This window comes from Schistocerca piceifrons, chromosome 9 (assembly GCF_021461385.2).
Source record: "Schistocerca piceifrons isolate TAMUIC-IGC-003096 chromosome 9, iqSchPice1.1, whole genome shotgun sequence".
Classification (NCBI taxonomy): domain Eukaryota; kingdom Metazoa; phylum Arthropoda; class Insecta; order Orthoptera; family Acrididae; genus Schistocerca; species Schistocerca piceifrons.
Window position 1 is genome coordinate 206,580,505 of NC_060146.1, and position 144,179 is coordinate 206,724,683.

Genomic DNA, 144,179 nt, shown 5'->3' on the forward strand with positions numbered 1-144,179 from the left:
AAAGAACTCATCTTTTAATGAAGGCTGAATTAGAACTGTTGTTCCCGCGGTGCTTTTCATAGGATTCCAAAGATGATAAATATTATCTGTTGGCAATCATTACGAAATGGAATTGCGATGATTTGCGAATGAAGAGATTGAAGATAATATTTGCGCATCTGTGGAGAGACTGTACGTTGCGTCTGAACATGTTTGCTAACAAATCGACGAAAAACATGAAGTAATTTGTTTGGAAGTAGATAACATCAAAGTTAAAACATGACGTCACATTGTACGGTGCTTCGAAAGTATTGATAGCGTGAATTCACGTTGAAGCAAGCTACATTTTTTTGAATTCCTACAATCTAAATAAATGTATTTCAGACCTTCGGCGTATCAGCTTAGTTGGTACGAAACAGCTAGACGCATTTTGTTGTTTTTATAATTTCTCTGTAAAGACAGAAATAAAAATTCAATATATGAAGCAGAAAACTGAGCATCTGATTAGCTTGTTCGCAGATGTTGTTGCAATGTATTTCTGAGGTACTGTGGTCGTATACAAGACTGCGCAAGAAAGACGCAGTGAGCAAGGTTTGGTGAGCGTAGCGGATGACGCACAGTCTGTTTACTGCCAGGGAGCGTTTAGAAAAAGGCTTAGGGAAACTTTTCATTCGGAAAGAAAGCAACATGCTACTTGTCAGTGTTACCTAAGTACATAAACAGCGTCGCACATCAGGCGTACCAGGCTTCAATAATAATACTTGCGGTGGAAGTAAATACTGTCCTAAATTAGATACTACGTGAGAAATCGACTGTTAGTATGCCATTTCGCACCATTGTATTGTGAAAATTGTACTGTTGCTTTTTGCACGGCATCTGTTTTTAGTTTTTATCCGTGACTTGACACTTAACCGGCGATGATAAGGAAGCCCTCTATTTTTAGTCATGTGGTGTAAAGACTTTGCTCTAGTGTCTACAGCTCCTTGTGCCTTGCGTCGTAAACAAACATCATTTGGTGACACTAGTTCTTGATTAGAGGTGATCTCAGTGTTTCCTACATTATATCGTACTACCTTCGTCGCACAAAGATGAAGGTCGTCGCTCTAATAAGTGGCGGAAAGGACAGTTGCTATAACATGCTACAATGTGTGGCCGCAGGACATGAAGTTGTGGCCCTTGCGAATCTTTATCCAGAAAACAAAGGTTTGTGTTACCAATGCACTATTCCAGTGGGATTTTTACTCTCCTTTTACCTACGATTCTAACCTATGTTTCGCATTGACTTCTGCCCTGCCCTTGTTAAATATAAGTAAATGTTTACTCGTGTATCAATAAAGCACAAAAAGTACCCTCTGCTGACGATGCGAGCTTGATAATTCATAACTCGGGTGATGAACTGTTAGAATAGATGAAACTTCTACATGATGTGTCAGTAATAACAAAACAGTCAGTAAGCAAAGAAAATATAGTTTTTGTTACTGACTTTTTTCTTTTTACCCCCTCACTCTCACGTTCAAATGTAGCCATGTCATTTCTCTCTTTTCCCCAATCCAGGTAGGCTAGCTTAGTTTGTATGCTTCTGTTAAGTATGGTCATGCAGGATAATATTCTGAGGCAATTTCTCATTTGGATATAAGGCCATCACCACAAAAAAAACATGCCATGCTGATAACAACTTTTGTCCAGTAATTTCTTGTGAACAACTCTTGGAAGTACCTAGAAATACTAACTACAACCTGTGGACACTTGGACTCCCCTATGAAGTTTGACATTGACATCTCTGAAGTATGTTACTTGAAATCAGCAGAAGTGTTTCTGCCAGAGCTTCAGTAATTCCTCAACAGCTGGGGGCGATCACATGGGGATATGACTGATGTGTAGACACTCACCCAGTTGCATTACACATGGTGGCTACATCTGAATGTTTCCAGTAAGAGGTTGCTTGCATGCCTAGTTTCGAGGAGGATTGAGTGTGACCAGAACAGTATCAAGTCCTGTTGACTTCCAATGTTTTCACTAGGTCTTTTTGGGATAAATGAAGACGCCGACACAGCAATAAATTGACCAAAAAATAAATAAAAAAATTAAATAAAATGGCAGCTTTCATAACACATTTGGAGTTTTCCATGGAAACACAAGTTGATGGATTAGTAAGAAAACTCAGCCTCTCATACGAATACAGGACACTGAAAAACTCAAGAGAGATTTCTACAGATGTGCTCTGCATAACAAAATATCACCTAGAAGTCAAAATTGAACAGATGCACTTGGATAAAAGTTTGTATCACATTACTGTAGGCATATCTGAGGAAAGGGGGAGTGACTATACACACAAAAAGTGGAGTAAAGTCCCAGGCCATAGACCTCAATGATTACTGCATTGAGCAGCCATTTGAGTGCTGTTTTTCAGTAATATATGTGGAAGCATATGAGAGAGCCACTCTGACAGTAGGCATACATAGGGCTCTGACTGGAAATATTTTAAATTGCATTAAACAGTGTCTTGAAAGGAGGATATAAGATGAACATCAACAAAATCAAAACAAGGATAATGGAATGTAGTCGAATTAAGTCGGGTGATGCTGAGGGAATTAGATTAGGAAATGAGACACTTAAAGTAGTAAAGGAGTTTTGCTATTTGGGGAGCAAAATAATTGATAATGGTCAAAGTAGAGAGGATTTAAAATGTAGACTAGCAATGGCAAGGAAAGCGTTTCTGAAGAAGAGAAATTTGTTAACAGCGAGTGTAGATTTAAGTGTCAGGAAGTCGTTTCTGAAAGTATTTGTATGGAATGTAGCCATGTATGGAAGTGAAACATGGACGATAAATACTTTGGACAAGAAGAGAATAGAAGCTTTCGAAATGTGCTGCTACAGAAGAATGATGAAGATTAGATGGGTAGATCACATATCTAATGAGAAGGTATTGAATAGAATTGGGGAGAAGAGGAGTTTGTGGCACAACTTGACAAGAAGAAGGGACCGGTTGGTAGGACATGTTCTGAAGCATCAAGGGATCACAAATTTAGCATTGGAGGGCAGCGTGGAGGGTAAAAATCGTAGAGGGAGACCAAGAAATGAATACACTAAGCAGATTCAGAAGGATGGATGTTGCAGTAAGTACTGGGAGATGAAGAAGCTTGCACAGGATAGAGTAGCATGGAGAGCTGCATCAAACCTGTCTCAGGGCTGAAGACGGTGATGACTTAACCAAGATAGGAAAAGTAAAATTTTACAGAATTACAAATGCTGATTCAGTTACACTATTCGGCAAGAATGTACTGTATGAAACATTGGAAGAAATTTGTAAAGGACAAACACTAGATTAGAAAGTTAATTCTTTCCTAAAGATGTTCTTATTACATATGAATCTAGTTTTCCTTTACAACAGTCATGGTCTTTTACTGTGGAAGCCAAGAAACAAGGTGATGAACATGTGGAATCAAAATATCTTTGCAGAGGACTAGCACAATCAAGAATATGTGCTGCAAGCAGTATTGCAGAATTCCTCAGACATGTAATCAAAAAGAGAAATTCAAGCTCAAAAAAAAAAAAAAAACCACACACCAGATTCAATAATTTTACTTAGACAGTGCATACTCCTCCACCAGACATCAGTTGTGCACCTCAGTTAGAGAGATCACAAAAACCATTAGGTCACTAAAATGTGGTAAAAATGGTGTCACAGCCAAAAAACATAAAATCGTGCACTGATGATGTAGTGTCACCCTTGAATTACCTCCACAAGCAGTCAGTGAGTGAAGGTGTATTCCCGGAAAGACTAAAGTATGCAGTAATGACACCAATATATAAAACAGGAGATAAGCAACTGCCCTTTAGCTCTGAGGCCTTCTACATTCTTCATATTTTATAAAAATTTTGGAGAAAGTAGCTTGTAACAGAAAACAGCACCATATTAGTAAGAATAACATCTTAATGGCAGCTCAGTTTACATTATGTATATGCTTCACTACTGAGAAGACAATACACAATCTCATAAACTACATTTTGGTAGAACTAAACGAGAGATTACCTCGTTGGCATTTTCTGTGATTCTCTCAATGGCTTTGGTTGCTTAGATCATAAAATTCTACTCAGGGAGTAAAATTGGTGTGGTCTTAAACTAGTACCCTTGAATGGATGTTGTCATATCTTAACAATGGAAAACATATAGCCACATTAGCAAATGATATGACAGGAATCAGATTAAAGAAATATTAAGTATTCTATACTGAAAGGTACTTTTCTTGTCTCACTCCTGTTCTTGGTCTGTATAAATAATTTACATGGGATGTTGGAGGAATCTTCAAAAACTGTAATGTCTTGCAGATGGCAGAAGTAAATTGATAAAGGGTCCACAGCCAACACCTTGATCCACAGTCTTGCGAAAAAAAAAAACACATTATGCAAGTGCATACAAATAAAAATGATTTACAGGCCATGGAAACAGAGGTCAATGGGTGTGTGGTGTAGGAGGTTCCTTGTATGGAGTTCATGACTGTCCAGGGTTGTTGGGATGGTCTCGACACTAGAATAAGTTAACCAAAAAGCTCAGTTTAGCCTGCTTTGGACTCTGAATATGTTGACTTGCAGACAGGGTAATTAGCAAATTTTGCAGGCTTTCCTAATTACTGTCCTATGACACAATCTTCTGGCATACAAGTCCAGAAAAATGGTTCTACAGAAGTGGTGTGCTAAGAATATTATGTGAGGGTGATAACTGAACATCTTGCAGAAGTCCCTTCGGGGACTTTAGGTGTGAATTTGTTACTTTGCTAATGGTGTTTATAGCTGATATAGTAAGAGTGAATTTATGGTGATCTCTACACCTCTCACAAACTCAAATTTACTGCAGGTAAATGTAATTTCCAAATAGCCTATGCATCCCTGTCTAGGTTAAAGTGGCATTTTAATTTTGGTGCAAAAATTAAGCTGCTAGTAGATATCAGACAGGAATTGGGAGTCCTCACATATTTAATTTTAAGTACAAGATTAAGCAGCAGAAAATTCAGGAGGTAATAATGATAATATTATGAAAATGATCAATTGCTTCTCACCGTATAGAGGAGACGTCGAGTCAGACAGGCACAACAACAGACTGCTAAACACGCGTGCGTGCGCACGCACACGCGCGCGCGCCCCCCCCCCCCCCCCCCCCACACACACACACACACACACACACACACACACACACACACAGAGAGAGAGAGAGAGAGAGAGAGAGAGAGAGAGAGAGAGAGAGAAGCACAACTCACACAAACATGACCACAGTCTCTGGCCACTGAAGCCAGACTGCAAGCAACTGTGAATGATGAAGGGAGCAATCTGGATGGTGGGGCTAAGGAGAAGGTGTGGAGGAGGACAGTGAAGCGCTGCTTGTGGGAGCACGCAGGGACATGGCGAAGGCAGGGTAGGGCAGAGCTAGGTGCAATCAGGAGGAGGAGGGGGGGGGGGTTGGATTTGAAAAGGAGAGAAAGAGAAGTAGAGGAGGGGAAAAGAAAACTGTGTGCGGGTTGGTGAAGCAGAAGGCTGTGTAGTGCTAGAGTGGGAGCAGAAAAGAGGATGGGGGGGGGGGGGGGGGTGAAGGACAGGAACTAACAAAGGATGGAACCTGGGGGTATGGGAATGTAGGATATATTGCAAGAAAAGCTGGTGTTGGTAGGAAGGATCCAGATGGCACAAGCTGTGAAACAGTCATCCGAGTGAAGAACATTGTGTTGGGCAGCATACTCGGTGAGTGGGTGGTCCAACTGTAGCTTGGTGGCAGTGTCGGTGGCCATTCGTGCGGACAGACAGCTTGTTTGTTCTCGTGCCCACATGTAATGCAGCACAGCAGTTGCAGCTTAGCCTGTAGATCACATGACTGCATTCACAGATGCCATTAATGGGATAGGTGATGCTTGGTACGAGACTGGAGTAGGTGGTGGTGGGAGAATATGTGATAGATCTGGTACCTAGGTCCATTACAGTGCTACAAGCTTCAATACCTTACCTCCCATTTGCTTCACCTGGTCCCCTTAAACCCAACAAACCACCTACCTCGATGTCGACCTCCACCTCAAAAATGGCTTCATCACTACCTTATTCTATTTCAAAGCTGCCAACCACCAGCCATAACTCCACTTTGACAGCTGCCACCCGTTCCGTACTGAGAAGCTCTTTCCGTATAGCACTGCCACCCAGTGCTGTCGCATCTGTAGTGATGAGCAGTTTTTCTGGAAATACACCGAGGGTCTCACTGGCGGCAGATCGAAATTACCCTCCTAGCATTGTACACAAACAGATCTCCCGTGCCTTCTCTCTCCAGTCACTCACCACTCTCGAAGCCCCACTGTCCGGCCACAGAGGAGCATTCCCCTCTTGACTCAATACCACTCAGGACTAGAACAACTAAAACACAATCTCCACTATGGTTTCAACTACCTCTCATCGTGCCCTGAGATGAGGAATATCTTACCCACTATCCTTCCCATCCTTCCCGCAGTGGTATTCCACTGGCCACCGAACCTACACAATATCCTTGCCCATTGTACTCCATCTCTGCTCCCAACCACTTGCCTCGTGGCTCATATCACTGTCCCGTACGTCCTCCCACCGCCAAATACTCCAGTCCGGAATCGAGCATCACTATCCCATTGAAGGCAGGGCTACCTGACTGCCGATCCTGTCCACATCACACCCGTGCGTGCTCCCACAAGCAGCACTTTATTGTCCCCCACCCCTAACCTGTTACCCCTCCCCTTCCCTGCTCCAACCTCCTCCTCACCTCCACCACCCACATTGCTTCTGAAACTTCCTGGCAGATTGAAACTGTGTGCCAGACCGAGACTCGAACTCGGGACCTTTGCCTTTCATGGGCAAATGTTCTAGTGACTGAGCTACACGAGTACGACTCACGAACCGTCCTCACAATTTTACTTCCGCCAGTACCTCGTCTCCTACCTTCCAAACTTCACCGAAGTTCTCCTGCAAAACGTGCAGGACTAGCACTAGGGGAAGACAGGATACTGCGGAGATGTGGCTTAACCACAGCCTGGGGTATGTTTCCAGAATGTTTCATTCTGGCACATACTTCTGCCATAGTGCGCAGTTGCTCGCAGTCTGGCCTCAGTTGCTAGACAGTTGTTGTGTGTGTGAGTTGTGCTTGCATGAATGTGAGTGTGTTGCCTACTTTACCGAGCGAGGTGGTGCAGTGTCTAGCACACTGGACTCGCATTCAGGAGGACGACGGTTCAATCCCGTCTCCGGCCATCCTGATTTAGGTTTTCTGTGATTTCCCTAAATCGCTTCAGGCAAATGCCGGGATGGTTCCTTTGAAAGGGCACGGCTGATTTCCTTCCCCATCCTTCCCTCACCCGAGCTTGCGCTGCGTCTCTAATGACCTCATTGTCGACGGGACGTTAAACACTAATCTCCTCCTCCTCCTGTTGTCTACTTCAAAAGAAGGCCTTTAACTGAAAGCTCACATGTGTATCAGTCTTTTTATTATGCTTGTTTGTGATTCAAAAGTAAAAGATTACCATATTATCTGCTCTTTCTGTAATTTTTCAGAATATTTGGATTCAAAGATGTAAATTCTGGTCTAACACTGATGTAACCGTCATATTCCTTGGATTCCAGCTTCCTTAATCATATCTGCTGTCAGTTCATCTACTCCTTCCATCTTCCCACCTTTCATCTGTTTTCTGGTATTTTCAGTTTCTGTCCAAGAAATTGGATGTTGTTCTTCCTTTATTTCAGTGGCTTCAGTGCCACTTTCTTGTTCATTTTCTCTACTCAGTAAGGTTTCGAAATAATTCATTACTTTCCCAATGCCTTCTGTCTCCGTAATAATATCCCCATCTTCTGTCTCAATCACTTTTATATCTTCACTGTCAGTTCTCTTACTTTTCAGCAACCCATATAGCAGTTTTTGATTCCCCTTGCTGCGTTCCTCTAGTTTCTGGCTGAATATTTCCCAGCTCTTCTCCTTTTCTTCCTTCACTACTCCCTTTGCTTGGAGTTTGTTCTGTCGGTGTTCCTGCTCCAGTGCTGTCACCTTGTGCTCATCTTCTGGCACCGTGCCTTGGTTCTGATCTCTTTTTTCAGTCTCCATTTTTTTCTTTGCTATGTTGGGTTCTTTAATCGCATCTTTTACTCTATTGTACCACCAACTGGTTTCTTTTTCTTTTCTTTTACCTTTTGTTTTGCCTCACATTTGCCCAGCACCAATGACTATTGATGTTCTGAACAGGTTCCGTTCTTCATCCACACTACCAGTCTCAGCTCTTGACAGTTTTTGTACTACTAACTTTTAGAAACTTCTCTTATTTTCTTCTTCTTTCAACTTCCATTCCTTATGTTAGGCATTCTTTGTACAGCAGTCACTCTTTTAATCTTATAATTCAGATTAGCTGCCAATAACCTGTAACACTATGCACTCACTCACTTGGTATAATTGTGGTGTTCCTCACTTTTTCTCCAATTAATTTGTCTGTTTTAAGATGTAGTTGATAACCGTCTTAGATTTGGCATCCCCGCCATATCTAGTAATCTCATGACTACCTTATTTTTTTTAAAGAATGTATTCTTTACTAAAAGCTTATTCCATACGTACAGATTTAGAACTTCTTTGCCCTCAACGTTTTTCCCCATATCCAAAGGGATTATATCAATCCCAAGCTGAGTATTCAAATTCCCAATTATCATTATGTTATGCCCTCTTACTTGATCTTCCAGTTCTTGAAGGAATTTCAATTTTTTGTTCTGACTGCACCCTTGCTGAGGTGCACACGCTTGGAGTGTATTCACTCCGACTTTAACTATCCTTTTACTTATAAACTTTACCTCTGTAATAGGGTCAATATCTCTGTAAAACACCAGGTTCACTCCATATTCTTCGCCCCTTTATTGTGACCGTGCCAGTACAATTTGTACCCACTGCTCAGCAATTATGAGTTCCTTCCCTTCCATTTGGCACTCATTCTGAGGATAGGAATCTTCCCCCTCTTCATCATATACTCTTTACTCTTTCTTGTCAAGATTACCACATTTAATGTTCCCACTCACAATTTGTTTTTATCTTTTTGTTGAGTTCTAGTTTTTCGTCCTTTATCAATGGGTCTTCTTGCATTGTATGGATTTTCTTCAGGCTGTAAAGAGCTATTATTCATACCATGGGTACAAGAAGTGCCGTCATTAGTTACATTCAATGAGAGGCTCATTCTTTTTTTGAAAGCAGTAATATCTTTTACTCTTCTGCTGCCCTTGTAAGCCTAACACGCCTGAGGATTGTCTTCCAGTGTTTCCTCCCTCAGCATTTGGGAATCCCTCTTTGCCAGAAGGCAGTGGTTCCTCTCTTCATTAGCCCTCAGAAAAGATATGGTGCCTCCTACACCAACTGCACCATACCAGAGGTTATCTTCTCTGTCGAAGTTGCTGTTCAGAGGTATTTTTTCCATCAAATCCTCCAGACAAATCCACCGAACCCCTCCTATTGGCCACCTGGGATGGGCCTGATAGGGGAGCAGGCAAACACCCATAGGATTTTTCATTGCGTATGATGACAAATTGAACATCATTGTAGGGTGATCCCTGAATGAATAAATAAATAAACACTAGCCTTGTTAATCCCCGTTTCCTCTGATATTGTTCTCAAAGCAAGTCACTACTCTTCTTCTTCTTGTTCTGCTAGCACTTGTGCTGGCTTACATGTGCTTCAGTACACCACAAGGCATTTTGCTTCCACTCTCATTTAGCTCCTTTCCTGCTTCATTGTGAATAGTGTGTGCAGAACAACTGCCAGCAACCTTCCAAATGAGCTTGAATTTGTGTCAATTTTGCCCTGTTTCTAATTTTGTAAGATGTATGTAAGAGGAAGTAATAAGTCCTCTGACTCAGCTTGGAACACACACACATAATTCTAACAGCAGTGGAGTTTGAGGACCATATCCGTGATGCACTCACGTTTACTAAAGAAACCTCTGACCGCCCTTCTTTGAAGTTTCTCGATCTTCCCTCTGTCCTCCCTGGTAAGGCGACAGACTGAGAAGCTGTACTCGAGAATGAGTGAAATGTATGTTTTGTGTGCTCTCTCCTTCAAAGGTGAATTGGATTTGTTTACAGTTCTCCCAGTGAATCTGTCTGGCATCTGCTTTTTCTACATCTGATATTATGTGGTTGTTCCACTATAAAATGGTTATTACAATATATTTAAGCCGGATGTGGAAATGTACTTATGTTGAATGTCAGCCGCCAGTCTCTGCATAAATTGTCTGTCCTCTGCAGGTTTCCCTGTATACAGTTTCAATTTCTGGTTTTGTGACTTTCCTATATACAACAGTATCATCTGTGAAAAGTTGTGTGGCTCTGCTGATGCTATCCAATCAGAACATTAATAAAACCGACAAACTGCAGGGATGGATTTCTGACTGGAAATGGAGGGAAAAAGGTGCTATGAATATGTGTCCAGAAATGCATGTTGCCACGGTAGATGACACTGACGAATGAAAGTTCCTCTGACCACGTGCCCTGTGTTCCTTGTGCGTTGGAAGCTGTGTGACTGAGGCATCATACTTTAAGCTGCAAAATGCTCCTGTATTCCAAGCAGCTGTAAACTGTCAAGAGGCAGCACAGTTATACCAAAACAAGTTTCCTCTCAGATACCTACAAATCACACAACATTTCAAGGCCTTTTTGGATGTTCGTGTGATTATGGGTCCCTTCAGACAGACAAATGTGCTGGGAGGCAGTGGACTTTCCATACACCAGATTTGCAGGACAGGATTCTGCCTCTTGGCCATTTCTATCTGCTTGGCTTTACAGAAACAGCATCTCAGATGTTCCTGACATGAATACTGGATCATTCTGCTACTTGCAGTACACTGCGTCACTTACACAGATTGCAACACGTGAGAAACACACAGTGTGTGGTCAAAGAAACTTTCATTTGTCAGCACCATCTACTGTGGCAATGATGCATTTCCAGACACACAGGACCTTTTTTCCTCCATTTCCAGTTGGGAATCTGTCCCTGCAGTTTTGTTAATGTTCTCTCTCTCTCTCTCTCTCTCTCTCTCTCTCTCTCTCTCTCTCTCTGTGTGTGTGTGTGTGTGTGTGTGTGTGTGTGTGTGTGTGTGTGTGAGAGAGAGAGAGAGAGAGAGAGAGAGAGAGAGAGAGAGAGAGAGAGAACAATAATGGCACCACATCACTCCCTAGCAATAGCCTGCTATGTAATTATTTCCACATCTGACGATTTTGCTCTTCTGCTCTCACAGTACTTGTTGATATGATTGTAGCCATGTTAATGGTTTCCTTTCTTTTCTGAGTATTCAGTCACAGTCATAAACAAATTTTTTGCTCACAGATTGCATTCAATACTTTTAAATGAATGTTGTGTTCATATGCATCACAATTTATAACAAGTCTTGAAGTTTGTGTGCTATGCCATTGCCCTGTGAAACAAACCTCAACAATCTCAAGTTTCATCTGGGTTAGTTCCTGTTCTGGCTTAGTGTATTTGACATTATGTGGAACAAAAGGTTATTTACAGCTTGTACAGAAACCAAACTGCAGTTATAGGGAGTCGAAAGACATGAAAGGAAAGGAGTGGCTGAGAAAGGAGCGAGATAGAATTGTAGCCTATCCTCAACATTATTCAATTAGTATGTTGAACTAGAATTAAACTGAACGAGGTGGTGCAGTGGTTAGATGGTGGTGGTGGTTAGTGTTTAACGTCCCGTCGACAACGAGGTCATTAGAGACGGAGCGCAAGCTCGGGTCAGGGAAGGATTGGGAAGGAAATCGGCCGTGCCCTTTCAAAATAACCATCCCGGCATTTGCCTGAAACGATTTAGGGAAATCACGGAAAACCTAAATCAGGATGGCTGGAGACGGGATTGAACTGTCACCCTCCCGAATGCGAGTCCAGTGTGCTAACCACTGCGCCACCTCGCTCGGTGCAGTGGTTAGACACTGGACTCGCATTCGGGAGGGTGACAGTTCAATCCTGCGTCCGGCCATCCTAATTTGGGTTTTCCGTGATTTTCCTAAATCACTCCAGGCAAATGCCGGGATGGTTCCTCTGAAAGGGCACGGCCGACTTCCTTCCCCATCCTTCCCTAATCCGATGAGACCGATGACCTCACTGTCTGGTCTCCTTCCGCAAACAACCCAACCCAACCCAACTAGAATTAAGGTTCAGCAAGAAGAAATAAAAGCTTTGATGTTTGCTGATAACATTGTAATTCTAGCTAGTTTTACAATAACAAAGAAAAATTTTTGACACTGTTTGTGTTCTAATTGGCCGTACAGTTACTTTTTTTTATACAAGATTCATAAAATATTGATTTTGAACAAATGCTTTTGATTTATGCAAATTTCTGCTAGAGTGATTAGCTAGTGATGTTTGCAGAGGTGCTTGAGTTACATTAGTTGATACAACCAACTACCCTGTAAACCATGTTCAAGATTATCATCTACTGAACTATTTACAATTACACTGTGTTTTTATAGAACATTCTATTTAATGATTTTGCACATTTCTTACAGAAACTGTATTCCTAGGTTACAAATTTTTGTTTTAACAAAATGGAAATGTTCATACACGAAATTCCAAATTATCGTAATGTTGCAAATGAAATAGTATAATCATCTTCGTTATTATTACAGCAGGTTCAATAATTCTGCATAGTTTTACATAACGAATAATAAATGTGAAAGGAATTTACCCAATTGTAAATATACGATAATGTAATAAGTGATACAGTGTATCGAGTAATTCACTAAAGATGGTGTATCATCTGCTCCTATAAGAAATACAAGGCTGTTACATTACAGTTGATAGGACACTTCCTGAGATGTCAAGGAATAGACAGTTTGGTAATGGAGGGAAATATGGGGGATAAAAATTGTGGAGGGAAACTTAGGCATGAGTTCAGTGACCAGATTCAAATTGCTGTAGGCTGCAGTAGAGGGATGCAGAGGTTTGTACAGGGTAGGTTAATGTGGAGAGCTGTGTCAAACCAGTTTTCAGAATGAAGAATACAACAAAAATAATAAACAACATTAACTGCTACTGAAGTTGCTGCTGCTGGTACTGCTACTACTATATGGCATATAGTTCATTGTTGACAGCTGCCTGAATTGGTAGTGTGGTGTCTGCAATTGAAAGTGCAGAAAACTGAGTTTCATGCTGTTCTTAAATATTTTCATTTGAGGGGTTAGACTGCCACACAGATCAAAACAAAATTGGGTGAAGTTCACATGGACTCTGCATCATCATTGAATGTCATGTATTGTGCGGTTAATGAATTTAAATGAGGTCAGACAAGCACTGAAGATGAAGCGTTCGCCAGCTATTCACTTGTGAGTTCCCTACAAGGGAAACCATTGACGAAATCCAAGAACACAGATTAGAAATTTGTGAAATTGCTGAGACTACGCATCTCAACTGAGTGAGTGCATAATTCCTGGATGGAGAATTGGCTGTGAAGAAGCAGTGTGCTATGTGGGTGCCATGATGCTCACAGTTGACCAAAAGAGCATCTGGCCCAGTATTTCTACACAGTGTCTGGAGATGTTCAATCGCAGTGTGCAAGACTTTTTGTGACAATTTGTGACTGTTGATGAAACATGGATCCATTATTACACACCAGAGTCAAAATGGCAATCAGAACAATGGACAAAAACTGGTGAAAGTGCACCAAAGGAGGCAAAGACCATTTTGTCAGCTGGGAAGGTGATGGCCACTTTTATTTTTATTTTTTTTTTTTTTTTGGGGGGGGGGGAGTTTCTCAATGAATAATCCTCACAGATTACTTGGAAAAAGGCAGAACCATAACTGGACCCTATTATGTTTCTTTGTTGGACTGTCTGAAACTTGTGTTGGCGGAAAAAAGAACAAGGTTGGCACGCAAAAAAATGCTCTTTCACCAGGAGAATACATCATCCCACACATCACCGATAACAGTTGTGAAAGTACATGAATTCGGCTTGGAGTTGGTTCCTGGGCCACCCTATTCATTGGACTTAGCCCCAAGTGACTCCTTCCTATTCCCTAACTTGAAACTTTGGCTTGTTGGAAGTAAGCTTCATCAAACTAAGATGTGATAGTTGCAGTCAAGGAGTATTTTGCAGAGTTTGACAGAACCTATTTTTTATGATTGAATGAAAATATTGGTAGATTGCTGAACCAGGTGTATATCTCTGAAAGAATACTGTCTTGAGAAGTAAGCTGAGTTGTTTACAAAAGAAACTTTTTTCTTTTGCTCTTTTACTGGATTTATCAAATCCCCCTTGTATATCTATCCAGTCATCATCTTCAGGTGCTGCAAGTTGTGGTGTTATGTGTACTCACTGACTGTACTCCAGCCAGACAGTGAACTCGCTGGTCTCACATCACTGTTTATAACTGAGTGAGTGTTCAACTTCTGGCACCCACTGTGCCCTCATCTCCAGAGCCATCCAGTTGATAAAAAAAAAATTACCTATTCAAAATATTGCACGTCTGTGACTTCACCTGTGGTCAGGAATGATGCCGCTGTGCTCTGTAAGCTGGCACTGAAATATCTTTTCGAAGTTGATTCTCAGAGTCTGATTTTAAATAAGTAATAAAATCAGTGACAATTATGAAATTATAGAAATTTAAATTTTATTTATAGTAAGGCTACACAAGCGCTCTCGGCACCACTGACCCTAGACGGCGAGATGTTGAATTTCTTAATAATTGAACAACTGAGCTGTTTCTTCTTAATTTTGTGTGACAGATGAATGTATCTACCTTGAAGAGATAAACATTATCAAAGATGCTGGCTTGTACAGCTATCAATGTACTCTAATGAGATCTTTATGCAGAAGTGTGCTGTCATATGTGAAAATCATATTCAAACTGAGGCACAGACACCTATGTGAACCAAATGAACACCTAGAAGTACACCATTAATCAACCATGCTGAGAAAACCTGAGACGGGAAAAACAATAATGCGCAGCACTTCTTGACAAGTATCTCTGTATGCATTATTTACACACATCACTTACATATTGTTCCAATCACCTTTTCAGATGTGGCTCATATTTCTGTGGCAGTGTTTTCATTGTTGAGATATTTTTCCCCGTACGAATTATGAACCTTGATACACTGTTTACAGGAAGCCTAGCATTTGAAGTTGGAAAGAGGTGGCTCTGAAAGGTTTGTTTGTTGCCTTGTGTGCAGAGGAGCTGGACAGCTACATGTACCAGTGTGTGGGCCACCAGGGGGTGGAGCTGTTTGCGGAGGCGGTCGGCCTGCCTCTCTTCCGAAGAGCTATCAGCGGTGTCGCCATCAACTGCGGGCCACAGTACACACCCACACCCAGTGATGAAGTGGAAGATCTTCATGAACTTCTGGCTTTAGTCAAGGTACGCCTAATGAGTTGAACCGCTTGATATACAAATGAATAACCCTAGTTGTGGAATTAAGTGCCTGGTTTCCCCCTGTCTGTTACTGCTATTTAGTGTTTCTGCCCTTTGTGTCCTTCATTTTCAAGGCATGGCATTCTAGCTAATTTCAGCACCCTTCACAGCTTCCTGTGTTCATGTTCGAGCAAGCACTTTCCAGGAAGAGTCATACAATGTATTACTTCTTCCCATACACATCTCACAAAATGACCATGAGTAGAAATTTCATAAATTAGAGCTGATGCGGAGGCTTAATGAGAATCACTCTTCCAAAGCACCATTTGCCAGTGGAACAGGGAAGAGGGGGATCAGTTGGTGGTATCCTCCGCCACACACCATTAGGTGGCTTGTGGAGTACAATGTAAATGAAAAAAGAAGTTTAGGAATCACAGTTTTTAACTTGCAACTCTATGGACCCAGTCAGCATGTGTGCTCATTTTGCTGGGTGACGATGTGGTAAATTTGTTCGTTATTTACAATGAACACGTTATCATAGCCAAGACTGACATGAAGCCCAAGCCAATGCAGATGATGAAGAGACTGAAGAAATTTATGATGAGGTAAAAGAAATTATTCAGATACTTAAAAGAGATGAAAATTTAATTGTGATGTGGGGGACTGGAATTCTATAGTAGAAAAAGCAAGAGAAGGAAAAATAGTAGGTGAATATGGACTGGGGGGAAAAGAATTCAATAGGAAACCAGCTGGTAGAATTTTGCACAGAGCATATTTTAATCAAAGCTAACACTTGACTTAAGAATCATAAAAAAATAGGCTGTATATGTGGAAGAGGCCTGTAGACACCAGAAGGTTTCAGATTGATAATGGTTAGACAGAAATTTAGGAACGATATTTTAAATTGTAAGGCATTTCCAGAGGCAGATGTGGACTCTGACCACAATTTATTGGTTATGAACTGTAGATTAAAACTGAAGAAACTGCAAAAATGTAGCAATTTAAGGAGATGGGACCTGGGTAAACTGAAAGAACCAGAGGTTGTTGGGAGTTTCAGAGGGACCATTAGACAACAGTTGACTAGAACAGGGGAAAGGAATACAGTGGAAGACAAATGGGTAGCTTTAAGAGATGAAATAACGAAGGCAGAAGACAAATAGGTAAAAAGACAAGACCTAGTAGAAATCCTTGGATACTACAACAGTTATTGAATTTAATTGATGAAAGGAGAAAATTTAAAAATGCAGCTAATGAAGCATATGAAAGGGAATGCAAACATCAAAAATATGAGATTGATGGGAAGTGCAAAATGGCTAACCAGGAATGGCTAGAGGACAAATTTAGGCATTTAGTAATAAATTTCATTAGGGGAAAGATAGATACCACCTACAGGAAAATTAAAGAGGCCTTTGGGGAAAAGAGAAGCAGCTGCATGAATATCAAGAGCTCAGTTGGAAAACCAGTCCTAAGCAAAGAAGGGAATGTTGCAAGGTGGAGAGAGTATATAGAGGGCCTGTCTAGACAAGAGAGAACAACTGGAAGGCAGTATTATAGAAAGGAAAGTGGACATATATGAAGATGAGGTGGGAGATATGGTACTGCGAGAAGAATTTGACAGAGCCCTGAAATATCTGAATCGAAACAAGGCCCTGGGGGTAGATGATATTCTGGCAGAACTACTGATAGCCTTGGGGAGAGCTAGCCATGACAAATCTCTTCCATCTGGTGTGCAAAATTTATGAGACAGGCGAAATACTCTCAGAGTTCAAGAAGAATGTAGTAATTCCAATTCCAGAGAAAGCACTTGCTGAGAGGTGTGAAAATTACCGAACTATCAGTTTAATAAGTCATGGTTGCAAAATACTGAAACGAATCCTTTACAGCCGAATGGAAAAACTGGTAGAAGCTGACGTTGGGGAAGATCAGTTTGGATTCCGGAGAAATGTGGGAACGTGCAAGGCAGTACTGACCCTACGACTTGTCGTAGAGGATAGGTTAAGGAAAGGCAAACCTATTTTTATAGTATTTGTAGACTTAGAGAGAAAGCTTTTGGCAGTGTTGACTGGAATACTCTCGTTCAAATTCTAAAGGTGACAGGGGTAAATACAGGGAGCGAAAGGCTATTTGCAACTTGTACAGAAATCAGATGACAGTTATAAGAGTCGATGGACATGAAGGGAAACAGTGGTTCAGAAGGGAGTAGGATGGGGTTGTAGCCTATCCTCGATGTTACTCAGCCAGTACATTGAACAAGCAGTAAAGGAAACAAAAGAAAAATTTGAAGTAGGAACTAAACTTCAGAGAGAGGAAATAAGAAATTTAAGGTTTGCTGATGACATTGTAATTTTGTCAGTGACAGCAAAGGACTTAGAAGAGCAATTGAATACAATGGACCGTGTCTTGAAAAGAAGAACTGGGGAGACAAGAAATTTGTGGTACAACTTGACCAAAAGAAGGTATTGGTTGTTAGGACACATTCTGAGACATAAAGGGATCACCAATTTAGTACTGGAAGGAAGTGGGGAGGGGGGGGGGGGGGATCATAGAGGGAGACCAAGAGATGAATACTGTATGCAGATTTGGAAGGATGTAGGTTGCAGTAGTTATTGGGAGATGAGAAGGCTCACACAGGATAGAGTAGCATGGAGAGCTGCATCAAACTAGTCTTCAGACTGAAGACCACAACAAACACAATGGAAGTTACTCTTTTGAAATCTGTAGATGTTACGGATGAAACATAGCAATTGAAAGGTTATTTGTTTATGAGGGAGGTAGAAATTGAGAAGGGAATGAGACGGGATTGTAGGCTACTATTCAATATGTATATTGAGCAGTAGTTATTCATGTCATTAAGGGAAGTAAAAATTTAATTGTGATAGGGACTGGAATTTGACCGTAGAAATAGGGAACTAAGGGAAATACTAGGAGAAAGTGGATTAGGAAAAGAAATGGCGTGAAGCTTACTGGTAGAATTCTGCACAGAGCATAATTTAATTGTCGCTTACACATAGTTATATGTCAGAAGAATGTGTAAAACATGGAAGGGACCTAGAGACATTGGAACATTTCATATAGATTATATAAATGGCAAGACAAAGATTTTGAAACCAGATTTTAAAGTATAATTCATTGGTTATGAACTGCAGATTAAAACTGAAGAAATTGGATGAATGTCGGAAACTAAGGAGATGGATCCTGGCTAAATTGGAAGAACCATTGGCTGTGGAGAGTTTCAAAATAATGTTAGATAATGATTAACTGGCACAGGCATGGTTAAGCAACCTACAAGGTGTTTCAGGAATACTTTAACAAACTTTGGGGACATGTTCCTTACACCAAAACTAAAAAAAAAACATGTCCAGTAAACATGTGCTCTAAAATGCATACCGTAAGAGCTGAGCACCTCCTCATCTTCACTGCTGTGAAACACATCTTTCTATTGAAAAAGTGCTCCTAGCTCTTAAGGTATGCATTTTAGAGCTCACATTTACTGATTTTTTTTTTCCCCATACTACCTCCCCCAAAATATGGAAAGCGAAGAGCTTGCAGTAGACATGTTGTTTCACAGTATCGAGGATGAGCACGTTTTTGTCGCTCTTAAGGTATGCATTTTAGAGCCCACGTTTTTTAGACATTCTTTTCATGTTTTGGTATAATTAAACTGTCCCACAAGTTCGTAAAAATTTTCTCAGAACACCCTGTATACTACTAAATGGCTAACCTGGTCCATGTTGCACAGTCTCAGTTGCAGGTTGCTATCTAACGGCTTTCAGCATCAACAAAAAATGTAATTTACAGTATTTCATACAATTATTCACTCTCATAATCTGCTCATTAAGAGGTATAATCTTGTGTTAAAGATTTAACACAGTGGGATAAGTATTGCAGTTAGAAATAGTGTGTACATCTTGAGGCGCTGTAGCTCATGAAGTGAAAATTACCTAGACTATGTGTTATAATGTCAAGTTTAACAAATATATTTCAGAACGACACAACACATATGTCCCAGATCAAGTTGACAAGCAAGACATGTGTACACGTTAGCATTCGAATGAGCACTGAGTCCCAGTCTAGCGGCCGCTGCTGGGCTGGCCGCTTAGGTGGCGCAGCTGCTGCATGGCTGGCAGACAGCACCGCACGTAGAGGACGCGCGTAATTGCGCGGCGGCGCTTTGAATGATCGGCGAGTCACAACACTTTTCCCCCCTTTGAAATTGTTGCACAGGTCTTGATGGAGGTGTCCTGAAGATGGCTAACGTCCATAGGCGTTGTTTGACTCTCTGTAAAGTCTCGAGGAAGCGGCTTCCCGTACGGACGGAAGTGTCCCCAATGATAACGGGTCGAGATGACAGGAGACGTAGGGGTCGAATCTGCTGGGGCCCCCTGCACCAATCTGCCCGTTGCGGCAAGTCTAGTTGATATAACGGGAGACATGGGCGATGTGTCGGCATCCATTGGAGGAGGAGGCGAGTAGATTTGCTCTGACAGAGGATGGTCATCCGGTTCCTGCATGGGCACATCTCCTGTTGGCGTCCGTTCGTGCACTGGCATCGCGATGACGGAGAGAGGGCTGCGTTGTGAGTATTGAGAGATGCCAAGATCCCGAGCGTCAGGTAGCGCCAAAAGTGGTGTAGTGGCATTCGGAACAGGCGTTGCCGGCACACGAGGCCGAAGCTGGTCCGAATGACGCACTGCAACACCCGTGTCCATCTGGATTTCATACAGGTGTCTGCCACGGTGTCTTAAGATGCGGCCCGGGCTCCATTTTTGCTGCCTGCCATATCCCCGTACCCAGACGAGGTCGTCGGCGGTGAACCGGCCAAGTGAAGGCACTCGCAGCCGTGAGGTGGAAGGCCGCAGAAGATGAAGTAGCGTGCGGGGTTGTCGGCCATGTAAGAGCTCAGCCGGGCTGTGGTCGCCCATGGGGGTGAAACGGTAAGACGCCAGAAACTGGAGAAGCGCATCATCAGCAGCAGAAGAAGTCAGAAGTTTCCGCATCTGAGCCTTAAATGTGTGGACTAGTCGTTCAGCCTCACCGTTGGATTGTGGATGGAACGGCGGGGCCGTGACATGCATAACGCCGTGACGAGCACAAAAATCCGCAAATTCGTAAGAGGCAAATTGCGGACCATTATCAGTAACAAGAGTAGAGGGGAGGCCTTCCAAAGAAAAAATGCAGGCGAGAGCACTGGTGGTTGCCCCGGTGGTAGGCGACGTGCAACGGACAATGAAAGGAAAGTTAGAGTAGGCGTCAATTATGAGGAGCCAATAAGTACCTAAAAAGGATCCCACAAAGTCAGCATGAATGCGCTCCCAGGGCTTCTCAGGCAAAGGCCACGATGACAAATATGGCTTCGAGGCAGCGGCCTGTGACGCACAAGGGCCGCAGGCAGCCACCATGTGTGCTATTTCAGAGTCGATGCCAGGCCAGTACACATGACGGCACGCCAGAGATTTTGTGCGAGACACACCCCAGTGCCCTTGGTGAGGGAGGCGCAAGACCGAAGCACGCAAAAACGCAGTTACCACAACACGCGGCGAAGCATTGTCAGTGGAGAGGAGGATAACACCATCCCTAGCCGTGAGGCGGTAGTGCAAAGCGTAGTACCGCAACGGATCAGAAGTCTTAGCGGACGGGCGATCTGGCCAACCCTTCTGAACACAGTGTAAAACCCGGGAGAGGGTAGGGTCAGAACCCGTAGCAGCCGCCAGCCTGTCCCCAGTGATGGGGAACACGTTCACAACCCACTGCTCGGCAACATCCAGGTGGAAACACAAAAGTTCGTCCCTATCGAATGCCTGATCAGGACCCATGCGAAGGTGAGACAGAGCATCAGCATTTGCATGTTGAGCTGTTGGCCGGAAATGAATCTCATAATTGAAACCAGACAAGTAAAGAGCCCAACACTGGAGGCGGTGTGCAGCCTTGTCGGGAAGTGACCTTGATGGATGAAACAAGGAAACAAGTGGTTTGTGATCCGTAACAAGATGAAATTTTGAGCCATAGAGAAAAACACCAAACTTATGAAGAGCATAAATAATGGCCAAAGCTTCTTTTTCAATTTGAGAATACTTTTGTTGGGCATCCGTGAGAGTTTTGGAGGCATAAGCAATGGGTTGTTCTGAACCGTCAGAAAAACGGTGTGCAAGGACTGCACCGACCCCGTATTGAGAGGCGTCTGTGGCAAGAACAAGATGTTGGCCAGGTCGATAAGTAGCCTGGCACGGGGCCTGTTTCAGCTTAGTCTTCAATTTCTGGAAAGCCGCATCGCATGATGTGGACCAGTGAAAAGGCACGTTTTTTATGCATCAGGCGATGCAACGGCTGAGCCACCGAAGCCGCAGGTGGTAAAAACTCGTGATAGTATGCTGTTTTCCCCAAGAAGGCCTGCAGTTCCTTAACAGATGTAGGGCGAGGAAGGGTATCGATCGCAGCGACAGTTTGCTGAAGTGGACGAATACCATCCCAAGAGAGTTGAAACCCCAAGTACGTGATAGATGCCTGAAAAAATTTTGATTTCTGAAGATTACACTTAAGACCGGCAGTCTGTAAGACATGAAAAAGTGTGCGGAGATTTTGAAGATGTTCTTCAGTGGTGGAGCCAGTGACAACAGTGTCGTCCATGTAATTGATACACCCAGGGACAGGGAGCAATAATTGTTCCAAGAATCGCTGAAAGAGAGCAGGGGCACTAGCAACCCCGAATGGCAAGCGTTGGTATTGATAGAGGCCAAAAGGCGTGTTAAGGACCAGAAACTGCCTGGAAGCAGTGTCGAGAGGAAGTTGATGATAAGCTTCTGACAGGTCAATTTTAGAAAAATACTGGCCTCCAGCAAGTTTAGTGAACAGTTCTTCAGGTCGGGGTATAGGGTAAGTGTCGATGAGGCATTGAGCATTTACAGTGGCTTTGAAATCGCCACAGACGAATATCACCATTTGGCTTAGCAACGACGACTACAGGAGAGGACCACTTACTGGAAGTGACAGGAAGCAAGACCCCTGAAGTAGTGAGACGATCCAACTCCCGTTTTACCTGACCACGAAGGACCACAGGAATGGGCCGAGCCCGAAAAAACGTAGGCCGAGCAGTGGGTTTGAGCGTAATATGAGCTTCAAAGTCGTTTGCACGGCCTAACCCAGGAGAAAAAAAGGGACGAAAATGTCGTCGACAAGGAATCCAGTTGAGCATAAGGAATAGCATCAGAGACAATATTGACAGAGTCATTTATGGAGAACCCAAAAACGCGAAAGGCATCGAAACCAAAAAGATTTTCTGCATTGCTCTGGTCAACCACAAATATGGGAACAGTGCGAACGACGGATTTGTAAGATACCTCAGCATTAAACTGTCCCAAGAGAGAAATCTCCTGTTTATTGTACGTCCGTAATTGCCGAGTGACAGGTGACAGGAGTGGAGAACCCAACTGAAGATACGTCTGAGAATTAATTATAGTGGCAGCAGAACCGGTATCCACTTGCATGCGAACATCTCGACCAAGGATTTGGACAGTGAGGAATAACTTCCCTGAAAGGGAAGAAGTGCAATTGACAGACAACACAGAATCAGAATCAGCGTCATGTTCATGAACATCATGTATGCGGTCGGATTTACAAACGGAAGACACATGGCCTTTCTTTTTGCAATTGTGACACACTGTCCAACGTTGGGGACAATCCTCGCGTGAATGTTTCGTAAAACACCGCGGACATGAAGGAAGTTGCCGGGGGTTTTGCTGCAGTTTCTTAGCGGGTTGTTTACAGCTAGGCCGAGGCTGAGCGTGGGAGCGCACTGCGGCCATGTCGGCCGGCGGGGACGCGCCGCACGCGTCGTCAACAGCGCACAGAGGTTGTATTTCCCCGACATCACCCCACGCCTCTATTTGTGTCCCAGCGGCGCGAGAAATTTCAAAAGACTGCGCAATGAAGAGAACTTCATCTAGAGTCGGATTCGCCAACTGAAGGGCACGTTGCCGAACTTCTTTGTCGGGCGCCGACCGAATAATAGTATCCCGTACCATGGAATCGGCATAGGATTCTTTGTGAACGTCAGTAACAAATTGACACTTTCGACTGTGGCCGTGAAGTTCAGCAGCCCAAGCCCAATAGGATTGATTCGGGTTTTTGACAACGATAAAAGGCAACACGAGAGGCTACCACATGCGTTTGCTTTTGAAAATAGACAGACAGAAGTGAGCACATTTCAGCAAAGAATAAAGATGCAGGATCCTTCAAAGGAGCCAATTGCGACAACAACCGATACATTTGAGGTGAAATCCAGGAAAGGAACAAAGACTTACATGGTTGTTCGTCCGTGACATGAAAGGCCAAGAAGTGCTGTCGAAGACGTTTTTCATAATCAGACCAGTCTTCCGCCATCTCGTCGTAAGGAGGAAAAGGAGGTACAGCCAACGACGAGAAACGCTCCGCATTTGACGCCGCGACAAAATCGTGAATCGCCGATGTTAGAAGCGTTTGCTGTTCAAGGAGATTTTGCAATAGTTGCTCGACAGTAGCCATGGAACCCTGTGGGTCAACGGTGAAAAGGAAAAATCCCATCCTCATCGCCAATTGTTATAACGTCAAGTTTAACAAATATATTTCAGAACGACACAACACATATAAGTCACAGAGTAAGTTGATAAGCAAGACATGTGTACACGTTAGCATTCAAATGAGCACTGAGTCCCAGTCTAGCGGCCGCTGCTCGGCTGGCCGCTTAGGTGGCGCAGCTGCTGCATGGCTGGCAGACAGCGCCGCACGTAGAGGACGCACGTAATTGCGCGGCGGCGCTTTGAATGATCGGCGAGTCACAACACTATGCTCATCCAGTGTTTGAGAATAATAGTACTTAGTGACTTGCAACAAGATTTAATTGTAATTTCAAACTGTTTCTCACTAACATGCTTAAGGGCATATATTTAATACGTTTGGGGCTAACTCATGTTTAATTTAATCAGAGGTTTGAAGTTGCTTTATGCATGTGAGTTCGATTCTTTAAAGAATTGGGGCTTTAATGGTACAGTGGAAGACACATGAGGAGCTTTGAGGGATGAAATTTTGAAAGCAGCAGAAGATTAAAGTGGTGAAAGATGAGGCCAAGTAGAAATCCTAAGATAACATGAAAGACTGAATTGAATTGATAAAGATGAAACAAGCAAAAGAGAAAGTAGAGGAGAAGTGCAAAGCTGTCTAAGTGTACTTCATTGTGGAAAAGATATGTGGCCCCTGTACGAAAATCGAAGAAACCTCTGAAGAAGATGTAAGCATCTGTATGAATAACACAAGCTCAGATGGCAACCCCATACTAAGCAAAGAAGGGAAAACTGAAAGATGGAAGAAATATATAGGAGGCCTATACAAATGAAATAAATTTCCAAAGACTATGTTATGGAAAGGGGCGTGGATGTAGGTGAAGATGCAGATATGTTACTGCGAGAAGAATTTAATGGAGCACTAAAAGACTTGAAGCAGATTGGAGTAGACGACATTCTCTCAGAATTAATGAGATACTTTCTAGAGCCAGCCATGTCAGAATAATGTCACCAGCTTTGCAATACATGTTAAGCAAGTGGAGCACCATCAGATTTCAAGAAGAACATAATAATTCCTGTTCCATAGAAGGTTGATACTGACAGGTATGATTACTACTGAACCATCAGTCAGAACTGGAAAATACTGACACGAATTATTTACAGATGAATGCAAATGCTGGTAGAAGCTGACTTTTGGAAATATTTTGTTCTTTGTTGTCTAATTACATGAATGAGTTTGCGGTATTTCAGTTACACTGAATAAAAAATTTTAGTTAAAGACATATATTTTGCTAGCAAGGTCTAAGGCATGACGACATCTGCCTACTGGATCCTCTAGTAGTCCCATATAATGTCTTACACCATTCAAAAGCTAAACATGTTTGCAATCATCTAAATCTGATTAAGTTCCAAAAATAACACAAGTTCAGAGCCACTGCCACTTTCCACGGCAGATTTTGCCGTAATCACTGTTAGATTTGGAACTCGTGGACAAGACAGGAGCTGAGATTGAAAGAAGCAAAGCAAAAGCAGAATGCTTAACTCTGTTTTCAAATCTTCCTTCACAAAGAAAAACATGGGAGTATTGCCATAATTCAATTCTTGTACCTCTGAAAAGTCATGTGAAATAGATATTAGTGCCAGTGGCATTGAGAAACAGCTGAAATCATTAAAATTGAACAAAGCTACAGGGCCTGATGGAATCTCTATCAGATTCTTTACCCAATTACAGCCACTCTGTTAACTATAATCTATCGTAGATACTGTGCTCAGTAATTGGAAGAAAGCACAAGTCACACCCATCTAGAAGAGGGATAGTAGAAGTGATCCACAAAACTACCGTCCAATATTCTTGACATTGATTTGTTGCAGAATCATAGGACATATTCTGAGCTCAAATGTAATAAGGTATCTCGAGCAGAATAACCTCCTCCATGTCAACCAGCATAGATTTTGAAAACTTAGATCATGTGAAACTCAACTCGCACTTTTCTCACGACATACAGAAAGCAATGGATCAAGGCAGTCAGGTAGACACAATACTTCTTAATTTCTGACAAGAAGTTGACTGTGTACCACACCTACACTTGTAATCAAAAGTACAGTTGTATGGGGTATCAGATGACATACGTGACTGGATTGAGAATTTCCTGGTACGGACACAGCACATTATCTCAGATGGAGGGTCATCGACAAATGCGTAAGTAACTTTGAATGTATCCCAGGGAAGTGTTTTGGATCCCTTGCTGTTCATATTGGATATTAGTGATCTTGTGAACTTAATACCAACCTCAGACTTATTGCAGATGATGCAGATACCACAACAGAGTTCAGTGTGAATGAAGCTGTACAAATATGCAGTCAGAGCTTGATAAGATATCAAAGTGGTACAAAGATTGGCAATGTGCTTTAACTGTTCATAAATCCAAAACTGTGCACTTCACAAAATGAATGAAAAAAATACTTAATATTCTATGAATAAAATCTTAGTTAATCACAGGTGGAATATGTAAACTTATGCAAAAACTTGAGTGTAACACTTAATAGGGACATTTTATTCGCACGAAGTAATGGCCGCTATCGTCAGGGGATCTCAGGTTGATTCCGTATTTCTGGATTGCCGGAAAGCTTTTGACACCGTTCTTCACAAGCGACTTCTAATCAAGCTGCGGGCCTATGGGGTATCATCTCAGTTGTGCGACTGGATTCGTGATTTCCTGTCAGGAAGGTCGCAGTTCGTAGTTCGTAGTAACAGACGGCAAATCATCAAGTAAAACTGAAGTGATATCAGGCGTTCCCCAGGGAAGCGTCCTGAGACGTCTGCTGTTCCTGATCTATATAAATGACCTGGGTGACAATCTGAGCAGTTCTCTTAGGTTGTTCGCAGATGATGCTGTTATTTACCGTCTAGTAAGGCCATCCGAAGACCAGTATCAGTTGCAAAGTGGTTTAGATAAGTTTGCTGTATGTTGTGGCAGGTGGCAGTTGACGCTAAATAACGAAAAGTGTGAGGGGATCCACATGAGTTCCAAAAGAAATCCGTTGGAATTCCATTACTTGATAAATAGTACAATTCTCAAGGCTGTCAATTCAACTAAGTACCTGGGTGTTAAAATTACGAACAACTTCAGTTGGAAAGACCACATAGATAATATTGTGGGGAAGGCGAGCCAAAGATTGCGTTTCATTGGCAGGACACTTAGAAGATGCAACAAGTCCACTAAAGAGACAGCTTACACTACACTCGTTCGTCCACTGTTAGAATATTGCTGTGCGGTGTGGGATCCTTACCAGGTGGGATTGACGGAGGACATCGAAAGGGTGCAAAAAAGGGCAGCTCATTTTGTATTATCACGTAATAGGGGAGAGAGAATGGCAGATATGATACGCGAGTTGGGATGGAAGTCATTAAAGCAAAGACTTTTTCGTGGCGGTGAGATCTATTTACGAAATTTCAGTCACCAACTTTCTCTTGCAAATGCGAAAATATTTTGTTGAGCCCAACCTACATAGGTAAGAATGATCATCAAAATAAAATTAGAGAAATCAGAGCTCGAACAGAAAGGTGTAGGTGTTTGTTTTTCCCGCCCACTGTTCGGGAGTGGAATGGTAGAGAGATAGTATGATTGTGGTTTGATGAACCCTCTGCCAAGCACTTAAATGTGAATTACAGAGTAATCATGTAGATGTAGATGTAGATGTAGATGTAGAAGTGGAACGGTTATGTAGGCTTAGTCTTTGGTAAAGCAGGTCACATAGTTGCGTTTATTTGTAAAAAACTAGGCAAATGCAGTCAGTCTACAAAGGAAATTGCGTACAAATCACTTGTGCGACCCGTCCTAGAATTTTACTCACATCTGTGGGATCTGTACCAAACAGGACTAGCAGAAGATACTGAATATATACAGAGAGGGGCAGCACAAATGCTTGTTTGACCCATGAGAGAGTGTCACTGAGCTGTTGAAACAACTGAACTGGCAGATTTTTGAAAATCGACAAAAACTATCCTGACAAGGTCAGCTGACAGTGTTTCAAAAACCGGATTTAAGTGATGACTCCAGGAATATACTACAACCCCTACATAACACTCGCATAGGAGTCGTGAGGATAAGATTAGATTAATTACAGTGTGCACAGAGTATTTAAACAATAACTGGTACAGTTGGATGTACACTCTACCACGCTCTTCACAGTGGTTCACAGAGAGTAGATGTAGATGTAAAACTTTGACTACCTACTTTTGTTACCTTATTTTTTCTCTGCAGAATGATATACAGCATGGATTAATAAACTCACTATTTAACAATTCCATGTAATTTACCCTAATTTGCAGCATGACACATATATGTGTAAATGAGCAGATACATATTGCGTAAGAATTATAGTGTCCATATAGTGGAGAGTCGCAGATAGGCACAACAAAAGGACACCCACAATTAAAGCTTACGGCCATTGGCCTTCGTCAACAATTGCGCGCACGTGCGCACGTGCGCACACACACACACACACACACACACACACACACACACACACACAAAAATGCAGCTCACACACACGACTGCAGTCTCAGGCTAATATTTTTACATTCCATCCTGGTTTTTCCATTGTTTAATTATAGTGTGCGTATATTTTTCTAAATTTCTAACCATCAACATTTTCTACAAGCCTTAATTAGCCATTCTAGTTTATCTGAATCAATAAAATGCAGCCTTACCAATTTTCAAAGGATTATAGAGTCTTCAAAACAACAGTTCATTTTCACAACTGTTATAAGTAGACAGACATTGGCCAATATTGGTAGTTCGCTGTTAGAAAGCCACGCATAAGACCTGTGTCGAGTGCACTCCTTGTGTCAGCTCACGCCACAGTCATACACGCTTTGTACGTGAAAATATGCACACCGCCAACAGGAAGACTCATTAATAGTAGTATTTAAAGACTTTCAAGCGGTTACAATACTTCAAATTAAGGAACATTTTAATTGAACTATGTTGTGATTGTTAAAAAGTGAGGAATGTTACTGTCATTGAAATGAGCTATTGTTGGACATGTTAGTTCTGTTTATGGGCTGACTTAATTGAATTAATACAGTGTATTTTTTATCTAATAAATTACTACTAGGTTGTGCTAAGTGTGCACTGTGACATTTTCGTGTAAATGTGGTGTTTGTTTCATTTTGCACCATTTAAATAGTTAACTTAACCACTGGACTGTGACTGTTGGATATTGCAAGTGCTGATCTGGTTCAGTGAGCTGATAAATTTTTGTAGTTGACAGCCTGGTCACATTTCTCAATAAATGAACTTAGCGGAGAATAAATGTGTATGTTAGTGCAATCTAAATGGTGTCGTGTCCATCTTCAAGCAAACACCATCCCACCCTCATTTAGGCTTTCAGTTTTGTGGTGATCAGGAGTGGTGCTAGCGAGGAGACACTGCGAGAATCAGGTCAGTATCGCCATAAGCTCTTCAACAAAACCAAAAAGAATTTTCAGTCAGTGATTGACAGGAAAAGCCTTGTTCTTTCACTTTTGGGGTGCAAAAGTGATAATTTTGGAGCATTATATGGAAAGGGTATTAACAGTGACCAGTAATTTGTATTCAAATATGCTTTGAAATCACCTTCACTCTCCAGTCCAGAGCAACGATGTGGACTGTGACTGCAGGTGTTTTGTTACAACACAGCAGTGCTTATCCCTGTACTTCTCATTCAGACATGGCAGCAATGTAGGCTGTGAAACTGGAATGTCTTGAACACCCATATTACTCACCAGACCTACCACTGAGTGATTTTTCATATGTTCAGACTGCCCAAGGAAGCATTGGGAAGCAAGCATCTCAGAAGTGATGAAGAGCTGAAAACTGCAGTGCACGAATGTCTGCATCCTTGACAAAAAGAATTCATCTCAGTAAATTATTATTGTTTTCATTTGAATCAACCCCATAGAAGTGAATTTGAATTGTATTTAAAAAATTGTGGATCCATCTAAAGTTGGCTGTTACTTTTGTATTGGGGAAATTAAGTAATGTGTTGTGTCTGGGCTTGTTGATAAGGGAAACGATAAATCGGCGACCTCGCATCACCACAGGAAGCCAAGTAATAAGCACTTAATTAGAGTTAGTGATTTAGCCAACAGATTTTTAACCTACCATATGATCAAAACGCGTGTGTAAGGCACAATATTATTACAAAAAACTTCAGTGATTCTGTGTGAACACTGCTTTGTTACTACATTGTATGTTTTCAGTACATTTGAGATTTCAGGTTTGAATTTTATCATGTGGTAAATGTTACACTTGTTTTTTCAGGAGGAAATGAATGTAGAGGCGGTGGCTGTTGGGGCTATACTGTCGGACTACCAACGGATACGTGTGGAGAATGTGTAAGTCAGTTTTCAGTTTTGACATTCTGAAAATTTTCCGTGGGCTTATAACTGGGTATCATTTTTGATCCTATCAGTTCCCTATTTCTTATAATGTTGTCCATATCTGAATTTTTATTTAATGATAATAACACTTTTCTTATTTTCTCCCTAAATGAGTAATTTGAACCTCAGTTAGGGAGATACATGAAGCTTGAATGATAAATAATGCTTTTGTGGACAGTATAGTGTCTGGGTGGGTATACTATAGTTAATGAAGCACAGGAAGTTTATCTAGAATGTTCTCTTAAACTGCATTCTTATTATTCAATGAGATCGTCAGATTACTGGAGACACTTTTGACAATGAAGAATGTGATTCATAAAGCTGTCACAGAAGAATGCAAATTTCTGTTTATGCAACCAGGATCTTGCCATCATCTGGATTTCTTTATTGAAGTCACAGCGGTATCCCAAAAGGTCTTAATTTATTTTGGGGAACAGAAAAAAATTCACAAGGCATCAAATTTTGTAGTTCCAGGACATCAGCTTTACATTATATACCCACAGCGAGAGAGTGGTAACGTCAGTACAGCCATTATCGTAAACTATTACACTTCTTCAATAAATTGGAACTGTAGCAACTCCTGCTGCTGTTAGGAACTGGATAACCACACGCCCCTTCAATTCCATTGCTGAGCTCCCCTCACACTGCTCCCGCTCAGCCACAATAACTGCAACCAGTTACAGAATTCACATTATCCAAAATGTGGAAGTGGACACTCGATGGTGCGAGACAACACAGGAGTGTGTCCTGCGTTATGCACCTTAACGGAAACAGAGGCACTACGAGTGATGTTACATCATTGGCACCAATTTAATTACTTGTCGTAGTGGGCAGTACTACAATAGTTACGTCTATGTGATTCCATAAATTCTTTGACAGTCAGTTACTTTCCTTTCGAAATTGAGGGTATATAGTGTCAAAGGCTTCAGTTTTCATAGAGAATGAGGCCCCTATCACGTGGTGAAAGGTAAACTATCTGTGAATTCTAATCTGTGCGCAATGTCTCGTTGAAGAAATTTTGTGAGATTGCTGTAAAACTGGCTTGATGGGAAATCCCCTAATAATGTACACTACTCAGCTTGTGGTTAATGTGATTTGTTACACATTCATTACCTCTGTTAACCCTATGATGAACAGCTTCAGCTCTTACAGAAGACATTTTGGACTTTTTCACAGGCAGGCACTTCCTGTGAGTGAAAGTGGCAATTACAGGGCACGTTGATGTATGAAGTCTAACAAATGAATATTCCAGAGTTGGTATCAAATTACACAGTTAATGAACACAGTAAGTTTCACAGTTGACGATAATGCACAGGTGTCACTGAGGAATTAAAACTGTAATATAAAAAGGCAGTAGCCTTCCAATATTAAACAGTTAACAGATATGCGTGAACTGAACTTTGATTGAAAAGGATCACAGAAATATGACATACAAAATTACTCCTACTTTGATTCATAGATGTTGTGCATATGTATGCTGACGATTGACTTGTTACATACTTACTGTTATTGTGGTAGCTTACACGAGTCTTTTGGATGGACGTTGTTCGTGTGCTTTTGGAGCTTGACTGAAGAGTTTGGGTTAGGGTTGGCCTTATAAAGACTAGTGTGTCAACATTATAGTACTTTAGAAACTATGTAAAGATTTGACAAACTGTGAGGTTAGATTTTTGCAACTGGTCTGAGTTATATATATCCACAATAATTTGATTCACGTAATAAACTGCAAGTTAAGGAAGCACAAAATATGATAGAATTCTTCTTCTTCTTCTTTGCGGATGGATCACTTAGGACCACGCTTAATCAACATTTGTTGGCCTTCCTTTTCGCCCAGTATTCCTTCATAAACAACGAATGGGCTAGCTTTCGTTGCGTAGACCATGTATGTCGGTTAGTTTTTCTCTCTTCTTCCTCAAAACCCCGTGTGTTTGTGATTTTTCTGATTTCATTTCTATCATGTAGATTTGGAGACCCTAATTCTCTCAGGTCTTTTTCCGTCTGTTTGTACCAGTTCGGTCTTGTAGTTTTGTTCTTTAAAAATGTATGGATTTTGTGCGTTAACCTGTTTGAGTCCATTCTTTCTAAGTGCCCCATGAATTGGATTCTTCTCATGCGCATTGTGTCTGTTATTTTGGAGGTATTTTTATATATTTCTGCATTGGGTTTTGGATAATGTACCCCATCTTTAGTTCTTGGTCCAAGGATTTTCCTCATTATCTTACGTTCTTTCACTTCTAATTCCTCTTTTAGTGTTCTGTGTTGAAGGTTTAGTGTCTCAGATGCGTAGAGAGCTTCGGGTCTAATTACTGTTGTGTAGTGTCGTATTTTGCAGTTCCACGAGAGACTCTTTTTGTTGTAAATGTTTTTTGTTAACAGAAACGCCGTCTCCATTTTCTGGACTCTTGATCTGACAGATTTCTTTTCATTACAATTTTCTGCAATCCATTCACCTAAATATTTAAATTCTTTTACTCGAGAGATGTAGTTATTACCAATTTTGAGATCAGAAGGTGCATCTTTGACGTCAGTCATAAATTTTGTTTTTTCAAATGAAATTTGTAATCCTATTTTAGCTGCCTGTTCTTGTAATAATTCTAGCTGTTTCTGTGCATCAGTAATGTCTTGTGCGATCAGTGCACTGGGGACAGTACATCCCCTTGTTGTACTCCTGTATCTATTTCAAATTCTGTTTTCAATTCTCCCATAAATTTTACTTTGGATTTGGTCTCCGTGAGTGTTCCTTTTATGATGTTTGTTGTCTTTTGATCTAGTACAAATTCTGCTAATACTTCAAAAAGGGATTCTCGGTCTATACTGTCATATGCTTTTTTAAAGTCGACAAACGTGATTACATAACTTTTGTTTGAAGTACTATGTAAATATTTCACTGAGTTTTTCAAGTTAAGGATTTGTTCTACGCAAGATCGACCTTTTCTGAACCCACCTTGGTATTCGCCTAGTTTTGAATCCAGCTGAGGTTCTGCGCGGTTTAGTAGGGCTCTAGACAGAATTTTGTATGTTATTGACAATAAAGAGATTCCACGATAGTTGTTGGGGTCTGTTTTACTTCCTTTTTTGTACAGAGGATGTATGATTGCAGTCTTCCAATCTGTGGGGATTTTTTCAGTTTTCCAGATTTCATGTATAATTTCTTTGAGTTTTGCAATAAGATTTTCTCCTGCATTTTTCCATAATTCTGCGATGATTTGGTCTTCTCCTTATGCTTTGTTATTTTTCAGTGACTGAATTGTCTCTTTAATCTCTTGTAAACTTGGTGGCTTTCAGTCTGGGTTCGTTGTGTACGATGGAACTCAAATTTTTCTGCAGGCTTTTCACAATTCAGTAATTTAGAAAAGTATTTTGCAAGAATTTCACAGTTTTCGGTGTTGGTATGAGCAATTTCCCATGACCATTTATGAACTGGAGTGATGGAGGAGAGTACTTTGTTAATTTTTGTTTGAATACTCTGTAGAAATTTAGGGAATTGTTTTTCTTGAAATCATTTTCTATGTCTTGCAATTTTTTGTCTTCATGTTGTTTACGGACTGTTCGTATTGCTTTTGTGACTGTTTTCCTGGTATCTTTGAGATCTTCCAGGATCTTTTGATTTTTGTTGCACAACCAATTTTGCCATGCCTGTTGTCTGAGATTTATCAGTTGGTCACACTCATCTGTCCACCATGGGTGTTTATGTGTTCTTGTTTGCGGTGCTACAGTTTTAGCTGCATTTAAAAGTCCTGCTTGCAGTTGTTGCCAATTTTGTGGTTTTAAATTTTGCGTTTCTTTTGTAAATTGTTCATTGCCATTTATCTTTTGTACATCATATTTACGGTGTGGAGATTTCTTAGTGAATTTTCTTTTTTCTGGAATGACTCTAGGGAGAATTTTGTTGGGTAATGGTCGGAATCTAGGTCTAGTCCATTAAGGACTTTAAGTTTCATGATTTCTACTGTATTTACGCAGGAGATCATTACATGATCCAACTGATATTCACCTAGTAATGGATTAGGTGAGATCCAAGTTTTCGTTTTCGAGTCTCTTTTCTTGAAAAATGTTGATTTGAAAAATTATGATAGAATTATTTATTGTCTCTACGCTGTGAATTCTGTAATTACAAGCATGGCAGCCATATTTAACCTTGTAATCATTTGTGATAATTTATGCAAATTCTTAATTGTTGATTTAATTAATTAGTGAAGGGTGTCATTTGATCCAGGAAAGTTAGATCAACAAAAGTATAAAGGCAAAAGTTCGAATCTAACAAGTGCAATGGCTAAATCTGCAATAGGAAAGCTAAGTGTTTCCAAACCAGTAACAATTGTCTTTTAAGTTCATTAGTTTGATGAAAATTAGAACATGTTACTGTATAAAGTCTGGAGTCTTAATTTTCTAATTAGTAGTGTCAGTTTTTCTAAGATTACCTGTTAGCTCATCCCACATCTTCTCTTACATGTCACTTTGATAGGTTCAATTTCTCATTAGTTTTAATCAACAAAGTTTCTAATAAAACTGAATATACTATTGCAATTGGTGGATCAAACATTATTATAGGAATAATGCATTTGTATGAAACATAGTGTGAATAATGTTGGGACTGAAATAAAAAGAAACAACTGACTTCAGTGAAACTTTTTTTATTTTGCAGTATAGTTCACTAATTCACTTGGTCCAATGAGGTTCCAATGCTTTTATCCCACCTCGAAAATTAGATCCCTCCAGCCCTCAAAAACATCCATCAGCTTTGATTGTTAGTTCTTTGCTAAATAGAATCTCTGTCCACCGAGGAAAATTTTGACTTTGGGGAAGAAATGTAAGTCCGATTGAGCCAAATCGGGCAAATAACATGGGTGTGGCAATAATTCTTGTCATACTTTGTACATTTTTGCCACGGCAGCAACACTTCTGTGTAGGTGCACATCTTCTACATGAAATAGGACTTTCTTCCTTGCCGAACCTGGCCTGTTTTCTTGTATCTTTTACCGTAGCCAGTCCAACAGGTTAGCGTGTATTATCCCATAATTGTTTGACCTGCAGGAAGGCAATTTATCAGCATAATCCCTTTTGCATCCCAGAAAACTGATGCCGCGACCTTTCCAGCTGAGCTTTTGCTTTCTTTGGTGATGAATACACGTGTCCATAGCTTTTACTGTTGTTTTATCTCTGGAGCATAGTAGTGGATATAAGTTTCATCTGTGGTCACAAACCAACTTGTCAGTTGCTTTGAAGATTTGGCCATTTCCATTGAGGTGCACTTCCAATCTTGCATTAAGAGCCGTGGCACCCATCTAGCAGTTTCCATCTTCATAAATCATTACACAGGAACAACAACAGGGAAATGTCCATACCAGAGATCTCTACCTTGAGCACTTATACATCATGTGTTTACTCATAAAGGATGACCTATTGTTACATGGGAACCTCATTGCACAAGCTCTGACATCTGGTGGCGATTCTGTGAACTTTTCAAACTGCTCTCATACTACATACTTGTGATGTGAATAGCCACGTTTATATGACAATTAAGAAAGAAAAAATAATAATAAATGTTTATGATGATCAGCTGCAATCCCAAAATCTCTTTGAGCAAAATAATAATTATTAACAGGAGTGCAATTAGCCAGTGAGGTGGTTCCAGCTTGCTCTTTTATAATGGGTGGCGTGCGCCTGGATCCAGTGAGCCACTCATTACAGCTGGTCTTTGTTGCACAGAACTGTTGTTTATCGTGTGGTAGCTGTTGTGCTGTTGTCATGTTGTTGTAGAGCTACACGGTTGCAAAGTACGGTATTTCGCTTAGAGGATCTAGATGTGATTGGTGTTCTCATTACAAAGAAACACAAAATGCAGAAGAAAGTTCTAACTTTTTTCTCTTCATGAACTTCACATTAGAAGGAAGTTCTGACCCTTCTCCCTTCACGAACTTGGCATTCAGAGAAAGAAATTATAAACAAACATTCGATTTATCTAGCCTTCACCCATTGTGAGGGACCACAAGCTCACATATGCCATTCTCATACATTCATCTTTCGACGTAGTGTCAGGTGACCGCTGTTACTGTATCGTTATGCGTCAGAGGTGACACTTACAGCCGTATTTATAGGTCTTATTTTGTTCACAATTTATTTTGATGTTAGGTTAAGCTATCTTCAGGCTTCTGAATATGGTAAATGTATCATTTGTCATGACTGTGCGCACATTATCATACTATCTGTAGGTGCTTTTAAAACAGATCATATATGTGTTACATTAAACTAACACAATTCCAGTTTGCATGTGTAAAAAAAGCGGTAAAAGTGAAAAAAAACTTAACAATAGACAGGAGCCACAAATGGTATCTATATTATATCTTATTTGTAATTATTCGTCTAGTATCAGACAGCCCACAACATTGCAATAAAGCCATTCAGGGTGAAACTTCCTGGCAGAGTAAAACTGTTTGCTGGGTCGAGATTAAAACTCTGGACCTGTATCGAGGGCAAGTGCTCTATCGACTGAGCTATGTGAGTGTGACTCACGACAGTTTCTCACAGCTTTACTTCTGCCAGTATCTCATCTCCTACCTTAACAAACTTCATAGAAGTTCTCCTGCAAAACTTGTGGGACGTGGTCTAGCCTTAGCCTGAGGAATGTTTCCAAAATGAGGTTTTGATTGTGCAATGGACTGTGCACTGATACAAAACTTTTTGGCAGATTAAAACTATGCTCTGGACCGAGATTCGAGCTCGGGACTGAATTCGAGTCTCGGTTGCACACACAATTTTAATCTGCCGAGAAGTTTCATATAAGCGCACACTCTGGTGCAGAGTGAAAATTTCATTCTGGAACCACTCAAAGTGATCAGATGCACGTGAGATTATTCAGTAGGGTGTAAAACCGTGTTGGGCTAGTCATTGTTTAACTGTATGTTAAAACAATTTAACTACCTTGGCTGCGTATTACACTTGTGTCTTGTAATACATTCCGGTACCACCCCATTTAAGTGATGTGTTCTGTTCCACGGTGTCTGAACAGTTCTGTGTCACTGTCGCAAGATGAGGACTACAGCTCACCCCCCCCCCCCCCCCCCTCCCCCCTTCTAAGGTTGATGCAGCCCAATATGATTCTCCACCTTACTGAATAATACCATGTACTTTGGATCACTTTATGTGGCTTCACTGCTCTTACTTATTAATACCTCTGTTGTTACTATGCTTTAGGATGGACACTGTCCATAGCTCTTGACTTTGGCCAAGGTACTTTGATGATTACATGTTCATACGAAAATGGGAATTGTTTTGTTTAATGGAATTGATGTACAAACAGTTTTAAAAGTAACTATAGATAGTTTGATACTACATTTCATACAATTATGACAAAAGATATGTTTACTGTACAAGGGACTGAAGATGGCATAATGTAACACCGAAATCAGCTGTAAATACAATAAAACCTATGAATACAATGAAAGTGTTGTCTGTAATGCATAAAGATGCTGTTTGTGTTTGTTACAGATGGAGCATTCTGTTTGTCTACAAATGAGATGCGTTCTCTTGCCAGAAGAGCTTTATCTTTGGAAGAGTGTGTTTAATTACTGTCTGTCTAGAGCAAGATGTCTTACTGAATGTACATTTGTGTCATTATCCAATAAGGGATGGATTTTTTCACCGATCTTTCAATGCCTCTCTCAGGTTTGCAGAAGACGACATAATACATTGTTCTGTGCTCCACAATTTTGTTCACACTCGTGACAGAGTAAACTCTGGTGGTTTTAAAGATACAGAATATGGCTCGGCTAAAAATTTCAGCTGGAGTGTGGCAAAAATTGTTCACAATAACTTAACAGACTACTTCGTCAGTAGTGCTGGTGAATATGAAAAGCATTGTTCTCCAATTTTAGCGTCAAAAATTGTACAGCTCAAAGAAGAAAATTGTAAGTTGTTGTCATCACTTAGCAACAAATAAAACTGCAGGTACAGGTTATACATATATGTGCAGTAAATACCTTGCTAAAGATTAATAAAAATTATGGCAACTACCTCTTGAGTTGTAAACGTGCTAATATCCCCATTATATAATCTACATATGTTATTTGAAGTCTTAGCCTTTTTAAATTTGTTTACATACTCTGGTATGCAACAGTCCCACACTGCTGGCCTGTTCTGTACTTTTGTATCAAAAGGAGGAGATTAGTGTTTAACGTCCCGTCAATAACAAGGTAATTAGAGACAGAGCACAAGCTCGGATTAGGGAAGGTTTGGGAAGGAAATTGGCCGTGGCCTTTCAGAGGAACCATCCTGGCATTTGCCCGAAATGATTTAGGAAAATCACGGAAAACCTAAATCAGGATTGCCGCAGACGGGTTTGAACCGTCATCCTCCCGAATGCAAGTCCAGTGCGCTAACCAGTGCACCAGCCTGCTCGGTTTTGTATCAAAACTCTCTACATCGAATGTAGTCACTGTTTTCTTCCCCATCTTCAGACATATTCAGAAAATCTTCTCTGCTCTGGCCACTTAATGATAATCAGTGCCCGGTGATCAAAAATATTAGAGGCGCTGACTTGACAAAATGTGTACCAAAACTGTGCACGAAGAGCACACCACTAGTGGCAAGTTGTTCACTGCCTCTTGTGTGAAAGTTCCCACGTGACACAAGTTATAAAGTGAGCAGCAGTGATTCTATTGATGGGCTTAACAGTGGCTGCAGTCAGCTGAAGACGAAACTCTGTACTTCTCATCAAAAAGGACATTTAAGATTCAATGCAGAGCTAATCTCGATGCAATGCCTCCTGCGTTAAAGTGCCCTTAACACGACATGTACTGAGGACATTTTAATACAACAGACCTGTCCAAAAGACTATTTTTGTGTAATCATACATATAGCTTGTGGCTTGTAAGCTTGCCATCCTGTTTTGTGACTCTTAAGTCTCCTACATTTTCAGCTTCACCAGTCTTCTTCTTAGATTCTCTAAAAAGTTAATAATGATTTGACACAACACTGTCAACTTTACTTTTCAGTTCCTTTAAATTTATTGCTACTAAACATATAATGATCAACTTGCTTCTAATATATTACAATATATAGATTTATCAACTCTGTTAGCTAAGCTACATAAGCTACGCTTATATGAGCAGGCTAGCAAAAATTCATAAGTTTCTAATTAGCTAGAGCAGATGTAACGTAATTACTCAGAATAACTTTGCTCTTTGATTGCTGGCTGCTGACTGACTTTGGAATTGTACACATTGAGTAATGACTACAGACTGGGTGACATAAGTTTATGCATTGAGTGACAGGTGGTGCTGACTGAATGAACAAACGGACTAACATAGTGTTTGTGTTGGTCGATTACTCACCGCTGGCTTTGTTTGTGACACATATTTAAAGATGCGTGTAGAACAGATATTACAAAATGATAAAATACAAAGCTATTACATTTTAGGGCTACAAAACAGTAACTGTATTTTGGAAAAAGGTTTACATTTTAAGGTTCAAACATTGCAGAAGATGGTAATTTTGAGTAGAGATAATTGCAGAAGTATGAAGTTTTCTGAAAAAGTAAAAGTTTTTTTAAGGTAGAGCTTTCTTAAAACAAAGATTTGTTTGTGGAGTCAAATTTTGAAGTACATGTTATTTACGTGATTCACAAAACTGTGAATATTTCTTTAAATGGAATGTTTAATCAGAAACTAATTATACTTGTTTCATCAGTAGTATGGATACTGTATATTGGATAATAAACTTTAGCAAAATACAGTGTGAGTAGAAATTTAGCAATTTTATCTTATTGTGGTATATGCATTATGTGTAGGAAATTAAAGAGTGGGATTATAGAAAGTGGGGCCACTCCATCTAACTATATTTCAGCCTGACTGAGGTGGTAGTGGCTCCACACAATGTTTTAGAACCGTTGGTTTGTGTTGCTCTGTGGTATCCAGCCAGGTTTATGAAGCAACAGTCTACCTTAAAGTCATTGTTACCAATCAAGCCTTTGACCTCTCATAGTTCAACAGTCTCAGTTAGAACACAATCCTAAAATGACGAGGTCTGTCTTAATGCTCCTACTTGTGTGAAATATGAACAGACAAAAGTTTTAAAAGCAGACCTTGTTTTGGGATTGTCTTCTGAAGAATGCTCCTGAAGTACATGTGGCCAATGGCTCAATCAATAGACCCAGCGCACAGTTGACCGGATGTCGGTGAGAGCAGCTTCTGCACCCAAAGTATGTGACAGAAGCACTGAGGGACCGGGGTTCACATCCGGCATTTGGCTGTCGCTTTCCCCCCACCACTCTGTCTGATGTGGTGTAAGGCCGTATTGTGAGGGAAGGGGTGGGGAGTGAAAAGTGTATAAAGCAGGCACGACATACACCGAAGGCACTCGTATAGGTACCACCTGAAGACAGTGGCGATGACCGCTGTCAAAATGTCATATTTTGCAAATAACTGCACCCGGCTGGACGCCTGGGGAGACCAATATGAAGAGTTGATTCACCAGGAAAGCTGCAGATCCCACATTAGTGTCAAAACCAGTTACACATCAGCACTGCCACCTGTCAGGCAGCACAGTGCACAGAAGCATCATTTATTGTTTGACCCTCATAATGAAGATTTAGTGAAGAATGTGTTCGTCTGTTGGCAACTAACAAATTGCCGGGCAGAAAAGGAGGGGAAGTGAGTTACAGTAGCACAAGACTGTGAGTGAACTTTGACAGAGGAGGGAGATATGCACAACGGATGCGGCGTATTTGTACGAAGTGTGCTAACCTGGGCCGTGCCTGTGCCTGCAGGTGCTCGCGCCTGGGTCTGGTGGCTCTGGCTTACCTGTGGCGGCGCGACCAGGAGGAGTTGCTGCAGGAGATGATCGACTGCGCTGTGGAGGCCGTGGTGATCAAGGTGGCTGCACTGGGACTGCACCCCTCCGTGCACCTCGGTCTCACGCTCACCGACCTCCAGCCCAACTTCCTCAGAATGGTGAGCCACCATTACTTGCACGAGAGTACATATCCCGATTCTGGATGTTCCCGGTAAATGCTTAATTTGAATTCCTCACCAGGTGCTTTGCGGGTCAAATTGTCTATTCTGCACAAATTTTCGGCAGTGGGACTCACTGCTGTGTTGTGGTGACTGCTGACGTAATATTTGGAGCGGTGCCACTTTTCCCCGTGACGAGTCTTTGAAAGTGTCAGTGGCAGCAAGTTTGAAACCACATTGACAGCCCTATTTGAGCTTGTGCTTACCTCAACTTACTTTGTTTGATTGCACCTACTGTGAACAGATGAACCATGTGGTTCTGGGAAGACCACTTTTATCTACGAACCAAATTTATTTACAGGAGAATTTGAAGATATTAGTTTGGTACAGGCCAACTTGCAACCAGCGTGTTTCTACTACTATATTGGCTATATTGGCGAGGCATTTGTCTTATGACCACGTGGACAAGAAACTGTAAAAGGGTTTCTTCGTCATAAGAATTTTTCATCCCGGCAGAAGGTTCACTGTGGATGGAGAACAGTGAAATATAACAGTATATTGTCCCTCTCTCTTCCTTGTTATTAAAATGTTTTGATTTTAATGTAAGATGTGGTCGGGATTGTTGGAAAAAACTTATAGGATATTTAATACGCTGTTGGTGTTTGGTATATTCTACACCCTCATAAATTCAGCTTACATACAAGCCACCGATAATTGAAATTGCTATGCCGGCACAAATATTACTAAAAATGGGTACAGTTTTGCCTGTAATGGTTTAATTGCATTATCTAAACTCGCGGCTAGCTCAAAGGTAATCAGAAGTAGTATGAAACTATTACTGTTGTTGCCCGTTAATTTAACTGTTGCAAAAAGAGAGGCGATATAACCACCTATGTAGTCTATGGATTTGTACTCGTGATAAATGATTTTACATTGATATCATACTGGTTTCATTTTAAGTCAATAATTTCCTTGACAAAAAGAATTTTAATTGCAAACTCAAAAATATCCTGAAGAAGACCTAAGTCTTGTTGCCTACTGCAGTTAAATCTATCCACACAATTCTGTAAAAATTCTGATACAATTAACTTTCAAAATATTAATGCTTCAAAGTTATCATCAATATTCAAAGTATTTATTATGTTAACTTGAGAACGAAGCCCAATATTTAATATTTTAATTAAATTTCACATAATAGCCACCTGTGCGACATTATGACAAAAGAAAGCCAGATGGTGACTCTTCTACACATCTAATTTTAAATAATTACTTTTCATTTAAATATTTCCACAGGGAGGAGAGGTTTTAAATAAGAACAGGAGAAATTAACTTTTTAAAATATATTGCAACAGAAAATACGTACATCAAATACTTAGTGCATCAGAACAGCTACGCGACTTAATTCTTCAGCACCAGAGACAAAAGTAATCTTCAATCTTCGAACCGAGTCTTTTTTAACCTTAATGAGATACGATGTCTGTGGTTACAAAGAATGTTTTTATGTTGTACAGTTACTGTTTGATACTAAAATACATATTTTATTAACATTTTAGCACAAAAAATATCGTACTAATGAGTTGTAGGTTTTATAGTTATTTGTCATATTAGATATAGTTTTTATCGACAGAAATATACTCAGTTTTGTACTTTCTTTACACTTCACATTTACGCGTCTGGTATAGGTTTAGTTTAACACTTATAGGGCTTTCCAGGAGATGTCACAATGGTGATGGAATGGAATCTTGTAGTCCATAGCATTATTTGTGCTCTTTTACAATTAAATAAATAAATACATAAATAAATTGAAAGTACGTGCTAAACCAGTACTTGAAGTGAGAACATAGCCTTTCGTGAGCAGTGCTCTTAACCAAACGAGCCATCCAGGCGCAACATATCATTCACCTTGACAGGCCGTGGTCAAACTATGTCCCCACAATAGCCTTTCTGCCAGGAGTGTTGGTCCTGCAAGGTATGCAGGAGAGCTTCTGTGAAGTACGGAAGGTAGGAGAGACGTGCCGGTGGAGGTAAAGCGGTGACGGTGGGTCGAGAGTTGTACCTGGGTAGCTCAGTCGGTAAGAGCACTGTCTCCATAAAGTGAATTTCTGTGTTCGAATCCTGATCTGGCACACGATTTTAATCTGCCAGGAAGATTATAAAACAGTAGATTCCATCTTGGGAGGCACAGGCAACTGTGTGTGGAGTACCGAAGTCACATTAGAGCGCGAGATGTAAAGCAAGTGAGGGCACAGTGGCAGGCTGAGGCTGCAGAGTGCTGCTCCGCTCGCAAAATGAGCCGGACTGTCACTCCTCAGCAGTCACCTGAAAGACGCACCGATCCCCACTGCTGAAAGTTTGTGCAGAAGCAGTGATTTAACTTTGCAGAGTGCCTTAGAAGAATTTAAATTGTGACTCTTTGAGCTTTCCCGACAGGTATGTTGTAAATGGTCTTCAGGGGTTTACTGCCGGATGACGTGCAAATTCCACAATATTTGCTCAGAGCAACTGTCAGACTTCTTCAGGTGGTTGAGCCTGGTTCGGTTAAAGATGATCTTGGCCTGATTACTAGATGTCGCTTCCCTAACAGTTGACGTGGGTTTGTTCTGAGTCTGCCGGGAAGCAGATCGCTCCCACATCAGATCCGGTCAGTGTGTTGTTGGCTGGTGACGGTATCCGCACATCTATGCCCCATATATAGCACACACGTGCAAAGAATGTGCAGGCACAGAAATTGTGCATGCGCAATGATTTGCAGAGAGATGACGCCGTACTCAAAACGTCCTCTGCCAAAAATGCAGACGGCCCCTCCTGCGCATGCAGTGTATGCTTTGTTTACTAACAGTGCGACCGGATGTTACTCACTAAGAAACTGTACTAGACCAATGTTATGATGTGTCTGTTATTGAAAAATCTTGATTTTATCATCATGATTTAATAGCAGCCAATGCAGGGTTCCATGCTCTGCTCAGTTGAAATCCCGCATCCCTATTGATGAGATTATCAGCTGTATGAATGTGTGTTGCTTTCTTAATGATGCAATCGTAGAAAGGTGATGCCAAGGATAAAACTTCCGTCTTTTCATAAATCGTGTGATGTCCTGTTACCGTATTTACTCGAATCTAAGCCGCACTTTTTTTCCAGTTTTTGTAATCCAAAATGTGGTGTCACCGCCAGACACCACACTTGCTAGGTGGTAGCCTTTAAATCGGCCGCGGTCCGTTAGTATACGTCGGACCCGCATGTCGCCACTGTCAGTGATTGCAGACCGAGCGCTGCCACACGGCAGGTCTAGAGAGACTTCCTAGCACTCGCCCCAGTTGTACAACCGACTTTGCTAGCGATGGTTCACTGACAAAATACGTTCTCATTTGCCGAGACGATAGTTAGCATAGCCTTCAGCTATGTCATTTGCTACGACCTGGCAAGGCGCCATTACCAGTTACTATTGATGTTGTAAAACATGTACCGTCAAGAGCGATGTTCACCAATTATGGATTAAAGTTAAGTATTCCAGCAGCTACGTACGTTTTTTGTTAGTCTCATTTCCTTGACCTGTTCCAGACCTCACGCCAGCCTGCGTGAGCTAAAACGCGTGCCTCTCAGCTTCCTATCATAGTGGGTTGGCTGTCTTGCCAATCCACAACACAAAAAACTGCCTGCGGCTTAGAATAAAGTGCAAATTAAGCGGAAGTTCTGAAAAATGTTGGTAGGTGCCGCCACAACTAACTTCTGCCGTCAAATATATGTAACACTACACAGGCATGCTTTGCAGGCACAAAGATAAATACTGGCACCAAACCCTCTGCGTCAGTAAATAAATTAAAAAAAAAAAAAAAGAGGAGGAAGACGAGCTTTTTCTCTGCCTCGAGTTTCGAACACTGCATTTTCATACATTATCCAACGAAGTAAATACAAATTCCGTATTGTCCATCTTTGAATGTAACAGCATTTCAATGTACCATGAAAATCCGACTGGCAAGCTTGGGATGTTTGTCAATATGGCCAACTCTATGTTCTGAGTTTCTTCCTACCTGTGAGAAGAGATGGTTCCTTATAGGAACTTTTATGAATTGTCAATCATGTGCAGTATTCTCTTCACCATAAAAATAATACGAATATAAACATTTTGCCATGTATTCTTTCGTGTTTGCTGCTAACTCATTAAAACCCTGTCTGCCTAATAAACTACGAAACTAGAGTGAGACAACAGCAAACGCGGAAGAATATACATATCATGTCATGTTTATATTTGTATTATTCTTATGCCTAATAGTGATACAGTCAGAAATGAAGCACAGCAATTGACTAGATTTTTAAATGTAAGATGACTCTAATTTCAGTGCAGAATGTAATGTTCTAAAGATGCGTCTGCAAAGATTTTCAAACGGAGAAAAATTTTCGCTAAACTCTTGTTCAGAACATCTTCTATCATACTCTGTCTATTATTTGGTTCTTGTTGATCATTGTCAAAGAAAGCAGCAGTGTAAGTGACAACAAATAACATCCTGTTGCCATTGTTTCACTAATGAAACAATTCCTCTCTCTCTCTTTTTTTTTTTAATTGTAAGCGGCGGTAGCGTGCACAAAAGCAAGCCATGCCGCGAGCGGCGACAGGTCATAAACACTCATTATCAGGATGCGACAAACAATGCATGACACAGTACAGTAATGCATTTTCAGCTTAGAGTGACGTAAACACCTATAACAAAGAGAACGGCACTTACCAGATCAAAGAAAAATAAGCAATCAATTCAAACCAGATGAAATACGCAAAAAAGGAAGGGTACCTGTATAAATACAGATGGAGCACCTGACGCATAGCAATGGTTACCTGGTAAAGCTTAACTGCTAAGCTTGCGACTCGAACCAAACTACTGTAACTGTATCGTCATTCATTCGACATAAATTGTGTCTCATATTACAATGGACCAACATTGTTTCGATCTGGAGGTGCGGCCTAAAAATTTTCTCTCCCCTTGAATATTGAGTCTCAAATTTCAGGTGCGGCTTAGATTCGGGAAAATTTTTTCCCTTCATTTCGAGTCTCATTTTTCAGGTGCGGCTTAGATTTGAGTGCGGCTTAGATTCGAGTAAATACGATATTCAGATAGTGTTTTGCAATTGCCGACTTTTTCTGGTCGGCATAGGTGCATGTGACGCTGATGTTCATCACGGCATTCTTGTACTGTGCGACACGTGTGGCCTATATATGCTGCCCCACATTGACAAGAAATCTTATATATGCCACATTACCTCAGGCAGGCCAAGATCATCTTTAACCGAACCACGTTCAACCACCTGAAGATGTCAGACTGTTGCTCCAAGGAAATATTGTGGAATTAGCATATCGTCTGACGGCAAACACGTGAAGAGTACTTACAGAATTTAAGTTAGTAGTTGTCTCTTTCTATCCTACCTCACCATATCCTCTCCCTTCCCCAATTGCAGATATGCTGCAGCATAACTGAAGCTGCACTGGTTGCATGTATCTACCATGTTAATAGGCATGTTATATTTTTGGTTTTTGTGTGTGTGTGTGTGTGTGTGTGTGTGTGTGTGTGTGTGTGTGTGTGAGAGAGAGAGAGAGAGAGAGAGAGAGAGAGAGAGAGAGAGAGAGGTGACACTTATCCATCTGTGAAAGAATAAAATATTCTCCAATGAGAGTTGTCTTCAGTGCCAGGAAAAGGTGGCTACACACGTAACAGCCTGGTTGACAAGCAGGCACAATAAAGCGTTTTTCACAAGCATGCACAAATCCGTCACTGCCATGCAGCTCGAGAATGCTCATATTGAGCATCAGTTTGTACCTGAAACATGTTGAGCTCAGACAACAGTGTCTTCAGAAGACTGGTCTGAGGTAGCAAATGATTTTGCATATAGCTGGAATTTTCCACACTTTGCTCACAGCTTTGAAACAAAATGTGCAGAGTGAGTTCCTTCAGCTGCAAGTGCGTCATTTTATTTTAATTACGAACCTACTCGTGGTATGGTTTTACATGCAACAGCAGATACAAATTATAGATATATTGGTTTCTATTTTGGCAGAAATGACAGAATATTGTTAGGGATGTTCTTCAGAATAGTGCATATGAAAGAAGGTGCTACTACCGATTATGCAAAGGGCACATTATTGAGCATAGTTTTGGGATTTTGACAGCATTCTTCAGGATTCTTCACATCAGTATAAATTTGGAAATAGGCCATATTGATAAATTAGTAAAAGCAGCTATTGCTTTACATAATTATTTAACCCTTTCACTGCAATGGGTATGTATACACATCCTGCTATGCCGTTCCCCAAGTGTTGTGAAAGTATATATGCACATTGCTTGGATTTTCCTACACTGCTACGGACATACACTATGTGATCAAAAGTCTCTGGACACCCCCAGAAACATATGTTTTTCATATTAGGTGCATTGGGCTGCCACCTACTGCCAGGTACTCCATATCAGTGACCTTAATAGTCATTAGACATCGTGAGAGAGCAGAATGGGGCGTTCTGTGGAACTCACGGACTTCGAACGTGGTCAGGTGATTGTGTGTCACTTGTGTCATATGTCCATATGCGAGATTTCCGCACTCCTAAACATCTCTGGGTCCACTATTTCTAATGTGATAGTTAAATGGAAATGTGAAGGGACACGAACAGCACAAAAGCTACTGATCAAACTCGTCTGTTGACTGACAGAGACTGCCGACATTTGAAAAGGATTGTAATGTGTAGTAGGCAGACATCTATCCAGACCGTCACACAGGAATTCCAAACTGCATGAGGATCCATTGCAAGTACTGTGACAGTTAAGCAGGTGGTGAGAAAACTTGGATTTCGTAGTCGAGCGGCTGCTCATAAGCCACACATCATGCCGGCAAATGGCAAACGACGACTCACTTGGTGTAAGGAGCATAAACATTGGATGACTGAACAGTGTAAAAATGTTGTGTGGAGTGACAAATCACAGTACACAATGTGGCGGTCCAATGGCAGGATGTGCGAATGGTGAATGCCCGGTGAACGTTATCTACCAGCGTGTGTAGTGCCAACAGTAAAATTTGGAGGTGGTGGTGGTATGTTGTAGTCGTGTTTTTCATGGAGGGGGCTTGCACTCTTTGTTGTTTTGCATGGCACTATCACAGCACAGGCCTACATTGTTGTTTTAAGCACCTTTTGCTTCCCACTGTCGAAGAGCAATTCGGAGATGGCGATTGCTTCTTTCAACACAATCGAACACCTGTTCATGATGCACGGCCTGTGGCAGAGTGTTTACATGACAATAACATCCCTGTAATGGACTGGCATGCACAGAGTCCTGACCTGAATCAAATAGAACACCTTTGGGATGTTTTGGAATGCCAGTTTTGTGCCAGGCCTCACCGACCGACATCGATACCTCTCCTCAGTACAGCACTCCGTGAAGAATGGGCTGCCATTCCCCAAGAAACCTACCAGCACCTGATTGAATGTATGCCTGTGATAGTGGAAGCTGTCATCAAGGCTAAGGGTGGGCCAACACCATACTGAATTCCAGCATTACCGGTGTAGGGCACCACAAACTTGTAAGTTATTTTCAGCCATGTGTCCAGATACTTTTGATCACATAGTGTATAAATGCGCCCTGAGCCACTGACCTCTCATTACTGCTGACAACTTACTTCTATGTCTCAGTGAATAAAAAAGTTTCAAGTATATATCATATAACATATGTGCCTCATTGTGTACTATCATTTGCAGGAAACCTGGTCTCAATATCTTGAATCGTTTATAAGATGTCACGATTATTATGTGCGTAATTTGCAATGCGCAAGGAGGTGAATAGGTGCATTGCACTCTACCGTGCTTCGGATATAAAATGCAGTCATTCTAGAACAAAATGAGATATCCTTCTGCTACCAGTTTCAAATAAAATTTAGATACATTTTCAATATTTCATTCACTGCAATGTATAAGCTAAAATCAACCATATGCAAACTTTATGCAGTGTATTTTTTTCTCTGCAAACTCTTTAAAATTTCATGCAGTGTTTCACTTAATTTTTTGCAGTCCAGTAGGTATGAGAGATAAAAAAAAAAAAGAAATTCAGTCCTTCATCAAGCAAAGATATCAGACTTTAAGATGTTTAAAAATCAATTTTTTTCACCAGATAAATATTTCATATCGACCAGAACATCATTTCTCAGCACAGGCAGTATTTTATTTAAGTTGATGCAGTGCAGTATTTATGATGAATAATGAAAAGAAATTGAGTTCTTTACCAAGTGAAGAAATCAGACTGTAATATGTGCAAAAATCAGTTTTTTTCACATAATAGTTTTTGAAAAATCAGGTGATAAATATTTTATATCTTGCAGTGCAAGCACCAGCATTTGGCGAGCAGTACAGCCATAACAAAAGCAGCCTCAGCACAGAATGCGAAGAGGTTGTCTGTATCAGCCAGACCTGTGCCACAGTCTGTCTTGTTAGTTGCGTGGTTGGTGCAGTGGATTGCTAAGTGAAGAAGGGGCCTGGGTTCAATTCCTGGCTGGGGTGGAGATTCTCTCCACTTGTGGGCTGGGTGTTGTGTTGTCTTTACATTGGTATTGTGTTGGCTGAAAGGGTATGGCACTAAAAAAAAAAAAAAAAAAAAAAAAAAGATCCATGTTCCTTGTGTGCTGGCTCATTGTCAGATACTTCAAATGTGTTACCTTTAGAAAGCTCTATCTCTGAAAAAATCTGCTGGATGCTAAATGTGTTAGTGAGGAGTTCATGATCTACTTTATAATGGAGAACAAGTTCAGTGGCCACAAAACTTGTGTGTTAACAAAATGAAATCAGAATAAGTAAAATAAAACTATATATGTGGAACTTTTGGATGAACAAATAAAGGCGAATATCTTTAACAGAGCTATTGTAACTAACTACCAGTATTCATGAAAGTCTACATCAGTCACTACTCTTTCTTCTAAATTAGTTGAGAAACTTCTGATTGTCTCCTGCTCATTCAGAAAGCTAAACAAGTGAAAATGACACAGCACTAGATTGTGTATCTTATATGAAGCCGCCCTTAATTTAAAACTGCTTTTTATTTTTTTATGTAATTTGATCTCAGTGAATTTATATATTTTTTAACTACATCTTCCTCTGCTACATAATAAATTGCTATGTATGTAACAAGATGAGGGTCATAAATGGTCTCTCTTTTTGCTTTATCACAATATGCCAATGATTTAATATTCCACTAGAAAGACTGACTTTCAGAAGCATGAATAAAATCTTTCAGCAACTCGCAGTTGATATGTTTCAGATCGCTAGACATAATTGCTACAAAAACTCACAGTGACTTGCACTGTACAAGCCTCCTCACTGTTAGTACTCACCCTCGAGCATATCGACATTAGTACTCTTCACAAGTTTGCACAAGTGAAACACGATCGAGCACGAAGCAGCTTGTTCCGTCATAATGCTTGCACAACATTGTGCTATCCACATTCGAGCATGCTTGTGCAACATGATTCATCCTGCGTGCAGTTACTTGTGTAGCCCCCTTAAAGCCAAGCCATTTAATTATTTCAGTTAGCATTTCAGTAATTAACTAGTCTCCACTAGGACTACTGAGGAAATAAAATATTTTTCTCTTTTAAATTAAAAAAAATGTGATTCATTTTAATGTAGTACATCTCATTTATTGGATAACCACACTCATAGCAGTAAAGAATTCACCAAAGCAGAGAAGAAATTTCCACCTTTGTCAGTAGGTGCCCTCATATTTATGTGGAGATCAGCCCTTTGGTAATTTGTGTATATCATTGAGTATAATGTTTCTGATGTTTTAGCAGATATCTGTAATTTCATTTTTGCGACATGTGCTGTAGGTGGCATCGGCCCAAATAAATACAGCTCATTCTGTGTTTTCTGTGACATACATGATTAACAGAATAAACCTGACTATTTTTTGTTACAAACAAAAATTTTCTTAAAGGGTAATTTTATGTGATCCCAAATTAATCTAGTGCTATATGATACACATCAATGGTGAGAGAATAACATGAGCAACAACCGCTACATCAGCTGTGGCCAAGTAATGTTGCTGCATGGCTGTATACATTGCAGATAGACAGAATGGCATGGACCGGCACACTAGGTGAAACAGTGAGTGATGGATAGAAAGACGTGGCCAACAAATGTTTGTGTTTGTTGTTGCTGACTGCTTACGAGCATGTCACATAACTGCAGTACTAGTATGCTCTGATACAGTTATAATGCTAGACACACTTCTCATACCACCACCTCCTCCTCCTCCTCCTCCTCCTCCTCCTCTTGTGTGCCGTGCTTCCTGTCTGCTGTCACCATGCAGCAGCGCTACTCGGTTGCAGTTGGACTACTGGCTGTTGTTCATGCCTTGCTATCTCTTTTAAGTTGTCTTACTGAATCAAATATTGCAATAGTCTAATAAAGGAGCACTGTATTGAATGCCTATATTCACTGAAGAGCCAAAGAAACTGGTAACCTGCCTAATATTGTGTAGGCCCTCCGTGTACACGCAGAAGTGCCACTGCACGACGTGGCACGGACTTGACTAATGCCTGAAGTAGTGCTGAGGGAACTGATACCACGAATCCTGCAGGACTGTCCATCAAGCCATAAGAGTACAAGGAGGTGGAGATCTCCTCTGGATAGCATGTTGCAAAGCATCCCGGATGTGCTCAACATTGACAAACTGCCTATTGGCTTCTGTCTCGGGTTCTTCGGCCGATGTTCATATAATGATTTTTCTGACGTTTTGCCAGCACGAGTGGCTGGCATTGTCAAAGCTTCACCCTCCATTGCCGGTGGTGAACTGGAGGCGAGCTCGCGGCCGCAGACTATATGTACCTGGCGCACCAATGTCCGAGGGCTTCTCCGCGGTCATTTCCAGTGCGGTTCTCCTCTTGCTACCTGCGACGGTCGTTCGCTGCAGTACGGGAAGCCAGGATCCGTTTACCTTGAGGCTTTCCTCTTTCTTGTTGAAACTGTTCACGTGTTTTTGTATTTCTACAGCTTCTCTGAACAAGTGCATGTGATAGTGCTTCTCTACAGCCAGAACTTCCGTGTCGGCGAATTTTATTACGTGGTCGGTCTCATTCAGTGCGTGCTTTGCCACGGCCAATTTCTCCACCTGCCCTGACCTGCAGTGTCGCTTATGCTCATTGATCCTGTTTTTAATTGATCGTCCTGTCATTCCGACATAAACTTTTCCGCATGTGCATGGTATATGGTATATTCCCGACATTGCAAGTGGGTATCTTTTCTCCTTCGTCGATCTAAGACACTCTTTGATCTTCCTTGTCAGTTTGAAAATCATCTTTACACCATGTTTGCAAATTCGCCAACATGGAAGTTCTGGCTGTAGAGAAGCACTATCACACGTGCTTGTTCAGAGAAGCTGTAGAAATACAAAAACACGTGAACAGTTTCAACAAGAAAGAGGAAAAGCCTTAAGGTAAATGGATCCTGGCTTCCCGTACTGCAACGAACAACCGTCACAGGTAGCAAGAGGAGAACCGCACCAGAAATGACCACGGAGAAGCCCTCGGACGTTGGCGTGCCAGGTACATATAGTCTGCGGCCGCGAGCTTGGCTCCAGTTCACCACCGACAATGGGGGGTGAAGCTCTGAAAATGCCAGCCACTTGTGCTGGCGAAACGTCAGAAAAATCATTAGATGAATGTCGGCTGAAGAACCTGAGACAGAAGCCAATAGGCAGTTTGTCAACAAGTGGCCACGAAAGCCTTAACAATTTTGTATGCTCAACATTGTTGATGTCTGGAGAGTGGAAGTGTTTAAACTCAGAAGAGTTTTCCTGGAGACATTCTGTAGCAATTCTGGATGTGTGGAGTGTCACATTGTCCTGCTGGAATTGCCCAAGTCCTTTGGAATGCACAATGAACATAAATGGATGCATGTGACCAGACAGGATGCTTATGTACGTGTCACCTGTAATAAGAGTCCTTTCAAGACCTATCAGGCGTCCCATATCACTCCAACTGCACACGCCCCACACCATTACAGAGCCTCCACCAGCTAGAACAGTCCCCTGCTGACATGCAGGGTCCATGGATTCACGAGGTTGTCTCCATACCCGTACACGTCCATCCGCTCGATACAATTTGAAACAACACTCGTCTGACCGGGCAACAAGTTTCGTGAACAGTCCAATGTCGATGTCGACAGGCCCAGACAAAGAATAAAGCTTTGTGTCGTGCAATCATCATGGGTAATCGAGTGGGCCTTTGGCTCCGAAAGCCCATATTGATGATGTTTCGTTGAATGGCTTGCGTGGTGACACTTGTTAATGGCCCAGAATTGAAGTCTGCAAAAGGGTTGCACTTCTGTCAGTTTGAATGATTCTCTTCAGTTGTTGTCGGTCCCGGTCTTGCAGAATCATTTTCCGGCCACAGCGATGTCAGAGATTTGATGTTTTATCGGATTCTGGTATTGACAGTACACTCATGAAGAGGTCACGTGGGAAAGTCCCCACTTCGTCGCTACCTCGGAGATGCTGTGTCCCATCGCTCGTGCCCCGACTATGACACCACATTCAAACTCACTTAAGTCTTCAAATTTGCCATTTTAGCAGCAGTAACCAAACTAACAACTGCACCAGACATTTATTGTCTTAGATAGGCATTCTTGACCGCAGTGCCGTATTCTGCCTCTTTATATGTCTCTGTATTTGAATACACATGCCTACACCATTTTTTTGGTGCTTCAGTGTAAAATTCCATTTTAAAAATCACATTGCTTGCAACAAGAAACAAAACTGACGTTTTCCATCAGGGCTGGGTGACTTGTGAACTGTGTCATTCTGTCGACACTCTGGGAAAAAAATAAATAAATAATTTGCAGATACCTGCCAGACTGACGAAGGTAATGCCCCAGAACGCTCTTAGCAGAAACACTCAGTATTTCTTATGGTCCTCACACAGCTTCTCCTTTTTAAAATAACTGAAGCAACGTAACATCCGATCCATCAGATGTGTGTCCATATTTGCCAGGTAAGCCCTGTAAGATGCTGACAACAGGCGATACTAGCTAACTTCGCCATATATTGTGTTACTCGTGGCAGTTACTTTCAGCTCACAAAAATAATTTCATTTTTTAGAAAAAGTAGATGTATCTCATTTAACTATGTTCATTTTTATCTCACTATTTGCTGCTCAACAGGAATTGTTGCTCACAATCGTATTGAGTGGATTTTGGATAATCTTTGCATGTAACATTGTGTGGAGTGGTTTAGTCTGTTCAGTGCGAAAGCAATTACTGCATGTAAATTGTAATTACTTGAGAGAAACAAACCTGGTGATCCTTTGCAGAAGGAGAAGTACGGGCTGAATGTTTGTGGTGAAGGTGGAGAGTATGAGAGCTTTACATTGGACTGTCCCCTGTTCACCAAGACCATTGTCATGTGAGTACTGCAGCAAACTAACAGTTTTTTCTGTGACTAGCAATGTTCAAAAGGTTTTTGAAGATGGATTACAGAAAGTATGTTTGTAACTATTTTTGCTCGTGATTTTGTGGAAATTGTATTGGAAGATTGGCAACACTACGATCAGTCTGAAATGGCTGATGAACTTTCGGTGGTTAATCTCGGTTGATGACTGTGTTGATATGAAGATAGACATCTCAATCTATAATAGCTCATTAAAGGGTGATTCATTGTACCTCTTGCACCCATTACCTTTTTGAGAGTATCGCACTGAGGATATCTAATTACTAATGTAATGCTTGTAATACAAAATATGTGTCAGGTTTGTGAAGGCAATGTTTTTGTTGATCCTCTCCCCTTACTGCTTGTAACAGTTAATTCTCCACTTGCTTGTAACTGATGCACCCCTGCTCCATCCTCATTTTGAACTCACTGGTATTAGGTCACTGTTGTGTGTAAAACGAGAGAGAACAGAAACCGCAAAAAAATGAATAATGAAACAGGCCTTCTTTGATAAGGTGCAGCGCAGTACACAACAATAAAGAATTCAACTAAAAAAAGTTGTGGCTCTTCTGAGACTAAGTATCTGTACATATTATGAAAATAGATGCACATATATATATATATATATGTATGTATGTTCCACGTCCCCTCCTAAACCACTGGACTGATTTCAACCTTTGTACACACATCATATATTGTATGGTAAGAATCGCTGTGGAGGTAAGAACCACCTACCTATCAAAGAAGTGGGGGTGAGAAGGCAGTGTAGCACAGATCAGGCATGAAAACAGGAAGGAACTGTACTGCACTGTGAAAAAAGAAGCAAAATCAGAACAGTGAACGATCCAAGCTCAAGCTGTTCAATATCGAGTGTGTCTCAGTAACACCAATGTTGTGGTTATGTTGTCATGGTGTTGGACTGTGATGCAGGAGAGTTATGTTCAAATCTCCCTTGTATCCTTTTTTTTTTCACAGAGTTATGAACTGTCCATCCTGTCATTGACACATGTGTTCTCCGTCTATAATCTTGGAAGTTATCAGACTGTACATTGCTTATAGAATGTGAGTCATGCTGTAAAAATATATTACCGTCACAGGTAAATGTGAAGAGTTGTGAGAACAGGTGAGATGACATATAGGCCTCTCACAGAAATGAAAATAACAAATAAACAGTTGTGAACTATGTTACAGCAAAGGAATTCAAGGGTCATAACTTCGAAAACGGAATGCATAAGTCATAACATGTGGCACTTTTGTAGAATGAATAGGGTGTATGTAGATCTGGAGATTCCATTCTTACACCCCGCTGTTGCAGAACAATGTCACACCACTACACAGACACAAATTTGAGCACAGTGAACACACATCTCAACAGCCAGATGCACAGTTCATAATTTGGGGGGGGGGGGGGGGGTGAAAAAAAATGAAATGGTGCACAAGCGAGATCTGAACATGGATCTCCCACTTTTCAATCCAATTTCGTGACCATGATGCTGTGGCTGCACAAACTTGCTCAATGTACAGCTTGAGATAGGAATGTTCACTGTTTCGATTTTGCTTCTTTTTTTCACAGTTCAGACAGTTCAGTACCCCTTCTTCCTGTTTTCTGCTATATCCACAAGTCACTGGATAGTGGTGCACACATCAGCAAACAGGTGAGAAACAATTATGACTCAAAGTGGGAAGACTGCCTAAGATCGGGACTCAAAACCACCCTTGAGTTGAGCAACAGGGATGGGCTATCCGCTGGGCCATCTGGGAAGGGGGGGGGGGGTTGCAATAGGGAGTTTTCCCTTGATAGTTATGTTAACACTGAACTACAAATTGAATTTGACAAGGTATTTGATGCACTGGAATTTTGCTAGCATGGAGTCGGCCTCAATGATAATGGATAATTAGTAATATGAAATTGAACTTCATAACACTAGTTCTTGATTTTTCCCATTGGAAATCATCTTGCATTTCTTTAGAGCAGTTTTTACTCTACCTGAAGGATAAATGAAATTTTCTGAAGAATGAAAAGCAAAAGGTTTTGATTATGTTTGTCATGAAACTAAGTTATTTGTTATTTTTAAAAGATTGTTACTGTAATTATAATTTTGCAGGACTCTAATAATGATTATATAAGTTATCAATAACTACTTTCTTCTCAGTTACTAGCATTAATGTGTGACAGTATGCAGTGAAAGTTACGGATAACTCACATAGTCCACCAACTACACATATACTTTATGCTTTGAATCATACGTCAATGGTGATAAAAGTGGAACATTTACGTAATGAATACAAATGAAAAGTTCTTCTCCAAATTGTTGATAGTTCCTGTAATAGATCAGAAATTGCTTCAGTACTCACTTTGTAACAAATAAATGAACTAATTGATGGTATGACACAGTAGTAATGACAGGAAGGCTACCATAGTGCTGTACACATTATTATTATTAGAGTGATCATAAACAAATCATTAATAACCTGAAGTGTTCTGATTTCTACCAGCTCAGTACTAATGAGTCCAGCAGTCAAGTGATTTACAAACAGTAAGTATAGTGCACACATCTAAACTTGGTTGATTTTTAAATTGGGGTACAGGTGAAGCGCATGCCGCTTAGGGAGAGGAGAAGTGAAGGGAACCAAGTTTTGTAACGAGTGTCTATCCTTGCCATGGATAGCTAGCTTTCTTATCTGATGAGGAGTTGTAGGTAGCACTTGTGATGCACAGGGAATCGCTTCATCATTTGTTCTCCCTCTCTCTCTCCCTCTTGTGATGCACAGGGAATCGCTTCATCATTTGTTCTCCCTCTCCCTCTCCCCCTCCCCCCTGACACACACACACACACACACACACACACACACACACGCGCGCGCACGCGCAACATGAACACAGCACAACACACACACACACACACACACACACACACACACACACACACACACACACACACACGACATGAACACAACACATGGAAAAGAAATGTGACATTCAAAATTTACAGACATGAAAGTAGATTTTTGACTGTGATAGTAATAAAAACAAAAATGAAGAATTGAATGGATCTGGAGCATGATGTGCACTGACATAGAAAAACTAAAATATAAAAAAGGTTGTTAGAAATGAGCAGTACCAATTTTCTTTATTGACTCAATAGTTTGTGGTGTAATAAAATGGTCACAAAAACTAAACATCATTCATGTTTCATTTTAAAAATGAAAGTGTTTAAGAAAATTATTTTTCATATTAGTGTTTAGTTTCGTGCTAACATTGGTGATAGTGTGGGAGCAAGATGGGGGGAGGTAAGGGGGGAGGAGGCAGGGAAATTGTTGGTTAAAGGGGGGGTGGGGGCACAAATCGCTTAGTCATCGGTCTGAGGAGGAGGGTTAATAGTTAATATCTATTTGCACATGGGGTTAATCGCCTAAGAAAAGTTGGGAATCACTGCTACAGAACAACACATTAGAGCTATCAGAACTGCCAAAGAGATTCACATGTGGTAGTGCTGGAATTTACACTTCTTGTCATTAAAATTGCAACACTAGGAAATGTAGCACATAAGAAAATTTGACTTATTGTGCATGTGTAGAATAGTAGGAAGAATACATGGTTTAATTTGTAGCTGATCTGGTCATATACAGGGAATGAAGTTTAGCACAGAAAGCAGCTGCCTCTAACAACCACAGTGGTTCCAACACAACTGGCTGTAGCATCGAACTAAAAAAGAATAAGCTCGCATGACAGATAGAGATGTATCATTCCACAGTGTGTCGACTCCACATCAGTGTCACGAATCGTAGTGGTCGGTGATCGGTGGCGTGCCAGTCCCTCGCCAGTGCTGGGGCAGATGTTTTCGAATGGTGCCATCAGGGGAACTGTCGAACATCTCACGTGCCGATGTAGATTGGATCGGCACGGGAAATGTGCATTCTCGAATTATCTTGTCAATAGATTACCCTGTGAGGGCATTGAAGGTAGGCCGAGGGTGCTAACATGACAGAAGTGTAGTGCCTGCTATCTGAGTTACTGGCTGTGTGAACCGGAGGTGATCATATTGAGTACCTGACTACACCCCGTACTACCCCACCAGGTGCAGGGCCTGTACTGAGGTGAATGAAATCTTGCCAACATTTGTTGTCCTTGGTGCCTTCACATGCCGAAACATCTGTCGTGATTTTGCTCTGTGGACGACTGGGACTCGTCTGAAAAGGTTAAGTGAGCCATTCAAGTGTCCAGAGTTATTGTCCAGTGTAGCACTATCAGTCTGCCTCCATCTGCTGTGGTGTCAGGGGAAGCCACAGCCATGGTGATCATGCTCCCAGTCCCGTGGAGCAGGCTTCAATGCGAGATGCTTATAATAGTTTGCACAATGAAACTTTGTCTCAAAACTTAGCAGAAAATCCAGAGAGATGTAAAATATGCTAGTGGCAGGACACAATCAATGCCTTCTCTGCGCAAGAGCAATAAAAGTACTATCGATGGCAGTGCTGTTAAAGCAGAGCTACCGAACACAGCCTTCCGAAATTCTGTTGCCAAAGAAGCTGAAGTCAGTATTCCAGAATTTGAATCGAGAATGATTGCCATCATGAGTGACTTAAAAGTGGATATCCTCTGAATACCAAGGCAACTGAAATCACTTAATAAAAGCAAGTCTTCCAGTCCAAATTTTATGCCAATTAGGTTTCTTTCAGAGTATGCTGTTGCAATAGCTCTCTGTTTAACAATCATATACAACTATCGCTTGATAAAAGATCTGTACCCAAAGACTGGAAGGTTGCACCAATATTCAAGAAAGGCAATAGGAATAATCCACTAAAATGATGTTGTTGTCCAGCAGGAGTTTGGAACATATATTGCATTCCAACATTATTGAAGAGAACGGTCTATTGACATACAGTCATCACAAATTTAGGAAACATCATTCTTGTGAAACACATGATGTGTTGAATGCTATCAACAAGGCACTTCAAAGTGATTCTGTATTTCTAAATTTCCAAAAGGCTTTTGACATTCTGTACATCACATGCGGCCTGTAATCAAATTGTGTGCTTATGGAATATCTTCTCATTTATGCGACTGGATTTGTCATTTCCTTTCAGAGGTTCGTAGTAATTGACAGAAAGTCATCAAGTAAAACAGAAGTGATTTCTGGCATTCACCAGGGTAGTGTGCAAGCCACCTGCTGTTCCTTATCTATACAAATGATTAGGAGACAATCTGAGCAACCGTGTTAGATTGCTTGCAAATGATACTGTCATTTATCATCTAGTAAAGTTATCAGAAGATTGAAACAAATTGCAAAACAGTTTAGAAAAGATATCTGTGTGGTGGGAACATTTGCAGTTGATGCTAAATAATGAAAAGTGTGAAATTATCCACATGAGTGCTAAAAGGAATTTGTTAAACTTTTGTTACGTGATAATTCAATCACATTTAACTGTAAATTCAAGTAAATATCTAGGAATTACAATTATGGACAACTTTAATTGAAAAGAACACAAAGAAAATGTTGTGGGAAAGGCACACCAAAGACTGTGTTTTATTAGCAGGACACTTATAAAATGTAACGGGTCTACTAAAGAGACTGCCTACACTATGCTTGTCCATCCTCTTTTAGAATACTGGTGTGCGGTGTGGTATCCTTACCAGATAGGATGAACGGAGTACATTGAGAAAGTTCAAAGAAGAGCAGCACATTTTGTATTATCAAGAAATACGGGAGAGAGTCATGAACATGATATAGGATTTGGGGTGGACATCATTAAAGCAAAGGCATTTCTCATTGTGCCAGTATCTTCTCATGAAATTTCAAACGTCAACTTTCTCCTCCGAATACAAAAATATTTTGTTGATGCTGACCTACATAGGGAGAAATGATCATCATAATAAAATAGGGAAAATCTGAGTTCACACAAAAAATATAGGTGTTCATTTTTTCCATGTACTGTTCGAGAGTGGAATAACAGAGAATTATTGCGAAGGTGGTTCAGTGAACCCACTGCCAGACACTTAAATGGGATTTGCGGTGTATCCACGTAGATGCAGATACTGCACAACTCAGTGAACGAAATGTCTCCTCTCGGGCTCTTGTTGGGTGGGACTGTTGAGATCCAGCACGGTATGGAGTGTGGCTCTCTTGAACCCATACATTCCACATTCACACGAGTCAAGACATCACGACCGATACAAGCACTGGTATCACAGAACGATAAACTGCAATCTTCATAAGATATGCCTTTCTGCTATTTCTGGTTTCTGATGTGTTCTGGCAGACACTTCTCCTTCATACACGAGGCAGAACACAATATTCTCACAAACACATATAATTTAAACCCAACTTGTAAGGCAGTAAACCACTGCATAATCTTTCCCTATATACACAGCCCAGTCACATTAATGTGACCACCACCTGTGCTCAACGTCAGTGTGCAGACAGCAGGTGGCAGCACTAGCAGCGGAGGGTATATAAAATGTGGCGGAGGATGTGGAAAACAGTGCAGTGATTGCTTTAATGTGGAAATGGAGCAATTCGTCTAATGTCCCAAAGGGCACGATCATTGGCTTTCGGGCCAAAGGTGGAAGCATTTCCGAAATGTCTAAGTTTATCAACTGTTTGCATGCTACTGTGGCTAAAGCGTTCTGTGTGTAGCAAACTTCTGCTACTCAAAACTGATGCTATGGGCACCACGGACCATAGATGATGGGAATGAATGACGACTGTAGATGAGTGTACAGGTGAGCAGAGTGCAACTGTTGAGCAAATGACTGCCCAGATGAACTGAAGGGCAGTGGGCAGTGTCTCCTCAATGACACTTCAGCAAACATTCCTGCATTTGGGCCTCGGTGGTAAGTGCCTGGTTCGTGCACCCGTGCCAACAGCTGTTAATAAGTGGTGAAGGCTTGAATTTCCATGCCAGTAGTGCAACTGCATGTCAACTGATTGGTGACAGGTGGCCTTTTCAGATAACCATGTCTTATGCTCCGTCAGACAGTTGGCTGTTGGCGTGTACCATCTGGAATCAAACGCTCGCAATCAGAAATGAGCATTATGATCTGGGGAATATTTTTGTGGCTTTCTGTGGGTGATCTCATTCTGGAAGGCACAATGGATTGACACAAGCACACATCTATCGTTGTTGACTGTGTCTGTTGGCACAACAGCATCTACCAACATGATAATGCAATGCGTCACAGCTCGCATTGTTCATGCGTGGTTCAAAGAGGACACAATAAGTACACTGTGCCACCCTGCCACAAAAGTCCCCACATTTAAAGCCAATTGAGAATCTCCAGGACCACCTCGATCAGCTGTTCGTGCCAAAGATTCTCGAGCCAGAGCCAGAGGTGGGTATTCGGGCTTCTGACAAATGCTCACGTTAATGGAGATGGACCATGTGCAAATGCATTGAAATGCTGAGTATATGGATATCAGAGCATATAGTAGTCATTTTGTCAATTCGGTGTTTGTCACCTGCCATCATCATGGTGTTGCAACTTTAATGGCTAGCAGCATATGAGGGGAAAATGGAATTGTGTGATCATACGAGTGACATTTCATAAGTAATGCACCGGTTGGTATTACTGTTGATCGTTTGTTGCAACAACAATGAAAATTGTCAGCTGTAGTTGGGAGCTTGAGGAAGAAGCATGTGTTTTTGTTTATTGTTGAGTACTCTAACGTAAAACTGGTGAGATGTAGAAATGGACCCTGCAGGGTTCTCAGGTACTATAACTGTTGAAGACCAGACGTCATACATCGAGATTGAGACTTTACACTGCAAAAACCTGACAGAAATCTACAGTGCATTAAGTGAAGTTTGTGGTGAGTTTACAGTGGACCTTAGTACTGTTTCACATTGGGTTAATCATTTTCATGGTGGTCACATGAGCTCGGATGATAATCTGAGATCCAGAATGCCAAAAATGTCAACAGATGAACAAAGTGTGAAACTTGTGGCAGATGCTCTTGAAGAAGATCTCAGTGTGCTGAAGAGAAGCAGAAATGCTTGGACACTGCAACCATTCAAACAATGATTCGACTGTGGAGGTTAAGAATTCTTGTGTCTAATTGTCGCTGTTGATGAAATGTCGATTAGAGACTCTGAACCGGAGTTGAAATCACAGTTCAAATAGAGGAGAGCTTCAGATTCTCCACATCCAGAAAAAATTTCATCGCGATCAATTGAAACTTGAGCAAATGATGATTTTTTGCTTGTGATCACCAAGGAATCATGACAGATAAGAGTCCTATGTGGAGCAAGTGTAACAGCAGTGTATTATTGCAACTTTATGCAAAACATGAACAGAAAAATGCACAAAACCCGACTTCAGTTGCTCGAGATGGGCCACTTATTATCCACAACAATGCTTGCCCACATATCGGCAATGTAAAACTGTGTGAATACGGATGGCAAGTGTTGCCGCATACTCCGTACAGCCGAGATGTGAGTCAACCAAACTTTGATTTGTCCCTGAAGTTGAAAAAACCTAAAAAAATCCTATTTGTGAGCATCATTATCTTTCTCTGGAAGCCTTTCTACTACCATTACCCGAGCCATCCAACAGATGGAAAGAAGTGGTGTCCTGGATGGAACACTAGAGGTTCCGAGATGTTGGGATTCAGTCGTATAGAAGCTGTGACACTATATTGAAGGACTGTAAAGAGATATTGAAAAACAAAATTAAATGTGTAAGTAAAAAAAAAAAAAAAAAAATTGTGTGTTATTTATAAAATGTCTCGCATAGTTGCTTTCAAAAGCAAAGAGTTTTTAAAGAGGCTATACTAGAAGAGTGATAAAATACATATATAGAATACTGCAGGGCTCCTGTGCCATGGGACTGTGCACTTTCAGCTGCTCACCTGGTGAAGAAACCCAGACACATAGATTATTATGTTTTTCAGAGATCGTAACACTGTGTTGTTGGATTTATGTGTAGACTGTATACAGTCACATTTCAGTGGTGATTTATGAATATCCTTCACTTACAATGTATGACAGACTGTGTGGACTGTTTATTACTATGCATATTGCAGAGATGAAGCAGAAACCATCATCCACTCAGATGATGCTATAGCACCTGTGGGCTACCTTGTTTTCAAGAAGTTGCATCTCGTTGAAAAGGAGGTAAGTTGCTTTTGATAAATTGACAGTATCTGCACTTGGTCAAAATTTTCCTAAAGTAAGCTTACAGGTGTGTTATTAACTCTGGGATGCCAGTGTTTGCCCTGTTTTCGGCTCAGTAGGTTTTCTGTTTTAATAGTGAAGGGGGAGACATATAGAAATGTATGCCTTATATGTTCAAATTTTAAACATCCTGCATTGTCTGATTTTGAAATCTATGTTGACATCTACAGGTTCCGAAAAGTGATGTAGTGATATTGTGAGGTGTAATTTCAGAGTATTCTCTCTTTCACATTCGACGTCTATAACGATGTAGCTCCTCGAAACTAAATTACAGTTGAATAAAGTAACTTGTGTGACACCAGTTTACCGCATCGGCTGTTATTTTTGCAACTAACCATTCTTTTATTTTGTGTTGTTCACTACTGCATAGTGGTTTTGCTTTTGCTGTGTAGCCATTCTTGAGTGACTATACGTACCAGATATAACACAATTAAAAGACAAAGCATAAATCAAACATTGGTTGTCATTGGTTGTTTAGTTGACAGAATGAACAGAGAATTTACAAAATGTAACCTATTAGATGCAAATACCTGATTTACAATCAAAATACTTGTCCGTGTCACACAATTTTATAACCAGTGTGTGTATGGCATGATGAACAACAAAATTAAACATGAATCAAGTAATGTTAAAAATCTAAGTACACATAAAGGGATAAATGTTTAACTACATTACTGAACTTTAAATTTATAGGCATAAACCAGATGTTGTGGAAACAGTAGTTACATAGTGTAGTCAATTAAAAGGGAAGGAGGTACTAAACTGTGACAGCAACACCTTTTAGTTAATTAATCAGACATTTAGAAGGATATACTCTCTGTATAATTTTTGCCAACATTGAGAGTGACATAGTACAATGTATAAGTGGCAGAGAGTGCGAGGTTCATAGGTCCCATCTACATTTATCTTAACATAGAAATTTTTGTGAAAGTTATTTACACAATATACTGTAATTAAATATGTGACAACACGAAGTACAACTTCCATTTTCCTGCTTAATTACAGCAGCAACAAAGAACAACCAGATAAAATGAGACAACAGTATTAATTAAGAGTGACAATATTTATGTAATATTTACTGTTTTACATTATGCCAAAATATATGCTTGACCAGTCCATGCACCATCTCATGCCTTCCATTTTAATAACAGCAGTAGTCAGTGATAAACCTCTGGATAAAATGTGGAAAATAAAGACAACAAGCATGGGGGCTTATGCCCTTAACCAGACCAGGCACATTATTTATACCAGGTCACAGATTTAAAAGATAATATATGACAGCTTTCATTAAAATTAGTAATTATACTGAAATAAAGGAATGTATGAACAGATTTTTCTGTTTTCTTCTTGACAATAACAACAAAAAGCATCTAGAAACTTTATGAATAAGTAAACATAAAAAAGATGAACTGCGCACTATCATGAATTGGACATTTTATTAGATTTCTGTGCACTGATGCTAACAATCCAGATCCCACAGTTGAATAATCATGATGACAGAACAATGAATGTAATCAGGTTTCAACATTTGTGTCAGCATCATTTAAGGTAGAAATGTATAATATTTATGGCTGCAACAGAATTGCAGATAGGCATTGCCCAATTGATTGTATCAGTATTTGGCAGTCAATAATTACACTCCTCTTGATTTCTTGTACTTATCATATGATTCCAATAGAGGCTCTGGTCTTGACAAGTTTATAAAAGGAACATAAGCTGTTAACGTTGGTTCATCATAGCATATTCTTCAACTCACCATTGTCAATAATATGTTTCCTTCCAATTATGTAAAAATGACACTGGATAAAATGATGAGTTCCAATTGATCACCATTTTTAAGATCAACTAATTTTATTTTTTTCTGCTTTCATTGGTGTAATATGATCAGTAATATTCTTGATACAGTTAGATTTTACTGTAGACATTTCACAGTACAAAACTTTAGTTTATTAAATCTGGAAGCAAGTGACAGACTTAGTTGCCTATGCCTTTCCTCCTCAAACACTCCACAAAGACACTATTGAAAACATTGTAATACAGAAAACCAGGAAAGATATCTTGTTGGTCGAAAGAGTTTTTATGGTTACATTACAGCAGTTCCTAGATGACATTTATAAAGAGAGTCATAATCAAAACACAAATATATTTTTTGGAAAAAGAACAATTAAATATTCCTAAGCATAATTTTTGATAATGAGATATTGTTATTTCGGTAATGTTAAATTTATAATTTTCTTCTGGTTACAGATGAAAGAAACAGATCTAAGACTGTGAAAGAAATGAATTGTCAAAATATAAAGCAAAAGTATAAAAGAATAAATGAAATTCCAAATAACAGTTGCCAAGTGTCATAATGATTCTGAAAGCTCCCTTAATGAAAATAAGATATGCAATTTTCAAAGAAATATTGTCAAAATAGGAATGGTATCTAACAGTTCATTAAACAGAGAATTTTTGACAATTACTATTAATTGGGTGACGCAATAGTTCAGATTTGTTTCAAGATGTATAAATCAGAATGTGATAAAAAAGTATACGGCAACCAGTATACCAAAACAATATGAAAGCTACACTGACTTCTCTTATCTTAATAATTATTGCAATAAAACTACTGTAACTGGATAAAAAATTGAAAAATAAAAATAGTAACTAATGAAAGGCAGATAGATATGTATTAGAATAAGTCATCCATTCTACATCTATATACGTACATTGCAAGCCATCGTACAGTGTGTGGTGGAGGATACCATTTACCACAACTAGTTGTTTCCTCCCCTGTTCCACTCACAGATAGGAGGGAAAAATGACTATCTGTGGGCCTACATATGAGCCCTGATTTCTGGTATCTTATCTTCGTGGTCTCTATGCGAAATGTATGTCGGCGGCAGTAGGATCGTTCCTTAGCCAGTTTGAAAGGCTGCTTCTCTAAATTTTCTCAGTAGTGTCCCTCAAAAAGAATGTGTCCTTCCCTCTAGCAATTCCCATTTGACCTTCTGAAGCATTTCTGTAACACTTGTATGTTTGAGCCTACCGGTAACAAATCTAGCAGCCAGTCTCTGAATTTCTTCGATGTCTTTCTTGAATCTGATACGGTGCGGATCGAGAATGGGTCTCACTGGTGTCGTGTTTGTGGTCTCCTTTACAGATGAATCACACTATCCCAAAATTCTCCCAGTTAATCAAAGTTGATCGTCTGCCTTCCCTACCACAATCTTCACACACTTGTCCCATATGATATCACTTTACTATGTTATGCCCAGATATTTAAACGATGTGACTGTGTCAGTCAGGACACTACTAATGATGTATTTGAACATTTCGGATTTGTTTTTCTACACACCTGCGTTAACTTACATTTTTCCACATTTAGAGCTAGCTGCCATTCATCACACCGACTAGAAATTTTGTGCAACTCATTTTGTATCCTTCTATAGTCACTCAGTGATGGCACCTTCCCTTACGCCACAGTATCGTAAGCAAATACCCACAGACTGCTGCTCATTCTGACTGCCAGATCATTCAAGTACATGGAGAATAGTAGTGTAGGGTGTCTACGACCCGGGACAACCGGGAGATCTGGGAAAAACCCGGGAATTTTTCCATCCGGGAGAAAACCGGGAAAAACCCGGGAATTTTTTTGAACCCTGGAATTTTTCATTGTTTTTGTTCTCAGTTAAATTTTTGTAATTTTGACTGGTAAGAGCCAATACTCTAACAAAGGATATTACTGTATCCTGCTACTGCAGAATAATACTGCAGCCATAAAACGTGACTGAGAGAAAAAACTAAAATAAAACTTAAATTGCAAAAGAAATGCGCCATATGCAGCAACAAAACACAGTGCTCATACAAGCGTCTGCCAACAGCAAAATGTGTCAATAGCTTTAGGAAGACTATGCAATGCTTCGTAACAACAAATTGCCTCCAATGAGCATGACGTCACAACTGTTAACATTAGATTTGTTTTTGCAGTTACGAGTGGGATCATGCGCATGTGCAGTTGGTTAGTATCTTCTTCCGCTTCTGCCTACAGAAATGTGGCTGTTGGCTGTGTAAGCAGTCACAGTAAAAAAAAAAAAAAAAAAAAAGAAAGAAAGCAGCTAGGTGCTACCGGTAAAAATTTTACTGGCGCGCTGAAGCTGCCAAATTGGGCAGCAGCCCTGGATCTAGGAATGCGTAGGAGGGGGGGGGGGGGGGGGGGAGAGGGAATTCATATAAAACTTGTTTCACAAAGCGCCTAGCATCCAGCACACATTGGTCTATCGATTATTCGTATGACTTTGAAACGTGTCCCTGTCGGTTTTTGAGCATTGTTGAACACATTCTAAGTCGATTTCTGAATGAATCATAAGTTGATTTGTGAATGCGTGCATAGTGTACGTGATGTCTCTGTCAGTGGAATCCTTGTCACATCTAGAAATAAACTTTCCTGCAGACAAAAGGGGCTACACGAGCTGAGCAGAGTATAATCGAATGAAAGAAAGCCAACCACTGTTTGATTATGTGGTTGATAGGGTTTGCGAATGATGAGCGTTGTTACGATTACCAGTGAAATCCATAGATTCAGACTGCCAGAGTGCGAATAAATGACTAACAGGAATAACAGGTAAGAAAGATTATGTATTATCTTCTCGGTGTATCCAAGAAAATGAAATTTTGACAGAAAATTTTTGGCCAGGTCGCTATACTAGCAAGGGCCAGTTGTACCGTCTCCGGCTAGCAGCTGCTTTAAGGTCTATTCTGGAAGTAGCACGGAAATGTACGAACACATAACAATGCCTAACCGGAGAATAATCGCGGGATAACTAAACTGGTTATTCTGGCAGAGTTAGTGAAGTTAACCAGCAAATAAGCTTTGACATTGGCAGGAATAGATACAGAATTAGTGATGACAACATTGTTTGTTAGAACGAGGAAGGAGAAGAAACGGGGACGTCACACAAATTATGGAAGAATAAGACGATTACAAATTTTTATAAAAATTTCGCACTACTATTTCTCGATCTCATGCTTGAGAAACCGGAGCGTATGAATGAAGTGTAAAACTATTTCCTAACGTAAAGCTTTTTGCTTGTAGTAAGCCTAATAGGCATTTGATATTGGTACTTCGTGAATTATATTCTGCCGTGTTATAAAAATGACCATTTCTGCCAAAACAGTCTCAACTATTTGGCGTGTGTTACAATTGCTGCAGTATTATAAAGGCCTATTTTGTTTTATCTCGCAGACAATGACAAAATATAGGTAATCAGGTTGAGAAACCACACCAGTCTTGGGCCTATTTGTGATTATAGCTTTTTCAGTATTAGACGACGACATTTCGATTTTTCAAGTAGCAAAATGTATGACGAACTTTGATGAGGTAACAGATCCTTTCGCAGAAAGGAAAGCACGCCATGTAAGGCTGTAGCAAGATTAGAGAGAAAAAAATTCTAGGAGCTAGGGATTGAAGAAATGTGTACTGTCTTGCTTGTCTCTTCTCTTTACTGGCTTTATATATCCTATACTTAATTTTATGTCACACAAATCAGCAAGTTGTTAGCTAATAGGGAATAAAGAGTGCAAATTTTCTGAAGAGTTTTTTTTTAAAAAAAAGAAAAAAAGAAAAGAAAAAAGAGGGTCAGGATGTCACACCGGCCGACTGGAAGCAGGAGAGGCACCATAGGAATATAGGAATATAGTTTGATGGCATCCAGTACAAAATATACACGTTTCAATTCCACAGACCGAAATACAGTGACGTGCGATAGAAGAATGCTGTGTGAAGAGGTGTGGCACTGCACTTTGGCACACTTAAGATCAGATAACATGTCTTACAATTCCTCGGACACGTATGTTGTATGTATCAGAGTCTTCAGAAAGATGTCCGCTACAAAATGAACGTATTTTTGAAAATTCAAATTTTTAAATTTTTGACGTCCTATCTCAAACGCTCGAGGGACGCCACTATCTACTATTGCCCCAGTTCGGAAATATTGTAGATATGGGTCTGATGCGCAGAGCAGTCTGAGCTATAATAGGGAAGCGGGTAGTCTCCATGTGACCGGTGTTTACATTTAGTGATTTTGCTGTTTCCTCTTTGTCTACTGCACTCACGTCAAATGAAAACAAAATTGATTTCTTTGGCCGGGAGCTATCATGTGAATTAAAATACATTCACATAATTACGGAAGGCTAAAATACATTATTAGTTTCAAATTTTATTTCCACCTTTCTGACAGTCAAGCATTAATTGCCATGCAGAACAATGAAGTTATTTTTATCGGTTTGCTGAAGAAATTTTCTTTTATTAATCTTTTTCGCTGAGGCAGTCAATATATTTGAAACAAAGGGTTTAATTTCAAACTATTGGCTAGTTTCAACTCTTCGTTGCATTTCAAGTGTACATTTTCATCTTCTAGCACGTATAGAACATGATAATAACAAAGTACTGGTACCCAAGGAAATTTACATCCCGAAGCCACATTGAGAAGCTTAATATCAGGTAGATGCGTACTTCACTGGGAATCTGGGACTCATTTAGAAATCGGCTCTTTGATGACGAGCCACTTAGAAGAATTTATAGCCCAGAAGATTATGTCGTTATTAAAAAAATTTACTGGCACATTTGTTTGATATATCTTAAAATGTAATATGTGCATGAAAGACCAACATTATATGTGAAAGCTTAGCTTCTCTTGCAGCGTATTGGCCTTAGAGACCAATATTATATGTGAAAGCTTTGGTTTTCTTGTAGTAACATTATATATATTAATTTTTCACCATTAACTTTTCCTGTTCGTGTGTTCACGCTACTTAAGAGTGATGTTGCTATTGGCTGACTACACAACGTGTCCGAAGCTCTGAATATCCGCTGTCATTGGCTGGCGAGATCATGTGACATGAGCTATGACTGGCCTACAAATACGCATCGCAATCTCGATTTCAATGCTTCGGAAATTAACATGCGGTGTTTGGTGGAATTCGAATTTATACTTTCGTAATACGAAAATATGCAGCGTACATGTTACTGCACATCAAACATCTTTCCAAAAGGTGTTTCGTTTTCTAAAGCACCGGGAAATTCTACACCCATGTATAAAACCATAACCGTTCAAAGGATTGATAAGTTGTACAGTTCCGAGAGAAAATATACTGTCAATTAACAGGGAAAAACTATGTTTCCACCCAGGAGAAAGTATATTTTTAACCGGGAAATCTGGGAGAAATCCAGGAATTTTTTTTCCTTGTCCACGTATACATCCTGTAGTGGTCCTATTACATGTCCATGGGGCATTCTTGAAGATAGCCTTGTCTCTGATAAACACTCACAGTCAAGGACAGCATCTTGGGTTCTATAGCTCAAGAAGTCTTCAAGGCTCTCACGTATCTGGGAAACTATTCCATTTGCATATTCCTTCTTTAACAATCTGCAGTAGATCACTGTGTCAAATGCTTTTCAGCAGTCGAGGAATATCCAGGCAGTCTGTTGCTCTTCATCTGTAGTCTGCAGGATATCTTGTGAGGAAAGGGCAAGCTGAGTTTCACACAAGTCATTCTTTCTGAAACCATGCTGATTTGTGGACAGAAGCTTTTCTGTGTCAAGGAAATTTATTGTATTCTAATTGAAATGATGTTGTTGTTGTGGTCTTCAGTCGTGAGACTGGTTTGATGCAGCTCTCCATACTACTCTATCCTGTGCAAGCTTTATCTCCCAGTACCTACTGCAGCCTACACCCTTCTTAATCTGCTTAGTGTATTCATCCCTTGGTCTCCCTCTATGATTTTTACCCTCCACGCTGCCCTCCAGTACTAAATTGGTGATCCCTTGATGCCTCAGCACATGTCCTACCAACCGACCCCTTCTTCTAGTCAAGTTGTGCCACAAACTGCTCTTCTCCCCAATTCTGTTCAATACCTCCTCATTAGTTATGTGGTCTATCCATCAAATCTGCAGCATTCTTCTGTAGCCCACATTTCGAAAGCTGCTATTCTCTTCTTGTCCAAACTATTTATCATCCATGTTTCACTTCCATACATGGCTACACTCCATACAAATACTTTCAGAAATGACTTCCTGACACTTAAATCTATACTCGATGTTAACAAATTTCTCTTCTTCAGAAACGCTTCCCTTGCCATTGCCAGTCTACATTTTATATCCTCTCTACTTCGACAATCATCAGTTATTTTGCTCCCCAAATAGCAACACTCATTTACTACTTTAAGTGTCTCATTTCCTAATCTAACTCCCTCAGCATCACCAGACTTAATTCGACTACATTCCATTATCCTCGTTTTGCTTTTGTTGGTGTTCATCTTATATCCTCCTTTCAAGACACTGTCCATTCCGTTCAACTGCTCTTCCAAGTCCTTTGCTGTCTGTGACAGAATTACAATGTCATCGGCAAACCTCAAAGTTTTTATTTCTTCTCCGTGGATTTTAATACCTACACCAAATTTTTCTTTTATTACATTTACTGCTTGCTCAATACACAGATTGAATAACATCGGCGAGAGGCTAGAAACCTGTCTCACTCCCTTCCCAACCACTGCTTCCCTTTCATGCCCCTCGACTCTTATAACTGCCATCTGGTTTCTGTACAAATTGTAAATAGACTTTTGCTCCCTGTATTTTACACCTGCCACCTTTAGAATTTGAAAGAGAGTATTCCAGTCAACATTGTCAAAAGCTTTCTCTAAGTCTACAAATGCTAGAAACGTAGGTTTGCCTTTCCTTTATCTTTCTTCTAAGATAAGTCGTAAGGTCAGTATTGCCTCACGAATTCCAACATTTCTATGGAATCCAAACTGATCTTCCCCAAGGTTGGCTTTTACCAATTTTTCCATTCTTCTGTAAAGAATTCGCGTTAGTATTTTGCAGCTGTGACTTATTAAACTGATAGTTTGTTAATTTTCACATCTGTCAACACCTGCTTTCTTTGGGATTGGAATTATTATATTCTTCTTGAAGTCTGAGGGTATTTCGCCTGTGTCATACATCTTGCTCACCAGATGGTAGAGTTTTGTCAGGACTGGCTCTCCCAAGGCCATCAGTAGTTCTAATGGAATGTTGTCTACTCCCGGGGCCTTGTTTGAACTTACGTCTTTCAGTGCTCTATCAAACTCTTCACGCAGTATGATATCTCCCATTTCATCTTCATCTACATCCTCTTCCATTTCCATAACATTGCCCTCAAGTACATCGCCCTTGTATAGACCCTCTATATACTCCTTCCACCTTTCTGCTTTCCCTTCTTCGCTTAGAACTGGGTTTCCATCTGAGCTCTTGATGTTCATACAAGTGGTTCTCTTCTCTCCAAAGGTCTCTTTAATTTTCCTGTAGACAGTATCTATCTTACCCTTAGTGAAATAAGCCTCTACATCCTTACATTTGTCCTCTAGCCATCCCTGCTTAGCCATTTTGCACTTCCTGTCGATCTCATTGTTGAGACGTTTGTATTCCTTTTTGCCTGCTTCATTTACTGCATTTTTATATTTTCTCCTTTCGTCAATTAAATTCAGTATTTCTTCTGTCACCCAAGGATTTCTACTAGCCCTCGTCGTTTTACCTACTGGATCCTCAGCTGCCTTCACTACTTCATCTCTCAAAGCTACTCATTCTTCTTCTACTGTATTTCTTTCCCCCATTCTTGTCAATTGTTCCCTTATGCTCTCCCTGAAACTCTATGCAACCTCTGGTTTAATCAGTTTATCCAAGTCCCATCTCCTTAGATTCCCACCTTTTTGTAGTTTTTTCAGTTTTAATCTACAGTTCATAACCAATAGATTGTGGTCAGAGTCCACATCTGCCCCTGGAAATGTCTTACAATTTAAAACCTGGTTCCTAAATCTCTGTCTTACCATTATATAATCTATCTGAAATCTGTCAGTATCTCCAGGCTTCTTCCATGTATACAGCCTTCTTTTATGGTTCCTGAACCAAGTGTTAGCTATGATTAAGTTGTTCTCTGTGCAAAATTCCACCAGGTGGCTTCCTCTTTCATTTATTAACCCCAATCCATATTCACCTACTATGTTTCCTTCTCTTCCTTTTCCTACTATCGAATTGCAGTCACCCATGACTATTAAATTTTTGTCTCCCTTCACTATCTGAATAATTTCTTTTATCTCATCATACATATCTTCAATTTCTTCGTCATCTGCAGAGCTAGTAGGCATATAGACTTGTACTACTGTCGTAGACGTGGGCTTCATGTCTATCTTGGCCACAACAATGCATTCGCTGTGCTGTTTGTAGTAGCTTATGCGCATTCCTATTGCTTTATCATTATTAAACCTACTCCTGCATTACCCCTATTTGATTTTGTATTTATAACCCTGTAGTCACCTGACCAGAAGTCTTGTTCCTCCTGCCACCGAACTTCACTAATTCCCACTATATCCAACTTTAACCTATTCATTTCCCTTTTTAAATTTTCTAACGCACCTACCCGATTAAGGGATCTGACATTCCACTCTCCGATCCATAGAACGCCAGTATTCTTTTTCCTGATAACGACGTCCTCCTGAGTAGTCCCCGCCTGGAAATCCGAAGGGGGGACTATTTTACCTCCGGAATATTTTACCCAAGAGGATGTCATCATCATTTATCCATACAGTAAAGCTGCATGCCCTCAGGAAAAAATTACGGCCGTAGTTTCCCCTTGCTTTCAGCCGTTCGCAGTACCAGCACAGCAAGGCCATTTTGGTTAGTGTTACAACGCCATATCAGTCAATCATCCAGACTGTTGCCCCTGCAACTACTGAAAAGGCTGCTGCCCCTCTTCAGGAACCACACGTTTGTCTGGCCTCTCAACAGATACCCCTCCATTGTGGTTGCACCTACGGTACGGCTATCTGTATCGCTGAGGCATGCAAGCCTCCCAACCAACGGCAAGGTCTATGGTTCATGGGGGGAAAATATGTTCAAGAATTCTGCAGCAGATTGATATAAAGGACATTGGACTGTAATTTTGTGGGGCTGTTTGTTCTTTTAGTATTCCTATATACTAAGAGTGACCTTCACTTTTATGACTTCCTGATTTTTACATTGGTTTATGGAAATCTAACCAGGCATCCGATATGTTGTAGTGCACAGGTCATGATCTTTTTTCTGTTTACCTCCTCACCAAGTTTCTAGGTGCTTTTTTTTTAATTATTGTCAAGAAGAAAACACAATCATCCATTATTAGTCATTTGTCCAGAGTGCCAAAGTCAAATAACAACAGGGGCTGGAGATTGGGAAGGAGAAAAGCGGTATGACGATTCACTAACATATAATAGTTAAAATGAAGTCAGCACATACTTAACAACTACCTCAAAAGTAATTGAGACAGGCCAGAAGTGAACAAACTCAGCAATATTTAAATTACACAGAAACATTGCTATCCATCACATGTCATTAGAGAAAGGACAACACGGGAGATCGAACAGAGTGCAGAAGCTGAAGCTGTGGGGTACGACAGTCGAAGGGAGGCTTTGTACCGCAAGAATGTGACAATGTTGCGAAGTGGCACAGGAAACTGGGTTACAGTGTGAAGCTGGGAAATGAGACTGAGAAATGTTAAATGGTGTGCAGTACCTTATCAAATTTCTCTAGGAACTATGCTTTACAGCTCAGTTTGTCCAGTGAGGGTATGTGAAGGGCCTTTGATATACTTCAATCTTCTCTATAACCTTTACTTTATTCAGTTTATAAAGGATCTGCATTATATATACTCAGCAGATCATGTCTTTCTGATTTACTGTGTGTGTACAAAAAGAAACTTTAGTTGGTGTTTTCCCCCCACACTGTCTACAATAGGTGCAGTGTGTCTGTAACTGTACTGTACTGTCTTCCAGAATGCGCACTTCACAATGGCGGAACGTATTGCCGGATTGCCTGTTAAGACGTGGCAAGATCTGACAGCAGACATTGACGAAGAAGCCGAGGACAGTCCACCGACTCCGCCTAAAGGCCGTGATGCAGACACCGGCTATGGGCCAGATGATGACTACAATGATGACTGTGAGTTTACAGAGACACAGGTACACACCAGTTTATTTTATACATATTTAACCACAGCTAGTTAAAAAATGAATACAGGCAGTCATATAGCTCATTGATGCATGGTGCACAGTCACATGTGATAGTACAGAAAATTTTACTACCATTTGAACTATTTTTTTTTTCATTTTTAGATTTGCATAGTCTCTCACACAGCCACACTCGTGCCACCGAGTACACCAACCCACGTTCATTGCAAAATGAACTGAAATCCATTATTTTTGAGAATATGCACTTAAGGAAATTTATGGATGGAAAAATATATAAAATAAGGGAAAGACAACCTCTTACCTGTAGAGGACTGGTGCATGGCGCAAAGCAGTAGGTAATAGAAGAGAGTTAACACTAGCTTCCGAGCTCTTGCTCTTTTTCTATTAAGAGTACACAAATTCACACCTACACCCACAAAGACACCCAAACATACTCGCTCGTGGACCAGCGGCACTTGTTATTGAATTTTGATTATCAAAAGCAGTTGACTTTTGGATGGAGCTGGAGAGGGGCAGGGCAGGACACACGAGGCGAGGAAGTGGTAGCAGGGTGACGTGACGCAGGTTTTTACCGGATGACTCAGCAGCTGCACAAGACGAAAGAAGTTCAGAGGGCAGAGCAAGACAGAGAGAGAGACTGAGCGAGACAGGGGTTGGAGGGGAGAAAAACGAGAGGAAGGTGGTGGTGATGGGAACAGGAGGGGGGTGAAAAAAGGGGAGGGGGGGGGAGAGAGAGAGAGAGAGAGAGAGAGAGAGAGAGAGAGAGAGAGAGAGAGAGAGAGAGAGAGAGAGAGAGCACATGTGGGTGGGGGGAGGGGTAAGAAGAGTAGTGGGGGAAGGCATGCAAGAACTGGATGGGGAAGGAGTGGTGTGGGCAGAAGAGAGAAGGGAAAAGGTAAGGTGAGGCAGTGGGAGACAAGTTGGTGGAGGTTTAGGCCAGGAGGATTGTAAGAGCGCAGGATAAGCTGGAGAGGAATTTCTGTGTAGTTAAAAGAAACTTCTGCAGGAAGGTAGTATCCAAACGGGTCATGTAGGGAAGCAGCTGTTGAAGCCATCAGTGTTGTGGTGCATTGTGTGTTCAACAATAAGGTGGTCAAGTTTGTGATTTGCCACAGGTTGGCAGTGTGCAGGTGTACAATAGTGGCCGTGTTCCCTCACTGTAACTACAGTTTGAACTGGTAACACACTGTCTCCCTGTCTCTATCACTTACACGAACTCTTTTTATCTTGTGCGGCCACTTAGTCATCTGGCGAAAGATCAGCCTCGTGCTACCCTGCTATCCCTTCTTGCCTCGTGCGTGTTTCTCTACCGCCCAACCTTTCCCACCTCCATCTACCCAGGAACCTGCTTTCAGTAATCAATATCCAGTTATCACTCTCACAGTGAGCCACATACATTTGATTGTATTTCTGGCTGTGTGTGGGAATGGATGAGAGAGCGTGAAAGCTAGTGTTAACTAGGTAAGTGGTTTCCTTTCCCTTATTTTATGTAGAAAGTGCACTTAAACTGAAAAGGGAAAAAAAGTGACTATTCAGTAGTTACTGATACAGTGAAACCCCACTTTTACACTTTTCGAGGGACTTCAAAAAATGGTTTAAAATGGGGGAAAATGTAAAATGTGAGAAATAACGTTTTAAGCTGTAAAAGTTATGTATAGGATACCCCCTTGCATTTTTGCACTTTATGTATGATATATGTACATAACAGGCATTAAAAGACTTGTTAGGGGCTTTTTTTTTATTATCTAATAAAGGTTTATTATCTAATAAAAACCACTGATGTAACTGGAATTGACAAGTGGTTGGGAAGTAGAAACGTTTGTCTTAATTTCAAACATCATAATTGATGTTTTTGGAAAGCCTGCAGTTGTCATTCATTATTTAAATAATGAAATACTGCACTAGTCACATATTTTTTCATGTCTAACAATGTGCTCCAACAATTTTTAATTTCAAATGTCATAATCAATGTCTTGCAGCCTGCAGTTGTTATCCATTGTTTAAATAATGAAATACTGCACTAGTTAATTTTTTTTTTTCACGCTTATCAACGCGTTTTGAGAATTTTTTGTCGTTCTCAAGTGCATATATGTACATATGTTTTTTGTGTGGTGTTTGAATATGTGTTATTCTGCCTCTCATGCGCTGTAGTCGTCTTTTTGACGTTATCAGGTACTGTGCCTCCTGTTATGTAGAAAACCATGCACACGTAAACTATCACTCACACTGCTTGTGTAACATCACAAAAAATAATACGAAAATACTGCTCCTGACAACGAGAATAAATTCTCGAAACACGTTTTGCTCAGCATGAAAAAATTCGTAACTGTCATTGTGTTTAAACTAAAAACATTTGAGCAACACAAAGTGAATGACGGTGTCAGCTAGCCCTACAAGAGGCCAAATGCTGAAACACGCTAAACGTGTGGTTCGACAAAGGTGTCACGATGATTACAATAATCACGAAACTGCATTTACATGGTAGAGTGTTCGGAAATGGTCGCGAATGGTCACGATATCTTTATTCCAGCTGACCTAGTTACTCCCATCAGTCATCATGCCAAGTAATGCTTGGTAGCAGCGGGAGATACTGCACAAATTGTTCCAACTTTTACATGTTTACCGGCTCAAATCCACTGAGCAGAGTGCCCTGGTGTCAAGAAACTTAACCACGTAATATTTGTAAACACTACTGGACAGCCAACATCGTGCCAGCCTTTTTTTTTTTTCTCGACAAATATTTTTTTGCAGTGCATAAATCATGGGAAGCTTATAAATTTGTTGATTCAAAATCGAGTGCAAATTAACATTGTGGTAATAGGAAATTTGACGGGAACGATAAATGTCGTAAACGGCGGGAAAACATTAATTCTGGGAACGTAAAAGTGGGGTTATACTGTATTCTATGTATTGTGTGTGAGAGGGTGGGCGGGGGAGGTGGGATGTGCATGTTCACGTCTATGAGCCAGACGATCACAACAATGGTGACTGTGAGTTTACAGAGACGCAGGTACACACAAGTTAAATGGGAAATGCCTTTACAGCTACTCCCATTAGCCATTGCGCTGAGTGTCAACTTTGTTTGCGCATGTAATATAGCTGACTGATGCACGGTGCACAGTCACGTGCAAGCGGGTATGAGTGTACATGTGAAATTCACTTTATTCAACTGAAATTAAGCAAAGATAGAAGCAGGCTGTCGATAAGTTTGTTAAGGTGCTGAGTTTGACACAATTTGCTGATATTTGAACTCTCTCACACTGTACTGTTTGGAAGAAAAAAGTGTTTACTTGCCTCACATACTTTCACTTGCTGTTATCCTGTGACATTATATTCTGGGGCAGTGAAGCTGTAGTAAATAAAGTATATATGCAGCAAAAGCAGTTAATGAGAACATTGAAAGAAAGAGGTGAGTACACATCTTGCAGAGACTTCTTGAAAGATGTCAGATTCCTGCAGTCACTTTCCAGTATACATAGTCTGTAATGATATATGTTGTTGACACTGAAGTCACTGTACACAGCATGACAACTAACCATGATTTCTTTAAACTGGTTTATATTGTTACAAGAGGTAAACAACTGTTTCTGTCGTTTGTCATGAACTCTGAGGTTGCTTTGATGCGTTTCTCCATTCATCTTGCCCTACACATGTGGCTCGGCATGTGTCAAATGACAGAGCCTGAGGTCTGAAGTTTGATCCTCAGTTAGCCTTGGGATTTTTTCCTCATCACTTTTCATTTTTGTCACCTCTGGAAATAATTTGTTAATGTAAAAAACTCTATGTTGCACCACGGTTCACAGTCCACCCTAGACTGTACAGCTTCCCGTAAATGGGCCAGCTAACTCAGTTCACAGGTTGGAGGAGGCACGGGTGTACTTCAGTAACCCTGCTGGATGTGCAAATGAACAATACAAACGTATCAATAGTGCCACAAACTGTGCCGCTTGCAGTGTGGAGTAAAGGTTAGTGTAGCTTTCCAGCTTGCTGTGGGTTACCATTTCAAATTGTAGTTACAATGTGACAATATGTGTAATGTTGCACGCATCTGGTGAGGGTGTCTGAGGTGGGAACACAGCCACTGTTGTAGAATAGTCACATGAATGTCCTTAGAGAGCCAAATAAATGGCTAGCTGCCAGCCACTCTGCCTCAGTTTGCTGTTATCCAACTGCCTTTACAAGTGGACTCTGCAGTGTTGATTGTTTAGCACATGTTGAGTACGATGGATCCCAGATTTGTGGTCTCCACCACCTCGTACTTATAAGGAACTTTACTTATGAAATACGAGGGTAAGTCAATTATTATCTGCAAAGTAGCTATAAAATTTTATTGTAATCAGGTAGGAAACTTACAAGAACATCATTTTTTTGACATAGTCACCTTGCGTTTCAATGCACTTGGTCCATCATTGTACAAACTTCCTGGTGCCCTCATAAAAGAAGGTTCTCAGTTGAGCTGCAAGCCAGGAATGCACTGCTTCTTTCACTTCTTCGTCCGAGGCAAATCTATGGCCCCTTAATGCCTGTTTGAGTGGACCAAATAAGTGATAGTCAGAAGGGGCAAGATCAGGACTATATGGAGGATGACCCAATACTTCAAATTTGAGTTTCTGGTGTGTTTCAGCAGTGTGGACAGCAGTATGCGGACGGGCATTGTCGTACAACAACACGACACCTTTTAACAGCAATCCTCGGCATTTGCTTCTTCGAATTGTAGGCTTTAGCCTGGCAGTAAGCATCTTACTGTAATGTACAGTGTTTATTGTTGTGCCCCTTTCCCCATAATGTTCCAGTACTGGACCTTGTGTGTCCCAAAAAAATGTAAGCATCAGTTTTCCTGCAGAAGGTTGGGTCTTGAACTTTTCTTTCATGGCGAATTTGGATGTTTCCATTCCAACTCTGCCGTTTACTCTCTGGCTCGTAATGATAGATCCGTGTTTCATCACCAGTAATGATCCTGTCTAAGAAGTTGTCCCCTTCATTACCATAGCGATTCAAATGCTTTTTGCAGATGTCCAAGCACGTTTGTTTATGCAACTGTGTGAGTTGTTTTGGGACCCATCTTGCACAAACTTTATGAAACCCAAGTCTGTTGTGGATGATTTCATAGGCAGAATTGTGACTAATTTTCAAATGATGTGCCACTTTGTCACTAGTTAATCGTCTGTCTAAGAGAATCATTTCACGCGAACGCTCAATGGTTCCTTCTTTTGTGGTGGTAAATGGTCGTCCTGCTCCTTCATCGTGTGTAACACTTGTGCGACCATTTCGGAATTTTTCAATCCATTCATAGACACTCCGTTGTAGCAAAACACTGTTCCCGTACTGTACCGAAAGTCTTCGATGAATTTTGGCCACTGATACGCCTTCCGACCACAAGAAAATGGATCACTGAACGTTGCTCTTCTTTGGTGCAAATAGACAGTGGGGCAGCCATGATTAACAACACGGCAGTGATAACGAAACTAACCTAGCAGCTTGAAAATTGCAAAGGTGTAACAACAAATAACAAAGCATGTGTCATCAACGTAGAACGATAGTACTACCAAAATAAACAAAAATATAACTAAATTGCGGATAATAATTGACTTTCCCTCGTACATGTCAACTGACTAGTTGCACTGGAACTGAATCCTTCGACTCTGGGGTGATCTTCAGATAGTTTCTAGTGTGTCTCTTGACAAATATTCCTCTGAGAATTGTTTCTGCTGGACTATTTTGTTATTTACTTGTTACAGAATGTGTTTATACTAATGAACATTCTGACCTGAAGTGAGTAGCTCCACTTATCTCGTTTCACATTACAGTCAAGATTCTGATATGACCACCTGCCAAATGTGCATTCCAAACAGTTGTTTGTCTTGTTGTGGTTACTACAAACACACAGCTGAGAGTGCACTTTTTGCTGTATTTTAGGATTTGGGAGCAATGGCAAACACAATACAAAGAAAGAAGCAATTTTTTTTAATACTTGTATTAAAATCTTGGCATTGTACCAACATCGCAGTGCAGTATTGAATTCTTCCCTCAGTTGGCAAAAGTATTGTTGCAGCCATAATCAAAATAACCACTTGGGTCACACACACACACACACACACACACACACACACACACACACACACACACACTTTCCACACTGTGCCTGAGTTATGCATACATTTTGTCACTTTCTCACCCCCAGCCTTGCAAATAGATGTGGTATGTTGTAATAGTGTTAATCACAAAATTTTATAAACTTATATGTTACTTTATATACCTGCATAATCTTCATAAAAACAGATGTGTTTTATTACCACCTCCCTGTGACCGACACTCAGAATTGATATATTGTTTCACACAATTCATATCAGATGGCAGCCACATTTATTCACAGCTGCACACATTCTGGTTTCAGTTGAAGTCTGTCATGACTGAATAATAATAATAATAATAATAATAATAATAATAATAATATTGATCATTCACTTATTTGGGTGGCAGATGGGAGTGCTGAGTGTTTCCATATCCCTAAGGATTCTCTTTCCTCATTGGACCTACAGAATATGATGTCTGAATAAATGAGGCAGTCTGTCTCCATGATATATTATTTGTTGAATGTAGACTGTCAGTTGGGAAACATTTATTAACCATAAGTTAATCAGACACTACCAACTGTATTTCATAATGAGTGCATACTCGCTGAATTTCATTATGACCTGTTGCAGCCATGATATACTAACAATAAGGTTTCATTATTTTAGAATTACAAAATAATTACATGGTTACAAGCTGTTTTAGTGGGCTAAGATATAAGGATGTAGACAGTGTGATGTACAGAAGTATGTATCGGTCTGTGGAGCGTACACTGTGTCGAAGTGTATTAGGTGACCGCTTGCGATAAGCAGGAAATCCGGGTTCGAGTCCTAGTCCACCACAAATTTTCAATCATCACTATTGGGTAGTAAATCTGTACCTCATAAATTTTGATGCTGTTTTCTAGTTTCTTATTTATCCCAATCCTATTAAGGGTGAAACGTCGTAATAACTGTCATTGTCTGGCCTACTGATCCCAGAAATTGTAGATTTGACAGGATTGTCAGTTATGTTCTATTACTTTTACACATTACTCAGTTTGCACACCCTTCTCACACTTTTCAAGGTGAAACTGCATTGTGAGAATCACCAGCCTGCCTGGGGACCACAAAAATGTTTAATGTGACACTAATATTGTTCGTTTTCGATTATCTTTACATTACCTGTATTCCACCCCATATTCACTTATAGCAATAGTAATGGCACCTTGCCTCCATGTTGATTTTTCATAGAAAGTAAGCCGCATGTATATCAGATTTGGTATAACTGCTCCAGACATTGCAGAGTTATGCTTGCACATCAACCCCTTCCCTCCTACACCCTTACTGTCATCCTGAGAATGTTAGCAGTGTCCCAGTCCAACAGTACCTTTTTTCATACAGTAAGTCATATTTATACCAAATTTAGTTGAAATTGTTCCCAGTGTAGCAGAGTTATGTGTAAATTCCATCATTTCTCACCTCACTTTTGCAAATAGATGAGGAATGACTGTATTAGCCCTCACGGTAATTGTCCTCTAGTACTAATACGGGAAGCGTACACCTGATGACACTGAATTTGCTCATCTGTCACAGGATTGCAGAACGTAGTGACAAATGTAACAAATGCTGTTCTATTACAATGGGCATTTTTGAGAAATTGAGGTTCCAAGTTTTACGAGCCTGCCGAATACCATACAAGAGCACCAGCTGTGGAACATTGGTGTTAGCCCACTGGGCTAAGGTGAGAGGCTAAAAGTCTGCGTATAATGCATACTGGTCTCATCATTTTCTTTTTTCTAGTATTTCACAATACACTTGTATCTCCACAATTAACCAAGTTTTTCAGAAAATAACAATAATAATAATAATAATAATAATAACAAGCATTGTGATTAAGCTGCCCCTACTGACATCATTTTATGCAACCCGCAGTGTTACATCTGACCTTGCGAAACTACAGGTGAGATTTTTATGTTCTCTTGCTCACTATGTTCAAACTACACTGATAAGCAAAAATATTATGACCACTGCCCACTGTGAGGTTGGATGCTCTCTGGTGACATTGTGGGCACATGGTGCTCTATGAAAAGTATGTAAGCACAGCAGAGACAGATGGGAGATCAACCGAGCGAAGCTTGGGCTGCAAATGGAAAAATCCTTTCAGATAAGCGACTTTGTCAAAGGGCAGATTATTTTTATGCAAAATGTGTGAACAAGTACCTCGAAAATTGTGAAGCTGGTCTAATGTTTACGTGCTACTGTCACGAGCATCTACCAAAAGAGGTAGAAGAACAGTGAAACTACCACTAGGTGCTAAATGATTGGACATTGATGGCTCTTCACAGAGCGTAGAGGTTTGTCTGCTCTGTGAAGGAGGATAGATGGTGATCTGTGGCATCTCTGCCGAAAGACCACACTACTGGTGCACACACAGATGTTTCGGAGCACACAGTTCATTGTACATTGTCGAACGTGGTGCTCCGCTACAGACCACCCTTACGTGTTCACATCTTGACCCGACGACCTCGTCAGTTAGCATTGCAGCAGGCACAGGACCGTCAGGATTCAGCTATCACTCAATGGAAACATGCCAGCTCTTCGGGTGAATCACATTTTTCCTACACTAGATGGATGGTCATCTCCACAAATGCCGCCATTGAGGTAAATGGTGGCTCAAAATGTGCAGCGCACCACAGATGCAGGCTGTTGAGAGTAGTATTATGCTATGGCAGACATTCTCTTGTGCTTGCATGGGACCCATGGTGGTAATCGAAGACATACTGACAGCTGCAAACCAGCTGCATCCCTACATGCTTGATGTCTTCACTGACGGCGATGTCATCTTTCAGCAGTGTAATTGTCCATGACTCAGAGCCAGAACCACATTACAGTGGTTTTAGGAGCCTTATAGTGAACTCAAGTCGATGTCTTGGCACCCAAATTTGTCTGATGTAAATCCTAGCACTATCAGGTGCCATCACCGCACGCACAAATGAGCAGTCCCTTATTTACGCGAATTACTTAATCTGTGCGTAGACATCAAATACCACATACCTCCACAAACATACCGACAAACTGTCAGATTCTTGACATGCAGAATCAGTGATGTACTTTGTTCCAAAGACAAGTAAACAAGCTATTAACTTAAACCTTACAAGCACAGTAGTATTGCAGTCAGAAAGCCTAACAAATACAATGATGTAATTGTTTATTTTATGCAGTTAAAATTCACAAAATTGTTTGGTAAAATTTACAGAAACATCAGTTTCACAATTTGTAAGTGCTGTACTAAGCCAGTGGCATCTGATGAGGCCAGTTAATGAAGACCAAAGAAGGTTACATGTGGGAAGTATTTAATGCAGTTGGAAATTTTTGACTTTGGTAAGAGAGACTGCCATAAACAACATACTATAAATCCTGACTGGTGGGGGCTGAGTAGGGGAGCAGGGGTGTATTTGAAGTAACTTGTATATGTTTTTCTTGAGGAACTCAAACTATGGCCTCTAGCAAAAACATATCCCACTACAAAATGTAAGTACAATAATCTCCTACAAAAAGGATCTGTTCCTTTTTTCTCTAGGACTAATGGTTTGCACGTAGTGAGGGAGAGAATATGAAAATCTTGCACTAGGTTTTTGAAGGCCAGAGATAACATTGTGAAGTGCGTAAAATGACATCGGTAGAGCAGCTGAATCATCCTGTGTAATCAAGATATAATAAGACACTGTGGTAAAATCATGATTTGTTTATGTGCATATCACAGTGAAGTCATACCGTGCTGTACATGCTTTGAATAATCTACACTGTATTTGTGGTATGCGCATGAATGTTTTATTTTGTCATGGTATCCTATCATACCTTTGATTATGCATCGTCAGGAATCTACCCCAATGGTTACTGTCATCATCATCATCATTATTGTTGCTATTACAAGAGCAGTATCTGTTACATCTAGGTATGTAATTGCATACATAATATGTACAAAATGGGTGACTTGTTGGCGGCAGGTTCCCGGGTAAATCATATGTATGCCATGTTTGGCTGAAATTGCTCCAGGATTTCCAGACTTGTGCTGGAGGTAAAACACACACACACACACACACACACACACACACACACACACACAGATATACACTGTATCTGTCTGATTAATGAGATGCAAGAGCTTATGTATTAATTAGTGTCTTCCTTCTGGCGGGGCTGACAGGAAAAAATTCCACTTGACGACAGTGATGCAGATAGCAGCTACAGTGAGGGGATTGACGAATCTACGCAGACCTACCTGCCACTGTCTGCAACTGATGAGGCAGGGTGGACTTGGGTGGCAGGCGTGGAGGGCCACGGGAAGAACACTTCTGCAGCCATGAGGGATGCCCTCGATCAGCTCCAGAGTAGGTACAGTACTCGAATTACAAGTTCCTAATGGCATCAGCTCTATCCTCCACCCTTTATCCTTTTCCTTTTGACAGAACTGATGATTTGTGACCTGTAAAATTCTACAGGGAGGCTGAAGCTGGGGAGTTCAGACATTTCTTTTGGATGACGGAAAGGAGAGGGTCACATTAGCAAAATTTACTGCAAGAGTAAAAGTAAACCAAGAATGCTGAGCATAAATTGTGAAGTATGGCAGGATTTGATGTTGGTTCCGCTCCTGCTACCAAGCTACATAATTCACCTTCCAAAGACACGCTTAAAAAACTGTGTTTTTTCATTAGGTTGAAGGAAAATGAGTTGTGTGTTGCTATTAACTGGTTATGCTGTCAAGCACGCGGAAACTGAGCTGGATGAAGTTTGTAGCGCCACTGCACCAGCTCAGAAGAATTTATTGTAGCATTAATCAGCTTGAACATGGCAGCAGAAGCAGTGAAGATGCAGCTAACCAGTTGTGACCCCCATAACAGAGCTCGTTGGAAAAATTTGAGGAATTATAATTCAAAGCTTTACCTGTAGCAGAGTGATTGGTGTAGGCGGCTACCGTGCAGATGACACAGGTTCAATTCCCGGTACTGCCTAGGATTTTTCTTCAACAGGAAGATTGATACAGACTGCACTTGCCCTCTTGCTACCAAGTGAGGAGCTACTCGATTGAGAAGTAGTAGCTTTGAGGTCTGGAAAGTCAATAAAATGACCAGGAAAAGTCAATAAAATGACCAGGAGGGTGGTGTACTGACCATACACATAGCGGCTGGTGAGTGTCCCCCAGGCCAGTGACGCCTGGATGAGAAGACTTATAAGGTGAGACTGCTGAGAGAGATTCAGAAATGAATCTAGACGAGTGATTCAGCAAGATGTTTGATGATGTTTAACTGCAGCCAGCGTGACATTTTGCTTTGATTCGTGACTGTTGGGGGAGCCTGGGTCCTTCCACGGAAAAGGACACAGGAATACTTGGAAACTTTTGTACATCACTGATGGATTATTTGGAACAAGAATTGAATGAAAAGGGGTGAAGATAGGCCTGCAACAAGATGATGTCAGATCAGGCCAACTCAGTATTCCACTCTGGAACCGTCACAACAGCAAAAGTGCAAAATTTGAGCTTCTAATAGGTTTCCTATTGGCCTGATTTCCTATGTTTTCCTTCACAGGACTTATTTCTATTCCTCATCATGCAAATTCAATGTTGTGGGAAGAGATTTGCATCAAATGAGAAAGAGTTTGCTGCCATCAATGCGAATTTTGAAGAGTTTGACAAAATCTATTTTCTGATATGGAGGAAAAAAATTGGAAGCTTTTTGGATCAAATCTTTAGCCACGGGTGGAGAATATATTGAGAAATTGAGTAAATTCTTGTGCTAAAAGTTTTTACTTGCTTTCTTACTTCATTTGTCTTATTATGCCTACCCTTGTACTTGTCCTTGCTATCTTGTGGATGGAAATTACTCTTTCAATGTATGGACAGTAGGAGGAGGAACATTTCAAGCACCATGTCACCATAATGTTTGTCCTACTCCCAGTCTGCCAGTGACCCCTGCCCCCTCCCCTCTGTTGCAGCCTTACTCGCAAACAGTTAGTTTGCTAATGTAGCTAATGTATTGCAGTGCCACTAGTAAGTGTTTGGTAGTTTTATGCAGCACTTTTGTAGTAACGAAATGTTCAGCCATATGCCTGTTCCTGAGTTACTGCTATTTCTTTACTGTTTTTCTCATTTAAGAAAAGATAGTGTACAAAAAGAAAAAAGGTAAATTGTAGCAGTTAGATTATCTCTGATTGTGTGTCCTTGCTATGGTCTTCAGCTTAAAGCCTGGTTTTAAGCAGCTCTCCGTGCTAGCGTATCCTGTGCAAGCCCCTCCCGTCTCTCCATAAATACCCGTCCACCTGAAGTTACTTAATGCAGTCAAGCTGTGATCTCCCCCTACAAATTTGTATCCACCATACTTCCCTCCAATGCAAAGTTGAATATTCTTTAATGGTTCAGGGTGTGTCCTGTCAATCAATCCCTTCTTGCTGTCACATTGTCTCATAAAGCTCCTTTCTGCATGACTTATTTCAGTACTACTTCATTAGTTACCTGATTTATGTATCTAAGCTTCACCATTCTTCTGCAGCATCACGTTTCTCTTCTGTGTAAGGCTTCTCTCCAGGCATATAAAATAAGCTCCTTGTCCACACCCCGAGGACCCGAGGGAGATATATACAGATCGCTGTTATTTTCTGCCATGTGGCGTTATGCTGGTGTGATACCGGGAGGGGGGGGGGGGGGGGGGGGGGGGGGGGGGCACGTGGTCAGCACACTGCTCGCCTGGCCATTTTTCAGACTTTCCAGACCGTGGAGCCACTACTACTTGGCCGTGTAGCTCCTAAATTGTCGTCATGAGGCTGAGTGCACCCCAAACCGGTCCTTGCACTCAGGAAAAATCCTCGTCAGTACCGGGAATTGATCCCGGATCCTCTGCACCGCAGCCATCTACACTAATCACTCAGCTACAGCAGCAGATGACTCCATACGTACATGTTTGGCAAAGACCCACTAACACTTCAGTGTTACATATTTCTCTTTTTCATAAATCTTTTCTTACTATTGCAAGTACATGTGTTATACCCTCCTTACTTCTGCCATTGCCAGTTATTTTGCCCCTAGAGTAGCAAAATTTGTGTACAACTTTTGTAATCTAATTCCCTGAGCATTGATTGAGTGTACTGCATTATCCTTATTTCAGTTACGAAGATATTCATATTATAAACCTTACCCCTCCCCCCTTGAACCATGGACCTTGCCTTTGGTGGGGAGGCTTGCGTGCCTCAGCGATGCAGATGGACGTACCCTAGGCGCAACCACAACAGAGGGGTATCTGTTGAGAGGCCAGACAAACGTGTGGTTCCTAAAGAGGGGCAGCAGCCTTTTCAGTAGTTGCAGGGGCACCAGTCTGGATGATTGACTGATCTGGCCTTGTAACACTAACCAAAACGGCCCTGCTGTGCTGGTACTGCGAATGGCTGAAAGCAAGGGGAAACTACAGCCGTAATTTTTCCCGAGGGCATGCAGCTTTACTGTATGGTTAAATGATGATGGCGTCCTCTTCAGTAAAATATTCCGGAGGTAAAATAGTCCCCCATTTGGATCTCCGGGCGGGGACTACTCAAGAGGACATCATTATCAGGAGAAAGAAAACTCTACAGATCAGAGCGTGCAATGTCAGATCCCTTAATCGGGCAGGTAGGTTAGAAAATTTAAAAAGGGAAATGGATAGGTTAAAGTTAGATATAGTGGGAATTAGTGAAATTTGGTGGCAGGGGGAACAAGACTTTTGGTCAGGTGAATACAGGGTTATAAATACAAAATTGAATAGGGGTAATGCAGGAGTAGGTTTAATAATGAATAAAAAAAATAGGAATGTGAGTCAGCTACTACAAACAGCATAGTGAGCGCATTATTGTGGCTGAGATAGACACGAAGCCCATGCCTACTACAGTAGTACAAGTTTATATGCCAACTAGCTCTACAGAGGATGAAGAAATTGATGAAATGTATGATGAGATAAAAGAAATTATTCAGGTAGTGGAGGGAGACGAAAATTTAATAGTCATGGGTGACTGGAATTCGAGAGTAGGAAAAGGGAGAGAAGGAAACATAGTAAGGTGAATATGGATTGGGTTAAGAAATGAAAGAGGAAGCCGCATGGTAGAATTTTGCACAGAGCGTAACTTAATCATTAGCTAACACTTGGTTCAAGAATCATAAAGAAGGTTGTATACATGGAAAAATCCTGGAGATACTAGTAGGTATCAGATAGATAATATAATGGTAAGACAGAGATTTAGGAACCAGGTTTTAAATTGTAAGACATTTCCAGGGGCAGATGTGGACTCTGACCACAATCTATTGGTTATGAACTGTAGATTAAAACTGAAGAAACTACAAAAAGGTGGGGATCTAAGGAGATGGGACCTGGATAAACTGACTAAACCAGAGGTTGTACAGAGTTTCAGGGAGAGCATAAGGGAACAATTGACAGGAATGGGGGAAAGAAATACAGTAGAAGAAAAATGGGTAGCTCTGAGGGATGAAGTAGTGAAGGCAGCAGAGGATCAAATAGGTAAAAAGATGAGGGCTAGTAGAAATCCTTTGGGTAACAGAAGAAATATTGAATTTAACTGATGAAAGGAGAAAATATAAAAATGCAGTAAATGAAACAAGCAAAAAGGGATACAAACGCCTCAAAAATGAGATCGACAGGAAGTGCAAAATGGCGAAGCAGGGATGGCCAGAGGACAAATGTAAGGATGTAGAGGGTTATCTCACTAGGAGCAAGATAGATATTGCCTACAGGAAAATTAAAGAGACCTTTGGAGAAAAGAGAGCCGCTTGTATGAATATCAAGGGCTCAGATGAAAAACCAGTTCTAAGCAAAGAAGGGAAAGCAGGAAGGTGGAAGGAGTATATAGAGGGTCTATACAAGGGCAATGTACTTCAGAACAATATTATAGAAATGGAAGAGGAGGTAGATGAAGATGAAATGAGAGATATGATACTGCGTGAAGAGTCTGACAGAGCACTGAAAGACCTAAGTTGTAACAAGGCCGCGGGAGTAGACAACATTCCATTAGAACTGCTGATGGTCTTGGGAGAGCCAGTCCTGACAAAACTCTACCGCCTGGTGAGCAAGATGTATGACACAGGCGAAATACCCTCAGACTTCAAGAAGAATATAATAATTCCAATCCCAAAGAAAGCAGGTGTTGACAGATGTGAAAATTAACAAACTGTCAGTTTAATAAGTCACAGCTGCAAAATACTAACGCGAATTCTTTACAGAAGAATGGAAAAATTGGTAAAAGCCAACCTTGGGGAAGATCAGTTTGGATTCCATAGAAATGTTGGAATTCGTTAGGCAATACTGACCTTACGACTTATCTTAGAAGAAAGATAAAGGAAAGGCAAACCTATGTTTCTAGCATTTGTAGACTTAGAGAAAGCTTTTGACAATGTTGACTGGAATACTCTCTTTCAAATTCTAAAGTTGGCAGGGGTAAAATGCAGGGAGCGAAAGGCTATTTACAATTTATACAGAAATCAGATGGAAGTTATAAGAGTCGAGGGGCATGAAAGGGAAGCAGTGGTTGGGAAGGGCATGAGACAGGTTTGTAGCCTCTCCCTGATGTTATTCAATCTGTATATTGAGCAAGCAGTAAATGAAATAAAAGAAAAATTTGGAGTAGGTATTAAAATCCATGGAGAAGAAATAAAAACTTTGAGGTTTGCCGATGACATTGTAATTCTGTCACAGACAGCAAAGGACTTGGAAGAGCAGTTGAACGGAATGGACAGTGTCTTGAAAGGAGGATATAAGATGAACACCAACAAAAGCAAAACGAGGATAATGGAATGTAGTCGAATTAAGTCTGGTGATGCTGAGGGAGTTAGATTAGGAAATGAGACACTTAAAGTAGTAAATGAGTGTTGCTATTTGGGGAGCAAAATAACTGATGATGGTTGAAGTAGAGTGGATATAAATTGTAGACTGGCAATGGCAAGGATAGCGTTTCTGAAGAAAAATTTTGTTAACATTGAGTATAGATTTAAGTGTCAGGAAGTCATTTCTTGAAGTATTTGTATGGAGTGTAGCCATGTATGGAAGTGAAACGTGAACGATAAATAGTTTAGACAAGAAGAGAATAGAAGCTTTGGAAATGTGGGCTACAGAAGAATGCTGAAGATTAAATGGGTAGATCACATAACTAATGAGGAGGTATTGAATAGAATTGGGGAGAAGAGGAGTTTGTGGCACAACTTGACAAGAAGAAGGGACCGGTTGATAGGACATGTGCTGAGGCATCAGGGGATCACAAATTTAGCATTGGAGGGTAAAAATCGTAGAGGCAGACCAAGAGATGAATGCACTAAGCAGATTCAGTAGGATTTAGGTTGCAGTAAGTACTGGGAGATGAAGAAGCTTGCACAAGGTAGAGTAGCATGGAGAGCTGCATCAAACCCGTCTCAGGACTGAAGACTACAGCAACAGCAACAACCTCTTATCAAGATACTACACATTCCATTTAACTGAAGTCCTTTATTGTCTCTGGCAGAATGACAGTGTCTTCAGCAAATCTTTCAGTAGGTAATTCAGTATTACAAGTTCTTAAATAAAAATATTACCATCTTCTGCACAAGATAGAGGTCCAGAAGTGGTATTGACAGTGCATAAAGTGCCAAAAATGGTACGAGCACCAGTAATCTCTACAAAGAAGTAAACAGGAATCTATTTGAGACACACAAACTGACACTGCTCAATGCTCTGAATGTATACTGTGTGACCTAACGTGCCTTATCTGTGAACATACTGCACATGTAATTAAATAATAAAAAATTAACTGAAAATGGGCAAATGTTAAGTACTGATCTAGCCAACTCTCTCTCTCTGTCCCCCTTCTCTCCCTTCCTTCCTTCCTTCCTTCCTCCCTCCCTCCCTCCCTCCCCTCCCCTCCCCTCCCCTCCCCTCCCCTCCCCTCCCCTCCCCTCCCCTCCCCTCCCCTCCCAGTTATAACAACATGGAAGCTAATCTGATACCATTACGGAAAAAAAGTGTGTGGTTTAGACATGTGAAGGAGAAACTATGAATAGTGATGGCGCATATTTTGCCCAATTTATTTTTTCTTATAATTAAATTTCCCCCCCCCCCCCCCCCCAGGACATTTAAGTCTGTTCTTTATCTTTAATTCATTTCTTCTGCTTCAATCATTATTGCAAATTTATTTTGTTATTTACATTTTTCCCTCTAGGTTTCATCAGGTCAGTGGCTTTTAAAACCATCAGGAACAATTATATTATATTTGGAAAAAATATGTTTTTTATAAAACAGGTGATTTTTGCTGTATTAGAGTTCATGTGCTAATATTAGAAAGTGATTCATAATACTAACAGTATCATGTAATATACTTCTCTCATACAGCTTTTTGAAAATTTATAAACATGTATCTATTAAAACAAGTTCTAAATTTTGTATTGATATCTTTCAGTGTAGATATCCTTTGACATTAGAGTTTGAGAGCTTGCTAAGTAAAATGAAACCATTGATGATAAATAGGCTGTGGTCTGTCATTTTTAATTTTTACTTTGTCAAAAGCAGTTATATTTTGTCCAGGTGTTGTGATCATGTGTATCACCATATTTGTTTGCTTCATTATTTGGGCCCCAAAAATGTAATTAACATGAAAAAGTGTAGAGACTTTATTAAGTATATATATATGCATTGATGTCGTACAGAATGTGTAATTGCACTTTTCTGTAACAGGAATATTCTGATTAAGTATGCAACCACTGCACAGCCCCACAATTCAGTCCCATTATACACAATTGTAAGGACTTGGTTAGAGGCAGTCACAATTTCTCCAACACAGAAATAATAGATTAGATTAGATTAATACTAGTTCCATGGATCATGAATACGATATTTCGTAATGATGTGGAACGAGTCGAATTTTCTAATACATGACATAATTAGGTTAATTTAACAACATACTTAAGTTAATATAACAACTTTATTTTTTTGTGTTTTTTGTTTTTCTTTATTTTTTATTTTTATTTTTTTTTATTTTTTAAATATTTTTTTCTTTTTTTTTCTTAGTTTATATCTAAAAATTCCTCTATGGAGTAGGAGGAGTTGTCATTCAGAAATTCTTTTAATTTCTTCTTAAATACTTGTTGGTTATCTGTCAGACTTTTGATACTATTTGGTAAGTGACCAAAGACTTTAGTGCCAGTATAATTCACCCCTTTCTGTGCCAAAGTTAGATTTAATCTTGAATAGTGAAGATCATCCTTTCTCCTAGTATTGTAGTTATGCACACTGCTATTACTTTTGAATTGGGTTTGGTTGTTAATAACAAATTTCATAAGAGAGTATATATACTGAGAAGCTACTGTGAATATCCCTAGATCCTTAAATAAATGTCTGCAGGATGATCTTGGGTGGACTCCAGCTATTATTCTGATTACACGCTTTTGTGCAATAAATACTTTATTCCTCAGTGATGAATTCCCCCAAAATATGATGCCATATGAAAGCAATGAGTGAAAATTGGCGTAGTAAGCTAATTTACTAAGATGTTTATCACCAAAATTTGCAATGACCCTTATTGCATAAGTAGCTGAACTCAAACGTTTCAGCAGATCATCAATGTGTTTCTTCCAATTTAATCTCTCATCAATGGACACACCTAAAAATTTGGAATATTCTACCTTAGCTATATGCTTCTGATTAAGGTCTATATTTATTAATGGCGTCATACCATTCCCTGTACGGAACTGTATGTACTGTGTCTTATCAAAATTCAGTGAGAGTCCATTTACAAGGAACCACTTAGTAATTTTCTGAAAGACAGTATTGACAATTTCATCAGTTAATTCTTGTTTGTCAGGTGTGATTACTATACTTGTATTATCAGCAAAGAGAACTAACTTTGCCTCTTCATGAATATAGAATGGCAAGTCATTAATATATAATAAGAACAACAAAGGACCCAAGACTGACCCTTGTGGAACCCCATTCTTGATAGTTCCCCAGTTTGAGGAATGTGCTGATCTTTGCATGTTACGAGAACTACTTATTTCAACTTTCTGCACTCTTCCAGTTAGGTACGAATTAAACCATTTGTGCACTGTCCCACTCATGCCACAATACTTGAGCTTGTCTAGCAGAATTTCATGATTTACACAATCAAAAGCCTTTGAGAGATCACAAAAAATCCCAATGGGTGGTGTTCGGTTATTCAGATCATTCAAAATTTGACTGATGAAAGCATATATGGCATTTTCTGTTGAAAAACCTTTCTGGAAACCAAACTGACATTTTGTTAGTACTTCATTTTTACAGATATGTGAAGCTACTCTTGAATACATTACTTTCTCAAAAATTTTGGATAAAGCTGTTAGAAGGGAGATTGGACGGTAATTGTTGACATCAGATCTATCCCCCTTTTTATGCAAAGGTATAACAATAGCATATTTCAGTCTATCAGGGAAAATGCCCTGTTCCAGAGAGCTATTACACAGGTGGCTGAGAATCTTACTTATCTGTTGAGAACAAGCTTTTAGTATTTTGCTGGAAATGCCATCAATTCCATGTGAGTTTTTGCTTTTAAGCAAGTTTATTATTTTCCTAATTTCAGAGGGAGAAGCGGGTGAGATTTCAATTGTATCAAATTGCGTAGGCATGGCCTCTTCCATTAACAGCCTAGCATCTTCTAATGAACACCTGGATCCTACTATATCCACAACATTTAGAAAATGATTATTAAAAATATTTTCAACTTCTGACTTTTTGTTCGTAAAGTTTTCACTCAATTTGATGGTAATACTGTCTTCCTCTGCTCTTGGTTGACCTGTTTCTCTTTTGATAATATTCCAAATTGTTTTAATTTTATTATCAGAGTTGCTGATTTCAGACATGATATACATACTCCTGGATTTTTTAATAACTTTTCTTAATATAACACAGTAGTTTTTATAATTTTTGATAGTTTCTGGGTCACTACTCTTTCTTGCTGTCAGATATATTTCCCTTTTCCGGTTACAAGATATTTTTATACCCTTAGTAAGCCATGGTTTGTTACAAGGTTTCTTACGAGTATATTTAACTATTTTCTTGGGGAAGCAGTTTTCAAATGCATTTACAAAAATGTCATGAAATAAATTATATTTTAAATTGGCATCAGGTTCACGGTACACCTCATCCCAGTCTAACTGCTGTAGGCTTTCCCTGAAATTTGCAATTGTTAAATTGTTGACTGAACGTACTACTTTGGAGGACTGTTTAGTATTGCTGAATGGAGCTATGTCATATATTGTAACTAGCTGTGCACCATGATCAGAAAGACCATTCTCAACAGGCTGAGCATTTATCTGGTTAAACTTATCTTGGTCTATAAAGAAGTTATCTATCAGTGAGCTGCTATCCTTTACCACCCGAGTAGGAAAATCAATAACGGGTGTCAAATTGAAAGAACTGAGTAATACTTCAAGGTCATTTTTCCTATTACCCTCTTTCAGAGAATCTACATTGAAGTCCCCACAAATAATAATTTGCTTCCCCTGTCTGACAGATAGCACAACAAGGAGTCCAAATTTTTCAGAAATAGAAGAAAATTTCCTGATGGGGACCTATATACAGTTACAATTATAAACGTGCCTTTATTTAATTTAAGCTCACAGGCACATGCTTCTATATGTTTCTCTACACAAAACTTTTTTGTTTCTATACTTTTTGCACAATGATAACTTTTGACATATATGGCAACTCCTCCTTTCTCCATATTTTCTCTCATTACATGTGCAGAGAGCTTATATCCACTTACATTTACCTTATCCATATCAGTAACAATGTGATGCTCAGACAGGCATAGTATATCTATTTCATTCTCAGCTTCTAAATCTTCTAAACAAACCAGAAGCTCATCTACTTTATTCTTTAAACTCCCAATATTTTGATGAAATATACTTACATTATTTTTAATTATACTTTTATGAGAACCTTTCCTTATTCTAACATTTGCAGTACTCTCCTGTCTGAGTTTCTCATTGTGCTTAGGCCTAGTTCCTATACCAGTGGTCACATGGTGTTCAGAGAGGCAGATTATGTCAACTGGGTTGGGTGACTTTAATTCATCAATGGAATTACCTAGGACTGAGATACAACTTGGTGGAGATAAAATTTCTGGTGATTGGTGAAAATTTATAATTGATAGCTGTGATTGGTGATCAAATGTGCTAGAATTGTGCTGTTTAATTTCTTTCCTAAACTGAAGATTTGTTTCAATCCTGACCTCTCGTAGAACTTGACATCTTTCTGTCTTACCTATCCTAAAAAAGTTGCTGCTCCAACACCTGTAACCACTGGTATTTTACCATTCATGGCAGTGCCTCCCCCCCCTTAAATTTCCTGCTATTACCCCAGCCAGTTTCCCCTTCCCTTTCCTGTTGAGATGTAGGCCGTGCCTGGTATAGTCCCACCTACTGAGATAATCAACAGGAACCACACCAATATGAGCCCCCGCACCCGACCCAAGCAGCCGTTCCAACTCCAAATTAACTCTCCCAACAGAAGAGTTCAAATGAGGCCGGTCATGGCGTCTCAGGACAGATACAAATTCAACATTGGTGTGTCTCGATGCCGACGCAATCTTTACCAGGTCACACTCTATACTGTACCCAGGATCTCTGTCGATGCTGTTCCCTGGCCCTCCCACAATAACCACGGTGTCTTCCCTGGTAAATCCTTTACAGAGTGAACCTAAATCCTCTGTCACCTGATCGAGACTAGCTCTTGGTTTGAAAAAATTTGTGACCTGGTATTCTGGTCCTAATTCCTCCTGCAGAAGTTGGCCTACACCTCTGGCATGAGAACTGCCTAACAACAAAACTTTCTTCCTTTTCGATGACTTTCCTACATTCTTTTTCAATTTCCTATTGAAAGTTTGTTTACCAACTGAAGGTTATCACTCACATACATCCCAAGACATTTTCAACTACCAATTTCTGTTGCCATGATAGAACATAAATCATTTATATTGATGTGGTGAGAACATTTCCATTACACCATTTTTTTTGCAAAGGATTCCATCTCCTCATACTCTCCGGCATAGAATAAGACGGAGGTGTCATGCTACTACATGGAAATTGCAAGGGTATGCTTCATCATTTACATAAATCAAGAAGAGGAAAATGGCTGAAGTATTGAGTGCTGAGGTACATCTGTGTCTCTGTTTCACTGGTTGACTGAAAATTTAGGATCATACTCTTATTTTACATTCCAGTGGTTAACTTCCATTTGGGAGGACGATGGTTCAAAGCCACATTTTGCCATCGTGATTCAGGCTTTCCGTGATATTACTAAATCACATAAGGCAAATGGTGGTATGGTTCCTTTGAAAGGGCATGGATGATTTTCTTCCCCATCCTTCCTTATGTACTGTGTCTCTCATGACCTTGACGTGACGAGATGTTAAACATTAATCTTCCTTCTGTTTTATGATATTTTGGTACTTTGTTTGGAATTCATGTGGTGTGTGGCTAAATACTGTGATGATCAATTCTGAGTTGTAAGACTTCAGCTGCGGTGTAACCTATGGTTTAGGCTACTGAGTCCAAAGATTCAGCAGGTTTAAAAACATAGATGCAGTCTGCAGCCTCCGTGCTTGACTCTTTTTTTAAAAAAAACTGTCCTGTGATTATGTAAACAGTTTGTTTAGAAGCTCAGACAGGGTAACCCATTCAGATTTCGTACTGAAGGCAAGGATTAATTATATTGGTCAACAGTTTGAGACTTGTTCCTCATTTCCCTTATCATAAGTCATCCTGACCCCAACATTTTTAGGGCAGTTGGATATGTTTCGTGTAATACTGAATTCAATGAGGTAGGTAAGAGGTTTTCAGAGATATTTTAAGCATGTCTTAGTAACCATTCTGGATATGCCATCCTAACCATATAAACATTTATGCATAAACATGCCTGTTACAATGGTAATAACAAAAGGAAGATCTGTAAAGCACCGAGGATGCAGAGAAACTATTGAAGCAGCTCTTGACCACACTGTTGTGTCTGATGCTCCCACATTCCTAAATAAGCCTGCAGATGTCTTACTGGGACATTCACTCTTGGCTTGGCAGCTGTAGAGAATGGAGCTCTCATTGGACAGTACAACCAAGTTCAAATTTCACATAGTTATTCACTTTTTTTACACAAAAGATGTTGAACAAATTGAAATTTATCTCTAATTGATGGAGAGTCCTATATGGGGGTCAAAAATGTTCACAAGTGGTGTAGAGAATTTACAGCTGACCATACTGAAACTCACACTGGACAAAACAGCGGGTAACTATCAATCTCTGATGAGACAGTCACGAAGTTTGAGCAGACCATTTGTGAGAATTAGCAGATCGCTGTTGATGATAGCTGAATTTTGGTTTCCATATCACCATTCATAAGATTTTAATGGTAAAATCACAATATTGGAAGGCGTGTGCAAGACAAGTACTGTGAGTGCTGATGGCAGACCACAAATGGCCACTAGTTGGTTCTTCCCACAAATTTATTAGCCATGAGGCAGACAAAAAGGTCAACTTTTGGACTCAATTGTCACAGTTGATGAAACTGAGGCGCTGCATTAACACACAAGACCAAACTGCAGTCATGCGAATGGCAACATTACTCTTCACCCGTGCCAGGAAAATTCAAAGAAACGCAGTCTGTTGATAAAGTTGTTTTGGAATTGAAAGGGAGTATTGTTTGTTGACCATATTCCTATTGGGACCACAATAAATGCTGACAGGTACTGTGAAACACAGAAAAAACTCTGATGAACAAATCAGAATTGAAGAAGAGGAACATCGAGCAAGGTTGTAAGCATTCTTCATCCCAGTGCTCAACCACATCTCCGCCCGTCTGTCACTCTCCGGCAAAAGTTGGAATAGATCGTCATTGCCCAACCTATAGTGTAGACTCGGCACCCAGTGACTACCACCTCTTCCCTAAGTTGACAGAACAGTTGGCATGAAGGCGATTCAGTTTTGAGGATGAGCTGAAAGGTGAGGTTCATTGCTTCCTTAAGGACATGGTGGCAAGTTGGTATGACATGCATGTACCAAAACTTTCACAGTATCTACAAACATGCATTGAGTGAAATTGTGATTATGCAGAAAAATAGATGAACGTTCAATGTTTAAAATGATGTAAATCTTATGGAAAATAAATGGCTTTATGCAAAGAAATATTTCTTACTTTTGGGATAATCTTTGTACTTCTCATATGTCATGTGAAGTAGTATAGAATCGGAAAGAAATGCTTTGGTATTCTCATGGTTTGAGCAAAACTGTCAGCTTTCTCTCATTCCCAGATACGTCTGCATCAGCAATCTGATTAACGTTTATCAGTTTCGATTCACAGGTCTGGTGCCACTCAGTGACGTCGTGTCGGTGACCCTGTACGTGCGCGACATGTCGCAGTACCCGGCTGCTAACAGAGAGTACGCCGTCGCGTTCCCCGGGCCGGACCCCCCGGCGCGGGTGTGCGTGCAGTGCCCCCTGCCGGAGGGGGTGCCGGTATCGCTGGAGGCCACGGCGCACCGCGCGGGGGGCCCGGGCGAGGACGGCTGCGTGGACCCCGGCGCGGGGGATGGCAAGTGCTGGCTGGGGCGGCGGCAGCTGCACGTGCAGGGCGTCTCGCACTGGGCGCCCGCCAACATCGGGCCCTACAGCCAGGCCGTGCGGGTGAGTGGGCTGCGGCACGACTGCAGGGGCAGTGCGAGTGCAAGGGAATGAGCCGACGTTAATAAATCGTCTCAGGCACGTAATTGTTAAGACACTAGAAAGTAGATATACATTTGCCAGGACTGCTTCAGTTTGCAGCAGTTTCTGCTGAGATATGTTGAACTGAAGACCAACTTATCTTTACACAATTCTGTGATGCCATTATCCAGTCTCTCACAAGAGAAGCGTTCATCTGACAGGTCACCGATTTTGCTTATCTTTCACACAACTGGTGTAAATACTTAGATGTAACTAATGATGCAGTAGTACAACGTACTTATGAAGTGTATTCAAGAAATTGAGTTTCAAAGTTTGAAGAGCCTGTCATATTGTACATCTACATCATTATTGTGCAATTCACAATTAACTGCCTAGCAGACAGTTCATCGAACCACTTTTAAGCTACTTCTCTACCATTACACTTTCGAGCAACATGTGGGATACACGAACGCTTAAATCTTTCTGTGTGCGCTCTGATTTCTCTCATTTTATTATGATGATTATTTCTCCTGTAGATAGGCACCAACAAAATATTTTCATAATGTGAGGAGAAAGTTACTGATTGAAATTTCATGGGAAGGTCCTGCTGCAATGCAGAGAATGCCAGCCATCGAGCAGTGGTGTTGGAGCAACCACAGACATCCAACAGTGGGGAAAATGGGGCAGGGGGGTGGGGGTGGGGGGCGGGCAGCTACACCCTGGAATCTGGAGTACAGACCATTTATTCATAACAGAATTTTCAAGTGTTTTGGAAATGACTGAGTGTAATTCTATTGAACTGGAGATTCATAACTTGCAAATGCAGAGAGAAACAATGTGGCTGTAGCAAGTACCTAATTTTATGGGCTATAAGATACTATGGTCTGTAAGATACACCTTAATTTTTAAACAATTTTTTTAAATAACATTTTTACCATTTTTATTATTAGGTTGCAAAGAGATTACTTATGCCACACTTCTTGAAATATCTAACAATAATGTCTTCCCTCACTCTAGACCATGGCTGTTTTATCCACTGAGACACATGTTTGATTGTAGGTCATATTAAAGCTCCCTTTGGTGTAAATTAATGTGGGTTTCATGCATCATCCATTTGTTCTCTCATATAAACTTTAAATGTTTGTTTATCAAGATGTCAAGAGGTTGCAGTTGTGAAGTAAGTCCTCCCAGAATAATAGCAAGCTCTGTATTTCCCTGTCTCAATTTTTCTTTCACAGAATATTTCAAATGACTACTACTAAACTGATTAGCACAAGAAAAAACTCTTCTTCAATAAAACACTTTTCCTTCTCTCCCACACACTGTTAATCTATAATTTCATACGAACCTCGTCTATTCGCTCATGAAGTTTGTTGTAACCCATTGTAGTTCAAAAGGAACAATTAAGTATATAATTACAATACCAGAAGAAAAAACTATTTTAATTGTTCCACTTTAAGGACGTCCTTAGCACAAAAAGGGGTGCACAATGCTGCCACCAAAATTTCTGATCACCTACCCACTTACATAAGATGTCTGACAGACAGCAAAGTTGAACTCCGTAAAAGAATTTCTGTTTATGTGCTGTCTAGAAGGTGGCGGATAGGAGATGCTAATTTACATGTGTAATAAAAAAGTTCTAAGTGGTCCTTGTGTTTGGACATATTTACCTATGAACATGTAATGTGAATGTAAAATGACACTTTCCACATTCTTATGATTAATCACATGTACAATCCATGGAACATAAAACTAAGTAACTATATATTTACAAGCTCTGAACTGGGAATGTGTCTGTAAGCTTACCATTGGTTTCAATCATGTTTATGTGCTTGTTGATCGATCAAATGGTCACTTGGACTTCTTCCATTGTTTACAGTACAGCTTTGATCATTCAAAGGCCATAGTGCAATCATCATTGTCTTTCGTTTTTCTGTGACTTACCAAACGAAAGCGCTGGCAGGTTGATAGACACACAAACAATCACAAACATACACACAAAATTCTAGCTTTCGCAACCAACGGCTGCTTCATTAGGAAAGAGGGAAGGAGAGGGAAAGACGAAAGGATGTTGGTTTTAAGGGAGAGGGTAAGGAGTCATTCCAATCCCGGGAGCGGAAAGACTTACCTTAGGGGAAAAAAGGATGGGTATACACTCGCGCACACACACACACACACACACACACACACACACACACACATATCCAACCGCACATACACAGACATAAGCAGACAGCACCGGAATTTTGTGTGTGTGTGTGTGTGTGTGTGTGTGTGTGTGTGTGTGTGTGTTTCTATCGACCTGCCAGCACTTTCGTATGGTAAGTCACATCATCTTTGTTTTTAAATATATTTTTCCCACATGGAATGTTTCCCTAAACTCTTTGCCTTTACAAATGTCTGCTTGTGTCTGTGTATGTGTGGATGGATATGTGTGTGTGTGCGAGTGTATACCTGTCCTTTTTTCCCCCTAAGGTAAGTCTTTCCGCTCCCGGGATTGGAATGACTCCTTACCCTCTCCCTTAAAACCCATATCCTTTTGTCTTTCCTTCTCCTTCCCTCTTTCCTGACGAGGCAACCATTGGTTGCGAAAGCTAGAATTTTGTGTGTATGTTTGTGTTTGTTTGTGTGTCTATCGACCTGCCAGCGCTTTTGTTTGGTAAGTTTCATCATCTTTCTTTTTAGATATATTTTTCCCACGTGGAATGTTTCCCTCTATTATATATATATATATATATATATATATAATATATATATATACTCTTTGGCTTTTAATATGTCTGCTTGTGCCTGTATATGTGTGGATGGATATGTGTGTGTGTGCGAGTGTATACCCATCCTTTTTTCCCCCCTAAGGTAAGTCTTTCCGCTCCCGGGATTGGAATGACTCCTTACCCTCTCCTTTAAAACCCACATCCTTTCGTCTTTCCCTCTCCTTCCCTCTTTCCTGACAAAGCAACCGTTGGTTGCGAAAGCTAGAATTTTGTGTGTATGTATGTGTCTGTTTGTGTTTCTATCGACCTGCCAGCGCTTTCGTATGGTAAGTCACATAATCTTTTTTTGTAAATATATTTTTCCCGCGTGGATTAACTGTACATAGGCAGTTCATTAATATTTTTTATCTCTTGTGTGTTGTGCTTGGCAGGCCTCCAGAACACATTTAGTGGCTGACTTCAATGCCACAGTTGTAATTTGGTATGCCACAGTGTTTACATATACTGTGGCCACATTGTGCTGCTGAAAACTTTACCTCAAACTGTGTATCACACAAAAATTATCTCTCTCTGCTGAAATTATTAACATTAAAGTTACGAACACTTGTTCAAAGTTCAGGCTAAAAGAGTTGTTCCCTTGTATATGTGCATACTTTCTCCAACATAACCACAACTAGCACAGGACAATAACATTCAGTCTGATTTTCAGATTGAAGACAGCTTTACTGTATGCCTTTTTACAAAAATAAAATCACTTGTACATAACACGAGCCTTCATGTGATACCATTTCGCAGGTCGGTGATATTATGTACATGGCAGGCCAGATTGGCCTGGTGCCGGGCACGATGCAGCTCATCGAGGGCGGCATCAAGCGGCAGTGCCGGCTGGCACTCCGGCACATCGAGAGGGTAGCCCGCGCCGTCGACTCCACAACGCAGCTGCGCGATGTCGTCCAGGTGAGTAGAGAGGCAGGTAGGGGGGGGGGGTGAGGACACACACACACACACAGAGAGAGAGAGAGAGAGAGAGAGAGAGAGAGAGAGAGAGAGAGAGAGAGCACCTGTGAATTTCCGTCTTCTTTCAGTAATGTAGTTTACCAGCAAGACTTAATGAACAGGCTTGTAAACTGAATGGCCTCAATCGTCAATATTTATGATAACTGGAATTAGAAAATCTTTTTATTAGATTATTCCGGTTGGAGCTGCCTGTAGTAGCAGTCGTGTGTACATAAGGTGCCCATGCTTGTGTGAATGTTTGTGTGGTTTCTTTGCTGAAGGAGGCTTTGGCTGAAAGCCATAATGTGTAACAGTCGTTTCGCTGTGCCTGTCTGCAACTCAGTGTGTCATCTTTACGATGAGTAGCAATCTATCCTTTCCCTCATAAAAAAATGGTTCAAATTGCTCTGGGCACTATGGGACTTAACATCTGAGGTCATCAGTCCCCTAGAACTTAGAACTACTTAAACCTAACTAACCTAAGGACATCACACACATCCATGCCCGAGGCAGGATTCGAACTTGCGATTGTAGCGGTCGCGTGGTTCCAGACTGAAGCGCCTAGAACCGCTCGGCCACTCCGGCCGGCCTTTTCCTCATATTGTTGATATTCCAACCTTGAGTTTCCATTCTTTAAATTATCAAAAATTTGTATGACTTGTCTATACAGATTGTCTCTCCACTGATTTGGATGTGACAGAACAACACACACGCTAATTTTATAAAATTTGCTTGTAGAAAATATAAATGATCAAACTGAAATCCCACATCACAAAAACTGTGAAATAAACTAACGGATAGCATCTTGTGACAGTAAGTGAAGAGACCAATATCTTGCAAAATAGAATCCCATACCACTGAAAATATCACAAACTGTACAAAAATTACGTCGACAATCATTACAGTTTTATAGTGAGTTATGGTGGGTTAAAACAGTTGTGTGATATTTACTAGTTTTGTTGTTATAAGGATGACCATTTTTATCACATATTGCTTCTGTACATAAGGAAAGGTTGTCTTTTTGAAGCTCTTAAATCTTGTGACCGAAAAATCAATTTGACACCCATTAAATGTTGTTACAATTTCTGCAGCGAGGGCATGCTAGTGTCATTTTGTTGTGTGCTCTATTTACGTTAGCACTGAGTGGAATGAATTGCTGGATAGCACACCTTTGTTATGTTCTCAGCTAAACCTTGTGACAGAACTGCACTTCCCAGATGTTTTCTACACAATTATTGAGCAAAGTCAATAGTCAGTGGTGGAACTAAAAGTTAGAAGAAACAAAGCTAATTAAAATGTGTGAAACAGACAGTCTGCCATTTAGAGGTGTGATGTGGTCGTCTTCATACCTGGAATATAAAATGTTGTCACCTAATCTGTGAATTTCTACAGTGTCTCCAATAAGACAGCACGTTATTACTTACTGAGCGACATATGCTGGAATGAGGACATCTTCAAGATTGACTGCCTGTCTTTGGTTCCAAGTGATGACTGGCAGAATGTGTAATATGATGTGTAAAATGTATTACATTTCTACAAAATGTTAAGATAATTAGACACTTGACAGGATTATTGGCATGAAAGGTGGGGGGGGGGGGGGGGGGGGGTTACCATGAGGCAATATGGCTGTCCAAATTCAGTACATAAGGTGGACCAAAAAAGGTTGTGGTTACTTTGTCATTCTTTTCCGTATCTCTAGGATGAATATACTTATGTTATACTTTCTGCATCCATTTTCTTTCTGAGAATCCAACAATATGAAATAGAATAGATTGCTTCTCACCACAAGGAGCAAGTGTTGAGTGCCAGACAGGCACATAGGAAGAAGAGTACACAATATGATCAGTAGGGACTGGAAAAAATAATTTTATTTTATGGCGAAATTTGGCGTTAGTTTCTGCCAAATTTGTTGCTCTTTTTTGCCAATTTCAGTGTTACTTTGTTGCCAATTGCATTTTTTGCCAATTTCTTTGTTTGTTACAAGTTTCAGTATTATTTTTTGCTAAATTCAGTGATATTTGTGTTAATTTTTTGCCAATTTTTGTGTTACTTTTTGTAAATTACCGTGCTATTTTTTTGCCAAATTTGGGTTTTTGCAAATGTTGCCTTTTTGTCCTAAATTTGGTGTTTTTGCCAATTTTGCATTTTTTTTCCAGCTCCGCTATTAGGGTTTTTACCCTCTTCAGTGTTTTTGTTTCCAGTTTCTATGCAATTTTTTTTTTTTTTTTCACTTTCCATGTTTTGTATGCCAGATTCAGTGTTACTTTTGTGCCACATTGGTGTCACTTTTTTGCCATATTTGGTCATGCTTGTTTGCCAGATTTGATGTTTTTTACCAAATTTGGTTTAATTTTTTGTCACTTTTGGTATTTTTTGCCAATTTCAGTGTTTCTGTTGTTTTTTTCACCTCCCTGCCAGTTTTGGTGCAGTTTTTGATGTCATTTCATAGTTGGTTGTGGGCTATATAAATTGTCATTTTAAGATTAAACAAGTACGTGAAAAAATGAAGTCAAAATGTGGTTTCAGCATTCAGTAACTATTATCACATGCTGTTATGCTAAAAACCACTAATTTTGCATTATTTTTTGAGTTATCATTTTCACAAAATTTTCCTGTCCCTAATTATCAGCTATCAGATGAAGCCCTTAATCAGATGTAGACAAAAAACAAGCATATTCACCTGGCAAAGAGTTCTCGGGCTTCCAGCCGGGTGGCGGTGTCTTCAAATTGCGACGTTTCGACAAGTGACATACTCGTCATCTTCTGGCGAAGTGCCGAGACTTTGCGGATGCCAGTCCCTTTATACCTGTGGTCTCACTCGGCGGCCATCTTCTGGCGAAGTGCCGAGACTTTGCAGATGCCGGTCCCTTTATACCTGTGGTCTCACTCGGCGGCCATCTTCAGCTGAAGAGCTGAAACCAAGAGACGTTGTATGGCGTTTGTGCTTATGTGAACAGTTGCTTCAGAGGCAAAAACGGAAGAAGGGATTTCTGCATCGCATTGTGACTGGGGACGAAAATATCCCAGCCGTGCTTCCATGTCAATGGCCAAACCGAATATTCATGGCTCCAAGATCATGCTCTGCATTTGGTGGGACCAGCTCAGCATCGTGTACTATGAGGTTTTAAAACCAAGGGAATCAATCACAGGTGCTCATTATCAAATGCAGTTAATGCATTTGAGCAGAGCATTAAAAGACAAATGGCCGCAATACAGCAAGAGGCATGATGAAGTGATTTTTCAGCATGACAACGCTGAACCCCACGTTGCAAAAGAGGTCAAACCATACTTGGAAACATTAAAATGGGAAGTCCTACCCCACCCACCGTATTCTCCAGACATTGCGCCCTCTGACTATCACCTGTTTAGATCAATGGCGCATGGCATGGCTGACCAACACTTCCGATCTCATGAAGAAGTCACAAACAGGATCGATTCGTGGATCGCTTCTAAAGATGAAGATTTTTTTTTACACGGGATTTGTACACTATCCGAACGATGGGAGAAAGTAGTGGCCAGCGATGGAAAATACTTTGAATGATACGTGTGTAACCAATTTGTTTCACTAAAGCCTCAAATGTGGGGGGAAAAATGGCAGAAGCAAAGTTGAACACCCTATAATGCAGTTCTTCATAAGAGCCCTACCATCTTTAAATTGTTATCTGTTCAGCAAAAGGATTTTTATACATTGTTTTCCCATGTTTTATTCTTATAAAACTACAAGCATACCAAAATGCCAACTATTGGTTGGGCATGTATTATGACATGCATTGTTGCTTTGAAGTACAGTTGAATGGGTGTTCTGAGGGAAGAATTGCAGGGCTACTGGAGATATGAGTTTATAAAGCTGATTGTTGATGTGAAATGCAGCAGTCTTGTTGAAATGAAGAGAATAGCTGTCACTGACAGAAGTAGAGTACTACATCAAACTAATCTTAGGTTGCTAAGTGAAATAACTACATACCAAAATACCACAAGTATGAGGGCAATCCATAGAGTACTGACTATTTGGACTTAAAAAAAAAAATCTTCCTTAGTAAATGGAAGTTTTCTTTATTTTTATAATCAACTCCAGTATTAAGCATTTGTCACATCTGTTCACTAGCTTTAGAATTCCCTTGTAGTACTTAGCTACTATGACTCTATTAAGCCAGTTCACTGCATTCCCAATATCAACATAACTTCCAAAACGTTCTTGCTCAGGAACTTTTTCAAGTTCCGGTAAGAGGTGTGTCACACCATTTCATGCTTCACTCGATTCGTCAGATCATTTGTGCTGAGGGTCAGGTGCCTGGGTCGAGTTTCGTGGTACACATTTCACACCGATCCTCACATCTTTTTGTTCAAGATTCCCTTGCCTTACATTTCCTTTAATTTACTGTAATTTTATGAAGGTTCCAACAGCAGAGCATCCAAAAATTGAATAACACCTCCTACCTGATAGTCGGCTGAGCTTCGTATCATACAGTTCACATTAAACAATCATAGAATGTACAAAAATAAAACTTGTTGTTACTACTGCTGACACAATACTGAAACTAGGTGATGGTGAAACTTTTTGTCCTCTGGGTGGAAACCCAATATCAGCCTTTGCAGTGGCAGTGCACATAGAGGTGCTACTTTCTGGATTGTTCTCATAAATACCCTTGCCCAGAAGCAGCCACCTAAGAAGAGAGATAATATTGTTAAGCTTTTGTTTCCCTTGTTCAGGCCATATGTTACGTAACACGTGGTACTCACATATGGGAGGCACGGCTCGAGTGGGAACGTCACACTACCAATGCCATTGCTGACTACGTCGTGGTGCCCCGGTTACCGAGGGGTGCACTGGTTGAGTGGTCGGTTTGGTTGCATCGCCACAACAACAGATTTGAATGTGAGTATCTTTGAATGGATGTACCATTGCACTGTGGGCTATTTATATTGGTTCTGAAAAAGTCATATAATTGAGACCTCACTATTGTGTCATTTAAATTCAGTTAATATTAGCACATTAACTGCCACATCCAAAATGAGGAAACTGCTCCCTGATGCCATGGTGGTTACTCAATTTTTATTGGGTACTCGACTATTAATAATTCTGAATAATCATCATTTTAAAAACCTAGCTAATATTTGTGGTAGAGATAAAAAGTAGAAAATTCTGTTCAGGACCATAAAAATGATCCAGGTCTCGAATTTGTCTTTCTTCTGTCTATATTAATAACTCTTCAGTCTCTGTTTTATTTGGTTCACTGATATGCAGTGTTATGTGTCATTAATTTGCCTTCTAAAACCATTAGTAATACAATCAGGTTGAACCGTATAAGATTTCAAAATCTAATTAGGACATTAGAGTTAACATTCATTGAATTTATGAATGGATTTTGAGGTGTTTGAATTGTTTGTGAAGTTCTGCATATTACAAGTATTCACACAATATCTTGCTGTCATCCCTATCAAATGATATATGATGGTGATGTACTTCAGCTCCCACATCCTTGTGTCTAAAATCGATTTGAAATTGCTTATGTATAAAATGGGAAACAATAAAATGAAAGAGGAAGGATCTGTTCATCCACTGTCTGTTCAAACAGATATAGTTAAAGAAGGGTTGAAATATGCACTTGGGGAGGGGGGGGAGGGGGCACGCATAATTGAATATCTGGCCTTGAAACTTTAATATTTCCTTCATCACAAGGAAATGGAGAACAAGAAAAGAAAAAGAAAAAAAAAAGTTAATATGTGCAAGTGATGCTCAAGCCTTTTTTTGAGTGAAGAAAGAGACTAACAGTCACCACTGATCAGCTCTCTGCATTGAGGGTGTGCAGGGAATCTGAGCCCTCAAAGTCAAAAAAACAATTCACCTTACATTATGTTTACTTGGCATCAGCGTTTCTACAATTTGTGTGCTCTCCATATTCTCACATCAGTGTTTTTTGAGAATCTAATAAACGTGTATGGCTATGACACTATATCAGGCTGTTAACAGTTAGCTTACGCAGCCCTCCAGTGCCCTACGTTGAGATGTGTAATCTTGTTACAACACTTTGCACATTCTCAGAAGTGTTGTGGAAAGTGTGTGGCATCACTTTCAACGTAAGAAATCATATTTAATAATAAAAATCATAATTTACCCTCAAGCATCCGTTACTTTCAGATCGCTATTTGCCGCCAAATTTACATCCTTTCAAGTGCAGATAAAACTCAGTACCTTTCAGTACCAAACTGGCAATTTTTATAACATATGTTTCATGTGTGTCACACCACCGTACAGTAACTAACTAAATGAAATGGAACTGCATGAAACAGTGGTATAGAAAAGGATTGCAGCCCTAGGTGGGCAGTTATACATTTAGTGGTAGTGATAAAAGAAAAGCGTAAACACATACTGATGTGCCTATGTTAGAAACAGATTACTCATAATCGGGTAGGGGTTCCTGCTGCAATAGACAGGTTTTGTGACAAGGGAATACAACTCCGAAGCAACACAGTGAAAATAGCAGATAGGTGCACCAAAACATATAAAATTAAGCAAGAAAGAGCAGGTCATTTCAGTCTGTGGTATTACCTATAGACAGAACACTAGCTAAGGCACAGAAATAAATGTCGGGCTCGGCTAGCACTCGGATGACTCACCGTCCCAGTCTGCCGAGCACTGTTGGCAATTGGGTCACACTCGGCCTTTGTAAGGCCAGTTGAGGAGCTACTCCACTGAGAATTGGCGGCTGTGTCACGGAAACTGACAACGTGTTCCTCTGTATCCGTATCCAGTGGCACCTATTGGCTGAGGATGACACGGTGATCGGTTGTTACCATTGAATGTTTACTGTTGTTTTTATTTACTGGTCGGTTTGTGACTGGAAAGGGGGCAGGAAAAAATTTGCAGTCTACCAAATCTTACCTGAAACAACTTTTTTAAAGTTGATAGAAGTCATTAGGAGCATCAACTATTGTTCACTAATATAACTGTTGTAGTCTGCCTCTGCTTATTGAGAGGGTGCTCTCATTTAATTCACAAACTTGTTTTTTGCTTTCAGATGAGGAAACAGGGTGTCTGATTGGTCCATTCCAAGTGTCTATATGCCGCCGGTGGAATTACGAGAACAAAGTGTCAGCTATTGTCTCTCGTATATCGATTGGTAAGTATTTCTTGAATATATGATTTTCTTGTTTATGTATACTAAAATATTAAAGTGCAACTATAATGTAATTTTGTGAATGGAACAATACTTAAAATAAAGCAAAGGCAACCATTCGTCTTTATCAGACTGTCACGTGGTGCATAGACATATGTAAAACCAGTATTAACTAGCTTTCGAGCTCTGGCTCTTCTGGCAGAAAACGACCACACAGACACCCAAATGCACATCACCTCTCACGATAAGAGGTCTACGGTGAAGTGGGTTAAGATCCCAGGCATCTTAGCCTGCAGCCATTTGCCCTGGTGGGGCCTCATTTGTGAGTAATCGATGAAAAACAATCTTGCGATTTCACGTGATATTCTACAGCTTCAGAACAGGTATATTTTACAGATTGGTTGTACAGTGTAATGGTTATAGTACAGACCTCATATACAAGAGGTTGAGGGTTCAATTCTCATCAGGTGCTGTGAATTTTTTTTATTTTAAAATTTTTATTGACATGATGTTGATTATTATTTTTATTCGGTTAATTTGTTTAAATGTATTTTTTTATTTCTGTTCCTTTTTCACAGAATCTTTGTTTATTTATTGACAGCATCACATCATTTTAGTCACCATATTAACTTTTTCAGTTGTTCTCATTTTTTCATTGTATAATTCTTTTCCCACATATTCCAATCTGTGTGCGTGGGATTTTAATTATTTTCATGTATTATCTAGATCTAATTTCTTCTGTTTTATCATCACATATTTTTGTCCGTATTATTGCACTCATTATGTCTATTTCACATTTTATTTATATTTTAAATGTTTGTGTGATGATCACCATCCACAAAAAATGTAAACCTTGTAACAAAAATTACATTTTGCACAGTCAGTGTAAGCAGATTATTTTGTTTTGTAACCGATAGATTGGCATTTTCAGTATATTACATTATTGAATATTATGATAGATAAATAATTAAATTCACATGCAAAAACATTCCAACTGGAAAAAAATGATGAGAAGAAAAAATGAGAGCAATTGAAAAAGCTTATACAGTGATTAAAATTACGTGACAAAGGAATATAAATGAAAATACATTAAACTAGTTAATTAAACGAAAATAATGATCAAAGTGACTTCAATAAAAATTTAAAAGTAACAAATTTCCTGGATTTGAATCCACAACCTTTCGAATATGAGGCTTCTACTGTAATCAGTGTGTTACAGAACCAGTTTGTATAACATTTCTTTTTTAAAGCTGTGGAGCATCACACGCAGTTCGAGATCCTTTTTGTCAATTAATTGCAAATGACGGCCCGCCAGGGCGAATGGATTTAGGATGTGATACCTGGGATCTTAACCTACAATATCATATAGACAGTTTCAAAAAGTCGATCCCACCACTGGCGACCTTTTCTTGTCAGAGTAGCCTCACAGCGGTTGAAAGAAGTGCTGTGGATAATAAGTACTGACATTTCTCGTGTTAGTGTGTTTCTCCTTATGATATGATGTAGACCTAAAATTACAATGCAACCTTGCCTTCAAATGCAGTGCTGCCAGATTTACTGAAAAACAACCTCTTTAAGTGTGAGAGGCTTAGTTCTATTACTTTCTGCACATGCCTCATATTACTTTTTTCCCCATGTTATTCCAGTTTTGGAGTCGGTCAATTTATACGCAGGTGCGTCATACCTTTCCGGAAGCAGAGAATCGGAAGACTGCCCCGACAGCCTACCCCCTTCACCCCGCCCCATGACTCGGGACGAGCTGGATGAGGCGATGTCTTACACACTGTCTCGCCTGCTGAGGGATTCGCCCGCGGCAGCGCCCGTCTGCCACCTCCGCCTGGCATACTGCTCTTCCTCGGAGCACGCGCCGCAACCCCCAGAGCTGCGTGCGGCAGCGGCACGGGCGGCGGAGGCGAACGGCACCACGGTAGTTGCCAGCCTGCTTCCTGTCAGGGGGCTCATGACCAAGTGGACCTTCCTCTCCGTGTGTGGCGTTAGGCACCACTGAGGACTACTACTGTTCCAGCAGAGTACTGTATACCACGTTTAATACTGCAGGTGGGCATTGGATCTGATTACAGTTGATGTGGAGGACTGTGAACCAAACTATTGTTTCTCTGAGTAATCAGCTACATCAACATATCTCATGGTTTTTGTGTCTCACTTTTCTGGTATGTGGGATATGACTTACTTTTGCTGTCTACACCTTTTTTTTTTTTTTTTTTTTTTTTTTTTTTTTTTTTTTTTTTTTTTTTTTCACATTGGAGCTAGTTCAGGGGGATACAAGTTCATCCCCTCTCAGTTTCACCTCCCTCAAGATAGAGGAGTGTGGCTAGAGGAAGAATTAAGTTCCAGCCTCCTCATGCAATGCTGCCAAGAAAAATAGGACCTGCATTTAATGTTTTGTAGTGAATAGCTATTGGGTTAAAACTGAAGTTCATAGTTAGTGAATAATTGATGACTGACTGTTTACCTGATGCTAAAACTTTTACTCCTTGTAATTGTGGGTAGTTCTCGAGATGGACTCTGATGGACCAAGCTTAATTATTCTTCCTGGAAGAAATATTTTTAACATACCACAACAAATTAAAACAGTGTTCGACAATGGTATTTGGTAGTTATTACATCACAGTATCTATTTTTTAATTCTTTAAATTAGCAGACACACCATGTTGCTTAAGTATTCTTCTTCCTGCCGTACATAAAGTGAGAATTGTAGGGGAATAAAGTGAGAAACATTTGCATAGGTGGTATATGTATCAAAACAAAGTCTTTTGCAGCAACATCCATATCTACAGGGGCTGTTCAAAAATTAACCTCCTATTGGCTGCTTTAAAAAGGTAAATATTTGTTATCAGTCAGTACTTATATGTTGACGTTACTTCTCCACATAGTCGTCACCCAAATTCAAACATTTGTCATACTCTGACCCAGCTTCTTTATCCTTTCATCAAAGAATGGTGCTGCCTGGTGGTTTGGCCAGTTCTTGGCAGTTTCCTTGAGATCATCATCTTTCATGCAGTGCTAAGCAGCAAGCCGGGCCTTCATCTCGGAGACAAAGGAATGCTGAGGCCAAACCCAGACATTTTGGTGCCCACGGTGGACAAAACTTATGGCCTCTCAGTGAAACTGTTAGAGACGGCTGTCCTTGAAACCTGAGCCATATCTTCAGAAAATTTGGAAATTTGAAGAGATATCTCGTGCACACAATTTCATCAGTATGTTGCTAGACATTGTCACATCCGAATGTCTTCTTTGGCCACTTTCATTGTGCAAATCTGTATGACCAGCTTTGAATTTTCTGCACTACCCCCTCACAACGCCGTCAACTATAACTCCAACCCCATACACACAACACAATCGATGGTGAACAATGGCCATTTCAGATGGTTGCTGCTTACACACTGAAGATTGCAGCAGAGAGCTAACTGATGCAATGTGACCTTCAGAGTCTCCTTTTCCACATGTGCCACGAAGCTACAGTCAACCGTTTATTTTTAATAGACAGTCTGAGGTTAACTTATGAATAGCCCTCATAAAAAATTCTTGCATCATAAAATTTTGGTAAAAGTTGCAGTTTTTTGTTGCCCTGTGTACATCAGTCAGTGACGAGCAGACTATCGATGATAGTAATGAGACCATAGTAGCTATCTTCCTTCAGTTACCTGTGAAAGCATTTGAAAGCTCAAGCGCTTCCTCATGTATTTGATGTGTTGAGAATAGAGAGTACGTATTAAGCCAAGATAGTATGCAGATGAGCTGGCCAACATCTGGGTTTGCTTCCCATTGCATATTCACAAACTGCTGTCAAAGACTGAATTTGTGCATATTTGATAGTTAATTAAGACATGTGATTGTTTTGTGGTGTACAATGTAAGGCAGCTTCTATCAATACGTACACTTTTTTATTTCTCTCACCATGCTATAGCATTTAAGATATTCAGTTTTGAGGCAGTGTGTTTGTATTTACATTGATCAACATATCCTCTGTAAGTTTTATAACTAGCTTGTGTTCTGTTCCTGGCATCAGTGGATATGACCTTTTACTTGTAATTATGTCCATTGGCAGTACTTGGTATATCAACCAGTGATAATATACATTGGCCAGCTAGTCCATCTCCTTGTAATTTTACCTTTTCATTTTCCTTAAAAATATAAATAATGCTCCTCTCCTTTCATTTTGACTGGTGTCCATTCCATGCATCCTCACACCTTCAGCAATAAAGTATTTGCCTAACTGCCTTCCTTCCAGATCAAGGCACAATTATATTTCTATGTAAACTATACCAGGTCAACTGATGTGAGAAGTTATGTTTTGTATTATAGTGTACCTTCATTTTGGGCCATTTTGGCTGACTTGATTTTTAGTGATTGAATTGCTTGTTATACTGAAATATCAAAACAAAATAAAATATTGAAACCGCCTTAGCGATGTATTTTCTGATTACAGTGGCATAATGTAAGTCTGATTGGTGCCACAATGTAATCAAACACTAGTCTGATGTCCATTGCTTATAACTTTGGGTCTATGTTTATGACGGCTCAGAGGGTTATGTATGTAATGAACACCTTGGCAAATTAAACAAAATTAATTGCAAGAAGCAGAATATAAAGTGGAACATTGGCTTATCACCTGTGATTTTCATTTTTGCTGTTTTCCTTATTTACAGCAATTGTTAATGTATCAAATTGCTCTCTCACTGCCATCTAAGAACTGGCACAAATCTGAACTAAGTTGTTGTTCAGAACTGTTGCATATCATTAAATTATTTATTTTAATGTTCTATGGTAAAGCTTTACGTGTAAACTATTCATATTTATAATAAAGTACGGATTTCTGCTCAATATTAACGGAAGAAAACTTCTTCCGTGAAACATCTGTGTTAATATAAAGAGGCAAATATATTGGTAATTGCTTGTTCAGAACTGTTGCATATCATTAAATTATTTATTTTAATGTTCTGTGATAACGCTTTACATGTAAGCTATTCATATTTGTGGTAAAGTGCAAATTTCTGCTCAAATTAATGGAAGAATTTGTCTTTCATGAAACATCTGTGTTAATTACAAAGAGCCAAATATATTAACTGCTAACACAGCTTCAAATCAAAAAGCAAGTTTTATGCCTACAGACTGTGTTGTATTTTTCCAGTGTCTGTAAAATATATAAATTTTAAACAGAATAATTCACTGCACTGAGACAAAACTTTTGAATAAAAAATAAAAGGAGGCAAGATGAAAGTAGATGGATAGTTAGTGTATTGCAGAGTGCAAAGAGTAATGTACATCACACAGTTGTCTTTGGCTGTATCTTGTGAATATGTTTTGTAAACCATAGAAACAATTTTTAACACACTAAGTAATGCTGTCGTCTGTAAAATGAAGAATTTCAGCATGAAAATGGTCTCCAGCAGACCTTTTAAGCAGAAGCAGAGGTAACCAATGATCTGTTACCATTATGTGCTGCTGCAGGCGAGTTGCTTATTAAGCTGCATCCCATTTGCAATTACAATGTTCCAAGTGAACTGAGGCCTAAGAAAAGTTATTACTAGATGGAAGAGTGACAGCAAGGTGCTGGCTTTTTTAGAAGCCATTTTTCTACTTTTTAATAGAGTGACGAGTTAAGATTTTGTATATGACCGGGACTCGAGTGGTAATGCAGTGCATTACCTATCACTTTTACACACTCCACAGTATAGTACTGACTTGGCACATATTTGTGACTTGCTACTAATATTAAATTATTGCTGCTGTCAGAAAGGACACCTCTTGCTTTCTCTTTAGAGTTGAGACTTGGGACAGCACAATATTTGGAGTCTCACACTTTTTGTTGTGCGTGCACATATGTCATAACTGCAGATTGAATGATTCCTAGATGTAATTTAATAAATGAATGGAAAATAAAACAGAAACAGTTTCTTTCTTAGCTGCACCACATTGTTACTTGGTGTGTTTACATTTTTGCCAAAAAAGAGACCAATTTCTCCTCTAGTGACTGCATTAACAATTTCTCCTCTAGTGACTGCATTAACAATTTCTCCTCTAGTGACTGCATTAAGTGCTGCAGCATCTGCTGTGGCTATCTTCAGAACACCTGAAAAGGAAACTTTATGTACAAATAAATTATATTGCTGTGATTTTCAGATTGTTAAACATTATTTGATGTGATGTGTCAAATATCTTTTTTATTCCTTATCAGATCTTTGCCAATATTTTCTGTAAATTGTTATAAAGTTATGTGCAGTGAGTGAGAGAGAGAGAACATGACCATGACCAGCTGTTTTAACACAAAGACAAATTGTTGACTCCCAAGGACATTAACTTGTAGATTCACTGGCTGTATTTTGCGCCAAAACAGGAGAGGTGTGAGAGGAACAACATTGGCAGGACAGTGCCAAGATGGAGATAATACTAAGTAATTCATTGTTACAAATGGCTGACAATACATATTTATTTTACCCCAACACAGTATAGTATTGATCAACTGTTACCATGTAACAACTATTTCACTCCCTTAGCTTTCTTTGTTGTTACATATTTTTCCATTTCTCCTTCATCTTATCCCTATGCTGTCTTTCCTCTTCTTATTTCCATGTTGTTACCTATTTCTTATTTCTTCTGCCTTGAAAGCCTTCTAAATGTATTACTTTGTTCTTATAAATATTTCTTTCTGTTATTTCTGATTCTTTGATGGAGTTCCTTTCAAGTTCTTTTTTTTATTTCTGTAATCCATACTACTGTAAATGTAAACACCACTCACAGGCTAGGCCTTAGGCCTGTTCCGACGGCTGCCTATGAGGCAGTATGAGGAGCAATCTACGGTTGTGGGACACGTGATCATCATGTCGCAAATCACTCAAGCCGTTATTGCCAGTAGGTGAATCCCAATAGTGCCGATGCGTCTTTACTCGAGCAGCTCCTCATTTGGCCTCACGAGGCTGAGTAGACCCCTTTCCGGACCTCATTTGCTCAGAAAAATCTGAGGAGGTACCAGGTATCGAACCAGAGTTTGCCCATAATGAAGACAGTGATGCAAACTGTTGGGTTACGGAGGCAGTCTTTGTACTGTTGGTCAATTCCTTTTTCCAGAAATACAACTGTATTTGTTTTGTTAGCCTGTTCTCACTTATTTGGCAAATATGTGCAAAGAAGATTAATTTTTGCTATGTCATTAATCTGATTCTGTGCATTTTTGTAGATCTCCATGTTACTTATAATTTTCCAACCCCTTGTAGTTTGTGTGCATTCATTGTTTTTCTGCTAATCAGTATAATCTGTCTTTCTGGTATCTCTGTTCTGCCCAACTTATAGTTCACCAGTAAGCTTTCAATGAATATAAACTGTGGCACTGTTTTTTTGTAAAATCATATGCTCATTCCATTTTACTAACTCTTATAGATATTGCATATTTTTAGTCCTTTCCGATGTATGGCTTAACTTTAATTGATTTATGTTTCTCTGCATTTTAATTGTCGTGATTTTTTTTTTTTTTTTTTTTTTTTTTTTTTTTTTTTTTTTTAAAGCTGAAATTCTGAGATGAGTTCTATTGGTTCAATCTTGTGAATTTTAGCTCAAAATTCCACATCTTTACAATATTTTCTGAAACACAATTAAACAGTAAGTGTCTTAAACCATCCCCTTGTTTAACAACAGTTTCCATTTCAAATGGGTGGGATACTTCCCCCATAAATTTCATTTAATATGCTGCATTTGTTACTTTCACAAATTATGTTTGCTGGTTTTTGTAACATGATGAGGCTGAGTGTCTAAATGGTCAAGTGTCAAATTACAAATGCACAGCTTTGACGTTCAATTCTTGGTCATTCCAAGGATTTTTCTGTCACTTACCACATCTTTCACCTCTGCAGTTGATAATGTAGAGAACACAAAGTTAAATCATGGTTCAGAGACCACATTAAACTGTAGGTCCCACTGTGACAGTTCAAAGGTCGGAGGCTGACTAGAGCCTGCCAACCCTATCAGGACTGTGACCAGTAAATCTCTGCGGCGGTCAGACCAACCTTCAGTTTGGATACACCTGTGACACACACCTATAAAGCAGCTGCAACCCTACAGTTAAATAATGATAGAATATATTTTTGCTGAGCACACTGCATCTTTCCTGACCCCCCCCCCCCTCCCTCTTTCCGCCCACCCATCCCCCTCTCTCTGTCAAGTTGTATGTGCTAGTCATCAGGTTCCACAACTGAAATCATTGGTGCTGTTTTAGATGTTGCTCATATACATGATGAGAAGCAGGCTGAAGTACCAGTGATCACATTCAACATTGCAAATATGAAATAAAGATTTTTAACTTTGTGAATTGTACCTTTTAATTAAATGCAGTCTTCTTGGAATACATACATACAAAGAGGACGCATAATTTATTCTAGGATGAGATACTGAAAAATGCAGCTTGTGAGACATGTCACTTGTTTGGAAAAAGTCATCATTTTATCTCCAGGTGCTCCCATCTACGTTCACAGAGCACTTTCTTAACACTTTTGTCCTGATCAAATTCAGCAGTGCACCCTCGTAGACTTATCGTGGGATGTTTAAGTCAGAGGATTTCTTTTTGCTTCTGTCTTTATTCAGTGCAGTTCAGAGATTTTTGACTGACTTGTAATTGTATTCATTAAAATGAAAACATTTCACAGCAACAGTTTCTTGCTGCAATTGATAACAGCAGTATTCTCTGACAATTACATCTATATGTTAATTTGTGCCTCGAATCATTCTATAATACCGAAGGCTTTTTCTCGTGTCTGAGTTTGTGGAAGACACTGTATAAAGCATTCAGCTATTTTATCTTCATTCGATTTCGTGATTGGTTCCAGCAAAAACAAAGTAATAACTTTATCTGTGCAGTAGATCAGTTGTGATATTGTCTGCTCAGCCATACTATCTTGTTTTTGCAGTGTCTTTGACACACATTACTTCATGCCATTATTAACCAGTGCATATGTGAAAGGGGAAAAACTCAGCATTCAAATCATTCGATACTCTGTATTGTGTACTGGCTCATTAAATTTTCTCAGTAGTGTTTTAGAAGAGAATATGATGTACCTTTCAACAATTCCCATTATGTTTCTGCAGCATCTGTAAAATATTCTGGTACTAAGCAAACTGATCACAGGACTATAATATTAGCAGCATGCAACTGAAATCCTAGTATTGCATGGTAAAAACTTGATTTGGGACTGCCTATGGTACAATGCTGTGCATTCAGACTAGTCTGTTCTTAGTGCAGCGAGTGTAGGCATACCCTCACCTGCTCATATTGGAGTTGACACGCTCCTTCTTTTCTGTAAGCATGCATTGTCTGTCTAACTAATGAAATGTTTTTGTTATTTATTTTGTACTTATAGGGTGTGATGGTGTTGTTAAGTAATAATTTGATGTGACAGGAGTTCTAATTAGTAGATGATATGTCAGTGCCCAGGTGATTGACATTGTCCTAAATTTGCATCGACTGTTTTGAATGTGAGCTTAAAAAACTCATTAACGCTTAATTTTACAAAATTTGTGTGGTGCCTTGTATCTGTCATTACAACACTTTGTCTTTGCTTATAAATGTTTTTCTCTGGTTAAGATCAGCTAACATTGCTTAAGCAGGTAGCTAAACTAAGACTTAGCATGCTGGTCATGCAGTAGTTGTTATTGTTTTAAATTGATGTTGTGTTATTGTTGAATATATTGTTGTAAGCATGTGCATCTTGTCTACAAATAATGGATCTATTATTTTTGTTGAGATTTTAGAAGTTGTATGAAACTATCCTTCGGTTAATGGAAATAAATGTAATATCTTTCTGTATCTGTCTCTGGTGATTTTTTTATATTGTCATTGAAGTGTCTCCCTTTTATATCTGTTACAGGAAACTATAGTTTAACTGAAACATTGGATGCATAAACAGATCAATTTTCTAGACTGAGCAAAAAGAGTATCTTCTTTAAACTGAGAATCAATTAACATTTCTTTTTTATGTACACACTTTACTTCCAGCAAACCGGTCACTTGTTGTTTCTGAACTCAGTCAGTGAGTCTTAATAATTGTGATGTAAAACTTTTGTATTTTGGGTTGGAGGTTTAATCACTGGACAGGAGCTCGTAATTTCATTGTCTCTCTTTTTCCCAGCTTAGCCCTCATGTGGGTGTACCATTTTTCATAACACGAGTGGTGCATTTAAGGAATAGCTGTCTTATGTTGCCAAGGTAAACATGTATGAGCAAAATCACAGTTTAATATTAGTGTAATTGAAAACCAATAAAATAATCTTACTTAATATGAACAAAAGCACTGTTTAATTAAGTGATAATGAAATAAACTGTCATTGTATCACTTTGTTGCCACAGACTGGCGTATCTCACAACAATGACCGGCTCAAAGCATCAGATCCCAGCCAACTGCATATTCAATTACTAATTATCTCACAGACAACTGCCTCATTCTGGGCTTGTGCTGCTAGCTCGTAATCTGGGTCATTTTCTTGCGATGGATTGTAAACTTTTTCTCACCTGGCTCGCTGTTCATTTTATACTACTGCTACTCACTTGGACGTATGGCAACACAGTTTATCCACTGTGGCAGCTGAACAATAATGGAGGGATAGGTATGGGCTGACAATTGTGAAACAACAATAGAATGGTGCAAAACATATTGTTTTCGGTTGGCGCCCTTTATACATTGAATAATACATTCTTGTAAGCCTGTGCATCTTCAAACTCATCACATTATTATGGTTCAGGATATTAAAAAAGTCACAAATGTCTCTGAAGATTAATTACTGCACAGTTAGACAAATATGCAGATTGAGGATGAATCTTTCTTGTTGTTGCAAGTAATTGAGGAGGAACCCAAAAATAACTAGAATTACTTTGTAAACAGCTTCCAGACAGAACTTTAATCTCCTTCAGAGTACCCTCCATTAGCACGAATACACTGGTCCAAACATTTATTACAGTGCTGGAAGCACCTTCTAAATTCACCCTCTTCCATCCCTGTTAGCATTAGCGTTGTCGTGACATTGCATCTTACATCATTAAAATTAACAAACCCCTTTCCTTAAAAATCCATTTTCGCACTAGGGAACAAGGAGACATCCTAGGGAGCTAAACCTGGCAACCAGCAAGAGCCTCATAAATGAGAGCATTGTCATGATGCAGGAACCACTTGTCAGAATTCCACAAGCCGGACTTTTCACGCTAGACTTCTGTACAGACCCTTTGTAACCTCCAAATAGAATTTGTAGTTTACTGTCTGGACTTGAGAGGCAAATTCTGAGCGTGTAATCCCTTTAATGTAAAGAAAAATTAAATAAAAGTTTGTCTTCACTTTCTGTTTCACCTGTCGAGCTTCTTTTGGACAAGGTGATTTCTACTATTGCCATAGCCCTACGACTCGTCACCTGCAATAATTTTTCAGAAAAATTAGCATCAGGTTTGAATGCATCCCTTTCACAGCAGGGTTGACTGCATTGTTCCCTATGATTCCCTGTGAGAAGTCTGAGCACAGACTTCGGTCCCACTCTTCGCTTTCAGGAATCGACATTCAAAATGCACTGGATTGTGCTCTGACAAAACCCGAATAAGTCTGAGATTTAATTGGTTGTCGTACACTGTTCTTCACTTGTGAGATTACCGATTTTGCTGGTGTATTCCTCAGTCTGGCGGGAATGGTAATTTTTTCTTCCCGTGGTCATTTCTCTCTTTTTAAACTAAGGAAACCATTTGTACACTTGAGTTTCAGTAAGAGCACATTCTTTGGACAGTGTCTGCATTTTAACAATAGTTCCTGCTGTGTTCTTGTCAAGTAAAAAAAAAGAACTTCACAGCTGCCTGTCGTTCGTGAGAGGTATCCGTTTCTTCATGCCACAAGTGCACTACAGGCACACACAAACAACTGTCACGGAGACCACACTTATCGTTGTGGGGTGATGCTGCTTGGAGCACTCACTTGGGGAAGGTCCTGCAGCAGCTTCCTAGCATCACAGCCTGGTACTACAGGTACACAGTGTGCAGCACTATGATTCTGGTTACTTTTGGCCCCTCCCTTGTATGCTTTTACCAAACTTCCTGATGAATTAAACCTGCAGCCTATCCTTTTCATAATCTATACTTACAGCAACTGCCTGACAAAAGGTTTCTGCCAGCTGTCAGACTCCTTCCCCTACAAGCTGTGCCATAGTGATACCATCGCAGAAGTCCTACATAACCACCAGTCCTCACTGAAATCCTTACCCCCATCCCAGAATCCATGCCCTGAGTCTGTTTCTCTCATCACCCTCCTGACACCCTGCACAGCCAACTTCCACATGCTTCCCAAAATCCTCAAACCCAACAGTCCTGGCTGCTCCGTTATAGCATGTTATTGTGCCCCTATTAAAAGAATTTCTCCTCTTGTTGACCAGCACTCCTGAACAAATTCCCAAAGTCTACCCACTCACAAAAAAGATACTTACTGCTTCCTTCATTGACTCTTGACCATCCCCATTGCTTTACCTCCGGACCCCTACTTATCTCTGTTGATGCCACATCCATATAAATCAAAATCCCTCATGCCCATGGCTTTGCCACTATCGAACACTACCTCATCCAACATCCATCAGACTCCAAACCCACTACCTCATTCCTCATACACCTTATCGACCATATCCTGAACATATCACTGCTTGAGAGGAAGGTATATGAACAAATCGATGGCATCCTCCTGTGCCAACCTTTTTATGGGCCGTCTAGAGGCAACATTCGTAACCTCCCAAAACACCAAATCCCTTGACTGCTCTCAGGACCAAGACACCCTATCCTCATTTCTCAACAACTTCAACATCTGTCCGCTTCACCTGGGTCTCTATAATCAAGCACTGAAATGAGGGACATCCTACCCAAAGCTCTTCATACACCTTCTAGAGTGGTATCCCATCACACACTCAACTTAAATAACATCCTAGTCCATTCCTATGCCACTCCCGATGCCAATACCAACCCCATGCCACAAGAATCATATTTCTGTGGAATACTCGGGTGCAAGATCTTCCCAGTCCACTCACCCAGCACTTTCTGTTCCAGTCTGGGTACAGGCTTCTCCTGCCCCATCAGAAAGGGCCATCTGTGAAAGAAGCCATGTCATGTACCAACTCTGCTACAGCTACTGCGCTGCTTTTTGTACTGGTATTACAGCCATGTCATGTACCAACTCTGCTACAGTTACTGCGCTGCTTTTTGTACTGGTATTACAGCCAACTAGCTGTCCACCATTGTGAGTGGCCATTGCCAAACTGTGACCAAGAATATGGTTGACCTTCCCATTGCACAATATGAGCTGAGAAAAATTGCCCGATGTCAGTGGCCACTTCACAACCTGCGCCATCTGGATCCTTCAATCCGGCACCAGCTTTTCTGAAGTATACTGTATAGGGGAGCTATCCTTGCAATGTATCCTTCATCTTCTTGGTCTCAGTCTCTTTAATCCATTGTCCGCACATTCTACACCCAACTATTCCCCCTTCCTCTGTCCTGTCACCTCCTCCAAGTTTTGTCTCTACCTTATCTTCTTGTGCACAGCATCTCACCGCCTCTGACACACAACGCACCTAGCCCGTGTATCTACCACTCCTCCCTCCCACATTCCTTGCCAGCAAACCGTCTGCCTCCCTCCGAGCCACTAGCTCCTCATCCCAACCCCTCCAGCCTCCTGCCTCTCTCTCCCTCTGTCCACCCCACTTGGCTGGCCAGAGTGACCGAGTGGTTCTAGGCGCTACAGTCTGGAACCACGCGACCGATACGGTCGCAGGTTCAAATCCTGCCTCGGGCACGGATGTGTGTGCTGTCCTTAGGTTAGTTAGGTTTAAGTAGTTCTAAGTTCTAGGGACTGATGACCTCAGAAGTTAAGTCCCGTAGTGCTCAGAGCCATTTGAACCACCCCACTTGACCCTACCGCCACCTCATCAGTCCTTCTACACTCACTGAATTGTGTGTATAGTTGGCACCATGCAGGGGCGTGTGCGTGCGTGGGCGCATGCTTGCATCTGTGCGCGTGCGTGTGGGTGCATGCTTGCATCTGTGTGCGTGTGTGGGTGCATGCTTGTGTCTGTGTGTGTGTGTGTGTGTGTGTGTGTGTGTGTGTGTGTGTGGAGGGGGGGGGGGGCACACGTATGAGCACGCGTGGGCATGTATGTATGTTTTGTGTGTGTGCATTTGTACTCTAGCTCGGAAAAGGATTTATTTCGAAAGCTAGCAAGTTTACCTTCTCTTTTGCGAGTGCCTGTTAATGGCTCGATGCTTTAGCTATTTGGTGAGTGATTTTGTTTGAACCTAAATTATTTACATTCTACCACACCTGTACATTTATTTTCTATGTACTGGACCTGCATCAGATTGATAATATTGAAAACTGGTCAACTTATGTGACCTTTTGAGCTCGAGCGTATGCTACAGGGCATTGCTAGTAAGGCTGTGAATGGTTACAAAGAGCTTTTGTTATGAATGACCCTAAAATTCTGTGCATTAATTGGCTGAATAAGGGCACTGACAGTCCGCAGTGATTCTGATTGTAATGGATAGGAGTTTCTACTAAAATGAATGTAAAAATGAAGAAAAATAAAATTAAACTTCCATGTCTTTGTTTTTGTTTCTCATGCAGATTTCAATATTTCCAGATTTATTGCCTTACGTAGGCACTGTGTTTAAGTGGACAGCCACTTCTAATTCCACACTGCACCAAAAAGATGTATAGTTTTTCATTAAAAAAGACATGGAAACATATGTTATAACTTCAATATCAATAACTTCCAAACACTTTAGAAAGACTCGTTGTGACTTATTAGTTCAGAGATTGTAACAAAATTCTCTAATAATAAGGACTCCATTACTTCTAAAAACATCACTGAAGGCTCCTCTTCTTGTAGTGATCTAGGGAACACAAAGTGTAATTAAACCTGGCCGGAGTGGCCGTGCGATTGTAGGCGCTACAGTCTGGAGCAGAGCGACCGCTACGGTCGCAGGTTCGAATCCTGCCTCGGGCATGGATGTGTGTGATGTCCTTAGGTTAGTTAGGTTTAATTAGTTCTAAGTTCTAGGGGACTGATGACCTCAGAAGTTAAGTCGCATAGTGCTCAGAGCCATTTGAACCATTTTTTTGTGTAATTAAATAAACAAAACAAAAATTACAATATCCAAATAGTTTTTAGAATATGAGGTCCTTGGGAGAGGAAGCCACGATGAAACTATATCACCTGGTGTCAAAGATGTATCAGATGGATGAAATACCCTCAGACTTAAAGACAAATGCAATAATTCTTGTTCCAAAGAAGGCAGGTGCTGAGAGGTGTGAATACTGCCAAACCATCAGTTTGAGTCATAATTGCAAAATACCAACACAAATTATTGAAAGGTTGTACAAGGTGATTTTTACTAACATTTAAAAACTTCTCAGGCAGCTTAGATGACATTGAAACAAGTAATCTAATATCAGACACATGGGCTCACAAATCTCTGGAAATACCCCAAAAGTAGACGACATATGTTGAACGTGTGATGTCACGGATGACATACCTCGCCACATATGCAGCAGTGGAGACTTGTCAGTCTGTCATTCCTGATCGTTCCAGTCCAAGTGTTCACATCATTGTGGCTGTGGGCCCATGTACGCAACTTCAGAATGTGGGGATCAGGGATTGAGTCCTGTGACTGACGGGGTATTTCTTTGCTTTGCATCAGACAGTTTCATGTTTACATTAAGGTAAGCTTTATTGTTTTATTTACTGGTCTTGTGTGTGCTGGTTTGTTGTAAAGTACAGTACAACAAAAACCTGCTGTGTTGTGTCGTAAGTAAATGTGTACTGTTTTCTGAATTGTGTCGCTACTAGCAAATGACTTACGTTTTCTTTACTACATGATATCAGTAAGCAAGGAAAGGCAGGCCAAAAGGAAAGAAACACAAAATAAGAAGAGCTTTTATTTGGTTACAGGGAGGACAATAATTGTGTAACTTCTATGTTTACAACAGATCACATTTACAGATTTTTATTATTCAATCCTCCCTCTACACCAAAGCCCAACCCCTGCACGTGTGGCAAGGTATGTCATCTGATGACATCACTTGGTCAACATTTCTCATCCAGTTTTAAAGTATTTTGTGACATGTATGACCCTGTCTGTCTTGTATTACATTACTTATCTTGGCATCATCTGTGTCACTTTGGGGTCTTTTAAACGTTAATGAGAATTGCCCTGTATACAACTTGTATGTAAATCGTACTGTAGTTACCATCTTCAAAGGCTATGAAAGGGAAGTAGCCGTCAATAAGGGAGTGAGAACAGGTTGTAGTCTCTCCCTGATGTTAATAGAATAGAAGTTTATTGTCTCATAGCATACAATTTTTAAGTCATTGACTTAATGTGCAGGAGACTCATCAAAACACAAAAACTGGTTTACAATTTTACTTATAATATTAGTAATATAATAGACAATTAATTAATTAATTAAGCAATTAATAAGTTTTATTTGAAAGTAACAAACTTTTAAAAATTAAGAGTCATAAGTGCTTGCTGTCAAATTACAAGTGTATTTCGTATGTTGACAGTGACAACTTGCAACAATAGTTACTCTAAAGGTCCGACAATATGAACACTACATCAGTGCTCTATGTTTGCATGAGTGCAGTTTCCCTAATGTATAAAAAAGTCGTGCGACAAACCACATCACGACCGATCACCATGTCGGCAATGCAAGCCACAGAGCAACAACAGTGGACTTCCATCACAACCATGCCGATTATCCTGCATTTCAAGCTCCGTGGACGTGCCTCAGGTGAGAACAACAGCAACTGGCAAACAATCATGGCACCATGTTGCCATCACCACCACAGTAACCACCCTGCGGGCAGCACGGCAACTATATGTCACAACGCGCGACGTACACACAAGCTGTCAGCACACCACACCCCCTCACTGGGCTGAACATTAAGCGCACGCTGTTCCGTGCAGATGACTCGATGTTATGGTTTGCTACAGCTGACTGCTTTTTTGCACGCTGAGACATGATTCAAAAAAATTCATCACTCTACTATATCATTTAGGCAAGCACGCCAAACTAGCAAGTGGCATCATCTTGTCACAGCCACCTCCAATAAGTATGAGATGGCAAAACTAGTGATTCTGAGAAGACTTGCACAGCCACCGGAACAACAACTACATCGAGCACCGTACGTGGCGCACCTCGACAATGGCACTCCGTCACAGCTGTGGCACCACCTCCGGCACTCGACTGACACAGATGTCATCAACAGTTGCACATTGTGGACTATCTGGCACACAAAGTTGCCGACTGTGGTCCAGACAGCTGACAAGCGACAATCGATGGAAGACACACTGGCCAACAGAGTACACACCTTCGCTTATTGGGACAACAACCATCCTGATGGACTGCCCCATGACAACATGCCACACTGTAACGTTGGTTTACCACAATCCACTACAGCATGACATCTGAACTGCGCCACCACTGTCCATGTTCAGCTGTCATGACAAACAAACACGACAGAATCAGAGAATGCCGATGCTGCATGCTGTCATCACCAAACAAGGCACAAAAATGCTGATCTCTATTTTGAGACCCAAATGCCACTGGCGGGCACAAATAGGTGCAGTTGCCTGCTGCATTACTACAAGTTGCCTTCTGGCCATGATCACTCCAACAGGAAATAGATGCATTTTTGTTACAGATGTCAGAGACAACACCCACTTTCTGACTGACATAGGGTCCGACGCCAGTATACTCCTGCAGCACCTTGCCTTGGCACAATCCACCTCAGAAAGTCTGCATCTCTTGGCCACCAAAGGTATTGCTGTACGGGTACACGGCACCACGACCCGAACAGTTTTGCTGATAGAGTACAACGCATGTGGACTTCCTATGTAGCCGATGCAAGGCAACCAGTTCTTGGGGTGAACTTCTTCCAGCACTTCAAACTTTCCCCTGACTTGCAACAGTCTGCATTATATCACCATAACACACACACCATCATTGGTGCCACACCTGCTGATACTACATCATCTGGATGTACCACTGATGGCCCACTGGTCCATCCCCCACATCAATGCCACTTAATGCAACAAACCTTCACTCAATGGACGAGCTGACTACAAATAACTTACAGCTGCTGAATGCACACGAAGAAAACCACTCATTGTGCCTACAACTTCAGTTACTGACACAGGATGCAATCGATGTATTAAAACAGCAACACACTCACATCGATCTTTGGGACCCACAGCCTCCTCTTCGGCCATGCCAGAACCATGCCCACAGCCAACCTGGGTGGACAAGTTAACACAGGTATGTTATTTGTGCTCTGCCCCTGCCCCACCCCCACCCCCAGCCCATGCCAGAGTCCCCTCAATGGTGTATTCATGTGTCATAAGAAATGGAACAGTCAATAGGATTATCACGACACCGGGGCCTGTGGTATGACAAGGCACATAGATTAGATCTTCAAAAACTCAACACTGCATTAGACGCAGTTGACTAGATGTCATCATTTAGTATGCTTCGTCAATCTGACAGCCCACGGCTTCGCAAGAAAAAGTAGTTATGAGGGCAGACGGATCGGTCCACATGTGCCGTGATTATTGCACACTGAATGCTTGAACTGTGCATGATTCCTAACCAGTACTGAACATTCAAGACTTTACCCACAAACTACCAGGGGCTACTGTGTTTTCAGTTGTTGATTGCAAGTAAGCATACTACCAGATTACCATGCACCTGGATAATATTCGGAAAACTGCCACAGTCATGTCTTTTGGTTTGTTCCAGTTCTTGGTAATGCTATGCAGACTCAAAAACACCACACAGACATGGCACCATTTCATCACTGGTGTGTTTTTTAACACCACCAATTGCTATACCTACAAAGATAATATATTAGTGTTCTCCAAAGAGAATGAAGTGCATGACAAACACATCAAACAAGTTCTCAGTGCGGAAGATGAAGTGAGGGCTGAAATCAATAAGGATAAACTACAGCTTCACCAGAAACAAGTCACATTTCTAGGATACACCATCTCCACTTCAGGAACACATCTGATGGATGACCAGTTGGTGTTCGTATGAAATCCTCTATGAACACAAACATACCATGACCTCTGGTGTATTTTGGCATCTTAAATTTTTACTGGAGAAACATCCCACATGCAGTGGACATCCAGGCTCCCCTCACTGATGCATTAAAAAGGATCACAGACATCATCAGCTCATATGCATTGGAGATGTTCAGTCAATAGTTTGGTTTCAGCAGTGGCTTCAGCCCGCCTGGTTTTTGTCCAAAAAGCTCTCAGAAGTCCAAATGTTGTTTTCTGCAGTTGACTGAGAACTTTTAGCAGTCTATGAAGCCATCCACTATTTCAATGAAGACAAAAATACACCATCTCCATGACTGATCGTGTGACACGTCGGGTTGAGGCAACACCAACGACCGATATGACAGCGGAAGCCACAGCTATGGCGTTTGTGCATACGTGGATCACCCATTTCAGCTGCCCACTCACAAAAGTTATGGACTGAGGTTGACAGTTTGAGATTGCGCCATTTGAAGCATTATGCAACGTGTGTGGCATCAACAGCTGGAGTACAACAGAAAATCACACATGGAGTGATGGTCTTGTCAAGAGCTGGTACAGAAAAATGAGAGCAGCACTCATCTGTCACAGTGGAATGGGCAGAAGCTTCACCTGGGTCTTGCTAGTGGTGTGCACCACTGCAGAAGAGGATCTACAGGCATTGCTTGCTGAGTTTCTATACAGAGAGACACTGCGACTATGTGGACCATTTCATGCCGCCCACGGATGCTGACCACAACCATTACTGGAACTACTACAAGTGGTATTGAGCAGAATTCAGTGCATCACCCTTCCATTGGCATGGCCCCATACAGCACTTTCTAGCTTTGTATATGAGGCACTGGCCACATCACAATTCGTCATGCTGACATGGTCCGATCTGCACTCACACCCCCTTCAGTAATCAGCTGCAGTGACACCACATACCGAATTGAGGTCAATGACAAACGGACAACGGTGGCCATCAACCGTTTGAAGCCAATGTGGATGCTGGAAGATCTCTCTCGTCAGTGCTGCCCATTTCAACAGAATGTGAAAGACCAGCACCACCCATTGGATGGCCGAGACAGTGGATGACGAAGCATCGTCTCCCAACTTGGTGTTCAGCCTCCCACAACACCTCAGGGATTGCGAACCCTCATAAGTGGCAGCAGTCATTCATCACAGTGATCAGTGATAGCGCCTCCACCATGTTCCAAATTCCACTTGGGGGGGGGGGGGGGGGGGGGAGGGGGTCGAGGGCGGCACATGGGGACTCTGAACAATAATATCGCTGATGGGCTATGTATACACTCTCTTTTGGAGCCATAGTTAGTACTCTCTGTGCTTTCATATTGAACAGACACTATGTACTGTACTAAGTGGAAATAAAATGGAGTGTACTGAATGCAGCACAGGTGGTATTAATTCACGATCATAACACGTAGAATGTGAAAACTTCTCCGCAGAATTATAAAAGTGAAGGAGCACTTAGAAAAAGAAAGTTGGAACATATGTTACAGCAGGATAAAAAAAAAAAAAAACAGTAATTGGGAAAATCTATCAGTTTGAGAAGAAGCAACCAGATAAAATTATTAGGGACCAAGGAGGTGCTTTGAAAATGAGCACTTAAAGATATGGAAAAACATTTTAAAAAGTGATACAAGAAATTAGTACAAAACACTGAAAAACTGTATGTCTGGGAACATTCCGTGTTCAGGAAAGAAAATGGAAAATTCAAACTTAACACTGAAAAAATCTTAAGTTGCTGGCAGAATATTTTGGAAAGCTATTGAACTGTGATAGACTGACCAAACAACTAAAGTTCCATGATAATATTCCAGATGAAAATTCGAAACCAGCAAACATCAGTATAATAGAAAGTTACACTACACAATTAGAACACAAGAAAGCCCTAGTTGAAGATAGCCTCACAGTAGAAATTCTATAGCTAGTGGAACTGTAGGTGTCACAATTATATATGTATTTAAAAAACTGGACAGTCAAACAGTTTAAAAGACCTGGAAAGTTGCATTAATTTGCCTACTTCATAAAAAAGGGACAAAACAGATATTAATAATTTCAGAGGAATTTCTTTGGTACCCTTAGAATAAGAAAGGTTATTGAAAGCTCTTCTGGAGAAATTAAAATTCTCAGTTAGATAAACAAAACTGGAGCTTATCAAACTGGATTTAGGGGTAACAGATCCTGCCCAGTGCAAAGTCTGAACCTCAAACAAACAATTAGATATCTAAAAGTACCAAATAAAAAGATAGTGCTAATATTATTTGATTTTAAAAAGGCATATGATTTGATAGACAGACACTCCCTCCTCAAAACCTAGAAAGAAATATCAGTAGAAATGAAAACCTTGGAATTAACAAAACAAACTTATGAACACAGTATATAAAGTTAAATTTCTTTGTATGACTTCTAGCCCCTTGCAAATTGTATTAGGAGTAAATGTAAATGTCGTGTGACTAGAGCCTCCCGCTGGGTAGACCATTCGCCGAGTGCAAGTCTTTCAATTTGACGCCACTTCAGTGACTCGCACGTCGATGGGGATGAAATGATGATGATTTGGACAGCACAACACCCAGTCCCTGAGCGGAGAAAATCTCCGACCCAGCCAGGAATCGAACCTGGACCCTTAGGACTGACATTCTGTCACGCTCACCAATTTGTCACCATTTTTATTCAACTGTGTGGTGGGAAAAGATGAAAGAGAATGGGAAATAGAGGAAGAAAAAGAAAAAGTTAATAACTATATAATGTTGGGTCGATCGAAAGAAGCAATAAACTATATAGCCATTGCAGACTATCTCATAATAAAAGATGAAGCCTCAGAGAAAGCAAAGAAGAGACTAGGGAGGAAACAGCTGAGACGGCAGATCTACAAACGTCATCTGAAAAGACAGAATACGTGACCAATGAAAGCACTTCACCAAGAATTTTAGAAACCAAGTATGGAAACATCTAGAAAACAAACAACTTTAAATATGGGGGTGAAAATACAAATGCAAAAAGTGAAAAAGAAGCATTTAAAAACAGAATAAAAAACTGGAAAGAGCATACAAGAAAGTGAGAAATCAGTATAATAAAAAAGTACTTTTATAAAGATTTTAAATTGAGGCTTTATGATACAGTTGTAAAACAAGACGTCCTCTGTGGGTCAAAACTCTACTTTTATCTGGATGCAAAAGGGCTTTAGAAGATTTGGAAAAGATAGACAGAGGAATCTTGTGAAAAATGTTAGTTCCAATCAAGAACAAGGATGGCAAATGGGTTTTGAATCTGTTAAATGATGATGGCATCCTCTTGGGTAAAGGAAGCATACACATTCTGTCCTAAAATAACAGATGAGATCAGGATAAAACATGTTACACTTTGTAGATATCTACAGAGAATGAAGGATGGCAGATTAACAAAGAAGGTCCAATATTTCTTCCACAATAGGCAAACATGAAAAGACTTGGAAGAAATGCAGACTGAACAGGAGACCTTACTCAACAGAGACAAATCCAAACTAGAAGTCAAGAAACTCAAGGGTTTTCAGAAAGCTAAAACAAATAGAAAAACAACTGGTGTCAATTGGTCAGATAAGATGAAAAGAGCTCATTTACTACATGAACATGAAAAATGTAGTAGGCGATAAACCTTTTTCCTTTAATCATTTTGTGTAGTACGTCAACGAGAAAAATATATATATATATATATTTTATTATTGGTCCTGTAGATCATACAATTTGTACAGCAAAGCACATCATGATATAGGACAAGTCAATTTGAAAATTACGTTGAGACAGTGTATGCCTCCCCCCATGAACCATGGACCTTGCCGTTGGTGGGGAGGCTTGCGTGCCTCAACGATACAGATAGCCGTACCGTAGGTGCAACGACAACGGAGGGGTATCTGTTGAGAGGCCAGACAAATGTGTGGTTCCTGAAGAGGGCAGTAGCCTTTTCAGTAGTTGCAGGGGCAACAGTCTGGATGATTGACTGATCTGGCCTTGTAACATTAACCAAAACGGCCTTGCTGTTGTGGTGCTGCGAATGGCTGAAAGCAAGAGGAAACTACAGCCGTAATTTTTCCTGAGGGCATGCAGCTTTACTGTATGGTTAAATGATGATGGCATCCTCTTGGGTAAAATATTTCAGAGGTAAAATAGTCCCCCATTTGGATCTCTGGGCGGGGACTGCTCAAGAGGACATCGTTATCAGGAAAAAGAATACTGGCGTTCTACGGATCGGAGCGTGGAATGTCAGATCACTTAATCGGGCAGGTAGGTTAGAAAATTTAAAAAGGGAAATGGATAGGTTAAAGTTAGATATAGCGGGAATTAGTGAAGTTCGGTGGCAGGAGGAACAAGACTTCTGGTCAGGTGAACACAGGGTTCTAAATACAAAATCAAATAGGGGTAATGCAGGAGTAGGTTTAATAATGAATAAAAAAACAGGAGTGCGGTTAAGCTGCTACAAACAGCATAGTGAACGTATTATAGTGACCAAGATAGACACGAAGCCCATGCCTACTACAGTAGTACAAGTTTATATGCCAACTAGCTCCACAGAGGATGAAGAAATTGAAGAAATGTATGATGAGATAAAAGAAATTATTCAGGTAGTGAAGGGAGACGAAAATTTAATAGTCATGGGTGACTGGAATTCGAGAGTGGGAAAAGGGAGAGAAGGAAACATAGTAGGTGAATATGGATTGGGGCTAAGAAATGAAAGAGGAAGCCGTCTGTTAGAATTTTGCACAGAGCATAACTTAATCATAGCTAACACTTGGTTCAAGAATCATAAAAGAAGGTTGTATACATGGAAGAATCCTGGAGATACTAAAAGGTATCAGATAGATTAGATAATGGTAAGACAGAGATTTAGGAAACAGGTTTTAAATTGTAGGACATTTCCAGGGCCAGATGTGGACTCTGACCACAATCTATTGGTTATGAACTGTAGATTAAAACTGAAGAAATTGCAAAAAGGTGGGAATTTAAGGAGATGGGGCCTGGATAAACTGACTAAACCAGAGGTTGTACAGAGTTTCAGGGAGAGCATAAAGGAACAATTGACAGGAATGGGGGAAAGAAATACAGTAGAAGAAGAATGGGTAGCTCTGAGGGATGAAGTAGTGAAGGCAGCAGAGGATCAAGTAGGTAAAAAGATGAGGGCTAGTTGAAATCCTTGGGTAACAGAAGAAATACTGAATTTAATTGATGAAAGGAGAAAATATAAAAATGCAGTAAATGAAGCAGGCAAAAAGGAATACAAGCGTCCCAAAAATGAGATCGACAGGAAGTGCAAAATGGCTAAGCAGGCATGGCTAGAGGACAAATGTAAGGATGTAGAGGCTTATCTCATTGGGGGTAAGATAGATACAGCCTACAGGAAAATTAAAGAGACCTTTGGAGAAAAGAGAGCCACTTGTATGAATATCAAGAGCTCGGATGGAAACCAAGTTCTAAGCAAAGAGGGGAAAGCAGAAAGGTGGAAGGAGTACATAGAGGGTCTATACAAGGGTGATGTACTTGCGGACAATATTATAGAAATGGAAGAGGATGTAGATGAAGATGAAATGGGAGATACGATACTGCGTGAAGAGTTTGACAGAGCACTGAAAGACCTGAGTCGAAACAAGGCCCCGAGAGTAGACAACATTCCATTAGAACTACTGACGGCCTTGGGAGAGCCAGTCATGACAAAACTCTTCCATCTGGTGAGCAAGATGTACGAGACAGGCGAAATACCCTCAGACTTCAAGAAGAATATAATAATTCCAATCCCAAAGAAAGCAGGTGTTGACAGATGTGAAAATTACCGAACTATCAGTTTAATAAGTCACAGCTGCAAAATACTAACACGAATTATTTACAGGTGAATGGAAAAACTGGTAGGAACCAACCTAGGGGAAGATCAGTTTGGATTCCATAGAAATGTTGGAACACGTGAGGCAATACTGACCCTAAGACTTATCTTAGAAGAAAGATTAAGGAAAGGCAAACCTACGTTTCTAGCATTTGTAGAAGCTTTTGACAATGTTGACTGGAATACTCTCTTTCAAATTCTGAAGGTGGCAGGGGTAAAATACAGGGAGCGAAAGGCTATTTACAATTTGTACAGAAAGCAGATGGCAGTCATACGAGTCGAGGGGTATGAAAGGGAAGCAGTGGTTGGGAAGGGAGTGAGACAGGGTTGCAGCCTCTCCCTGATGTTATTCAGTCTGTATATTGAGCAAGCAGTAAAGGAAACAAAAGAAAAATTTGGAGTAGGTATTAAAATCCAGGGAGAAGAAATAAAAACTTTGAGGTTCACCGATGACATTGTAATTCTGTCACAGACAGCAAAGGACTTGGAAGAACAGTTGAATGGAATGGACAGTGTCTTGAAAGGAGGATATAAGATGAACATCAACAAAAGCAAAACAAGGATAATGGAATGTAGCCAAATTAAGTTGGGTGATGCTGAGGTAATTAGATTAGGAAATGAGACACTTAAAGTAGTAAAGGAGTTTTGCTATTTGGGGAACAAAATAACTGATGATTGTCGAAGTAGAGAGGATATAAAATGTAGACTGGCAAAGGCAAGGAAAGCGTTTCTGAAGAAGAGAAATTTGTTAACATCGAGTATAGATTTAAGTGTCAGGAAGTCATTTCTGAAAGTATTTGTATGGAGTGTAGCCATGTATGGAAGTGAAACATGGACAATAAATAGTTTAGACAAGAAGAGAATAGAAGCTTTCGAAATGTGGTGCTACAGAAGAATGTTGAAGATTAGGTGGGTAGATCACGTAACTAATGAGGAGGTATTGAATAGAATTGGGGAGAAGAGAAGTTTGTGGCACAACTTGACTAGAAGAAGGGATCGGCTGGTAGGACATGTCCTGAGGCATCAAGGCATCACAAATTTAGCATTGGAGGTCAGCGTGGAGGGTAAAAATCGCAGAGGGAGAGCAAGAGATTAATACACTAAGCAGATTCAGAAGGATGTAGGTTGCAGTAGGTACTGGGAGATGAAGAAGCTTGCACAGGATAGAGTAGCATGGAGAGCTGCATCAAACCAGTCTCAGGACTGAAGACCACAACAACAACAACAACAACAGAGTATGATGAGAGATGACACTAATGGTACATAACTCACATAGCAGAATACATATAGGATATATAGACAAAATATAAATAGGTGGTGTGTGATGAGAGATGACAGTTGTGGCAAATATTATACATAGCAGAGTACATATAAGAGACAAGGCCAGAATATGAATAACATACAATAATTAAATTATCTTACTATGTAGAAATACCTACAAGTGAATAAACAGTTTATTACAAATAATTAAAATTTTGTGTTACATACTTCACATAGCAGAATACAAATATGAGATACAGACAGAATGTAAATAAGAGAGAATGATTAAATTATCTTACTAAGTAGAGATAACTACAAGTGAATAAACAGCTTATTCCAAGTAATTCAAATTTTGTTTCAAGAAATTCATGTATGGAATAGAAACAATGATTTAGTAGTAATCCCTTTAATTTAATTCTCATTATTTTTGGGTTTTTGCTTGTTTTTATGTCTGTTGGGAGGTGGTTGTATATTTTAATGCCCATACACTCAACCGCATTAGCATATAATTTTATGTTGTGAGCTATAATTTGTAATTGGGTTTTGTTTCTGGTGTTGTGTGTGGCGGACTGCATATTTGTGGAGGGATTCCAAATGCTGTACTGTATTATATAGAGGCATGGCAGTGACAGGATTTTTAACTGTTGAAACTGTGGTTTACAGTGTTCAGTTCTTTTTTCACATTTCATTAATCTTACCACTTGTATTTGTAACTTGAAAATTATGAGAGAATCATAGCTATTTCACCAGAAGATTAGACCATACCTCAAGACAGACTCGAACAGGGCATGGTACACCAGCTTCATGGTATCTACACTGGCTGTGTCTTTTGATGTTCTTAATAGATAACAGGTTTCATTAAGCTTTTGTGGCAGTGCCTCAATATGTGGTTTCCAGTTTAGAGTGTTACTCTTGGTAAGTTCAAGAAATTTGGTGTCCTGCCTTCTTGTAATGTCATATTTGCCAATAACTATAAGTGCATTGAAGGGGGTAAGATTTTGTCTAGTGTGGAAGTTCATACTTACAGTTTTTTGAGTATTTATGAGTAATCTATTTGCTTCAAACCAAGATTGTAATTGACAAGTAGTTTCATTGACTGGATCTTGCAGTGTGTCACTTCTACTGGTTATCAGGATATTTGTGTTGTCGGCATACAAAAAGGAGCTGGCATTTGGTATGTGTTCTGGGAGATCATTTATGAACAATATGAAAAGAACAGGGCCAAGAACAGAGTCCTGAGGGATACCATTTGTTATATGTAGTGTATCTGACCTGCAGTGCCTGGGTGTCTTTGATTTCCTTATTTCTACATACTGCTTTCTTTCACTAAGGTAGTTACGGAACCAATTCTGGGCTACCCTTCTAATCCAATACTTCTGGAGTTTCATGAGAAGCAACTTGTGGTCGGCCATGTCAAATGCCCCGGATTGATCAAGAAATATACCAACAGCAGGTTGTTTATGGTCAACAAAATGTGAGCACATATTGGGATTATGTGATTATGTTGTTAGAATTTAAAAATATTTCTAACCTAACTGATATACAGTATTCAAATATCATTGAGAAGGTAGATAGTACAGCAATTGGCCTATAGCTTGCTATGTCCATTTTCTCTCCCTTCTTGTAGAGAGTTATAATTTTAGCAAGTTTTAGCTGGTTTGGAAGTGTTCCCTCTAGAAATGAGGTATTTATGATATGTGACAGGGGTCCACTGATGTAATTTGAACACTTGTGAAGTAAGAAGCAGGGTATAATATCATGCCCTGCAGAATAAATCTTTTTAACTCTTGTTTTAATAATATCTTCAATTTCATATGGTGTTGTAGGAGATGGGAAAAAGGAGTTCAAGGGGAATTATTTTTGAGAAGAGAGTGTACAGTGTTTGGAGAGTTAGTCAGGAGATTTGTGGGAAGAGGGAGTACAGTATTTGAAGAGTTGGTTAGGAGATTTGTGGAAATTTCTGAAAAATAGCTGTTGAATTTAGTGGCAATTTTATGTGCATTTTCAGTCTTTTGTCCTTCTATATTTAGTGTGTTTTATCCTCTGTCCTTAACTTTCTACCAGTCTGTTCATTTAGTATACCCCAGACCATCTTACATTTGTTGGAAGAGCACCTAATTGTTTTATCATTATGGGCTTTTTTAGTCCCTTTGATAACTCTCCTGTATCTGATTTTGTAATTTTTACAGTATACCTTGAACTCTTTGGATTTGCTGCTGTCCAGTTTGCTAAGTGTGCAGCAGCCTCATCTTTTCTGATGAAGTCTTAATACCTTTTGTAACCCAAGCATTCTGTTTTTGTTGGTGATAGTCTTTGTTTTCTCTGGGAAATGGCAGTTAAAGTAATATTCAAAAATCTGCAGAAAATTTTCATATTTTTCATTTGTAGTTGAAGAAGTAAATACAGTTTGCCAGTCTTCTTTGTTTAAGCTAAGTACAAAGTTATTTATGTTAATGTCACTATAATTTCTACACTTAGTAACTGTTTTTCCTGTTGGGAGTACATTGAGTGGTGGATTAAAATGTATTGTTAGTGCACTGTGGTCTGAAAAACCAACATCTATAATTTTTACAGTGCCATCAATGCTAGTAGCAACCTGATCGAGACAGCTGTTTAATATCGTTGGACATATAACTTTCATATTTAAGTTGAATGACACCATTAAATCTACTAATTGCAACTTTCGAGCAGATTCTTCGAGGAAATCAATGTTGAGATCACCACATATTATTATATTTTTTGAGCTATTGTGACATGCTTTTTCTAGCAGTAGTGAAAAGTTTCTAAGAAATACAGAAAAATTACCACTAGGTGATCTATATACACAGATTATATACATATTCAGGTCGGCAAGTACTACCCCAGCTATTTCAGTGTCTTTGAGGAATACACTTCACAGGGATGGAAAGGTTCACAGCTAATGCTATTTCTTATGTAGATACAAGATATTCCTAGAAAATTGGAGACTAATCTAAAGTTTTGAATATACTGATAATCTAATTCTGACACTTTTAGCCTGTGTTCACTAATACACATTAAGTGCATGTCTGACAAAACGTTAGTATCACTCGTAAGAATTTCAAGTTCACTTACTTTATTTCTCAAGCCTTGTACAATATTGTAGAGGTTTGAAGTTATGTGTAAAGTTTACTGGAAGTCACTAAGTGTTTTCGTTCTCAAATACTGGATGCATATAGTCTGGGTAAACTGTAAGCTACGTTGCCTCAAGATTATACAGATTCTAAGTGAAGTACTTGCTTTACTGTGTTGCAGCTTTAACATAAGATTACGCCTATTAACGAGTAGGTTTTTGACAGCATTTACGATTTTTAATTTCCGTCAGTAATTGCACTCTAAGGCACACAAAAAGAAACAGGCGCACCGCAAAGGACTTATCCGAATGGGACAGGAATCGGTAGATAGGATGTACATATATGGAGAAAGAAGTGATTACAATTTGAGAAAAATTTGATGATTTATTGAAGATAATTGAGCAAGTCAGTAATTCGTTGGTCCACCTCTGACCACCATGCAAGCAGTTATTTGGCTTGGCATTGGTTGATAGAGTTCCTGGATATCTACTTGCAGGATATTGTGCCAAATTCTGTCCAACTTGCACATTAGATAGTCAAAATCCCACGATGGTCAGAGGGCCGTGCCCATTAAGCTTCAAACATTCCCAGTTGGGGAGACATCCAGCCGCCTTGCTAGCCAAGATAGGGCTTGGCAAGAGCACAGACAAGCAAACTCTCACTGTGTGCAGGCTGGCATTACCTTGCTGAAATGTAAACCCAGGATGGCACACCACGAAGGGAAACCAAACGGGACTTACAATAGCGTCGGTGTAGCACTGTGCTGTAAGGGTGCTGCAGATGATAACCAAAGGGCCCCTGCTATGAGAAGCAATGGTAACCCAGACCATCATTGCTGGGCCATAAGACAGGCGACATTTGGGCTGGTGTCCCACCACTCTCCTGGGCGTCTTCAGATGATCTTTGCTGGTCATCGGGGCTCAGTTTGAAGCAGGACTCCAGTCAATGAGATTCCAGGCCAAAGACGTGTCTGGAGATGCCCCGGACAGTGATGGGATACCAGCACGACTATCGCTCGCCGTACAGTGAGACAACCAGGAGTAGTCTGGGGTGCCATTTCTTTTCATAGAAGGACTATTTTGTTTGTCACTCGCAGCACCTTTCGAGCACAGTCGTACGTCGGCGACATTCTACACCCTGTCTTGTTGCCTTTCATGGCAAGCCATCCTGGGCTTACATTTCAGCACGCTAATGCCTGCCCACAGATGGCGAGAGTTTCTACTGCTTGTCTTCACGCTCGCTGAACCCCACTTTGGCCAGCAACATCGTTGGATCTCTCCCCAATTGAGAACATTTGGAACATTATAGGCAGGGTCCTCCAACCATCTCGGGGATTTTTGTGATCTAATGCGACAGTTGGACAGAATTTGGCACTATATCCCTCAGAGAACTCTATCAAACCGAATAACTGCCTGAATAAGGACCAGAGATGGACCAATGCACCGTTGACGTCCTCAGTTTCTGAAACTGTTTCTCTTGAATGAAGCATCTAATTTTCCTGAAATTGTAATCATTTCTTTGTCTATACATGTACATTACATCTACCGATTTTCGTCCCATATGTCTAATTCCTTCGTTGTGCGTCTTTTTTTGTCATAGAGTTTATATGAAATGGTGAAAATTAAACTTTTGTTGGCCCTGGAAGCCGGCAGATAGGCAACCAGCAACTGAAACTGTGCTCCATGAACCAGATCACTGGCTTGCCATTTGATGATATACACTCCTGGAAATGGAAAAATGAACACATTGACACCGGTGTGTCAGACCCACCATACTTGCTCCGGACACTGCGAGAGGGCTGTACAAGCAATGATCACACGCACGGCACAGCGGACACACCAGGAACCGCGGTGTTGGCCGTCGAATGGCGCTAGCTGCGCAGCATTTGTGCACCGCCGCCGTCAGTGTCAGCCAGTTTGCCGTGGCATACGGAGCTCCATCGCAGTCTTTAACACTGGTAGCATGCCGCGACAGCGTGGACGTGAACCGTATGTGCAGTTGACGGACTTTGAGCGAGGGCATATAGTGGGCATGCGGGAGGCCGGGTGGACGTACCGCCGAATTGCTCAACACGTGGGGCGTGAGGTTTCCATAGTACATTGATGTTGTTGCCAGTGGTCGGCGGAAGGTGCACGTGCCCGTCGACCTGGGACCGGACCGCAGCGACGCACGGATGCACGCCAAGACCGTAGGACCCTACGCATTGCCGTAGGGGACCGCACCGCCACTTCCCAGCAAATTAGGGACACTGTTGCTCCTGGGGTATCGGCGAGGACCATTCGCAACCGTCTCCATGAAGCTGGGCTACGGTCCCGCACACCGTTAGGCCGTCTTCCGCTCACGCCCCAACATCGTGCAGCCCGCCTCCAGTGGTGTCGCGACAGGCGTGAATGGAGGGACGAATGGAGATGTGTCGTCTTCAGCGATGAGAGTCGCTTCTGCCTTGGTGCCAATGATGGTCGTATGCGTGTTTGGCGCCGTGCAGGTGAGCGCCACACCAGGACTGCATACGACCGAGGCACACAGGGCCAACACCCGGCATCATGGTGTGGGGAGCGATCTCCTACACTGGCCGTACACCACTGGTGATCGTCGAGGGGACACCGAATAGTGCACGGTACATCCAAACCGTCATCGAACCCATCGTTCTACCATTCCTAGACCGGCAAGGGAACTTGCTGTTCCAACAGGACAATGCACGTCCGCATGTATCCCGTGCCACCCAACGTGCTCTAGAAGGTGTAAGTCAACTACCCTGGCCAGCAAGATCTCCGGATCTGTCCCCCTTGGCTCTACCTTCATTTGATCTCTGCGAAACCCTACATTTCAGCAGGATAATGCAGGACCGCATGTTGCAGGTCCTGTACGGGCCTTTCTGGATACAGAAACTGTTCGACTGCTGCCCTGGCCAGCACATTCTCTAGATCTCTCTCTGGTCAAGGGTCGTCGAGCAACTGGCTCGTCACAATACGCCAGTCACTACTCTTGATTAACTGTGGTATCGTGTTGAAGCTGCATGGTCAGCTGTACCTGTACACGCCATCCAAGCTCTGTTTGACTCAATGCCCAGGCGTATCAACGCCGTTATTATGGCCAGAGGTGGTTGTTCTGGGTACTGATGTCTGAGGATCTATGCACCCAAATTGCGTGAAAATGTAAGCACATGTCAGTTCTAGTATAATATATTCGTCCAATGAGTACCCGTTTATCATCTGCATTTCTTCTTGGTGTAGCAATTTTAATGGCCAGTAGTGTATTTAAGTTATTAACATTTCATGATCACAGGTTAACGTAAGCGCGAGATAAGCCGTAGCAAACGTGAAATACAAGTACATTAATAGCCGGTGCAACCGCCAGAATGTTGAATG

At 40.4% G+C, this 144,179-nt stretch overlaps 1 protein-coding gene across 1 annotated transcript; it reads left to right on the forward strand.

Annotated features, from left to right (window-relative positions):
- Nucleotides 1–579: 579 nt before the first annotated feature.
- LOC124717049 (diphthine--ammonia ligase) lies at nt 580–113,700 on the forward strand. The gene is made up of 13 exons (XM_047243723.1): nt 580–1,182; nt 15,171–15,355; nt 30,189–30,262; nt 41,073–41,256; nt 54,583–54,674; nt 63,722–63,812; nt 75,696–75,881; nt 86,151–86,334; nt 100,324–100,646; nt 104,174–104,335; nt 109,085–109,250; nt 111,394–111,495; nt 113,139–113,700. Exons 1-13 carry the CDS (start codon nt 1,068–1,070, stop codon nt 113,498–113,500), a joined length of 2,226 nt encoding a protein of 741 aa, XP_047099679.1. The 5' UTR covers nt 580–1,067; the 3' UTR covers nt 113,501–113,700.
- Nucleotides 113,701–144,179: the final 30,479 nt, after the last annotated feature.

Coding starts and splice junctions, on each gene's coding strand:
- LOC124717049 (XM_047243723.1), top strand. CDS start 1,068: ATGAAGGTCGTCGCTCTAATAAGTGGCGGAAAGGACAGTTGCTATAAC. Junction 1,183..15,170: donor TCTTTATCCAGAAAACAAAG/GTTTGTGTTACC, acceptor CCTTGTGTGCAG/AGGAGCTGGACAGCTACATG. Junction 109,251..111,393: donor CCACAACAACAGATTTGAAT/GTGAGTATCTTT, acceptor TTTTGCTTTCAG/ATGAGGAAACAGGGTGTCTG.